The sequence below is a fragment of the Lepidochelys olivacea genome (genome assembly GCF_965140295.1).
Source record: "Lepidochelys olivacea isolate rLepOli2 genome assembly, chromosome: 4".
NCBI lineage: Eukaryota > Metazoa > Chordata > Testudines > Cheloniidae > Lepidochelys > Lepidochelys olivacea.
The window spans coordinates 147,678,833-147,819,990 of record NC_140414.1 but is presented as its reverse complement, the minus strand read 5'-3'; the positions used below and the strand labels follow the sequence as shown (position 1 = coordinate 147,819,990).

Below are 141,158 nucleotides of genomic sequence, written 5' to 3'. Positions count from 1 at the left end.
AAGGGCAAGTCTCCGGAAGGGAGGTAAAACGTGTCAAAAACACGCCCGTGCTCACAGCCCCGTGAAGGAGCCGCCAACTGATGTCCCCGACGGGCCTCGGGACCAAGGTGGAGTACAGGCTGGCCCACCGAGGTTGCTCACCCTCCAAAGGTGGTAAGAGATCTCGCCACTTTGTATCGGGGCGGGACACCAGGGTGCGGGCATGAAGGGTATGGAGTGTGAGTGTATATAGATATTTCCGTGATGCAACTTGAAAACCGACCGGTTGCAGTTCATGCAGCCGGCTCGCAGTGAAAGGATGAGGGGTGTGTTGGGATCGACAGAGTAGGGGCCCGATGGAAAGGTCCGGCGGGCCTGGGGTAAGGGATGGGCGGGGCGCGCCCTCGCACAAGGCTCGGCTAACATAAGCCCGAGCGGCGGGGGTCAAAGCGGCCTCCACCTCCTGAAGCACGCGCCGGGGGGTGCGAACGCTGGAGAGCCCCATGCGTCGAGCGAGCGTCAGGGGATCCAGCCAGTCCCCCCGGTCGTAGTCCAGGAGGTCCCCGACCCTCGTAACTCCCGCCAGGACCAACCTCTGGCGCACCGTGCGGGACTCCGCCGCCTGCACACAAAGTTGGGGGTTGTGTAGCAGGGGCTCCGTGAGGAGATCTGCCCCCACGATGGCCGCCACGGACCTGGTCGTTGAAAACAGTTTCCAGGCCCGGAGGAGGTCCTGGTAGAAATCCGGCAGCCCGGAGAGGTCTCGCGGAAAACCTCTCGGACAAAGATAAAAGAGCTGTCGGTCATAGCGGAGCCCATGGAAGCGGCGTAAAAAGGCATGCGCCAATATGCTCCACGGCGAACTACCTACACTATAAAGGAGCCTCTGCAGGGCCTGGAGGCGGAAAACGCGGACCTGAGTGTACAGACACTTCAGGCCCTGCCCTCCTTCCTTCAGGGGCAAGTGGAGAACTCCAACAGGGGCCCAGTGCAATCCTGACCAAAAGAACTCCAGAATCAATCTCCGGAGGTGGGACAGGAAACCCGGGGCCGGGGCTAGGGTGTTGAGCCGGTACCAGAGCGTGGACAGGACTAGTTGGTTAAGCACCAGTGCTCTCCCCCGAAGGGAGAGACATCGGAGTAGCCTCGTCCATTTCCTGATCCGCTCAATCACGCCGCCTTCCAAATTTTGCCAGTTCTCCGGCGGAGAAGGGTGCGTGGCAGAAAGGTAAACGCCGAGATAGAGCAAAGGGCCGGCACTCCACCGGATGGTCTGAAGCGCGGGTGGGAGGGGGCTTACCTGCCGCCAGCCCCCCACCGCCAAGCCAGAGCTCTTGACCCAGTTGACTCGGGCGGAGGAGGCTGCCGAAAAGATGGCTTGGCATGCCTCCACTCGCGCCAAGTCGCCCGGGTCCTGGACCACGAGGAGGACGTCATCGGCGTACGCCGACAGGACCAGCCGCAGTTCCGGCTCCCGCAGCACCAACCCCGTCAACCTCCTGCGGAGGAGACAGAGGAAAGGCTCGATCGCCAGAGCGTACAGCTGGCCTGAGAGGGGACACCCCTGCCGCACCCCTCGCCCGAAGCTGACCGGTTCGGTCAGGGTCCAGTTGAGCCTAACCAGACACTCCGCGGAGGCGTACAGCACCCGGAGAAAACTCACAAACTGAGGTCCGAATCCAAACGCTCGCAGGGTGCTCAGGAGGTACCCATGATCCACCCTATCGAACGCCTTCTCTTGATCGAGAGACAGGAGGGCGAACGACAGACCGTCTCTCCGCCCGAGTTCCAAAAGGTCTCGGACTAAAAAGAGGTTGTCAAAAATGCTGCGACCCGGGACAGTATAGGTCTGGTCTGGGTGAATCACGTCCGCCATCACGGACCCTAGCCGCAGCGAGATTGCTTTCGCTACGATTTTGTAATCCGTGCTAAGGAGTGAGAGGGGACGCCAGTTTCGTAAATCGCGGAGGTCCCCCTTCTTCGGCAGCAAGGCGAGCACCGCTCGTCTGCACGAGAGAGGGAGGGCCCCGCTCTGCAAGGACTCAGCCCAGACAGTGACTAGGTCTGGGCCAAGGATGTCCCAGAACGCGCGGTAAAACTCCACGGTCAGCCCGTCCATGCCCGGAGATTTATTGGTGGGCATGCGACGGAGGGCGTCCGAGAACTCGGCCAGGGTGAGAGGCAGCTCTAGCCGGTCTCGGTCGCCCACGCTGACCGTGGGGAGTTCCTCCCAGAGCACCCCGCAAGCGCCAGGATCGGTCGGATCCGGGGAGAAAAGATTTGCGTAGAAGTCACGGGCCCTCCCACACATCTCCTCCGGATCCGTGAGGGGGGTGCCGTCTTCCGCTAGAAGGCAGGTGACGTGTTTTTTGGCCCCCCTCGTTTTCTCCAGGGCGTAGAAGAAGCGGGAGCCGCGATCCATCTCCTGAAGGAGGCGGATGCGGGACCGGACAAAGGCACTTCGGGCCCGGTGGTCCTCGAGGGCTCGAAGTTCCTCCCGCTTCTCCCGGCACGCTCCGCAGAGGGACGGGTCCCCGGGGCTGGCGGCCAGGCGCCTCTCTAGCTCTAAGACCTCCCGTTCCAACTGCTCCATCGCCGCATTTCTCCGTCGGCTGGTGCCCCGAGTGTAGTTGCGGCAGAAGAGCTTGGCGCGCACCTTCCCTAAATCCCACCAGCGCCGCACCGAGGGAAAGGCACGCCACTGCTCCCGCCAGGCCAGCCAAAACTCCCGGAAGGACATCACAAAGCTCTCGTCCTCCAACAGGCTGTTGTTAAAATGCCAGTAGGCCGGCCCCGGTCCCTCTGCACGGAGGGAGACCGTGACGGCAACCAAATGATGGTCGGAAAAAGGGGCCGGCCGAATGGTGGAGGAGTGGGCCTGTGAAAGATGGAGACGGGATAGATAAATACGGTCTAACCGAGAGCGGTGCGACCGACGGGCCTCCACCCGAACGAAGGTAAACGTGGAAGTATCATCTGGGTGATGGTCACGCCAGACGTCCACTAGGGAGTGATAGTCGACTATGTCTCGAAGAATGGTCGCGGCGGCCGGGCTCGGCTCGGCCCCCGAGCGGTCCCGTTCCTCGAGGGTGGTGTTAAAGTCCCCTCCCAGGATCAGGCACTCGTGTGAATCCAGGGTGTCGAGAAAGTCGGACACCTGCTGGTAAAATTGCGGCCGCTGTGAGCTCACTTGCGGGGCATAGATATTAACAAAATTGACCACAAGCCCCTCCAAACGAACTCGGAGGTGCAACAAGTGGCCCGGCACGGCCTCAGTGACTCCGAGCACCTCGGGCCGCAGGGTGGGGGAGAACAGGGTCGCCACTCCAGCTTGCCAAGCCGTGCAGTGGCTAAAGTATACCCCGTCCCCCCATTCCAGCCGCCACCTATCCTCGGCGGTTGGGTCCGTGTGGGTCTCCTGCAGGAAAACCACAGAGTACCTCCCCTCCCGAAGGTAGGAGAGCACCTGGGACCTGCGGAGAGCCATCCTACAGCCCCTGGTGTTCAGGGTTACAATGATGAGAGGTGTCATGCGGAGGGCTGGGGGGGTGGGGAGTTCTCAGGGGTGGGGGTACTCATGGCCCCCGGCGGGTCGCGTAGCAACCCGTGTCCCATCCCGTGAGTAAGTAACTCTTTCCGGAAGCTGCGGGCCCGCTCGTAGGCCGCGGCACCGCCCTTCCCTTGCCCTCTACCCTCCCTCATAAGGGCTCTCGCGGCCCGAAGGAGTCGATCAAAGTCCCCCCATTGCTGGAGAGCCAGCTGTGCCCTATCGCGGGCACCACGGCATCGTTTCAAGAACTCCCGTAATGCATGCTGCAGCTCATGGGGGGGTAGGGTTACAACTCCCAGAGCAGTCCCTGGTGGGGCTTTTGATGCAGCTTCGTGGTCCGCTAAGGCGGGTAGGCAGGGTGCGGACCGCCGACGGGGTGTCTGACAGGCTGGGGTTACTAACTCCATCTCGTGCCTTGGGGCGGACGGGGATGGCAGGGGGAAAGGTGCAACTCCTGGGGAGTCGCAACTAGAAAACATAAAGACTGCTCCCTGGGGGGAATCTGCAAAAGGCGGAAAAGAAATAACCCCAGGGGCGGCGGTAGCCTTGCAGGAGGAGGGAGACTGAACCGGAATAGGGGTGGGGGCAGGGGCAGAGGTAAGGCCCTGGGCTTCAGGAGGCGCACAGCGAAAAGAAGGCGCCTCCCGAGCAGGGTCGGGGGTGAAGGGGCAAGGGAGGGGGCTCCGAGGAATGCTAGGTACTGGCTCCGGGGTGGTCGTGGCAGCCATGGCCCCAGGCGGTAAACCACTTTCCGTGGGGTGCTCACCCGGAAAGGCAGTCAGGGGGAAAGGGCATGGGGAGAGGGGGCCTGGGGTGAGATTGCCCAAATCGAGGCCGGCCGGCAGTAAATCATCCCCTCCCTGGGTGACCGGGGTCAAATCCAGGGCTTCAATCTCTGCGTACACAGAGGAGAGGCCGACTCCCACCACCCCAGGGGCCTCTCCGCTAGGGCCCGCCTCGGCGGTCACGTCGGGGTTCGTTGGGAGTTCAGGTGGTATCTGGTTAGAAGGGGCTTCCCCCGGGGCTTCGGAGGGGAGGGTCCCCCGCGGAGGGGGGATTCCACCCTCCAATGCTGGTCTATCTTCACCTCCCGACACCAGCGAATGGATCTCACTCGTGGCCGAGGCGGGAGGCTCAGGGTCGGTACCTCCCTTCCTGGTCTTCCGGGGGGCTTCCGCGTCAGATGAATGCAGCGGAGCTCGAGCCCTCCGCTTGCCTCGCTTCCCCTGGACTACAGTCCAGCCCTCCATGGCGTCGTCCGGGGGTGGAGTAGCAGGGGACGGAGCGGGGCGCGGAGGCAGAGGTTCAGGGGTTTGGGGGGGTAGCGGTAAGGCAGCATTAGGGGCGGGGGGTTCTCCTTGGGGCGAGCCCTCTCCTGCACCCGGTAAAAGCTCTGCCACACCCCCATCCATAGGCTCTGCCGAGGTGGTTACGGCAAGAGTGGGACTCCCGTGGTCGCCCGGGTGTTGTTGGAGGGGTGCCTCTTGGGCCCGGACGGGGGCAGCGGTGGATCGGGTGGGAGGGGGGGTGGTGTCGGGTGCCGGGTGGCCAGGGGTGTCGGCAACAACAGGGCCGATATCCCGCCGGGCCTCGGGGGTCTCAGGTGCCCCTCTCCCCCGGGCCAAAGGGCAGTCCCTGCGGACATGCCCTGCCGAGCGGCAGAGGTAGCACCGGGCCTCTCCGGTGGAATAAAAGACCCTATAGCGGGCTCCCTGGTAGGGAACTAGGAAGGACCCCTCGAGCGCCTCTCCGTCACGCACCCCCGCCGGCAGTAAAATCTGCACTTGCCGGCGGAACGATAGGACGTGACGGAGGGCGGGGTCCTTGCAGCCTAACGGGAGTGGGCTAATAACAGAAACAAGCTTCCCCAGGGCAGAAAGAGCAGGTAACAGGGCAACATTAGGTAAAAAGGGAGGAACGGAGGTGAGGACGAAGCGAACGCCCAGATCTTCTAGCGGTTCCAGGGGGAGAAACACCCCCCCCACCACTAGGCCCTTCTCCACCGCCTCCTGGGCGGCAGTCTCCGAGGCCAGAAAGAGAACGACCTTCCCATACATCTTGGAGGCCGCCACAATGGCCATGGGTCCTACCACTTTCGCCAACGCCTGCACGTATGCCTCCACGTGGGGCGAGGCGGGTACTAGGAGGCAACGAACACCGTGCTTCCTGGTCAGGGCGGGAAGAGGGCCCCGACTACTAGTAATGGCAGCGGAGGCAGTGGGAGGGCGAGATGAGGAGGCGGCAGGTGAGGGGGGGCCTGTCGCCACCCGGGCATACGTCCTGGGGGCCGGGGGAGGGATGGTCGCAGAGCTGGTGGAGGGAACAGCTGGGAGGGGTGCCGCAATCGATGACGAGGCCACTGTGGTGGGGGCGGCCTCTGCCACGGAGGGTCCAGCGGCATTAGCGGGGCCCTTCCCTTTTGGCCCGCTTCGATTTTTCCGTCTAACTGGGGGGGGGTTCCTAAAATCTAGTGGGGCAGGAACCAGAGCAGCAGTAGTAATCGCCCCGGTGCCTCCCACTGCCGATGCCCCAGCGGGGGCGGTGGCAGGGGTTCTAACAATGGAGGCGGTGGGGAAATCTTGAGGGGTGGGCAGGAGGGTAGATGGGGAAGGGGCAACCAATTTCGGTGGAGGGGCCTTGCGTCCCTCCTTCTCTGCCATTGTAAGCAGGGAGAGACAGGGAAACACTGGGAGGGGGGGGGGCAAAAATCGGGGTCCGGTAGTAGGGGTAGGCTATGGGGTAAACAATCCGGGGGGGGGGTGGGGGGAGGACAACCCACCACAAGTGTCCAAAGAGTCTCGCTTGGTTGGGTGTTATGCCTGGTCCAAAAGGCAAAGTCCAAAGCAAACAGCTGGATCCGAAGGCAGATGGCAGATTGCCAGCAGGGACGAAGCAGCGGGGGCCGTGATAGTTGTAATAGTGGTGGGGGGGGTTGGGGGCACCGATGGATCTGGGGGTAGCTCCCTGCTACACCCCTGTGCCGCCGCAGGCGCAGCTGAAATGCAGTCAACTCCCCCCCCCGAGGGTAGAAATTCAAAAGAAATCCCTCAGTCTTACGGCCTCTCTCCACGATGATTCATAGCTGCCCGGGAGTTCTCCGGCCTCTGGCGTCTGCTACAGCTGTTGGCTCTGTCCCAAGGCTCTCGGAAAAAGTCCAGGCACAAAGCAAAACAGCTGGGTCTGGGGGGGTCCACTCCCCTCTCCGGACAGCAGGTTGGCAGTCCTCCCCCCCTCCTCCGGGGGTTTCAAGTAAGCAAGGAGCAAAGTCCAAAAGCAGGCATCGGGGGGGGGGGGGTGCTGGCGACCGGCCAGCACACTGACGCAGCTCGAAAAAACGAAAAAAAACGAAACCAAAAAAACAAAGCGTCCGGTCCAAACGCGGGGGGGGGAACTAAGCAAAAGGAAAAGTGTGAAAAATCCGGGCCGGGGGGCTTTAGGAAAGAAAGGAAAGCAAATAGCTCAGGAGCGAGTGAAGAACGATTCCGGCTCCTTAACAGGGAAGGGTCCAGAACAATCAGAAACTTTCTGGAAACAATTAAGGCAGACAGGCTGATTAGAACACCTGCAGCCAATCAAGAAGCTGCCAGAATCAATTAAGACAGGCAGGCTAATCAGGGCACCTGGGTTTAAAAAGCTCGCTTCAGTTTGTGGTGTGCATGCAAGGAGCTGGGAGCACGAGGCGCAAGAAGCTGAGAGTGAGAAGGCATACGACTGGAAGATTGAGAAGTATAAGCATTATCAGACATCAGGAGGAAGGTCCTGTGGTGAGGATAAAGAAGGTGTTGGGAGGAGGCCATGGGGAAGTAGCCCAGGGAGTTGTAGCTGTCACGCAGCTGTTACAGGAGCCACTATAGACAGCTGCAATCCACAGGGCCCTGGGTTGGAACCCGAAGTAGAGGGCGGGCCCAGGTTCCCCCCAAACCTCCATTCCCCCAACTCCCTACTTGATACCAGAGGAGTTGACCTGGACTGTGGGTTCCACCAGAGGGGAAGGTCTCTGGCCTGTTCCTCGATCCACTAGGTGGATCAGCAGAGACTGTGGGGATTGTTCTTCTTCCTTTCCCCATGCTGGCCAGTGATGAGGCTAACTGAGTGAATGGCAGATTCAAGCCATGAAAATGGCCAAACTGAGGGCTGCCGTGAACCTCTGAGGCGAGCAAATCTGCCAGTAAGCGCAGGACCCACCAAGGCAGAGGAGGAACTTTGTCACAGCGTGTGTGTGTTGGTACGTTTTCCTCTTTACAGCCATGTGAAGATTTGGAAGGTTAGCCAAAGGAAAAGTGTTTTTACTAGAAGAAAGTCGTCTTTTTCCACATGTAGGGCCTTTTGACGTACAGGTTGACCACTTCCATGGATCTGAATGGGATTTCTACAGTGCCACAATAGCCTCTGCAAAACGGTGAGTATGCGTGTTTGCCTGGGAGTACTAGACTCCCGTGCCTGTGTCTTCCCTGCGTCCCAGGGAGCGATCTTCTGAGGCCCGAAGAATTGGGGAGGAAATGGGTAGAAGAGAAAGCAAAGGAAGCTGACGTGGCGGGCTGGTGCCCCTTGGGAGAGTGCTCCTCCTGATCCTTCCTGTGTGAGCTATGTGGGGCAGTGTGTGGTCCGTGCATTGGGAGGCTGTGGTCCAGGGAAGCCCGAGCCCGACCTGGCCCAGGCCGACTCTTAAGCCTCTGGCCTAGCTGGAGGTAGCGACTGTGATGTTGCATTCCATATGTTTGATGGAAATATGCTTATGGGTGTGAATATGATGTAACTGGAATTTGCTTTATGCAAAACGTCTCTTGTAAGGTATCATAACAAAGGTTAAGACTACTTGTGCCACCTTAGAGACTCACCAATTTATTTGAGCGTGAGCTTTCGTGAGCCACAGCTTTATGCTCAAAGAAATGGGTGAGTCCCTAAGGTGCCACAAGTCCTCCTTTTCTTTTTGCGAACACAGACTAACCCGGCTGCTCCTCTGAAACATAACAAAGGTTATAACCTATTGAATATATTCCTCCTATTTGTATGAATGTATCATTCTTGTATCTGAAGCTAGAAATATGAAGTCTAACTCTGAGGTCCTATTGTAATTATGCAAAGTGTGGGCTATTAATGGTGGTTTAGAATCTTGATGGCTCCCATTGACTAGGACAATTGGTTGTAAATGGCTCTGTTTACTTGCAAGCCTTCCTGCGTATGTGTAAGCCAGCCCAGGAAGAATGGAGGCTGGGGTCTCACAGTACATATGATCAGGTCAACTGATAATGCAATCTATCTTAAATCTGGTACTTTTCCATTTAGAAGGAGAGGGGGGAACCCAGAGAGACAAAAGATTCCCGCCTTGTGTCAAGGCTATAAAAGGGGTTGGAACAGAACAAAGGGGGGTTTCCAGACATGAGAAAGCCCCTGTTTTCCGCCTAAGATGGCTGCTGGAACTAATAAAGACTATACCATGGGGAAGGATCGGGCCCCATGCTAGGAAGGGATCTAGTATGTGAAAGAAGCTGATTGGAACATCTCTGAGGGCGAGATATTATCTGTAATCAGTTTCTTAATGTGTTAGGCTTAGACTTGTTTTGCTTTATTTTGCTTGGTGATTTACTTTGTTCTGTCTGTTATTACTTGAAATCACATAAGTCCTCCTTTTTATACTTAATAAAATCACTTTTGTTTATTAACGAACTCAGAGTAAATTATTAATACCTGGGGGAGCAAACAGCTGTGCATAGCTCTCTATCAGTGTTATAGAGGGCGGACAATTTGAGTTTACCCTGTATAAGCTTTATACAGAGTAAAATGGATTTATTTGGGGTTTGGATCCCACTGGGAACTGGGTGTCCGGGTCCTGGAGACAGGTGACCTGCTGAGCAGGTTTTGGTTAAAGTCTGCAGCTTTGGGGGCGTGGACCAGACCTGGGTCTGGGTTGCACCAGGCTAGTGCATCTGGCTCAACAAGGCAGGGTTCTGGAGTCCCAAGCTGGCAGGGAAAATGGGCTCAGAGGTGATCTCAGCACATCAGGTGGCAGTCCCAAGTTGGTCTCTGTGACTGAACCTGTCACAGCAACTATAAGTCTTCCTCTGTGGCTTGGGCTGGAGGGCCTGCCCCCCTCTAGTGTGCATTTGGGTGGACAGTGCAGGCGGCAAGAATTTGGGCTATCAGGTCAACCCAGGACAATGAGGTCAAGATGACAGCCCTGTGATATGCACCTTCTCCTGCAAGTGGAGCAGGCAGCTGGCCAGGCTTTGCCCCGGGTCCTAGTCCCTTTCAACCACCAGATCAGGGAACTAGCTGGGAGAGGGGAGGAAAGGAGGTGGCCAGAGCCACTTCCCTGCAGGCTGGCAACTTGCAGTGCCTATGCCAGATGGACCCTCCTCCCACCAGGACTCTTGCCTGCTCCCTACCAGCCGCTCAGCCCATTTCCTTTTCTGGCCTCCCTGCCCAGAGCAGTCAGCTAAAGAAAGACAAGACAAGAGAACCCCCTCCACCTGTGGAATGGCCAGCATGGGGCTCGAACCCACCACCTTGGCGTTATTAGCACCATGCTCTAACCAGCTGAGCGAGCCAGCCCACAGGGAGCTAGTTTATAAGTAGCCCTTTTGGAAAGGAGCCACAGGGACATTGTGGCCTCCAGAATGAGATGTGTGGCTCAGGGCAGCTGGGGACTTGCAGGGGAATTAGCTCACATGGCAGAGTTCTAGTTTACAATACAACCAGCAATAGGAATGATGCCTGCATTCTCCAGTGGCAGGGGCATCCCCTTCTTTTTCGAAGGCACTGCCAGCCGGGGGGCACCTCCAGTGGCCCCCTCCCTTTCCCTACTTGGCCTCCCAAAAAGCCGGCCCTTGCGGGGCAGAGAAATGCTGGGCTCTGGCCCTCCTTTGCCTGGCAGTGTCAGGAGCACAGGAGACAGGCTCCAGCTTGGGGGAATTAGCTCAAATGAAAGTGTGCTCGCTTTGCAGGTGAAAGGTAGAAGGATCAATACCCGAGTGCTCCAGCCTGCTCTCTGGTAGTGAGGGATTGGCCCCTTTCTTGCTGAGCTGGCATAAGAGCGCCAGCCCTTTCCCCCTCCCTCCATGCTCCTCCGCACAAAGCCGATTGGCTAGGAGGGAGTGCCACTCACGGACAGAATGACTCCGATCCCTGGGATGCACTGAGTGAATGAGCAGACTGGAGGGAGGCGCCCGATGCCGTCAGAGCTGTAGGTCACGTAACCCAACCTGCCTCCTGTGCTCAGCCCATGATGGAAGCACACAGAGAGCTTGGCCTGAGCCAAAGCAGGGAAGAGCTGTGTGTGGCCATGTGTCTGGGGGTGTCCCACCAGGCTGAAGGGAGGGGTGTTTAGCTGTGTGCTGTGCCAGGGAGTCTGTGTAAGCCTGGTTGGGGATCCTGAGCTGGGTCTGCTCCTGTAAATTTGTTGGGTTAGCTAAAAAGTGGTTTTCTCTTAAGTGTGGTGCTTGTTCCAGGGGCTAACTCTCATCCCCCTGTCATAAATATAAAGGGAAGGGTAAACACCTTTAAATCCCTCCTGGCCAGAGGAAAAACCCTTTCACCTGTAAAGGGTTAAGAAGCTAAAGGTAACCTCGCTGGCACCTGACCAAAATGACCAATGAGGAGACAAGATACTTTCAAAGCTGGAGGGGGCGAGAAACAAAGTGTCTCTCTGTCTGTGGGTTGCTTTTGCTGGGGCCGGAGCAGGAATGCAGGTCAGAACTCCTGTAAAGGGCTAATAATCAATCTAGTTAGATCTGCGTTAAATTCTGTTTTGTTTAAATGGCTGATAAAATAAGTTGTGCTGAATGGAATGGATATTCCTGTTTTTGTGTCTTTTTGTAACTTAAAGTTTTGCCTAGAGGGATTCTCTATGTTTTGAATCTGATTACCCTGTAAGGTATTTACCATCCTGATTTTACAGAGGTGATTCTTTTACTTTTTCTTTAATTAAAATTCTCTTTTAAGAACCTGATTGTTTTTTCATTGCCCTTAAGATCCAAGGGTTTGGGTCTGTGTTCACCTATGCAAATTGGTGAGGATTTTTATCAAGCCTTCCCCAGGAAAGGGGGTGTAGGGCTTGGTGGGATATTTTGGGGGGGTGACGTTTCCAACTGGGCACTTCCCCTGTTCTTTGTGGAATACTTTGGTGGTGGCAGCGTTTAACCTAAGCTGGTAAGAATAAGCTTAGGGGGTCTTTCATGCAGGTCCCCACATCTGTACCCTAGAGTTCAGAGTGGGGAAGGAACCTTGACACCCTCCAACACACTTCAGGCAGGGAGCGTTTGTCTTTGTGCCAAGGTGCGTGGCTGGGACCTGTAATGACACTACATCCCGTATTCTTCACAGTAATGTTGTTATTATTATTATATGATTATGACATAACCATAATGTATTTTATTCAAGATAGGCCATGTGAATATCACTGGAAAGGTTACGATTTACTGAATATCATTATCCTATTTGTTTGCATGTATCTTTTGGGATCATAAGTTAGGAATATTGACTCTGTATCTGTATTTCCTGTAAAAAGAAAAGGAGGACTTGGGGCACCTTAGAGACTAACCAATTTCTTTGAGCATAAGCTTTCGTGAGCTACAGCTCACTTCATCCGAGGCATGCAGTGGAAAATACACGGAGGAGATTTTATATACACAGAGAACAGGAAACAATGGGTATTACCATACACACTGTAACAAGAGTGATCAGGGAAGGTGAGCTATTACCAGCAGGAGAATGGTGTGGGGCGAGGGTGGGGGGGGGAACCTTTTGTAGTGATAATCAAGGTGGGCCATTTCCAGCAGTTAACAGGAACGTGCGGGGGGGCGGGGGGAGGAAATAAACATGGGGAAATAGTTTTACTTTGTGTAATGACCCATCCACTCCCAGTCTCTATTCAAGCCTAAGGTAATTGTATCCAGTTTGCAAATTAATTCCAATTCAGCAGTCTCTCGTTGGAGTCTGGTTTTGAAGTTTTTTTTGTTGAAGGATTAGAACTCTTTTGGCTAACTTAGAACAACGCATCCTCAGCTCTCGTCCCCTAATGCCCCTACTCTACTTGCGCTACACTGATGACATTCAAGTTGCCTGGCCCATTAGAGAGACACTTAGCTCACAACGGACTGTGGAAGACACCCGTCTGCATCTCAAGGGCTTTCCTGTAAACGTTCTACCTAAAGTATGGGTATTGGCTTCTGCTACGACTAAGTGAAGCAGGCATGGGCATGTGACTTTACAGGGACATGTGACTAGGTCACCTGGTACTGGACTCCATCTTGGGATAGACTCATAGGACTGGAAGGAAGAGACCTCGAGAGGTCTCCTTGTCCACTCCCCTCCACTCATGGCAGGACTAAGTATTACCTAGACCATCCCTGACAGGTGTTTATCCAACCTGCTCTTAAAAATCTCCAATGATGTTAGATGGGGTGGGATCTGAGTTACTACAGAAAATTCTTTCCTGGGTGTCTGGTTGGTGAATCTTGCCCATATGCTCAGGGTTTAGCTGATCACCATATTTGGGGTCAGGAAGGAATTTTCCTCCAGGGCAGATTGGAAGAGGCCCTGGAGTTTTTTTGCCTTCCTCTGTAGCATGGGGCACAGGTCACTTGCTGGAGGATTCTCTGCTCCTAAAAAGTCTTTAAACCACGATTTGAGGACTTCAATAGCTTAGACATAGGTGAGAGGTTTTTCGCAGGAGTGGGTGGGTGAGATTCTGTGGCCTACGTTGTGCAGGAGGTCGGACTAGATAATCATAATGGTCCTTCTGCCCCTAATATCTGTGAGTCTATGGAGATTCCACAACTCCCTGGGCAATTTATTCCAGTGCTTAAAGACCCTGACAGTTAGGAAGTTTTTCCTTATGTCTAACCTAAACCTCCCTTGCAGCAATTTAAGCCCATTGCTTCTTGTCCTATCCTCAGAGGTTAAGAAGAATAACTTCTCTCTCCCCCCTCCTTGTAACAACCTTTTATGTACTAGAAAACTGTTCTCATGTCCCCTCTGTTTTCTCTTTTCCAGAGTAAACAAACCCAATTTTTTCCATCTTCCCTCATAGGTCATGTTTTCTAGACCTTTAATCATTTTTGTTGCTCTTCTCTGGACTTTCTCCAGTTTGTCCACATCTTTCCTGAAATGTGGTGCCCAGAACTGGACACAATCCTCCAGTTGAGGCCTAATCAGCGCAGAGCAGAAGAATTACTTCTCATGTCTTCGTTACAACACTCCTGCTAATACAGCCCAGAACGATGTTCGCTTTTTTTGCAACAGCGTTACACTGTTGACTCATATTTAGCTTGTGGTCCACTATGACCCCCGGATCCCTTTCAGCAGGACTGCTTCCTAGGCCGTCATTTCCCATTTTGTATGTCTGCAACTCATTGTTCCTTCCTAAGTGGAGAACTTTGCATTTGTCCCGATTGAATTTTATCCTATTTACTTCAGAGCATTTCTCCAGTTTGTCCAGATCATTTTGAATTTTAATCCTATCCTCCAAAGCACTTGCAACTCCTCCCAGCTTGGTATTGTCTGCAAACTTTATAAGTGTACTCTCTCTATGCCATCATCTAAATCATTGATGAAGATATTGAACAGAATCAGACCCAGAACTGATCCCTGCAGGACCCACTCATTATGCCCTTCCAGAATGATTGTGAACCACTGATAATGACTCTCTGGGAACAGTTTTCCAACCAGTTTTGCATCCACCTTATAGTGGCTCCATCTAGGTTGCATTTCCCTAGTTTGTTTATGAGAAGGTCATGTGGAACAGTATCAAAAGCTTTACTAAAGTCAAGATATACCACGTCTACCTCTTCCCCCCTAGCCACGAGGCTTGTTACCCTGTCAAAGACAGCTAGCAGGTTGGTTTGACACAATTTGTTCTTGACAAATCTATGCTGACTGTTACTTATCGCCTTATTAAATTGTAGATATTTGCAAATTGATTGCTTAATTGTTTGCTCCCTTATCTTTCCGGGTACAGAAGTTAAGCTGACTGGTCTGTAATTCCCCGGGTTGTCCTTATTTCCCTTTTTATAGATGGGCACTAGATTTGCCCTTTTCCACTCTTCTCAAAAATCTTCCATGACTTCTCAAAGATAATCGCTAATGGCTCAGATATGTCCTCAGTCAGCTCCTTGAACAGTACATTCTAGGGTGTATTTCATCGGGCCCTGGTGACTTAAAGACCTCTAATTTCTCGAAGGCATTTTTAACATGTTCTTTCCCCATTTTAGCCTCTGAGCCTACCTCATTTCCATGGACATTCACTGTATTAGACATCCCATCACCACCAACCTTCTTGATGAAAACTGAAACAAAGAAGTCATTAAGCACCTCTGCCATTTCCACATTATCTGTTATTATTCCCCCACCCACCCGCCCGCCCACCAGCCCATTGAGTAATGGGCCTACCTTGTCCTTGGTCTTCCTCTTGCTTCCAATGTATTTGCAGAATGTTTTCTTGTTACCCTTCATGTCTCTAGCTAGTTTGATCTCATTTTGTGCATTGGCCTTTCTAATTTTGCCCCTACATACTTGTATTATTTGTTATATTCATCCTTTGAAATTTGACCAAGTTTTCTCTTTTTATAGGACTCTTTTTTGATTTTTAGATCATTGAAGATCACCTGTTTAAGTCAGAAGAAAGAACAAGGAGTACTTGTGGCACGTTAGAGACTAACAAATTTATTTGAGCATAAGCTTTCGTGGGCTAAAACCCACTTCATCGGATGCATGCAGTGGAAAATACAGTAGGAAGATATATACACAGAGAACATGAAAAAAAATGGGTGTTGCCATACCAACTCTAACAAGACTAATCAATTAAGGTGGGCTATTATCAGCAGGAGAAAAAAACTTTTGTTGTGATAATCAGGATGGCCCATTTCAAACAGTTGACAAGAAGGTATGAGTAACAGAAGGGGGAAAATTAGCCTGGGGAAATAGTTTTTAGTTTGTGTAATGACCCATCCATTCCCAGTCTTTATTCAAGCCTAATATCATGGTGTCCAGTTTGCAAATTAATTCCAGTTCTGCAGTTTCTCGTTGGAGTCTGTTTTTGAAGTTTTTTTGTTGAAGAATTGCCACTTCTAGGTCTGTAATCGAGTGACCATAGAGATTGAAGTGTTCTCCGGCTGGTTTTTGAATGTTATAATTCTTGACGTCTGATTTGTGTCCATTTATTCTTTTGCGTAGAGACTGTCTGGTTTGGTCAATGTACATGGCAGAGGGGCATTGCTGGCACATGATGGCATATATCACATTGGTGGATGTGCAGGTGAACGAGCCTCTGATAGTGTGGCTGATGTGATTACGTCCTATGATGGTGTCCCTTGAATAGATATGTGGACAGAGTTAACAACGGGCTTTGTGGCAAGGATAGGTTCCTGGGTTAGTGTTTTTGTTGTGTGGTGTGTGGTTGCTGGTGAGTATTTGCTTCAGGTTGGGGGGCTGTCTGTAGGCAAGGACTGGCCTGTCTCCCAAGATCTGTGAGAGTGATGGGTCGTCCTTTAGGATAGGTTGTAGATCCTTGATGATGCGTTGGAGAGGTTTTAGTTGGGGGCTGGAGGTAACGGCTAGTGGCATTCTGTTACTTTCTTTGTTGGGCCTGTCCTGTAGTAGGTGACATCTGGGTACTCTTCTGGCTCTATCAATCTGTTTCTTCACTTCCGCAGGTGGGTACTGTAGTTGTAAGAACGCTTGATAGAGATCCTGTAGGTATTTGTCTCTGTCTGAGGGGTTGGAGCAAGTACGGTTGTATCATAGAGCTTGGCTGTAGACAATGGATCGTTGGTGTGGTCTGGATGAAAGTTGGAGGCATGTAGGTAAGTATAGCGGTCAGTAGGTTTCCGGTATAGGGTGGTGTTTATGTGACCACCGTTTATTAGCACCGTAGTGTCCAGGAAGTGGATCTCTTGTGTGGACTGGACCAGGCTGAGGTTGAGGGTGGGATGGAAATTGTTGAAATCATGGTGGAATTCCTCAAGGGCTTCTTTTCCATGGGTCCAGATGATGAAGATGTCATCAATATAGCGCAAATAAAGTAGGGGCGTTAGGGAACGAGAGCTGAGGAAGCGTTGTTCTAAGTCAGCCATAAAAATGTTGGCATACTGTGGGGCCATGCGGGTACCCATAGCAGTGCTGCTGATCTGAAGGTATACTTTGTCCCCAAATGTAAAATAGTTATGGGTGAGGACAAAGTCACAAAGTTCAGCCACCAGGTTAGCCGTGACATTATCGGGGATAGTGTTCCTGACGGCTTGTAGTCCATCTTTGTGTGGAATGTTGGTGCAGAGGGCTTCTACATCCATAGTGGCCAGGATGGTGTTTGCTGGAAGATCACCGATGGATTGTAGTTTCCTCAGGAAGTCAGTGGTGTCTCAAAGATAGCTGGGAGTGCTGGTAGCGTAGGGCCTGAGGAGGGAGTCTACATAGCCAGACAATCCTGCTGTGAGGGTGCCAATGCCTGAGATGATGGGGCGCCCAGGATTTCCAGGTTTATAGCTCTTGGGTAGAAGATAGAATACCCCTGGTCGGGGTTCCAGGGGTGTGTCTGTGCAGACTTGTTCTTTTCAGGGATTTTCTTGAGAAAATGCTGTACTTTTCTTTTTGGTAACCCTGTGACGAAGTGGGACTGTTCTTAATGGTTCCTCTGAATAGTGTGGGGGGGTGCCTCAGTTTCCCCTATGCCGTTCTTAAGTCTCTAGGTGGTGGGATAAGGGTGTATGGTCATTGCAGAGCCCTAGAGGGCAGGTGTGTGCAGGGGTCTGGACACAGAGAATGGCCAACACCCTGTTTCCTGGCAACTGATGGCCTGGGCCCTTCCCCCCTGCAAGGTGAGAGCTAAAGGGCTGGAGAACAAAGGAATCCGGTGACCTCCTGGCCCGGGAAAGGGGAAAGCCCAGAAGAGGAAGGGCTGGAGGGAGTTTCAGTTTGGGGCTGGCTGGAGACATGGAGTGAAATGCAGACGTGGATGTCTGGCTCACTGCCCCCCAAAATGGACCCGGCTGAGGGGTTCTGTTCTCTGCACCTACAAGCTCTGTGTTAGACCATGTCCCTATCGTCTAATAAACCTCTATTTTACTGGCTGGCTGAGAGTCATGTCTGACTGCGGAGTTGGGGTGCAGGACCCTCTGGCTTCCCCAGGACCCCGCCTGAGCGGACTCACTGTGGGAAGCGCACGGAGGGGCAGAGGATGCTGAATGCTCTGAGGTCAGACTCAGGAAGGTGGAAGCCGGGTGAGCTTTGTGTCCTGAAGACAGGCTGCTCACAGAGAGGAGACTTCCCCAGAGTCCTGCCTGGCTTCATGGGGAGCAGTTCCAGAGCATCGCCCGGGGACTCCGTGACAAACCCTCAGTGGGATCAGAGGGTAATGGCTTGTAGAAAGTGGTGTTGGAGAGCTGCCTAGCAGCCTCTCATTCATATTCCGACCTATTCATGATGACGACAGCACCTCCTTTGTCAGCCTTTTTGATTATGATGTGAGAGCTGTTTCTGAGGCTGTGGATGGCATTGTGTTCTGCACGGCTGAGGTTATGGGGCAAGTGATGCTGCTTTTCCACAATTTCAGCCCGTGCACGTCGGCAGAAGCACTCTATGTAGAAGTCCAGTCTGTTGTTTCAACCTTCAGGAGGAGTCCACCTAGAATCCTTCTTTTTGTAGTGTTGCTAAGAAGGTCTCTGTGGGTTAGTACGTTGTTCAGAGGTGTGTTGGAAATATTCCTTGAGTCGGAGATGTCGAAAATAGGATTCTAGGTCACCACAGAACTGTATCATGTTCGTGGGGGTGGAGGGGCAGAAGGAGAGGCCCCAAGATAGGACAGATTCTTCTGCTGGACTAAGAGTACAGCTGGATAGATTAACAATATCATTGGGTGGGTTAAGAGAACCACTGTTGTGGCCCCTTGTGGCATGTAGGAGTTTAGATAGTGTAGTGTCCTTTTTCCTGTGTAGAGAAGCAAAGTGTGTGTTGTAAATGGCTTGTCTAGTTTTTGTAAAGTCCAGCCACGAGGAAGTTTTTGTGGAAGGTTGGGTTTTTCATGAGAGTATCCAGTTTGAGAGCTCATTCTTAATCTTTCCCTGTTTGCTGTATACATAACACAAAATAAAACTATTTCCCCATGCTTATTTCCCCTCCTCCCCCACTGTTACTCACACTTTCTTGTCAACTGTTGGAAATGGGCCATCCTAATTATCACGACAAAAGTTTTTCTTCTCCTGCTGAGAATAGCTCACCTTAGCTGATCACTCTCGTTATAGTGGGTATGGCAACACCCATTGTTTCATGTTCTCTGTGTATATATCTTCCTACTGTATTTTCCACTGCATGCATCCGATGAAGTGGGTTTTAGCCCACGAAAGCTTATGCTCAAATAAATTTGTTAGTCTCTAGGGTGCCTCAAGTACTCCTCGTTCTTTTTTCTGATTCAGACTAACATAGCTACCCCTCTGAAACCTTTTTAAGCCAGATTAGTCTCTTGCCATACTTTCTATCTTTTCTAGTTTTCACTTGTGCCCTTAATAATATCTCTTTGAAAAACTGCCAACTGTCTTCAGCTGTTTTTCCCCTTAGACTTGCTTCCCATGGGATCTTACCTACCAACTCCCTGAGTTTGCTAAAGTCTGCCTTCTTGAAATCCAGTGTCTTTATTTTGTTGTTCTCCCTCCTACCATCCCTTAGAATCGTGAACTCTGTCATTTCATGATCATTTTCAGCCAAGCTGGCTTTCAGTTTCTCAACCAGTTCCTCCCAATTTGTCACAATCAAATCTAGAACAGCCTCTCCCCTAGTAGCTTTATCCACCTTCTGAAATAAAACATTGTCGCCAATACATGACCCACAAACAAGATTCATGTTCATTTCAGGCTCCATTCAGTTCATGGGGCGATGAAAAAGTGTTTCCAAATGGAAGGGAACAAACTAAATGGTGGGGGGGGAAAGTAGGCAGGTTAGTCCTTTCATCAGCATATTATCAATGACGATGTAGAACATAGAAGGGAACAACCAAAAACTGCATATTCACTATGCAGAGAAATATGAAGGTTTCTACCTGGGTGCAGTACAATCTAGTTTCTAGCACAGAAAGTCACTCAAAATACAACCCATTTGCAATTTAATTCCTGGCCCTTTTTGGAAACTAGCCCCTCCCATGTCCTGAAGAAAAGCTGCAGCTCTGAGCACATCCTCAAGAAACATTCCAAGGCACGCAGGAGACTCCCTCTGCTTTCAAGACACAGTCATAACAGCTTTGGAACTGGGACAGTTCTTTACCTGAGACGCAAATCCGAGCCTAAAAGAGTATAAACCCAGTTTAGTTCTCCCCCATCTAACTACCGCCTGCAGTTAGGGTTGCAACCTCTAGAAGTGTGTCATGATATTGCAACATCAAAGAACTATGGGGTTGCTTTTAATGGCCTTCGATCTATTCACCTAGTTTATGGGCAGTGTTAGAGGGCTTTCCCTCCACCCTCCCACTTCCCTGGTTCTTGTGTCACAAGCAGCAAAAGACCAGAAGTCCGAAGGGCAGACAATGTGATGTTTATTGGGGTTAATTTCCAGCAAGCATGATTCCAATTTCCTGTTTGACCCCAGTTTATATAGTAATATTCCCAGCTATACCCTAACCAGTCATTTTACTGAAATCTATCTAACCAATCCTAACATATTGTAACGTAATTCTCTAACCAATTATATCGCACTACCCTAATTAACTTACACCTAGCAAAATTAATTATACAGTAGACAGAAACAATTAGACAACCAGACAGATTAACAATAGAAAAGTGGGGGCCATAAAGATAAAACATACAGAAATGCGGGTTTCACAACCACAACCATTGAGAAGGGATTTCTCACCAGACAGGATGCTATCAAACTAAGTTTTCTTTAACCATCTTTATCTGGTGGTGATGGGCACTATCAGGATAGGATTGTATTCCTAAGAGCCCAATACCACCTTGTTTCAATGTGACTAGTTTGGAATGTGAGGAGGTGACCGGTCGCTTCCCAGCTTATGGCTGCCTCTGCTGCTTAGCCAGAGATCTTAGCCTAAGAATAAGGCCTCAGACTATCCGAGGGAGAGAAGGCCCATACATGGGCAGACTGTGATTTTGATTATTTGTTTTAGACCTCTATAACTAGCTAAGTGATAAAAATACACCTAAGTTCTTAAAGCAGAGGTGGGCAAACTACGGCCCATGAGTTCTTTTAAGACAGCCTGTAAGCTCCTGCTGGGGAGCAAGGTTTGGGGCTTGCCACACTCCCAAGCTACATCTGTGGCACTGGGTCAGGGGCCACACCGTGTGGCTCCCAGAAGTCATGGCATGGCCCTGCTCTGGCTCCTATGTGCTCCAATGGCCCCCTCGTGCGCTGCAATGGGAGCTGCAGGGGCGGTGCCTGCGGATGAGGCAGCGTGCAGAGCCGCCTGGCCACACCTCCGCATATGAGCTGGAGAAGAGACATGCCACTGCTTCCGGGAGACCCTTGAGGTAAGCGCCTCTCGAAGCCTGCACACCTGAGCCTCTCCCCACGCCCCAACCCCCTGCCTCAGCCTTGATCCCGCTCCCGCTCTCCAAACCCCTCAATCCCAACTAGGAGCACCCTCCTGCACCCCAAACCTCTCATCCCCAGAACTTGAACCCCTTCTCACACCCTTGCCTCAGCCCTGATCCCCCTCCCACCCTCCAAACCCCTCAGTCCCAGCCCAGAGCACCCTCCAAACCCTAAACCTCCAAACTCCTCATCCCAAGCCCTACCCCAGAGCCCACACCCCCAACCAGAGCCCTTACCCTCTCCCACACCCCAACCCCAATTTTGCGAGCATTTATGGCCCACCACACAATTTCTATTCCCAGATGTGGCCCTCAGGCCAAAAAGTTTGCCCAACTCTGTCTTAAAGTATAGGCCTTTACAGGCAGGCCTGCATATCTATATTCTAGAAGGCAGACTCTGTATATCTCGTATGGGGGTCAACCCAGTTTAAAATTAGTTTTTTTTCCTTTCAAAGGTGTCTGAAATGGGCAATTCTTCATTTCTTTATTGGGCAGTTTTTGGTACCTGTGCTGTCTACATCACTTGCTGTCATAAATATAAAGGGAAGGGTAAACCCCTTTCAAATCCCTCCTGGCCAGGGGAAAGCTCCTCTCACCTGTAAAGGGTTAAGAAGCTAAAGGTAACCTCGCTGGCACCTGACCAAAATGACCAATGAGGAGACAAGATACTTTCAAAAGCTGGGAGGAGGGAGAGAAACAAAGGGTCTGTGTCTGTCTATATGCTGGTCTTTACCGGGGATAGACCAGGAATGAAGTCTTAGAACTTTTAGTAAGTAATCTAGCTAGGTATGTGTTAGATTATGATTTCTTTAAATGGCTGAGAAAAGAATTGTGCTGAATAGAATAACTATTTCTGTCTGTGTATCTTTTTTGTAACTTAAGGTTTTGCCTAGAGGAGTTCTCTATGTTTTTGAAGCTAATTACCCTGTAAGATATCTACCATCCTGATTGTACAGGGGGGATTTCTTTATTTCTATTTACTTCTATTTTTTATTAAGTCTTCTTGTAAAAAAAACTGAATGCTTTTTCATTGTTCTCAGATCCAAGGGTTTGGGTCTGTGGTCACCTATGCAAATTGGTGAGGCTTTTTATCCAACATTCCCAGGAAAGGGGGGGTGCAAGTGTTGGGAGGATTGTTCATTGTTCTTAAGATCCAAGGGTCTGGGTCTATAGTCACCTAGGCAAATTGGTGAGGCTTTTTACCAAACCTTCCCCAGGAAGTGGGGTGCAAGGTTTTGGGAAGTATTTTGGGGGGAAGGACGCGTCCAAACAGCTCTTCCCCAGTAACTAGTATTAGTTTGGTGGTGGTAGCGGCCAGTCTAAGGATAACGGGGGTAATATTTTGTACCTTGGGGAAGTTTTGACCTAAGCTGGTAAAGATAAGCTTAGGAGGTTTTTCATGCAGGTCCCCACATCTGTACCCTAGAGTTCAGAGTGGGGGAGGAACCTTGACACTTGCTGTTCTGTTTTCCTTTCATATGGACACAATAGCAAAAATGTGTGAGTACTTTAAAGAACTCTGACTCCAGGTCTGTCATCTCAGAGCTTAGTTAATGCTTAATATTGAGAAGCAATTAACCATTGGGACAACTTACTGAGGAATGTGGTGGATTCTCCATCTCTTGATGCCTTTAAATCAAGATTGGATGGCTTTTTAGAATTCATGCTGTATCTCAACCACAAGGTATGGGCTCGATGCATGGGTAACTGGGTGACCGTCTCTGGCCGGTGTTATACAGGAGGACAGACTAGATGATCACAGTGATTCTAGCCTTGGGATCTACGTAAAACACATTACCAAGAGCAGGGCGACTAACCCAGGGCCAGGCTACTTTGAGCAAGTGGTAACTGACTCGAGCATTTCACATCTAGGTCAACAATTTAAATCCAGACTCTGGACTGGTAACTATAAACATCAACTGGCAGCACTGTGTGCATGGGGGTGGGGGGTGACTGAAAAGCATATGCTAACTGCTGTATTCTTAATAAATGCAGCATGCTGCCTTCTCCCCTGTAAAAGATCTCCTGTGCTTTTTTAAGCATAACATTTTTGGTGGAGAATGTGGGCAGTTAAGTGCCAATAGAAACCCCTTATGTTCTTTTAGTGAATTTGACTAAATTGCTCATAGTCAAATGACTTAAATCAGATTGTCTCTTTGCCTGGCTTATTTACAGATATTCCTTTGGAAGGGGCCCATTTTTCCTTCATAATGGGTGCAAAGAAACCAAGAATTCATGGCACAGCAGCGTAGGGATTGGAGAATTCGAACAGCTCTTGAAACCAATCTCCCAGTTGAGAATGAATTTATCTCCTCGATGGCCCAAACATGTTTGGCGACATACCTTCCTTACCATACACAATTGGGCATTTTAAATGTGTATATAGATGGTTCTGACATCATCATGACATCTGATCAAAAGGTGCAAAAATTAGAAATTCAAGTCAAGCAAATAATTATTTATTGGCTGATTCTGAAACAATAACTCTATGATCCAAGGACTTTATTTTGTGACAGACCTGGAAACAGACAAATTACAGAGCCATGCATACTGAGAGGCATAAGGGCAGCTGTCTCTGCTACAGTCAGAAATATCACACCAAGACAAAGCATCCCTGCAATGCACATGCCAAGCGGCCCCCGCCAGTGCACAGGGCTCCTCATCAGCAGGTGGCTAGAAAACATGCTCCATAGCTTGAAAATAAAGGTGCTTTCTGAGGTGCTGGGACCTGCATATCACAGCCCAGCCTGTCCATGGGCCTGCTTACAAATCCACCTAGAAAGCAGAGTGCAGTTGGCATCATTCCACCTTGGGCGGATCTCCACACAGTCTTCTCTGCCTCCTGTCCCCTGATGCCAGTTGTCTGGCTGATTCTCCTCCCAGAACCTACAGATCAGAGTGTTAATGTCTCAGTGGAGAACCACAGCCAATTCCTGAGCTCAGTTCTGCTCTGTGGACTCTGTTGTTGGCAGGGGACCACGACACCCGGAAATGACGCGGTGACCCCTCAGAGTTCTCCACAGCACTCATGGCCATGGTAACGAAGGGATTCTGAGGACAAGGGGTAGCAACTGCCCTGCGCCTGATGGGCCAGCAAAGAGCCAAAGTCAGTTTGTGACTCCAAATGCTGAGCAGCAGCAGCTCAGATCTCAGTGCCCAGAACCAAAGCACGTGGCCCAGCACGTCCCAGGATCACCCCGAGGTGGGAACGCAGGAACGGAGAGAGAGGGCAGCATGGGTCATTCATTAACTTCTCCATGGCCCTGGGTTATGGGACTCGTCCACAGCCCACTGAGGTCATTGCACCGACTGCAGCTGGCTCCGGCCAGGCCCCCGGGCCCTACAGCCTCCCCGTCCCCAGCCGGAGAGAGGGGAGAGCGCAGAGCAATCCCAAGGAGAGCACTGAACCCTGCCACCGGACTGACCTGGCTGTACTGAGTTGACTTGGGGCCAGATCCTCAGCTGGTGTAAATGGATGTGGTTCATTCAAGTCAATGCCGAGTTACCCCAGGTGAGGCTCTGGCCCTTGGTCTCAGTGGGCACAGAACACACACTCCGTCTTTAGGCTCCTGCTCTAAGCAAAGGGGCATTAGTAGAAATTCCTGAGAGGATTAATTGCTGTTGGGTGACAGCGCCCAGGGGCCTCCCTCAGGATCGGGCCCACTGTGCCGGGTGCTGCATAGACGCAAGGGGCCGTACAGACGCTGCCTGAAAGAGCTGGTGACCAAACGTGTAATAAATAATCACGTATCTCCAGCTTTACTCACCCCCTGCTTGCGTCTGCTCTGAATTCTGTGCCATCCACCCAGCGCCAGCTGCCTTCTGTCCCCCGGTCAGTGAGTCCAATCCAGTGACTTTCTCCCTTGCTCTCGCTGGAGAGAAACTCCTGCACGACACAGTTTGCAGCGTGTCCAGGTCAGTCAAGAGAGGCTGCAGGATGCAGCCACAGCTGCCTGGGCTGAGCAGATTTTGGGCGAGAGGAAAGGGCGTCCGGTGGTGTGAACAGGGCACTGGGCAGCGGGAGACATGGTGTCCAGCCCCAAACGCTGGCAGTGACTAGCTGGGAGACCCCGAGGGAGTCCTGGAGCAGCTCTGTGTCTGCATCTGTATCCGAATGGGGCTAACAACAGCGACCCGTCTCAGAACGCTCCCCACCACGGCCGCCTCAGAGCTGGGTGCGGCAGTTACTGACGGGCACCTCAGAGTTCACATCGGCCCCCTGCCCTTGGAGGCAGCAAAGCTAGGAGCAGAGAACTGGGTGCAAAGTCTGGCCCTGCAGGAGGGTGGGATTTTCCTCCTCAGAAAGTGCCCCAGAGGCCTGGGGTGAGGGCTACCGTGGGCACATGGGGAGAGAGGATTCTCTGAGAGGCACATGGCCCCTTGCTCACAAGCCTTCCAGATACAGGCTTCTAGATTGTCCAGCAGGAGCTCAGGACTGGGGAGAGGGATCAAAGCGAGTCCTCACTGGAAGTCATTGGGGTTGCAGAAAATGCTACATTGGAAGTAGGGAAAATCAGAAATGAGCCTGACCCCAAATCCCCCTCTCCCGGCACCCCAGACTATGGGAAGTCCAGATCCTGGCACTGTTCCTCTGCCCATCTCTGCTTTTAAACTGATGGGTGAATCCCCTGAGTCAGGTTCCAAGGCTTGGCATCCTCTCCGATGGTTTGCCACAAGGCATGTTGCAGATTTGCTACCTCAGCTGCCACCTTCCACCTCCTTCTGGTATGAAACAAGGCACTGACCCATTATCCAAGCCCCTAGGAGGTTCCCTCACTCACCTGTTCCGCCTGGGAGGAGACAGAGGTCAGGTGCGAGTCCTGAGACACACAGAACCGCTCGGCCTCGTCCCACGGCTTTTTTTCTTGTGAAAAGTAATAGAAGTTCCCACCATAAAACCTCCAGCCTCTGGAGAGCTTTGTCAGCACATAACCTAGGAGCAGAGACTGAGGTGAGAAACCTGGGCTAAAGTCACAGGGACACACGCAGGGAGCTCAGGGATTCTAGTGCTGCATTCCCCTTCAACTGCCCCAAGCTCAGGGAACTTCTGAATCCTGATTCTCCAGCACCACAGTGGATAACTTTCATGGCCCTAGGAAGGATCCCAAAGAGCACTGCAGAAAGCAGACACCACGGGGTGCAGCTGCATCTGGGGTGGACTATGGGCACTGGTCCCAGTGCAGAGCAGCAGGGCTGTAATGGGAAAGGGGAGATTCATTGTTCAGCTGAGCTGGCAGGGGGAATTCAGGAGGGGGAATGTAGCTGCCCAAGGTGGAACACCCCCTGGTTCTGAATCAACAATTTTCAGTGATCGTAAGTGGTGAAGGTCTCGGGTCTTTCGCACTTGGGCACCTCCCCCTACACCCTGCAGGGGGCGCTGGCTTGGTGAAAGTAACGCCCCATACACTGAAATGCCAGCATCACTTTTCGCCTGTGACCGGACAGGTTCGGAGCATCTAAGAAGGGCTGGTAGCTGGGTGCTCCCGTTAGGCTAACGAGGCCCAGGGCGTAAGTGAACTGCACCCTGATCACCACGGTGTGGGCACAGGTGATGTTTAATGAACGAGAACTCGGTGCTGGTGGAAGGCGCTGCGCTCACAGCCTTGGAGCTGAAATGCTCCGTTCATCCTCAGCACCAGGAGAGACGGCACCAGCCGGCTCTGCAGCTAGTGCTTACTGCAGCGACCTTGCCCTGCTGCTTGCGCTGCGCTGACGTTGTCCAGACGGGTCTGGATTTCTCCATATGCTGCACTGACGTGGCCCAGCTGGTCTCTCAGCATCCGGACTCCTGCCAGCGCTTCATCCAGGAGCTGCAGACCTAGCAGAAAGTCACAGCCACGTCAGTGGAGATGCAGAACTCCTGATTACCGGCACATGCAGTAGAGCAGCACCTGCAGGCCCCTGTGTGCCAGGCGCTGTACAGACAGGAGGGGACAGTCCCTGCTCTCAACAGCTCACAGTCAAAGTAGACTCTAGGTGGGAGAAATAAAGGATGATTTTCCTGCTGGGAAACTGAGGTGCAGGGAGGCGGGCCCAGGATCACCCAGGAAGTTTGCAGCAGAGCGGGGAATTGAACCCTGCTCTCCTGAACTCTAGCCCTGTGCCCCCAATCTACCCAGCCTCCTCCTCCCTATTCGCTCCTGCCTTGTGAGCTGTGAGTGGGTCGCATGTGGCAGAGCTGGGGCTGCCGGAACATCCACGGACCTGAGCCATGGCACTGGGCTCCAGGCCGGGATTTTCAACAGCCCAGCTTTGGGGTGTGCTCTGTGCCGGGGTTTTAGTTCAGGCCCATCTTCTGATTGGACGCTGAATAACCTGATCCACAGCCCGGTTTGTATGTCCAGCCCTGTGTCCGATAGACAGACAGTTGTGACACCTGGCCACAAGAGGGCGCCTGCTTCCAGCAATGAGACTGTGGCAGTTACCCGAATTATGGTAGCTGCATGGGAAGGGCTCGGGGACTGGGGTAGGGGACACGTTGAGACCCACGAGTGCAGCTCCACGGGCGTCCTGCTTACCCCAGGGACTGAACTGGGCCCTGTGTGTCTCATGAGCTGCATCTGTCTTTCCCGCAAATGCAGTCCTGACAGTACGGGGGCCCTGGTGAAAACTATGGAGCGAAGGAAGCAACAGGGACAGGACGGAAGACGTTGACCACTAGGCAAACTGTTTAGGAGCATGGGACGGATGCAGCCAGCCTGCCACGGCCAGGGAGGGCGCTAGGAGGGAACCTGGAGCAGCCCCCCACCCCTGGGAACAGAGCCTCTGTTGGCAGAGGAATGTGCAGAGCAGCAGCTCATTAGACAGGGGGACGGGACCACCTGGCAGGGAAGTATATGGAGGGGAGTAGGAGAATGCCAGGCACCCACCATACCTCTCGGCAGGAGAGTGCTCAGCTTCCAGGCCAAGGGAAGGGAGCCGACCCTGATGCCTGAGACCCTCGTCCTGCGACTTACTGTCCGATTCCTTTGCTGACGTATCCGAGGCGTTGTCAGGCCACAGAGAGACTTGGAGCTTCTGCACCGCTTCTTCAACCGCTTGCAGCTTGCTCTGTGCCCGGAAATCTAGAAATCACATGTCTGCAGGTCAGCGACCAAACTGAACTGTGGCTGGAGACCAGCCATGTCCAGAGAAGGAATATGCTCCGAGTGCGAGCCTGTTCTCTAGGACTTCTTTCATTTTAATCTTGGAAAGCTTCCCTCCCAAGGAGGGACACGGGCAAAGCCAAGGCCCCGTTTGGGGCTCTCTCCTGGTGTATGTTACACTGTCTTAACGTAGGGCATCAGCTCTCTGGAGCAGGGAGCTACAAACTCCAGCATCGCAGATTGAGATTATATCTCAGGACAAACTTCCTGACTGTGAGACCAGCAGGAGTTCCTCAGGAATTGGTCTTGGGACAAATCTTATTTAAGGTTTTCATTGAAGACCTTGGCACAAAAAGCGGGAGTGCGCTAATGAACTCTGCAGATGACACCAAGTTGGGAGGTATTGCCATGATGGAGGAGCACCGGAATATCCTACAAGTGGAGCTGGACAACCTTGAAACCTGGAGTAGCAGAAATGGGATGAAATTCAGTAGTGCAAAGGGCAAGGTCATGCACATAGGGGTTAACAGCAATATTAATCCCCATCTTCTCCAATTTGACTCATAATTCCCCATGTGGAACTGTATCAAATGCCACTGAAATCCAGATAGATGAGATCTACTGCATTTCCTTTCTCTAAAAAATCAGTCCTCGAAGAAAGAAAGAGAAGGCTGATCTGCCATGATCTATCTTTTGAAAAACCGTGTTGTATTTTATCCCAATTACCGTTAACCTCTATGCCCCTAACTGCTTTCTCCTTCCACATTCGTTCGAAGACCTAGCAGACAATTGAGGTCAAACTAAAAGGTCTGTAGTTTCCCAGATCACTTTTTTCCTCTTTCTGAAAAATAGAAACTCCATTAGCAATTCTCCAGTCACAGGGTCTGACCCCTGAGTTTATGGATTCACTAAAGATCCTTGCTGGTGGGCTTGCAATTTCACGTGTCAGTTCCTTTAATATTCTTGGATGGAGATTATCCAGGCCCCCCCGTTTGGTCCTATTAAGCGGTTCGAGTTTGACTTCCACCTCAGATGTGGGAATTTCTACTTCCATATCCTCACTCCCATTAGTCAGCCTGCCACTACCCCTAAACTCCTAATTCCATTTATTAAAAATGGAGTCAAAGTATATGTTTAGGCATTTGCCCATGCCTAGATTATCTTCAGTCTCCAACACATCCTCCGTCTTTGGCAGTCCCTTCTTGTTTATATGCCTATAGAACCATTTGCTGTTGGTTTTAATTCCCTTTGCAAGGTCCAGATCTGCTTGGCTCTTGGCAGTTCTCTTTTCCCTGCACTTTCTGATCTCCAAGAGGTAGTTTTCCTTGCTGATCCATCCCATCTTCTATTCCTTGCAGGATTTTTGCTTTCTCTCAATCACCTGTGTGAGACGCTTCTTCATCCAGCCTGGCCTGCAACCCTTCCCGAGGAAGTTTTTCCCCTTGCTTGGGATGCGGGCTTCAGAGAGCTTCTGCAACTTTGACTTAAAGTAATGCCAAGCCTCCCCCACTTTCAGGTCCTTGAGTTCTTCAGCCCAGTCCACTCCCCTAGTTAATTGCCTTAATATTTTAAAGTTTGCCCTTTTGAAATCAAGGCCCCTAGTTGCAGACCTAGTTTTGTTTATCCTTCCATTTAGTTGAAACTGAATTAGCTCATGATCACACGAACCAAGGTTGTCCCCTACAACCAGTTCTTCTCTGGATGTCCTCCCTACTCACCAACACTCAATCTAAAATGGCATCACCTCCTCTTGGTTTGGTGACTATTTGGTGGAGAAAGCTGTCAGCTCTCACAGCCAGGAAAGCGTGGGCCCTACCATTATGATTAGCACTTGTCCTCCGATCTATACCTGGGAAATTAAAGTCCCTCCTAATCACACCGCTCCCAGGAGTATATATGTCATGACAGGTATTCCGGAGGTCTCTATCGATATCCAGATAGGATGCTGGGGGTCTGTAGCAGACCCCAAGCACTATCTGAGGGGAGCCTCTGGTAGCTTTCTTCCCCAAAGTGATTTTGACCCAAACAGACTCTGTTTTATCTGTTCCAGCACTTCTAATTTCTTCACAGTCAGTCTACCTCAGCATTAATGTACAATGCTACGGCACCACCTTTACCTGCATTTCTCTCTTTCCTGAATGGCACATACTCTTCCTCGCCTGCACTCCAGGCCTGGCTTCTATTCCGCCCTGTTCCTGTTCTCCCTGTAACACCTGGTTTCATTTCCTGCACCAGTAGATCCACTTTCTCCATTTTGTCCCCGGGCTCCTTGCGCTGGGGTGCAGACACCTGAGGTGTTTCCGCTCGGCTCCGCCAGGGTTCCTCACGCGGTTAGGTACAGTCATGCTACTGCCAGTATCACCTCCTACTTGGGTGTTAGCATCATTGGTATGGGAACTGTCTTTCCTCTTGATGTCCATTCATCTCCCCTCTGCTGTTCCTTTCTCCATCGCTGCATCTGCTCTTACTTCTTTTTCTCCTGCTCAGGATTAGAATCAGAAGTGGGGATTGCATGAGCATCTCTCAACTGCCTCCCCTGAATTCCAAGCTTAATGCTCTGTTAATCAGTTGTGCCACTCTCCTTCCCAGAATCTATTTCCCTCCCTACTCAGGTGGAGTCTGTCCCATGAGAACAGTCCTGTGTCCGTGAATGACTCCCAGTGGTCGGTCATCCCAGAGACCTCCTTACAGCTCCGCTGCCTGAGCCGTGGGTTGATCATCATCATCATCTTGTCTCACCTCCATTCTCCTCCTCTAGGGACAGGTAGAATCCCCTTGAAGATCACCTGAGCCTCCATTTCTTTAAGTGTCTTCCCCAGCCTGGCATCATCTCCCTTGGTACGTTCCAGCAAGAATCTAGCAGTATCATTTGTTCCCACATGAAGGACAATCAGTGGATTCTTTCCTGCTCCCATTAGGATCCTCTTCAGCCTCAGGTCCACATCCCATAACTTAGCTCCTGGCAGACAGCATGCCCTTGTGTTCTCTGGATCAGCTCTGGTGCCAGACCTGTCCATTCTTCTTAGTAAGGAGTCACCAATCACATAGACCTGCCTCTTCCTGGTGTTGGTGCCATTCTCCAGCCTTCCTCCCATTCCTTCTGCATGCAAGTCCTCTTGTCTTTTGCTTTCCCTTGCAATCTACTGCAAGTCATCCTCTGTCCTCCTGGGGCTCCGAACTCTGGGTATCTACATTGACTCTTCCCCTCTTCTTGTAGGACTAGCTGCTCTTCTCTTCTGCCTGGCCCTCCCACCTTCGGCTACTCCCTGCCACAAATCTTCTTCATTTTCCAATTCAGCAAATCTATTCCTGAGCTCTACTTCTCCTTCACTAGCTGGTCTTTTCCTCTACCCAGTTCTCATAATCACATTTCCACTGGCCACTTTACTCACCCAGGAGTGTCCCCTCCCAGTTTTCCAGTCCAGCTTGGATCTGCCAGTCTTGAGTTTTCCCTTCAGCCTCCTCTCAGCTTCCCTCCATCATCTGCTCGAATCCCCTTCCAAACTCAACCATACTTTCCACCTGCATCTCCAGACCTCCGCTCTTCTCTTCCATCAGCTCTCTCAGCCGGCACTTCATACAAACAAGCTCTTTTCAGGTACCTGCTCCAGGATCATGCACATCCTGCAGCTTCCACATCTGGTCATCTTCATTGTCTCCTCTAATGCTTGGGTCACTACCACTGCTGCCTCTGTGTCTGTCACACCCTTCCCGCCCAAGCGCCAGTCAAGGAGAAAGAAAACCCCACACGACACAAAAACAGAACGCCACCGCCCCTCCCACAAACTCTCCTTACAACCGTGCACTCTAACTCCCCTGTCTCCAGTTGTTTGCTGACTTCTTTGCCACTCGAAGCCCCGCCCTGATCTGATCTGATCAAAGGCTCTGCATCTCTCAGCGCACTGCCCGTACCAGCCTCTGCAAAGTGAACGCAACACACCAGCCAGCAAACTCTCAAGAACCCACTCTCCAGAGGCGACGCACAGGGGTGTGTGTGCAGGGTGAAGCACCCCCCAGATTTCTGCTTGGCATGCCGGGGGTGGGGAGGAGGAAGAGGGGCTCTGTCCTTCTCCTGCTGATACTGACCCCAGTGCGATCGGCCCCGTCCCTGGCAGCCGGGCCCGGGCAGGGAGTGGAAGGGGCAGGACCAGCCACTTCTCATGTCGGCCGCTCGGGGTCGCTGCTCTGTGCGGCGCAGCATCTGCCTGAGACAGCCTGGTTGGGGAGGTGGCGGGGCTGCCCCACCAAGGCCAGGCTACCAGGGACAGGGGTCGAGCAAGCTGGAGTCCCCTCTCCCCCGGCACGTTTCCGGCTCCCTCGGCGCCTGTCCCCAGCAGCCAGGCCATGGTGGGGGCGGCCCGGCGCCAGGCCCCCAGCCAGGTTCTCTCAGGCAGCTGCTGCACTGCCCAGAGCAGTGACCTGGAGCGACCAGCTTCAGCCGCATGAGAGGTGGCTCCCTCCTGCTCCCTGCCTGGGCCCGGCTGCCAGGGAGAGCGGCCGAATGTGCTGGCGGGAGGGGAGAGGCGCAGCGCGAAAAGGACAGACCCCCCCACAGGTAACTCTGGTGGGGTGGGGACTGCAGGGAGGCCCTGGGCTGGGCGCAGGGGTCGCTGGGCAGAGGAGACACGTGGGGTGGTCACGTGTCCTCCCCTTTAGATTGTGGAGCCCCAGCATGGGGAGGCACCAGTCGTCGATGCCACTCACTGCCCCTAAGGAACAGGGGCTTGTCTCCCCTCTCCTCCAAGAGCTCTCCACTCAAACTCCCCTGTTTTCAGCTGTTTGCTGGCTCCAGGGCAGGGAATTAAACCCAGCAATCGGAGCCCCAGACAAGTGCCCGAAGCTCTGGGCCGTCCAGTCTCTCCGTAGGGCAGGCATTTCAATTGGGCCATGAGGACGCCTGGGGCTGAGGCTCATGCTGGTGCTATGTGGTCAGGAAAGGACCCAGCTTGACCCTCAGAGCGCAGGGTGAGCATGTGGGATCTGAAGTCACAGGGGTGAAGTTCAGGCAGGATGAAGTACACCTAGACCATCCCTGACAGGTGGTTGTCTAACCTCTTCTTAAAATCTCCAGTGATGGGGATTCCCTGGGTGACCTGGGCCAGTGCTTGACCATCGTTAGACTTGGAAGGTTTGTGCTCATATCAAACCAGTAGGGCAAGATCTTTCAACTCCATTCGAACTCCCTGGAGTAGGAGATTTATTTGGAGGGACAGACTGGAAACACAGTCGACATTCTGCTGAAATGTGGGGGTGCCCCGCCCCGCAGTTGAGCCAGCTGGCCTGTATGGACGTTGGCCAACGTGGGCCTTGGAGCTGCAGCTGAACTTACATAGAAGCGTCACAGCAAGGAGGGAGCTGGCCAGGGCCACAAGCGTCAGGAGCAGAAGGACAGCAGTGATGATCCGCCCCGCCCCGCGCCGCCAAGGGACCGATGTCTCGGTAGGATTTCCTTGAAGGAGAAGAAGAAACATATCCGTGGAAAGTGACAGCTCAAATGCCAGTGACCACGGAAACTCCATCCCCCAAATCTAATCACTGTTAAGCCTCCTGTTCCCTGACTGTGGTTAACAGCAACAGCAGAATCAGGCCAAATAAGGTCAGAACCGACCTGAACTTGAATCTGAAAAGCCACCCTCCCTACATCAGGGGTGACGGTAGCGCCAGGCAGGCGTCCTGTGAGAGAGAACTGGAAGCAGGCTTTTCCCCCTGCCTCAGCCTTTCTTGAGAGGGAAGTTTAGGGCTTGTGAAGTCCATGCCCAAAGGAGAATTTTTAAATGAGAAAAGGAACCTGAAACAACTTACGAAATATCAAAACAAGGAGGCAGTGAAATGAGGGGAAATGATTCTTTGCAGGAGAAAAGTGGGGCTGACAGCAGCAGTGTGCTCAGAAGGGCCTTTCTACAGCATCCCTGTCTAATAACCCATCTCCAGGATGCTGGGCTCCTCACTGCAAGGCAGCCAAGGGGTGGCTCACAGGGCAAAGCCAGAAGACTGTGTCTCCCCTGCACATTAAAGGGAGAAGACTAGAGCTGCATTCGAGCCGGGATCTATGTGTCGACAGAAGTAAGTGTGCTCTGTGTGGTCTGGATTTGGTCTCCCCAAGCTGAACAGCAGCTGCTTGGAGACACAAGACTGTCAGATTCTCCTCTCCCTGAAAGTCTCAGCCTGCGGCACCCCCTCCCTGGCTGTGGGCCTCAGCCATTCGCTCGCAGTGCTCCCCCATGGGGTGTGGTTCCTGGAACCAGAAGACAACACTCAGGTGCCCCGATAATCCCCTTACATTGCAGAAGCGGCTTCTCTCACTCTAACCAAAGGGTGAAGCTGCCTCTCACTAATGTGCTAAGTTTACAGTTCTCAGCCTTTACTGAAACAGATTCTGGGAGGAGCTTCTCTGGCACCTAGCACAGGCTACGTTTCCCCTTGGGTTTCCCTTTGCCGCTGCGGAGAGCCTAGCTGAGCTCGGTGGCTAGCTGCAGCTGCATATTGAACCTCACGTCCGCACCAGCACCCTCCACTTCCGTCAGCCCCGTCTCCCTGCCCGTCTCTAGACCCTCCCTGGGCTTCTTTCATGTGTTCAAAACCAGAACAGCTGGCACATGGCAGCTGGATTGCACTGAGACCAAAGGGGATAAGAAAGCCCCGGAGGAGGCCCTTGTTCAGCTGACACCTGTACCACCAAATAGAAGAACATAAGAACAGCCAGATTGGGTCAGACCAAGGGTCATATCCCCCCTTAGTCGTCTCTCTTCCAAGCTGAATAATCCCAGTTTTATTAATCTGTCCTCATACGGCAGCCGTTCTGTACCCCTAATCATTTTTGTTGCCCTTTTTTGAGATGGGGCGACCACATCTGCACACAGTATTCGAGATGTGGGCGTAGCATGGATTTATACAGAGGGAATACGATATTTTCTGTCTTCTTATCTCTCCCTTTCTTAATGATGCCCAACATTCTGTTTGCTTTTCTGACGGCCACTGCACAGTGAGTGGATGTTTTCAGAGAACTCCCCACACTGACCCAAGATCTCTTGCTTGAGTGGTAACAGCTAATTTAGACCCCATCATTTTATAGGTATAATTGGGATTGTTTTCCAAGGTGCATCACTTTGCATTTATCAAGACTGAATTTCATCTGCTATTTTGTTGCCCAGTCACCCAGTTTTGTGAGATCCCTTTGTAGCTCTTCGCAGTCTGCCTGTGCTGGGAGCTTTAGGAAAACAGCTTGGTCCTTATCTCAGAACTTCCAGCTCCATTTGCTCCTTGGAGGTCCTTGGAGGAACAGGTTCCCTTCCCCCTGTCCCCGAGCCCTGGGGAAAACCCTTCTCTGCTCACACACCTAGCATCTCCCTACCCCTGCTCCTGGATAGAAGCACGTGCTCCAGCAGGCAAGGGGCAGAGGGTAAGGAAATGAAGTGTCACTGTGAAATGGGGGGAATGAGAGGGAGCTGGCCCCCAGAAACGGGGGCTGTGAAGATTTGACCCAGGCGATCTCCTCCTGCGAGAAGCTGATGGTGGCAGTGGGCTGGGGTCGGGGAGCCTGGATGGCTTTTATGGCCAGCCCATGTCACTGCTCTGCCCAGCAGGAGGTTGGGATGCTGTGCAGGGACTCCCATCTCTCCTCCCTGTGCCCTTCTCCCGTTGGGAATTGGCAGGGGAGAGAATGACTGGGAAGGACTGACCGAGTACCCTCGACCACTGCCCATGGTGTTGTCCAGCCAGCACAAGGCTGAGTTCTGGGGACATGGTCAGTGGAGCAAGCGATCGCTGCCCAGAACGCTGATGCAGAGACCACAAAGCCAAGGAAAGGCCAGCGGGAGTCCAGGATCCGGTGCAGCCTCTTGTGCTTACCTTTTGGCTGGGGAGCAGTTTCCATCATCTCCAGGTTCTCATAGATATTCTCCCTCTCCATTCTCCTGCCTTCGCGCTGAGCCGAGCCCCGATCGCTGGCAGGTAGATCCTTTCAGCAGCCTGCTGGGTTAGAGCCGCCCTCTGACGCAGCCCTGGCCCAGAAATAGAAATGGGGAGGATGCCTGGTGGTGAGAGCCACCCTGTCACCAGCTGGGCCATGTGCGGTCAGGCCTCGTGGTGGAAGTGAGACTTCAGCTAACGGGCTCGAGCTGGGTCCAGCATGGGCAGCACCCAGGAAATGGGCCCAGGGTCAGAAGCCAAATGCCAGAGCCAGGGTTAGGGTACAGCAGAGTCCTCAGCCAGAGGCGGAGCCCGGGATCAGTACCAGAGAGACAGAAGCCGAAGCCAGAAGTGAGGGGCCAAGCAGTGAGTGAGGCAGAGGCAGGGCTGGGCATCAAACCAGACGTCTGAAGCCGAAGGGGAGCAGGGCCTGGAAGCCGGCTGGAGCAGGGACTGGACGACGGGGAAGCACAGCTGCCATGGGCAAGATACACATTGAGCAGCCAGTGAGCTCATCTGGGTGCCAGGCGTCTAAGCAGGCCTGGTGAGCCGGCAGCCAGCCAGTGCTGTGGCTCCTCCGGCAGGTCCCAGGAACAGCAGGTGGCCTTATAGGTTGTCTAGCAGGGAGGTTATTCAGAGAGCCGGCCAGCCGCTGTCCCTGCTGGTCTGGTCCCTGACAAGACCTGGCAATAGGGACTCCTGGTTTCTATTCCTTCCTCTACTCCTGACTCACTGGGAGACCTTGGGCAAGTTACCTCACCTGTCTGTGCCTCAGTTTCCCCCATCTATTTACCATTTTAAGGAAATAGGAGGGGGATCAGGTTGGATCAGGGCTTTGAGCCTTTCACCTCAAGGCAGATGGGTGAACCAAAGTTGCCAAGTCTCACGAGATAAATATGCGACCCTGCCTTTCAAAAACAAGCCCAAGCCACCCCAAAACAAGCAGGTCGGTAAGAGGTGACTTGAACTCCCCAGGGTTGGCCAGCAACCCCCGCAGGTTCCTGGTCCATCTTCCCTGCTCAGCCAGCATCCCCTGTTGTTCTCCTCTGACAGCCCTGCACCCCCACCCTTTTGGGAACCATGGGGGAGGGGCAGAAGATGAGGTGAGGAAGGGTGGGAAGGATGGGGAGGAAGGATGTGGGTGTAGGGTAGAAGCAGTTGGAGGGGGAAGAAGTGGGTGTGGGAGGGGCGGTTGGAGGGGGAAGGAGAGGGAGGGAGTGGAGGGGAGAGGCGGTTGGTTGGAGAAGGAGGTGGTTGGAGGGGGAGGGAAGGTAATTGGATGGGGGAAGGAGGGGGAAGGGAGGGCAGAGGTGGTTGGATGGGGGAAGGGAGGGGAGGGGTGGAGGGGAGAGGCGGTTGGATGGGGAAGCGGGGAGGGGAGGTGTCATAAATATAAAGGGAAGAGTAAACTCCTTTAAAATCCCTCTTGGCTAGAGGAAAAACACTTTCGCCTGTAAAGGGGTAAGAAGCTGGGATAATCTCACTGGCACCTGACCACAATGACCAATGAAGAGACAAGATACTTTCAAAAGCTGGAGGGGGTGAGAAACAAAGTCTCTCTCTGTCTGTGTGATGCTTTTGCCAGGGTCAGAACAGGAATGGAGTCTGAGAACTTAGTAAGCAATCTAGCTAGATCTGTGTTAGATTCTGTTTTGTTTAAATGGCTGAGAAAATAAGTTGTGCTGAATGGAATGTAGATTCCTGTTTTTGTGTCTTTTTGTAACTTAAGGGATTCTCTATGTTTTGAATCTAATTACCCTGTAAGGTATTTACCATCCTGAGTTTACAGAGGTGATTCTTTTACTTTTTCTTTAATTAAAATTCTTCTTTTAAGAACCTGATTCCTTTTTCATTGTTCTTAAGATCCAAGGGTTTGGGTCTGTGTTCACCTCTGCAAATTGGTGAGGATTTTTATCAAGCCTTCCCCAGGAAAGGGGATGTAGGGTTTGGGGAGAATTCTGGGGGGAAAGACATTTCCAAGCGGGCTCTTTCCCGGTTATATATCTGGTAGACGTTTGGTGGTGGCAGCGATAAAGTACAAGGGCAAAAGGTAAAATAGTTTGTACCTTGGGGAAGTTTTAACCTAAGCTGGTAAAAGTAAGCTTAGGGGGGTTTTCATGCAGGTCCTCACATCTGTATCCTAGAGTTCAGAGTGGGGAAGGAACCTTGACAGGAGGTGATAGGAGGGGGAAGAGAGGGGAACGGTGGTTGGAGGGGAAAGGACGGGGGGAGGCGAGAGATGGGTGGATGGAGAAGGAGGGGGACAGGGAGGGAGTGGAGAGGAGAGGTGGTTCGATGTGGGGAGGAGGTGTGAGGAAAGAGGAAGACAGTGCTCTGGGGCTGGATCTAGGGGGGCTGCCGCACCCCCTGGCTGGAAGCGGTTTCCATCACATGCAGGGTTTACAGTTGGGTCCAGTGGCTCTCAGCCCCCCACTATACACATTGTTCCAGCCCTCTGTGCCCAGCATTTTATGGCCCCCTCTTGTGGGTGGGGCTCTGGCGAGAGCGTAAAGGCATCACCCCCATGCGCCGCGTGTGCAGTTGGCTGTCGGAGGTCATGCAGCGGTGGGGCTGGGCCTGGGGAAGCCTGTGCCCTCTCCCCTCCTGGGATGCCCTCAGTTCCACCCCAGCCATGGCAGTCCTGCTCTGTGTCCTGGCCCCGCTTGTGTTGTTGGGCCTCCAGCGTCATCCCGCTGAAACACAGTGAGGGGCAGGCTGGGGGCAGTGTGGGGGCCAGGCCTGTGTCCTGCTCCTTGACTCCGGACCGTGGCGCCCTGGGCAGTCACCCATGCCACCCGCCCGAAGGCCAGCCCCATCCTATGGGCATCCACGACTGTTCACATCTGCATATTTTCCCTGTGTGTGATCATCCACAGGTGGGAGTTCTGCTGTCAAAAGAGACAGAACCTGCTCGCTGCTCCTGCGGTAACATGGGCTGACGGGGGCACTTGTGGAATCAAAGTTTAGTGGGTTACACAAGCACTCTGGTGAGTGTGAGCAGCACTGATGCAAGCAGCCAAGTGGGCACATGCCCAGCCATACACAAACTTTGGTGGCTGAACGCTGACATAACTTTGTAGCGGAGACACGGCCTCGGTAGCCATCTCTGAGGCTGTACGGGAAGTTTCAGGAAGGGCAAGCAGCCTTGCAGGTTCCACACATTCCCCGAGAGCTGAGCCGGTCAGAGCTCAGGGGAGAAAGGTTCAGACCTGGGAGCTAGGGGCAGCCCTGGGGGCTTGGTGGCTGATCCATGCGGGACCAAGAGCTGTGAAGGCTGCATCCCAGTTCCCGAACCACCCTGGAAACGGGCTCCGGATTCCCCATCTCACTGAACGACGAGGAGACGGCTGTCTGGTTGTCTGTTAGCCGTGGGGCGGGAAGTGCTGCTGGCCGCACGCTCTTTGGACTGGTGTTTGCTGAGGAGATGCCGAGGCGCTGGGCGGGGATGGAGAGGCCGCCATTCTCCTCAGGCCCCGGAGACTCCCGAGGGGGGACAGATACGTTTGGAGCCCCCCGCCCCCCCGGTCCCAGAGACTGAGAAATGATCTGCGAGAGCTCGGAGGGGAATGCTCTGAAGGTGTGGCCGAAACTACACAAGCGAGTGTTGTGCTGTAACCTTGCACTGAAACACACGTAACAGCAACAGCACCGGGAGTCTCCGTAAGGAACCCCGCAGATTTATTGCCTACCCGTGCTGCTGAAGGGACTGAAGAGTATCCCAAATCCTGCCTGCGAGGGTCTGTGTGGCCCACCTTGATTTTCATACACATTTTAAAGAGAGTGGTCACTTTGGTTGGGCTATTACCAGCAGGAGAGTGAGTTTGTGTGGGGGGGGGGGCGGAGGGTGAGAAAACCTGGATTTGTGCTGGAAAGGGCCCAACTTGATGATCACTTTAGATAAGCTATTACCAGCAGGAGAGTGGGGTGGGAGGAGGTATTGTTTCATGGTCTCTGTGTGTATATAAAGTCTGTTGCAGTTTCCACGGTATGCATCCGATGAAGTGAGCTGTAGCTCACGAAAGCTTATGCTCAAATAAATTGGTTAGTCTCTAAGGTGCCACAAGTCCTCCTTTTCTTTTTAAGAAATTGTCTGGGACTCTCTGAGCTGACTGGCCGCTGTCGTTAACCCCTTCAGTCAGGGGCTGCTCTGTGCAATACTTTTCTTTTTTGAAGTCCTGAGAAGACAGAGATCAGGCCAGCGCTTCAGCAGGGAGTTGTGCTGAGGGGGAGGGAAGGGGGTGTCAGAGTTACACATAATCTGCTTCCACCCCTCCCCTAGCCCATTGCATCTCTGTGCACTGCCCCAGCATCACTGCCTCACTCCTGGCAGCGGCTTCCCCATCACCTGCCAGGTGGGTGCTGTCATGGGGCGGGCTGGCCCTTTTAGGGGATTTGGGCTCAGCCCCATCAATGTGCCGTTAGCACCCCCACCCCCAGGTGATGGGTTTGGGATGCTGGCTGCATCAGACATCACATGATGGTAGCCTGGAGTAGGGGCAGGTCTGCTTGTAAAATGGAGCCTGCTGTATCACAGAGGGGAGACAAGGGGCTCAGAATCATAGAATCATAGAATATCAGGGTTGGAAGGGACCTCAGGTGGTCATCTAGTCCAACCCCCTGCTCAAAGCAGGACCAATCCCCAACTAAATCATCCCAGCAAGGGCTTTGTCAAGCCTGACCTTAAAAACTTCTAAGGAAGGAGATTCCATCACCTCCCTAGGTAACGCATTCCAGTGTTTCACCACCCTCCGTGTGAAAAAGTTTTTCCTAATATCCAACCTAAACCTCCCCCCACTGCAACTTGAGACCATTACTCCTCGTTCTGTCATCTGCTACCATTGAGAACAGTCTAGAGCCATCCTCTTTGGAACCCCCTTTCAGGTAGTTGAAAGCAGCTATCAAATCTCCCCTCATTCTTCTCTTCTGTAGACTAAACAATCCCAGTTCCCTCAGCCTCTCCTCGTAAATCATGTGTTCCACTCCCCTAATCATTTTTGTTGCCCACCGCTGGACTCTCTCCAATTTTTCCACATCCTTCTTGTAGTGTGGGGCCCAAAACTGGACACAGTACTCCAGATGAGGCCTCACCAATGTCGAATAGAGGGGAATGATCACGTCCCTCTATCTGCTGGCAATGCCCCTACTTATACAGCCCAAAATGCCATTGGCCTTCTTGGCAACAAGGGCACACTGTTGACTCATATCCAGCTTCTCGTCCACTGTAACCCCTATGTCCTTTTCTGCACAACTGCTGCCTAGCCATTCGGTCCCTAGTCTGTAGCGGTGCATGGGATTCTTCCGTCCTAAGTGCAGGACTCTGCACTTGTCTTTGTTGAACTTCATCAGATTTCTTTTGGCCCAATCCTCCCATTTGTCTAGGTCCCTCTGTATCCTATCCCTACCCTCCAGCGTATCTACCACTCCTCCCAGTTAAGTGTCATACTAAAAAAAAAAGACATAGGGGGCTGGTGGGAGAGGCTCAGAGTCTTGCAAGGGGCTGGTAGAGCTCCCTCGCTCTGGGAGAGCTGGTGCCTGTGGCCTTGATAGAAGGGTAAAGGGCAGAAAGAGACCTGTGGAAGATCCAGAGAGGATCCAGGGTCAGGGAGGCATCAGGAAGCATCCTCCCCCACACCAGCCAGAGGGAAAGGCCTGGCTGTAGCTACCTGAGTGAAGGCCAGGAGCCAACCCTTACGGCCTTGTTGTCACTGCAGAAGAGGGATGTTAACTCATAGAATCATAGAAGCATCAAGTTAGAAGGGGCCGCAAGGGTCATCTAGTCTAACCCCTGCCAAGATGCCAGATTTACTGTGTCTAAACCATCCCAGACAGTCGGCTAGCCCTTGAAACCCTCCAGTGAAGGAGCTTCCACAACCTCCCTAGGCATCTGTTCCATTGTCCTACTGCTCTTACAGTTGGGAAGTTTGTCCTGAGATTTAATCTGAATCTGCTGTGCTGTAGTTTGAACTCATCGCCTCTCGTCCTGCCGTCTATGGCAAAAGAGAACAACTTTTCTCCATCTTTTTTAAGTCAACCTTTCAAGTGTTTGAAGACAGCTGCCATGTCCCCCTGTAGTCTTCTCTTTTCCAAATCAAAATACCCAGTTCCTTCAGTCTTTGCTCAGACGCCTTGCGTTGCATTCCATCCCTCGGATCATCTGTGTCCACATCTGGATACTCTCCAGTTTCTTTACATCCTTTCTATACATTGGTGACCAAAACTGGACACAGTACTTCAGCTGACGCCTACCCAGCACCGAGTAGAACAGTACTGTCACCTCCTGTGACTTGCATGTTATGCCTCTGTTAATGCAACCTAAAATTGCATTTGCTTTTTCTGCAACACCATCGCATTGCTGACTCATGTGGAGGTTGGGATCCACCACAACTCCCAGATCCTTCTCAGCCGTGCTGCTGCCAAGCCAGTTATCCCCCGTTCTGTATTTGTGCATTTCGTTGTTCTTCCCTATGTGTAGCACCTTAGATTTGTCTTTGTTGAATTTCATGTTGTTGTCTATAGCCCAGTTCTCCAATTTAGCAAGATCCCTCTGAATTTTAGCTTTATCCTCCAAAGTGCTGCCACCCTCCCCTCCTAGTTTTGTGTCATCTACAAACTTGATCAGTATGCTCTCCATACCTACGCCCAGGTCATTACTGAAGATGTTAAAGAACACTGGACCTAGAACTTGAGTTAACTAACTTGAGGTAAAATCCTAGCGAAGACAAGGCAGTGTGTAGTTTTCACATGAGTTGTTAGCAGGTCAAGTTAAAGCCTGTGGAGGAGCCTAACAAGTAATGTGAAAAATATGACCTACCTTGTCTCCACGAGGTTTTAGCTTGTGTTAAGGGCGAACCTTTCTCCCCATCCAGACGAGGCCACCCAGCACTTAGGAGTGCAGCAGGGGACTGCTTAGCATGGAGAAAAAGACTTTCAATTAAAATTAGAATCTTTTGGTTAATCCCAAATGACAAAATCTCCTGCCACACAGAGTACAAAGGGAGCCTGAATGCATGTTCTCTTGAGGTTAACGCTAGGCTGGGGTGTAACTTGGTTTTAACAGGAAACTCCCCTTTCCTCCGCTGAAAATGTTGTTTTTCACATTGGCTGAGTATGGAAGCTAGCTTACAAAAACCTCCTGATGCAGTAGGGCTGGGTTCTGCCATGCTAATCCACACTGGATTATACCTTCCTCCACAAGCAGGTTCATTCATTCAAGGGGACCAGCTGCAAATTAAGGTATTTGTCATAGTGAGTAAAAGTGGCAGCATCTCACCCTCTGGCTTGGTCTACACTACAGAGTTAGGTCAACGTAAGCTGCCTTACGTCGACCTATTCATGTCAGTGTACACACCGGAGCTTTGGTCCCACCGATGTAAGTGCCCTACTACACTGACATAATAACTCCGGGCATAGGCCTTATGTCGGTGTAGTCAGGGCAATACATTGTCTGTGTAGACGCTGTGGGTTACTTACCTCGGCTCATTCATGGAGCCATGAAATTGAGAAGAACACCGGGATGTGTGGGGAGCTCCAGCCTGAGTTTGGCTACGCCCTAGGCTCTTGGCTCCCTGCTCCCAGCCAAGCTGCTGCCCAGGTTCCCCAGCGGGGCCGGCCTACAACATTTTGGCACCTGAGGCGGGGAGCTCAAATGACGCCCCCATGCCTCCTTGCTTGGGCCAAAACTTCGAAACTTCTCAATTCTGCCTTCTTCCTGTTCTACTCCTCTCATGATACTGCTCTGCTACCTACCCCAATAAAGGAGAACTAACAACTTAAAATGCCTTGTTCAAAAATTTTAAGTAACATTTAACTTTCAAACACCTGAACTTTCCTTGTCTGCATGGTAAACACTGGCATTTGTATCTGTTTGAATAATCAAAGTGGTGCTTTCCGTGCCTTCTTGGTTGCAAAGATTTGAACTGCTTCCTGAAGGTCCACAGTCTGGACCAGCTCATGCTCTATTGAGATGGTTACAAGGCTGACCAGCCTCTCCTGTGTCATTGTGGAGTGCAGATGTGTTTTTATTAACTTCAGCTTGGAGAAGCTGCATTCTCCATTGGCAACTGTTCCAGGAAGTGTTAGACGTATGTGTAGAGCAACAAAAGCATTTGGAAAGAGGGTGGTCATCTTATTTGTGCACATAATATTCCAGAACAGCCTTTGGAGTTGATCCTGATGAAATGTATCTTGAAAGGGCTTTCAGTTCATCACCTAAATCACTCGCATCAATATCGCGCATGTCATCATGTGTCAACACTGTCTCTAGTGCCCTGCATTGCTGGTGTAGGTCTTCTTTAGGTATAGTGAGGAGTTTTGGAATATCATACAACATTCCAAATATACTGATGTGTTCCTTGAGCTGCATGAAACGTTCTTCAGCTGACTGTATTGCACAATCTAGCAGCTGGTTCTAGAATTCAACTTTGAATTGTTGGTTGGGGTCTCTTATGGGATTATCCTGTGCCTCGTATTCAAAATGTCTTCTTCTTTGGTGACTCTTGTATTCTTGAATGGGTAGGAAAATAGCTTCAGTGTGAAGTTCCTCTGCCAACTTCTGTGCACTCTTCAGAACGTTTTGAAATCCCTCATTTGACCGGTAAGACTGTAGGTATGACTTTGCTTTGTCCAGTTGTTCCATTACTCCAGATATATCAAGGTCAACACCTTGGAGTCTCCTGCTTACAACATTTATTTCAAACAGTATGTCATGCCACAACACTAAGCCACACAGAAATCTGAAGTTATGTATGTTTCTGGTGATTCCATTTCCCTCTGCCACTGTTCTCCCACGAACAGTTCCTGTCATAGCCTTATCCTCCATAATGGCAACTATGGCATCATCTATCTTCCCAGTTTGGTGTTTGATAGGCTTTATCGCCTCCACTCGACTTTCCCATCCTGTGGCACTCAGTGGTTTCAGTGTCAGGGAGGATGTTCCCAGATGTTCTCTAGAAGCTGATGCTGCACCACTGACCACCAAGTTCAATGAATGAGAACTGCATGGGACAAAAAAAGCTCAAGGGTTTAACTCTCAGATCCGTGTCTGCACTCCTCAGTTCTTTCCTCTCATGTTGGCACCATTATCGTAGCCCTGACCTCTCATGTCAGCGATCGCAGTTCCCGTATCTTCCAGCTGTTTAAGAAGCACATTTGTCATACCAGGTCCTGTCGTATCATCAATGTCGATAAATTCTAGAATATGCTCTCTGACAGTCACCATTGCAGGGACATTTTCACTAGGTTCTGTTGTTGTTACAAAACGCACCATTAAAGTCATTTGTTCCGTATGGCTGATGTCAGGTGTGCAGTCCAGAATAACAGAGGAATATCTTGCTGACTTCAGACCTGCCACAATCTTCTGTTTGACTTTTGTTGCCAGGAACTGTCTGATCTCATTTTGAATGGTTTTTCCAAGGTAGTGGTGCGTGTACCGCGACTTGGGTGGTGACTCTTCTTAGATGCTCCTGGAGCACAGCACCAAACTCAGCCGTCAGCTCCACTATTTGAAGGAAGTTTCCATTGTTTGGCACATACAGCTGATCTGAAGTGCCACGCAGCGCTAGGTTTTGGGTAGCAAGCATTCTCACCATGGGAATGAGCCTTTTCAGAACATTTTGCCAGTAAAGAGACTCTGATGCTATCTTCTCTTGATGCTGATCCTCTATGGTGGCCTTTAACCTTAGTCTCATCTCAAGCTCTTTCCACCGATGGAATGCTCTCTGGTGATTTGCTGCCTTCTCATGGCATGCCAGATTTCTAGCCAGATTTTTCCAGTCCTTTGTTCCTGTAGAACCCAGTGTGGCTGGAACATTAGACTGGAAGAGTTTGCAACAAAAACAGTATGCAGCATTCTGGGTTTTTGAGTACATAAGCCAGTCCTCTCCACTTTGGCACCACTGGGGACTTCACGCCAGTAATGGGTTGGATGGAAACTTCTATTTTCATTGTCTTTGGGGAACATGAAGTTTTTCATTTGCTGTGGCCCGTGCAGTACAAGGAAGTCCCTCAGGCTACTGCTCAAGTGGGTCCACAGTCCTGGATCATCTAGACTTAACGAACTAAACTCAGCAGCAGCTGTTTCTTGCGCCTCCACCACCCTCTCCTCTGATCTACACTGTTCTTCAGGACTGTGCATGGCTACATCCATTTGCGGTGGAGATACGGATGCTGCAGTAGCTGCCAGGTCACCTGCCCTCTGACTGACTGGAAGATCAGGCATCTCTGCACCACTCACATCCTCCCTGGGGCCGGAAGGCTGACCGTGAACATTTGTGTCTACGTATCTCAGGAGAGCTCCTTCCTGCTTTGATAGAAAAGCTTCCTTTGCTTGCTTTCTTTTTCTGAATGCTGCCCCAGGGGGGCGTTTTCTTCTTTCACTCTGATTGCTGTTCTGTGCCAGCTAGAGAGGCTCTCAACACTCAGTTGAAGGGGACAAATAAGCAGGCTGGTAGCAGGGCCTGAGTGAGGGAAGAGATCAGTGTCTTAAGGGCCTAACTGGCTCCTACTACTTCAGCTGACGGCCTGGTCTCCTCAAGTGGGTTCAGGGAAACAGCAGGAAACAGGAAGCTTCCTGAGAAGCTGGGGTTAATCAGTCCAGGCCCTGGGGGTGCTAGAGGGGTACATAAGAGGCTCCTCCTCCTCTGTCTCCCTGCAGCTCCTGCTGCGTTCTGTGATTCCCTCTCACCTTTTCTCCTGCCTGCCTGTTCTGTCTCTTGTGCCCTCCTCCCTCCAGCCCAGCACTCGCCCATCTCTGTGCATCTAGAGCAGAGAGAATCCAGATGCACCAGCAGCAGACACAATTTTCTACACTCTGGGTCCTAGTGCCCCCCCCAGCCCCCAGTCTTGCACCTGAGGCAGCCACCTCAGTTCACCTCAGGGTAAGGCCAGCCCTGCTCCCCAGTCCCAGCTGGGCTGCACCTGCCCAGCTCCCCACTCCATGCTGAAAGAGGGGCTACCCCCTGGGTCCTGGCTCCCCGCTGCCTGCTCCAAGTTGAGCTGTGCTCACCCAGCTCCCCGCTGGGAGCCTGGCTGCCTGGAGTTTCCGGCTCCTCGCTCTCTGCTGTGCCCCTGGTGGGGAGTGGGGAGCCGAGAGCCCAGGGAGCAGCCAGCCTCCCAGCGGGGAGACGGAAGTGAGGAGCCCGGACTTTCACCCACACTGCCCCTCTTCAGTCAGAAGAAGGGTACCATGGACATGGACCACTGCAATAAATACTGCGGTGGCTGCAAGGCGACCTAACACAGGTCGATGTAAGTTTGTAGTGGAGACATTCCCTTCTAGTGTTTTTAACAAGTGTGATTGGACTCAGAAAATTGACTCTTGGGGACCTCCAGATTAATTCTCTCAGGGTGGTTTCCCAGTTGGATACAATACTGCCAGCTAAATAAATCTGAGAATTTTTGTTTCATTTTTTGAAATTCATTTTCTCTTTGTTTGCCCCCATTCACCTTCTGTGCTCACTATCTACCCCCAATTTTTACATTAAAACTTTTATTGAACAGCAAATGAAAGTTTTTTACTCATTTGCGATTTTACAAAGTTTTAAAATCTCTTGTTCTTGCTGGGAAAAAATGAATTTCGATTCAAATGAAATTTTTCCTGCAAAAAAATAATTTTGGTCAAAAAGCCACTTTTCAGTGGAAAAATGTTTCAATAACAACATTTAACCAGCTCTTGCAGAGATTGTAGCAAATGAGTGTACTCAGAGAAATGTTGATAGAGAGAAAAACATTTATACAAATGTTAGAAGACATTAACTGAAATAGAATATCAAATGGATACACACAAATATTTGCACCAGAGTTCTGATTCTAAGAGTTTCATTCATTCTGAGAACACAAGGATACCATGTGACCTATTTATCCCCTCAAACTTAAGCGACTGAGTGTGAACTTTAAAGATGGAACATTCACAACCCTCTGCAAGTGAACAATCTGCAGACAAAGGAAATATTCAGCAAGTAGTTTTGAATAAAGAGTATTTACTGGATCAGGGCCCCATTCTAGTGCCCATTTCTGGAAAACATGCCTAGTCAGGACAGCACTTAAGCATGAGCTTAACCTTAAGCTTGCATGCTTAAGTGTTGTCCTGAATTGGAATTAATTTAAACTTGTGCTTAAGTGTTTTCCTAAATCAGGGCTTTTATTAGGTACTTGTGACGCAGGCAGACCAGGTGCCAGCTCAAGCCAAAGTCCCCATGTCTCAATGGAACACTGACAAATACATGGCTGGGATCCGCGTGGCTCACCTGAGTTATAGTAGGGTTATACAGGTCTTAGGTGTATAAAAACTTGTTTAGTACTTAGATTTCATTGAATACTTGTGAATTGCTGCCTGCATTTGTCCGCCTTGTAACACCTGTATGCCATATTGTAAGATACTATTTGAGTGGTTGTATTGTGAGCCTCTGTGACGGTGTAAACCACCAGACAGGAGAGGGACACTGAGAGGAAAGGTCCATCAACACCAGACGGACTGTTGTGGGATGTGAAAGAGGATAAGATACGGTGGGATTGTTCTGCCCTTCCCCTGGGAAGATGAGTTATGCAAGTGGATTCTTCCATCAGCTGGGTTTGCAGCTCAGAGCACATGGCAAGAGAAGGATAAAACCCTCTAACAAGAAGGAACTGTATCTCTATGCTGCTCGAACTCTGGGGGTAAGGTTTTCTAGGCATAAGCAAAAGATCCCCAGTGCTTAGCGTGAGTTAGCCTTAAAGGTGTTTACCTGCTTTATCCTTGTAAATATCTCTCTTGTTTCCTTTTCCTATTTAATACATCTGTATTTAGTTTATTACAAGATTGGCTACAACCACAGTCTTTGGTGTGAGAATTAAGGTGCTCCTCCTGACACTGGGATAAGCGATTCATTCTTTGGCACTGGGAGTACCCAGAATATTGCTGTGATTCTTTGGGACCACCTATCACAGAGGCAGTTCACCTGGGTGGCAAAACAGATCGGAGCACCCAAGGGACTGGGATTTGCAGATGATACCAAACTACTCAAGATAGTTAGGTCCCAGGCAGACTGTGAAGAGCTACAGAAGGATCTCACAAAACTGGGTGACTGGGCAACAAAATGGCAGATGAAATTGAATGTTGATAAATGCAAAGTAATGCACATTGGAAAACATAATCCTAACTCTACATATACAGTGATGGGGGTCTAAATTAGCTGTTACCACTCAAGAAAGAGATCTTGGAGTCACTGTGGATAGTTCTCTGAAATCATCCACTCAATGTGCAGCGGCTGTCAGAAAAGCAAGCAGAATGTTGTGAATCATCAAGGGATAGATAATAAGACAGAAAATATCATGTTGCCTCTGTATAAATCCATGGTACGCCCACACCTTGAATACTGTGTGCAGATGTGGTCACCCCATCTCAAAAAAGATATATTGGAATTGGAAAAGGTTCAGAAAAGGGCAACAAAAATTATTAGGGGTCTGGAACGGCTTCCGTATGAGGCAAGATTAATAAGACTGGGACTTTTCAGCTTGGAAAAGAGGCGACTAAGGGGGGATATGATAGAGGTCTATAAAATCATGAGTGGTATAGAGAAAGTAAATAAGGAAGTGTTATTTACTCCTTCTCATAATACAAGAACTAGGGGCCACCAAATGAAATTAATAGGCAGCAGGTTTAAAACAAACACAAGAAAGTATTTTTTCATGCAACACACTGTCAACCTCTGGAACTCCTTGCCAGAGGGTGTTGTGAAGGCCAATACTATAATGGGATTCAAAAGGGAGCTAGATAGATTCATGGAGGAGAGGTCCACCAATGGCTATTAGCCAGGATGGGCAGGGATGGTGTCCCTAGCCTCTGTTTGCCAGAAGCTGGGAATGGGTGACAGGGGATGGATCACTTGGTGATTCCCTGTTCTGTTCATTCCCTTTGGGGCACCTGCCATTGGCCACTGTCAGAGGACAGGATACTGGGTTTGGATGAACCTTTGGTCTGACCTAGTGTGGCCGTTCTTATGTTCTCATGACTGGCTGTGACTCCATGTTGAGGCTGTTATGGTGCCTGAGGAGTTTACACTTGAGAATTGGTTGGTGAAATCTATGTATAGAACTCACAGCCTGTCTGGGGTTTGTGCCCGGCTCCCTAACAGCCTGCCCTGAGATTGGTACTATGCTCCTGGGTCACCGCAGGAAGCTTTGCAGAACCACCACCTAGAATGACACCAGGCCTGGCCCAAACAGCAACAGGATTTCATGTATAGCATTCATTTAAAATTGATTAAATTATCTGTTGATTTATTTTCTTAGTGTAAATATTTATTTAATTCATTATCAGAATGTATAATTGACTAGTAGAGGCCCCAAATCAAAGATCCGTTCCACCTGACACAGCAAGTGAGTATGACAGATGGCGGAACGGACGGGGAATGGAAGGACCACGGCAATGAAGACGGGATTAAATGGCTACAGAGGAAGCTATTGAACCACTCGATCCTTTCTGACGGTTCCATGTCGTGTGAAAGATTAACAATAAAGAGAGAAAATAAACTCCACCCTTGTGTCCTGCCACTTGGTTCAGAGAGCTCTCAGCTTCTCTCTAAATCCAAGCATCCCAGTTGATTAATTATCTGTCCCCTGCCACCCGTCATCAGTTCTGTGCCCCCTCAGTTCTGCAGCAGGTGATTTTGTGCATCACCCCAGCTCTGCCATGTGCCCCAACCCCACATCAATTCTTCCCCCTGCAGCCCAACCTCTGCCTGTTCCCCCAGGTGTCCCTCTGCTCCCCCTCCCAAACACCTTGACTCCTGGGGGTTGGGGGGAGGGAGAGAGCTCATCTGGCCTGTGCTGCAGCTCTGATTGGCTGCTCTTTCCCAGCAGGCCGGGCAGTGTGGTAGGCAGCCAATCAGAGGAAACTTTCCCATGGGCTGGGCAGGGCTCAAGGCTGGTGTTTCTAGCATTGTGGCGAAGGCAGCTCCAGCAGAGGCCAGGTCGGGGCTGGATTTACACCTTCCGCACCCCGCCGCTTACCGCTGACCTTCGTGTTTGCTGTAAAAAGTGAAATGAAAAGAAATATAAACGATAATTTAAATACAGTAGAACCTCAAAGATACAAGCACCAGTTACGGACTGACCGGTCAACCAAACACCCTGTGGAAATGGAAGTCCTCAATCAGGCAACAACAACAAAAAAAGCCAATACTGTGCTGGCTTCAGTCACAGGGGCACTGGGGCTGCAGCCGCAGGATGGAGGGGGTCAGGGCTCCAGGCTTCAGGGCTTTAGACAAGGGGGAGTGCTGGGGCTTGGGGCTTGAGTTCCACAGTTAGTGAGACTCTGGACCTGCCTTCCTCAGAGCTAGAGGGAGTGCGGCCCCAGAGCCCTGGTTCCAATCCATCTATCAGAGAAGAGCCAGAGCTGCAGAGTTTGGGTCTGGGTATGAAGTTCCCCACAGCCTGGGGGATTCAGGATGGCAGGTCTGGCTAAGGTACATCTCCACACTACCATGTCTTCTCTCTCACCATGCTGCTGGCTGCATGACTATTTCCTTAGGGCCACACCACAGCCAGCCCTGCAAGGGTGTGACAGGTGGAGGGCACAATGTTCTTCCCCCAGGGTCTGCTCCAGAAGCAGGTCCTGGCCAGAATCTCATCCGGGAATGCAGTCCTTGCTCCTTGCTAGCACGTCCATGGGTGGTAGCTGGAAGTGACCTGAGAGCTCACCGGACCCTGCCGGAGGCTGGTGGAGCTAGTCCTTGGCCACATGCACCCTGGAAGCCACTAGAAGAAATTCTGGCTAAGTCATCCAGGATTCCTCCTGGGGGCTCTCCCTGTAACGCCAGTCCCACATGGCTGCCTCCAGTGCAGAGGGCTCTGCATCAGCAGGCGGTTGCGAAATAGTCTAGCTTGGAAATTAAGGTGCTTTCTGAGGTCCTGGGACTTTTTAACAAATACAAGTGAAAGTTCTATTAAGTTTTGGAAAGGAATAAACACTTTAAAAGACAAACCTATCTGAAGACACATCCCTTTATTTAACATTTTTACAGGTGTGTTTCAATAAAATAGAGCATGCAGAAACACCTCAGGTTTAAAACCACAGGTCCTTAGTAACAGCCAGTTTATATTTTCCTTATTCTGTAAACCAGTGGATCAGAGAGAAGAAGTTTGTTTCTTCCCCCACTTTTTAACAAATACAAGTGAAAGTTATATTAAGTTTTGTAAAGGAATAAACACTTTAAAAGACAAGCCTATCTGAATACACATTCCTTCATTTAGCACTTTTGCATATGCATTTCAATAAAAAGTGAGAACGCAGAAACATCCCAGGGTTACAAACACAGAGAACCTGTTTATGGAAGTAATTATAGTGATAAAACAGTTTTCCCCTATGTTTTAGACTAACATTAGTCATTTTTAGTGAGGACAATTTGAAGCAGCGTGCTTTTGCAGCAAAGCCCCTGTTAGCAAAAACAGCCTTTTTGAACCAGTGGATCAGAGATAAGATAAGATAAGGAGGAGTTTCTGTTTAAACGGGTCTGATGATTAAAGATGGCTGCACCTAGAAGGTCCTGGCTAACACCGGCAGTCAAGCCTCTCATGAAGAGTTGTTATACGGTTGCTACTATGGGCCCTGAAGAGTGTTTGAGACGGGTCATGGGAGCGGGGAAACAGGGATCGCTAATGATACCTGTACCTGCAAGAACGATGCGATGGAGAAACACGAGGCCAGATCGCTGGGCCAAGATTTGTTTGAGACTCCAGACCCCAGCCAGGAGAACCCAAATGAATCAAACAAAGGGCTGTACGGAGATGAGGCACAGGTACATTGTATGTAAGAACGTTCAAGGGATGGTTTGGCAGGGACCCGGTCACCGGGGCTCGGTTGTCTAGAGCCTTTTCGATCAAGCCTGCACAGAGACATATTGTATTTGTTGTTGTTTGTTGTTTTTAAAAGCTGCATGTGGAAGGGGTCTCTTGATACACGGTGTAAAAGGTTTTAAAAGCATGTTATTAAAAAGTACAAAAATGCCTTACACGTATTTCTTACTGTAAATTTTTCAGCAGCTGAGCGATGGTTCTTCTGAGGACTTGGAGGTTCTGGACACCAACAGCTCCAAAGGGCCGAGCAGATTGGGCCCGATCTGTTTTTGCCCAGACCCAAAACCAGATGCTTAACGGACTGCCGAAACTGAGGGGAATGCTTATTCTATAGGCCTGTACTATCTAAAGTTAAGGGAGAAATTCGGTATTAAGCCTGTGCGAGTTCATAACCCCGACACTGTCTGCAGAGTGTGTTAAATATCATCATCACGCTGGGATACGCCCTGCAGTGCCTCTGTTTAGCCCAGGAACATTTAGTGCTCGGGGCAGAGCTGATGGTCAAAGAGACAGAAGCCGAGGACCCAACTAGCATTTTGGATGAAATCATCAAACCGACAGATAAATGTTTAATGCGAAATGTTGAACAACTTCTTCGTTCAGCAAATTACAAAATCTTGCTAAGACAAAACACTAACAGTTAGAGCATGTTTTGGGAACAAAACAGGCTGTGTTGTAAAATAAAATGTCAGTTGAAAATAACTGTGTGAAGCGTGTTTTTATGGAGTTCAAGGGGTGTGGGGTTTGTCCATAGTGCCCTAGGTTGCCCCCATAGTATACGTGCAGTTAGGTTACAGTTTCTCAACGGTAAATGAGCAGCCTGTTCCTCTAACAAAGGCCCATCCAGCCCTGGCGCTTGTGCACGAGGGATATAGGCTGTTGGGCATCTGGACCATTGCAAAGCAGCTCCAGAACCCCTCTGAAATCATACCATCTTCCACTTCGGCTGGACCTTTTCATTCCCCACCTCCCCGCAGGCCCACTGCATTAGGACTTAGTCATGACCCCTCTGATTTCAACAGTGTCTCAGGTCTCTCGTCTACTGGTTCATATTATTTAATGCTGTACAGCATCTAGGGTTACAGTTTGCATAAAAGTGTTTTATAAAAACAAAACAAAAAAATATTCTCTAGAGGCTTAGACAAGTTAATGATCAACAAAATTGTAATTGTTGCTTTGCAGGCCCTGCTACAAAGTATCTTTAAGTTTGTTTTTGTTAATATTTCTGATAGGCCGTAGGATGGGGGAGATAAAACCTCATAAAGTGGGAAAGTGCTTCCAAATGAGAAATGCTTGCCTGTGCTAAAGCATAACAACTAACACAGAATGGCTGCCTGCAAAACTGTTTCACGAAAAGAGTTATCAACATTCCCCCTAAAACTCAGGACAGCTTTCTTACCCCCATGGCCTGATCTCTGTGGCTGTGGCTTTTTTAAAATTTTGTTTGTCCTCAGTTTCGATTTTAAAAAAACATTAGAAAAGAAGAAAGGGGGTGGGAGGGTAGGGGGAGTAGGAAGGTGTGTGTGTTGATGGAGCAGACTCATCTCTGGTAAAAAAAACCCACCTAACTTTTTTTACATACACTAATGTTTTCTTGTGTTTTTTGTATAAATCCAAACTTTAAAAATCAATTAAAAACAATTAAAGTAAAAAGCATTTAAAAAGCAATTGCCAGTTTTCATATTCTTACCCAGTTGCTAGTTTGGTACTTTAAAAACACTATAGGCTAGTTTCAGAGTAGCAGCCGTGTTAGTCTGTGTTTGCAAAAAAAAAAAGGAGGACTTGTGCCACCTTAGAGACTAACCAATTTATTTGAGCATAAGCTTTCGTGAGCTACAGGCTAGCGTTAGGCTATACTAAAAACACTATAGGCTAGTATCTTAAGTCTTTTTAGTTCACTAAACTTCTACAAAATATCCCTAAGAGTGGCCTTGTTTTGTTACAGCTCGGTAAATACTGCTTTTTCATGTTAAACTTTAAAAAAAAAAAGCAAAAAACCCATAATGCTTCGAATAGGCCTCACTGCATACAGAATATCCTTTAAAAAGGTCATATTATGTTACATCTCAGTCAACGCTGTATTTTCATGTTAAATGTTAAAAAACCTTTATATAATGAAACACTGCATGGTTAGCAAGTGATAGAGGCTGAGGACTCAAATAGCATTTTAGATGAAATCATCACACCGACAGATAAAGGGGGAAAAGTCAATGGGGTGGGGTGTTCTTCAGATAGGCTATTTGTGAGCTTCATGCAGCCACAAAGCGATGGTTTTTATCTTTTACAATCAGTAAACAGAATAAAATACTTGTTATAACTTTCACAAAGTGTCTTTCAATGCAATCTCACCATTTCTTAAAACTTTAACAGTGTTTCAAAAGTTAGGAAAGAAGTCTGTGTGAAAAACCAAGCAAACTGAAGGGAACATTGCTAAGGCAGACTATAGCGGATGGATCACTGGCTAGCCTGATTAGTCTTATCTGTTGTTAAAATGTAGAGAAAGCCACAGCTCCAGGCTGTGCTGTATTATTTTAATAAAATCTATGGACCCAAAACAAAGACAGGAGCTTGTATCTGTGTCTCAGCACACGGGTTGCAAACATTTAAAAACAAAGACATTCTGATAATGCAACAGAAAAATTAAATCTAAAAGTCCTAAGAAAATGAAAGCTTAATATAACTTTCGCACAGATTTGTTAAAAAGTGGGGAGGAAAATAAACTTCTCTCTGATCCACTGGATTACAGAATAAGGGGAATATAAACTAGCAGTTACTAAGGTTCTGTGGTTTTCACTCTGGGGTGTTTCTGCATGGTAATTTTTTTTAATTGAAACACACATGTAAAAATGTTAAATAAAGGGCTCTGTCTTCATCTAGGCTTGTCTTTTAAAGTGTTTATTCCTTTACAAAACTTAATGTAACTTTCATCTCTATTTTTAAAAAGTGGGGGAAGAAGTGGCCTTCTCATCTCTGACTCACAGACATTGACACTGACTCACAGACACTGTTTTCGCTTATATATAATGTCTTCTGCAGTTTCCACAGTATGCATCTGATGAAGTGAGCTGTAGCTCACGAAAGCTCATGCTCAAATAAATTGGTTAGTCTCTAAGGTGCCACAAGTACTCCTGTTCTTTTTGCGAATACAGACTAACACGGCTGTTACTCTGAAACCTGTTTTCGCTAACAGTGGCTTTGCTGCAAAAGCACGCTGCTTCAAATTGTTCTTACTAAAAAATGACCAATGTTAGTCTAAAACATAGGAGGAAACTTTTTTATCACTATAATGAACTTTTATAAACAGCTTCTCTGTGGTTTTAACCCTGCGATGTTTCTGCATGCTAACTTCCTATTGAAACATATGCAAAAGTGCTAAATGAAGGGATGTGTCTTCATATAGGCTTGTCTTTTAAAGTTTTATTCCTTTACAAGAGTTAATGTAGCTTTCACTTGTATTTGTTAAAAAGTGGGGGAAGAAGCAATCTTCTTCTCTCTGATCCACTGGCTCAAAGAAGCTGTTTTTGTTGCAGCTTCAAATTGTCCTCACTAAAAGCATAGGGAAAAGCTTTTAAAAACTTTTTGTTAGTAAGGGTTTGTGGGTTTAACCCTGGGGTGTTTCTGCATGCTCATTTTTTATTAAAACACCTATAAATAAAGGGCTGTGTCTTCATATAGGTTTGTCTTTTCAACTGATTATAAAACAGAGCTTTATTCCTTTACAAAACTTAAGATAATTTTTACTTGCTTTTGTTTAAAAAGTGGGGGAAGAAGCAGCCTTCTTATCTCTGATCAGCTGACTCACAGACGCTGTTTCTGCTAACAGCGGCTTTGCTGCAGAAGCATAATGCTTCAAACTGTCCTCACTAAAACATGACCAATGTTAGTCTAAAACATAGGGGGAAAACTTTTAAAAACTGTTTGTTACTAAGGGCTTATGGTTTTAACCTTTATTAAAGCCCCTATGTAAAAGTGCTACATGGCGGGAAAGATGCTTGGGGTCTGTTTTTTTAGATAAGAATAAGGCAGTTAAAGGGGGTGGGGGAGGGAGTTGGCTCTTGTTTAAAAATCTTGGGAGTACAGGATTGGTTCGGGAAAATGTATTCTATGATGCAGCTGAGGAACAGCCTCTGATTGGTCCGACCCAAAGGCAGAGATAACTAACCTGAGGGGTTGTGAGCCTTGGGAGCTCCCTCTTTCCCCAGGAACAGCCGCAGGGCAAGATCTCTCTCTATCTGACTCAACCACGTGTTGCCTGTCTTTGCCCTTTGCAGAGGGGCTTTCTATTCCCTTTTCCTGCCCTGTTCTCTCTTTTAACCTCTCTTTATATTTTTCCCTTTTATTTAACTCTTTTTAAATGCTCTTTTCTTTACCTATCCATGTATTTAATATTTTAAATGCTTTTCTATTAACCTCCCATTATATTTTTACCATGTGGTTACCAAGCAGTCTTCACTTTATAAAATTCCCTTTTTTTGCCATGTGTGTTCTTTTAACCTATCTTTATATTTTTCTGTTATATTTAATATTTTAAATGCATCTTTATTAACCAAGCTTTATATTTTTACCATGTGCTTACTAAACAGTTTCCTTTATATTTTTTCTCTTTTATTTGTAACCCTTCTGCCCGTCAGAGTTGGCAGCAACAAGGGCCGGGTTCAATATCTAGGGGTTCCATTCCAATAACACAATGCAAACCGGCTCGAGCCCCCACCCAGTGACCTGGGAAAAATATATACCACCCCCGCTGGGCGCCTCCAAGAGGCAATACTTCCCCTCTCGCAAGCACATAGTCTGAGTGTAGCAAAAGTCTTTTAATAACAGAGAGAAACAATGTGGCATTATGTTGGGGAAACACCACCAACAGGATTCATAACACAACCCATGAGCAAAAACAACCCCACCCCAGGCAAATTGGGGCATGCCCTTTCCCCTTTGGTTCTTGAGTCCAGCAACCCCAAATCACCCAAAGTCCCAAAAGTCCAATGCCCCAAAAGTCTCTGTCCCTGGTCAGGGCAGCCCCAGAGTTCGAAAGTTTATCGGCGGAGCTTTACCTCCCAACCTGGGTGGAAATGGGACGGGGGTAAGAGGCACCTTACGTGATCTGAAGCTGACCGCCCCATAGCTCCATAGCGGCGCTCCGCCAGCCGCCCCACGAACTCCTTCGCTCAGCTGCGCTCCGCTCCGCCAGCCGCCCCACAAACTCCTTCGCTCAGCTGCGCTCCGCTCCGCCAGCCGCCCCACAAACTCCTTCGCTCAGCTGCGCTCCGCTCCGCCAGCCGCCCCACGAACTCCTTCGCTCAGCTGCCCCACGAACTCAGCTCCACGGCCCACAAGCAGCTCCTGCCATCCACACACTGCTCCGCGTCGAACTGCTTCACCAGCCGTCCCGCAAACTGCTCCACAATATATCTTCAGGCTCCCCCACTACTTAACACAACACTCAGTGATTTCAGCTCTTAGGTGAATTCAGCTTATAGTAGGGGAGCCCCAGTGCTGGTGCACTGTCAGCCCAAAGTGAGCTCAGCAGCCTATAACTAGACTTCTAATGAAATCAAAATTAGCTCTGATATTCCACAGTGGAGAGAGGAGGAAGTGCAATCAGCATGTAAGGCCCTCACCAAGGGGCCCATGCCACCAAGTACTACTACTTGTCCCCAGCCTCTCTCCATTCACACAGTTTTGGAACCCATGACCCTTGCCTAGCGAGTGCTACTTAGTTGATGGTGAATCCCTCCATCATAACAAAAGGCCACGTACAGTTCCAAGCACAGTTCCCATAATCAGGGTAATAACAATTTATTCTTCCTGCCCCAATAACAGAGACACTGGGGATCCCACAGCAGCCAAAGTGACCATTTGGGCAGCTATGGTCTCATTCTAGGCGTGGTGGGTGTGCCTATGCAAATGAGATCGGCCCCTGAAGTTCTTTTCCACAACTTGCCACACCTCACCACCAGATGTCAGGGTGGAGCTCATCCTGACACTGCTTACATATTTAACTCTTTTTACATGCTCTTTTCTTTAGAATCATAGAATCATAAAATATCAGGGTTGGAAGGGACCCCAGAAGGTCATCTAGTCCAACCCCCTGCTCAAAAGCAGGACCAATCCCCAATTAAATCATCCCTGCCAGGGTTTTGTCAAGCCTGACCTTAAAAACTTCTAAGGAAGGAGATTCTACCACTTCCCTAGGCAACGCATTCCAGTGTTTCACCACCCTCCGTGTGAAAAAGGTTTTCCTGATATCCAATCTAAACCTCCCCCACTGCAACTTGAGACCATTACTCCTTGTCCTGTCCTTTTCTACCACTGAGAATTGTCTAGAACCATCCTCTCTGGAACCACCTCTCAGGTAGTTGAAAGCAGCTATCAAATCCCCCCTCATTCTTCTCTTCTGCAGACTAAACAATCCCAGTTCCCTCAGCCTCTCCTCATAAGTCATGTGTTCCAGACCCCTAATCATTTTTGTTGCCCTTCGCTGGACTCTCTCCAATTTATCCACATCCTTCTTGTAGTGTGGGGCCCAAAACTGGACACAGTACTCCAGATGAGGCCTCACCAATGTCGAATAGAGGGGGACGATCACGTCCCTCGATCTGCTCGCTATGCCCCTACTTATACATCCCAAAATGCCATTGGCCTTCTTGGCAACAAGGGCACACTGCTGACTCATATCCAGCTTCTCGTCCACTGTCACCCCTAGGTCCTTTTCCGCAGAACTGCTGCCTAGCCATTCGGTCCCTAGTCTGTAGTGGTGCATTGGATTCTTCCATCCTAAGTGCAGGACCCTGCACTTATCCTTATTGAACCTCATCAGATTTCTTTTGGCCCAATCCTCCAATTTGTCTAGGTCCCTCTGTATCCTATCCCTGCCCTCCAGCGTATCTACCACTCCTCTTAGTTTAGTATCATCCGCAAATTTGCTGAGAGTGCAATCCACACCATCCTCCAGATCATTTATGAAGATATTGAAAAAAACCGGCCCCAGGACCGACCCCTGGGGCACTCCACTTGACACCGGCTGCCAACTAGACATGGAGCCATTGATCACTACCCGTTGAGCCCAACAATCTAGCCAACTTTCTACCCACCTTATAGTGCATTCATCCAGCCCATACTTCTTTAACTTGCTGACAAGAATACTGTTGGAGACCGTGTCAAAAGCTTTGCAAGAAACAATACATCCACTGCTTTCCCTTCATCCACAGAACCAGTAATCTCATCATAGAAGGCGATTAGATTAGTCAGGCATGACCTTCCCTTGGTGAATCCATGCTGACTGTTCCTGATCACTTTCCTCTCATGTAAGTGCTTCAGGATTGATTCTTTGAGGACCTGCTCCATGATTTTTCTGGGGACTGAGGTGAGGCTGACTGGCCTGTAGTTCCCAGGATCCTCCTTCTTCCCTTTTTTAAAGATTGGCACTACATTAGCCTTTTTCCAGTCATCGGGGACTTCCCCCATTTGCCACGAGTTTTCAAAGATAATGGCCAATGGCTCTGCAATCACAGCCGCCAATTCCTTTAGCACTCTCGGATGCAACTCGTCCGGCCCCATGGACTTGTGCACGTCCAGCTTTTCTACATAGTCCCTAACCACCTCTTTCTCCACAGAGGGCTGGCCATCTACTCCCCATGCTGTGATGCCCAGCGCAGCAGTCTGGGAGCTGACCTTGTTAGGGAAGACAGAGGCAAAAAAAGCATTTTTATGGCAACCTTTCAAGTGTTTGAAGACTGTTGTCATATCCCCCCTTAATCTCCTCTTTTCCAGACCGAACACAGCCGTTTCCTTTAGTCTTTGCTCAGGCGCCTTGCATTGGGGTTGGAGACGTGGATGAAGAGCTACAGCAAGACCAGGCAGAATAGAGGACATAGGGCTAAGAAAAGGGATGCAATTTGGAAGAGAAATAAGAGGTGAGGAAAAGGAATGGGCCATGTTATCTGCATATAAATCAAAGGGATTGTGCTATCTAGCAGTCACCAAATAGCTTCAGCATTCAACCCTGGTTTTTGGCCCTATATGGAAATCTGTCCCAGAATGTGTATGTCAGGTCCTCACAAAGACTTTTTCTAACTGTTCTAGGGACCCCACTAGATGCACTTTATTAAATATCATATCCCCATCCATTCTATCACATGGAGAAATGTCTTTGTCTGTCATAATGCACCATCAAGATGCTCAGATAAAATCTGGGAATATCCATATAAAATCCACTAATCATGATGACATGCTGCTGAACTTGATTTGTACTTACCATGCATTTAACTACAATATTTCCATGAAGGAGTATATTAAATCTAAATTTTGTCCAGTTGAAGATGTTAATATTCAGTTTGCTACGTTATGTTTTAATACATTGACATTGAATATTTCCCTGAACCATTCTGGAGAATAGACATTTGAAGCTCCTTTCGAACTTAGGGTTGGGAAAGAGATTCAAGAAATGCCTCCACCCTCTAGGTGCAAAGTAGGACCATTTGGAGTAAAGAGGGATATAACTAGAAGTCTAATGATAAATCTGCAATAGTCTATAAAACAATTCCTAATCATGCCAACTCAATTATCTATTGCCACACTGTACTCCCCTTGTGCCCATTATATCTCTCCGCTACTTATGGGGTGGAGAGCATGGCTAAATGGAGTGTTGCCTCCAACTTCTTCAGTCATCAAGAGGAAGAAGTGAGATTTGGGAGCAAACTTACTAGGCGGAATGGGAGCTGGTTTGGGGGTACTTAATGCTGTGGATCAGCAATATTTGGCTAAGTGTATAGGAGAATTGGGTCACGATGCAGCCTCCCTCTCAGAACCTCTCACTTCGGCGTCCCAAAGCCTGGCATCTGTAACATTTGACACAGTGGATATTCTTCCACACTGGCTCGAGATGCAGCAGCAAGGCCTCTTCCAAATATTGGGTGCTCTGAGCATGTTGCAGTCAAATCTCTCAGAAGCTCTTGCATGCATTGAGGCTCAGCAGTGGTTAATTGGTGTGGCGAAGTCACTTGTACGAGATGGTTCAAATCAACAGCTGCCAAAAAAGTTAAAGAAAATAATTTATGAACATGCTAGTGACTTCGAAAAGTTATATCTCCAATGGTGGCGATTGCTCACATTTACTTATTTTCCCCAAAATGATACTCTCATGGTTTTGATTTTAACTTTGCAATCAGCTAAGGAGAAAATACATCCATTAATATCTTTAGGTGTGTATTCCAACAAGTTCTTACTTGTGCCTGTTGAAGAACATAAATGGATGCATATCAATAAGGAAAATGAGTACACTCCCATTAACCTACAGGCCTGTATCTGGGATACACTTGTACCACCCAGGTGTGGGACAAGGACGAAACATGTTTATGCCCTGAAGAAGGTATCTGCTTTTATGAGGTTTTTCATCATTCTGTCAGCTGTGCCTCTGCTGTGGTACAAGTAGATCAACACTGCTTTTGTATTAGGAGCCTGTGTCCTTACTTCTCTGTAAATAATTTCTACAAGATTAGTAATGTTAAAAGAGGAAACCTATGTCTATGCCAAGTTATACAAATCTATGGGTGTTATGTTAATGTTACCACACATAGTGTGACTATGGAAACCATCCTGTATACTTACCGTTTGTATGATGAGTTAATGCCCATCCATGCTGGCGCAGACTTGGAGACCATTGAGAAACTTTTGGTGCATCCAAAGCTTGCCCAATACATAGATAATCTACAAAAGGAAGGGGCAAAAACATTATTGACGGTACAACACTCCGTAACAGAATAACAAAAAGGATAAAAGAAGAGGTGACCCCAGCTCACTGGTGGGATATTATCTTCCATAATAACTTAGGTGATATCAGATCCACTTGGAATAACCTCTTACATCCCATTGTTGTATTGCTAATCATACAAGCTGTTATAGAATCATAGAATCATAGAATATCAGGGTTGGAAGGGACCCCAGAAGGTCATCTAGTCCAACCCCCTGCTCAAAGCAGGACCAATTCCCAGTTAAATCATCCCAGCCAGGGCTTTGTCAAGCCTGACCTTAAAAACCTCTAAGGAAGGAGATTCTACCACCTCCCTAGGTAACGCATTCCAGTGTTTCACCACCCTCTTAGTGAAAAAGTTTTTCCTAATATCCAATCTAAACCTCCCCCACTGCAACTTGATATAACTGATGATGTTATGCTGATATAACTGATGATATTAACTATTGGCTTTTGTATGTATAAAAAAGGAAATGGTAAGAGGACACCAAGGGTACCATTTGATATTAATGCCTTGGGATTCTTAGTTTAAGTATCTGTTTTATATGTTTATAGTAGTTATGCTTATCACTAGAACTCCTCCAAGGAGGGGATTGTTGGGTTATGTCCATTTTGTATGTTTTGTATAATTTCAGGATCCCATATTGATTTTCAAAATGGAGTTTGTGCCCAGGTGATCCAGTTGATCAGTTTTCCCGCCTTTTTTTTCTCCTCAGAAGTGGTAAACAACTTCTGGAAAGAACTGGTTTTTACCGCCTTTCCCACAGGGTTTCCCAAAAGAGGTTTTCTGCTCCTTCTACAGGTTTTCCCGGGCCAGATTATATAAGTCTGCCCTGAGCACGGCTCAGCTGCTGTCCATCTGAGTGACAGTGAGGGTCTGACTTGCACTCACCTCCCCATCCTCATGGCAGAGGGGGCTCGGGTTTTCCTTCCACAGCTCTGCTTCTACTTTGTCATCACCTGCAAGGAGAAGAGAAGGACAGACAGCCATATCCCACTTGTCATCAGCCACCTTCAGCTGCTGTCCCCCGACGGACCATCTGCTCTTCTGCAGACCCAGAAGAACATCAAGGGACTCCCTGGAGCTCCTCTGCAATGACTTTCAATTAGCCAGAGGATTGAGGTCCCAGGCAACAATCAACGCTTGATCTATAGAAGGAGCTTTCTATTAAGGGGTTTACTTACCTGTTTATAGGGTTTATTTTGGGGAAATCACTGTATTACATAATTTTACTGTTTACTCCCTCCTTTTCTTTGCTCCATTCATTGTACACCAATCCCTCAATACATTTCATTTGTCTTTCACCTTATCACGACTGACTCCTCGTTATTCAAGGTGGGAGGGAGCCTTTATGGGAAGATCAAACCTACCAGATGACAGATGCTGGATAGGGAGGGTCAAATCTAAGGAAACAGGAAGCATATGAATCTCTTGTCTTATCCCACATATATTTCTTTGCCTTTCTGCCCTTTTCTCTAACAAGTACAAAGGCCTGGTCTACACTACAAGTTTATATCAGATTTAGCAGCGTTAAATTGAATTAACCCTGCACCCGTCCACACAATGAAGCCATTTTTTTTTACATAAAGGGCTCTTAAAACTGATTTCTGTACTTCTCCCCAATGAGGGGATTAGCGGTGAAATCGACATCCCCATTTTGAATTAAGGTTAGTGTGGACGCAATTCGAAGGTATTGGCCTCCGGGACCTACCCACAGTGCACCATTGTGACCGCTCTGGACAGCACTCTGAACTCGGATGCACTGGCCAGGTGACCATGCAGTCCCAGAATCGAAAAAGAGCTCCAGCATGGACCAAATGGGAGGTACTGGATCTGATTGCTGTTTGGGGAGAGGAATCCATGCTATCAGAACTACGTTCCAAAAGACGAAATGCCAAAATGCCAAAACGTTTAAAAAAATCTCCAAGGTTATGAGGGACAGAGGCTACAGCTGGGACGCAACACAGTGCCACGTGAAACTTAAGGAGCTCAGACAAGGATACCAGAAAACCAAAGAATCAAACGGACGCTCTGGGATAGAGTCCCAAACATGCCGCTTCTACGCTGAGCTGCATGCAATTCTAGGGGGGGCAGCCACCACTATCCCACCCCTGTTCATGGACTCTGATGATGGGGTGCTCTCTGCTATGCCTGAGGATTTTGCAGATGGGGAAGATGAGGAGGAGGAGGCGGACGAGCTTGAGGAGAGCACACAGCGCACCGTTCTCCCCGACAGCCAGGATCTTTTTATCACCCTGACTGAAATACCCTCCCAACCCAATGAAGCCAGAGAAGGGACCTCTGGTGAGTGTACCTTTTAAAATATAATACATGTTATAAAATCAAGTGTTTTTTAATGATTAAATAGCCCTGAGGACTTGGGATGCATTCGTGGCCAATACAACTACTGGAAAAGTCTGTTAACGTGTCTGGGGATGGAGAGGAAATCCTCCAGGGACATCTCCATGAAGTTCTCCTGGAGGTACTCTAAAAGCCTTTGTAGAAGGTTTCTGGGAAGAGCAGCCTTATTCCATCCTTCATGGTAGGACACTTCAGCACGCCATGCTAGTAGCAAGTAATTTGGTATCATTGCATGACAAAGCCTGGCAGCGTATGGTCCCAGTGTTTGCTGGCATTCAAGCAACATCCGTTCTTTATCTCTCTGTGTTATCCTCAGGACAGTGATATCGTTCATGGTAACCTGGTTGAAATAGGGGAATTTAATGAAGGGGACATTCAGAGGTGCCCGTTCCTACTGGGCTGTTTGCCTGTGGCTGAAAAGAAATCCTCCCCGCAGTTAGCCACACGGTGGGAAGGGGGCACCATTGGCACTGAGCTGTTCGCGTTTGGCTAGCACGGATCTTCCCTGATACCAGCCACGCGGTGGGCTGAGGGGTAAATCATCCCAGAGAATTGGATGAGGGTGGTGGTTAGTTTGGTTTCTGCTCCTGCATGTTAGCAGGAAAACCACAGCACTAAATGGCCAACTCAACGGGCTTTGCTTGGTATGGGAGAGGAGGGCGCTGCTGTTATGAAGGTTGCAGAAGCCAAAAGACTATGGCTTACCATGGCCATCTGCAAGCTGAATTCTGTTGCCGGCACCGCATGTGTGATCTCTAATAACAAAGCCACAGGCACTCAATATAAGATGCAAAATGTGACCTCGTACCAAAATCATGTGCTATGTAATGTGAATAGCGTTGTTCACTGTGAAAGAGTATAGCCATTGTTCTGTAAAATGTATCTTTTTAAATACTTCACTCCCTTTTTTTCCTCCAGCCGCTGCAAATGTTTCAAGCCTCCCTCCTCCGTCCCAAAGGCTATCTTAGATAAGGCGGCGAAAAAAGCACGCACGATTAAATGTTCTCTGAGCTCATGCTCCGGCACTGACAGAGCTCAGCAGATTGTGTGGAGGGACACAATAGCACAGTACAGGATGGTGGCTGATGAACGTGAGGAGAGGTGGCAGCAGGAAGATCAGAGGAGGCATGAGGCAACACTGGGGCTACTGCGGGATCAAACGGACACGCTCCGGCATCTGGTGGAGGTTCATGAACGGCAGCAGGATCACAAACTGCCGCTGCAGCCCCTGTTTAACCGCCCTCCCTCCTCCCCAAGTTCCATAGCCTTCTCAGCCAGACACCCAAGAACACGGAGGAGGGAGGCTCTGGGCACCCAACCACTCCACCCCAGTGGACAGCCCAAGCAACAGAAGGCTGGCATTCAACAAGTTTTAAAGTGGCCTTTTCCTTCCCTCCTACCTCCTCCCACACCCCACCCAGGCTACCTTGTGAGTTATCTCCCTATTTTTATAATCAATTAATAAAGAATACATGTTTTTTAAATGATAGTGACTTTATTTCCTTTGCAAGCAAACTGTGATCGAAGGGGGGAGGGTGGGTGGCTTACAAGAAATTTAGAGGCAACCAAGGGGGTGGGTTTTCAGCAAGCAGAAACAAACAGAAGTGTCACAAAGTACCCTGGCCAGTCATGAAACTGGTTTTCAAAGCTTCTCTGATGCGCAGCACTTCCTTCTGTGCTCTTCTAACCGCCCTGGTGTCTGGCTGCACGTATTCAGTGGCCAGGCAATTTGCCTCAACTTCCCACCCCACCATAAACGTCTCCCCCTTACTCTCACAGAGATTGTGGAGCACACAGCAAGCCCCAATAACAATGGGAATATTGGTTTCACTGAGGTCTGAGCGAGTCAATAAACTGCACCAGCGACCCTTTAAACATAGATTCATAGATATTAAGGTCGGAAAGGACCATTACGATCATCGAGTCTGACCTCCTGCACAATGCAGACCACAGAATCTCACCCACCCACTCCTGCGATAAACCTCTCACCTATGTCTGAGCTATTGAAGTCGTCAAATCATGGTTTAAAGACTTCAAGGAGCAGAGAATCCTCCAGCAAGTGACCCGTGCCCCATGCTACAGAGGAAGGCAAAAAACCTCCAGGGCCTCTTCCAATCTGCCCTGGAGGAAAATTCCTTCCAGACCCCAAATATGGCAATCAGCTGAACCCTGAGCATGTGGGCAAGATTCACCAGCCAGATACCCAGGAAAGAATTCTCTGTAGTAACTCAGATCTCACCCCATCTAACATCCCATCACAGGCCATTGGGCCTATTTACCATGAATATTTAAACGTCCAAATGCACACTCTACCACCATTCTTCACTTGCTCAGCCTATAGTTGAACAGCTCCTTACTACTGTTCAAGGTGCCTGTGTATGGCATCATGAGCCAGGACATTAAGGGATAGGCTCGGTCCCCAAGGATAACTATAGGCATTTCAACATCCCCAACAGTTATCATAGAATCATAGAATATCAGGGTTGGAAGGGACCTAAGGAGGTCATCTAGTCAAACCCCCTCCTCAAAGCAGGACCGATCCCCAATTAAATCATCCCAGCCAGGGCTTTGTCAAGCCTGACCTTAAAAACCTCTAAGGAAGGAGATTCTACCACCTCCCTAGGTAACGCATTCCAGTGTTTCACCACCCTCTTAGTGAAAAAGTTTTTCCTAATATCCAATCTAAACCTCCCCCACTGCAACTTGAGACCATTACTCCTTGTCCTGTCCTCTTCTGCCACTGAGAATAGTCTAGATCCATCCTCTTTGGAACCCCCTTTCAGGGAGTTGAAAGCAGCTATCAAATCCCCCCTCATTCTTCTCTTCCGCAGACTAAACAATCCCAGTTCCCTCAGCCTCTCCTCATCAGTCATGTGTTCCAGACCCCTAATCATTTTTGTTGCCTTTTGCTGGACTCTCTCCAATTTATCCACATCCTTCTTGTAGTGTGGGGCCCAAAACTGGACACAGTACTCCAGATGAGGCCTCACCAATGTCGAATAGAGGGGAACGATCACGTCCCTCGATCTGCTCGCTATGCCCCTACTTATACATCCCAAAATGCCATTGGCCTTCTTAGCAACAAGGGCACACTGCTGACTCATATCCAGCTTCTCGTCCACTGTCACCCCTAGGTCCTTTTCCGCAGAACTGCTGCCTAGCCATTCGGTCCCTAGTCTGTAGCTGTGCATTGGGTTCTTCCGTCCTAAGTGCAGGACCCTGCACTTATCCTTATTGAACCTCATCAGATTTCTTTTGGCCCAATCCTCCAATTTGTCTAGGTCTTTCTGTATCCTATCCCTCCCCTCCAGCGTATCTACCACTCCTCCCAGTTTAGTATCATCCGCAAATTTGCTGAGAGTGCAATCCACACCATCCTCCAGATCATTTATGAAGATATTGAACAAAACTGGCCCCAGGACCGACCCTTGGGGTACTCCACTTGATACCGGCTGCCAACTAGATATGGAGCCATTGATCACTACCCGTTGAGCCCGACAATCTAGCCAGCTTTCTATCCACCTTGTAGTGCATTCATCCAGCCCATACTTCCTTAACTTGCTGAGAAGAATACTGTGGGAGACCGTGTCAAAAGCTTTGCTAAAGTCAAGAAACAATACATCCACTGCTTTCCCTTCATCCACAGAACCAGTAATCTCATCATAAAAGGCGATTAGATTAGTCAGGCATGACCTTCCCTTGGTGAATCCATGCTGGCTGTTCCTGATCACTTTCCTCTCATGCAAGTGCTTCAGGATTGATTCTTTGAGGACCTGCTCCATGATTTTTCCAGGGACTGAAGTGAGGCTGACTGGCCTGTAGTTCCCAGGATCCTCCTTCTTCCCTTTTTTAAAGATTGGCACTACAGTAGCCTTTTTCCAGTCATCCGGGACTTCCCCGGTTCGCCACGAGTTTTCAAAGATAATGGCCAATGGCTCTGCAATCACAGCCGCCAATTCCTTCAGCACTCTCGGATGCAACTCATCCGGCCCCATGGACTTGTGCACGTCCAGCTTTTCTAAATAGTCCCTAACCACCTCTATCTCCACAGAGGGCTGGCCATCTACTCCCCATGCTGTGATGCCCAGCGCAGCAGTCTGGGAGCTGACCTTGTTAGTGAAAACAGAGGCAAAAAAAGCATTGAGTACATTAGCTTTTTCCACATCCTCTGTCACTAGGTTGCCTCCCTCATTCAGTAAGGGGCCCACACTTTCCTTGACTTTCTTCTTGTTGCTAACATACCTGAAGAAACCCTTCTTGTTACTCTTAACATCTCTTGCTAGCTGCAACTCCAGATGTGATTTGGCCTTCCTGATGTCACTCCTGCATGCCCAAGCAATATTTTTATACTCATCCCTGGTCATTTGTCCAATCTTCCACTTCTTGTAAGCTTCTCTTTTGTATTTAAGATCAGCAAGGATTTCACTGTTAAGCCAAGCTGGTGACCTACCATATTTACTATTCTTTCTACACATCGGGATGGTTTGTCCCTGTAACCTCAATAAGGATTCTTTAAAATACAGCCAGCTCTCCTGGACTCCTTTCCCCTTCATGTTATTCTCCCAGGGGATCCTGCCCATCAGTTCCCTGAGGGAGTCAAAGTCTGCTTTTCTGAAGTCCAGGGTCCATATTCTGCTGCTTTCCTTTCTTCCCTGTGTCAGGATCCTGAACTCGACCATCTCATGGTCACTGCCCCCCAGGTTCCCATCCACTTTTGCTTCCCCTACTAATTCTTCCCAGTTTGTGAGCAGCAGGTCAAGAAGAGCTCTGCCCCTAGTTGGTTCCTCCAGCACTTGCACCAGGAAATTGTCCCCTACACTTTCCAAAAACTTCCTGGATTGTCTGTGCACCGCTGTATTGCTCTCCCAGCAGATATCAGGGTGATTGAAGTCTCCCATGAGAAACAGGGCGTGCGATCTAGTAACTTCTGCGAGTTGCCAGAAGAAAGCGTCGTCCACCTCATCCCCCGGTCCGGTGGTCTATAGCAGACTCCCACCACTACATCACCCTTGTTACTCACACTCCTAAACTTAATCCAGAAACTCTCAGGTTTTACTGCAGTTTCATACTTGAGCTCTGAGCAGTCATACTGCCCCCTTACATACAGTGCAACTCCCCGACCTGTTCTGCCCTGCCTGTCCTTCCGGAACAGTTTATATCCATCCATGACAGTACTCCAGTCATGTGAGTTATCCCACCAAGTCTCTGTTATTCCAATCACATCAAAATTCCTTGACTGTGCCAGGACTTCCAGTTCTCCCTGCTTGTTTCCCAGGCTTCGAGCATTTGTGTATAGGCACTTGAGATAACCCGCTGATCGCCCCTCTTTCTCAGTATGAGGCAGGAGCCGTCCCCTCTCACGCGCTCCTGCTCGTGCTTCCTCCCAGTATCCCACTTCCCCACTTACCTCAGGGCTTTGGTCTCCTTCCCCCGGTGAACCTAGTTTAAAGCCCTCCTCACTAGGTTAGCCAGCCTGCTTGCGAAGATGCTCTTCCCTCTCTTCATTAGGTGGAGCCCGTCTCTGCCTAGCACTCCTCCTTCATGGAACACCATCCCATGGTCAAAGAATCCAAAGCCTTCTCTCCGACACCACCTGCGTAGCCATTCGTTGACTTCCACGATTCAACGGTCTCTACCCAGGTCTTTTCCTTCCACAGAAATAACCTTCCACGGTTATTTTCTGGTCTGGGAAGTAAATCCCTTTCCTGCAGCCGTTTAAACAGACCAGAGTTCCCGAAGACGCAAGCATCATGAACCTTTCCTGGCCATCCCACGTTGATGTTGGTGAAACGTCCCTTGTGATCCACCAGTGCTTGCATCACCATTGAAAAGTACCCCTTTCAGTTTATATACTCGCTGCCTTGGTTCTCCGGTGCCAAGATAGGGATATGCATTCCGTCTATAGCCCCTCCACAGTTAGGGAATCCCATTGTAGCAAAGCCATCTAGTATGACCTGCACATTTCCCAGAGTCACTACCTTTGATAGCAGCAGCTCAATGATTGTGTTGGCTACTTGCATCACAGCAACCCCCACAGTAGATTTGCCCACTCCAAATTGATTCCCGACTGACCGGTAGCTGTCTGGCGTTGCAAGCTTCCACAGGGCTATTGCCACTCGCTTGTGAACTGTGAGGGCTGCTCTCATCTTGGTATTCATGCGCTTCAGGGCAGGGGAAAGCAAGTCACAAAGTTCCATGAAAGTGCCCTTAAGCATGCGAAAGTTTCAAAACAAGTAACAAGTATCTGCATTTTGATTTAACCCTTCTATTTAGTTTTAAACTAAACTGTCCTATGAAAAATTAAACACAGCAATTCTGGCCACAAGACAAACACCACAAGACAGGACATAGAACACAGAACAGAATTTCTATTGTGCCAGTAAATTCATGAGATGTTGAATTGCTTTTTAGCTGGCATCAGTTTTCTCTGAGTTTCTGAAAGACAAAAATAAAACACAGATCTACCCCTTTTGGGCAGTCAGTCATTGCTTAAAATATTTTCTTTTTATACAAATACCCTTGTTAATTGCAGGCAAAACAGAGGAATTACCCATATTTTCTTGTATTTGTTTTATAGGCAGCCCAGGTTTCAGTGGCCTCTACCTTATTAGTTAGGTAATTTACATAAAAAATAAATGCTTTCCGCTTGCTTTTGGATCCACAGGTTAAAGATTCTTACTTTAAAAAGGGCACAATAAACTTTACCAGACTTTTGATTGCCTTTTACTTTTAACTCCTGCTGTCAAACACACAGCGACCTGAAAAGGAAGACACCACCTATTGTAGCCTCTTGGGACCTAATACGATATTAATTAAGTAGCACTGTATAATTGCATTTCTTTGGAAAAGGGCCCATTTTTTTCCAAAATGGCTGCAAAGAAACCAAGCATTTTTTTTTCTTTTCAGTATTTTACAAAGTTTAACTGCTTAATTCTTTCCAGCAACTAAAGAGTTAACTTTTTACTTTTTTTTTTTTTAATTACTTGCTTATTTTTCAAAACGACACCCAATTACTTAGATTTTACCATTTTAAGTATTATTCCGGGATTTACGTTTTTCATTCCTGTAATTATTTACTCTTCTTTTTTCACTATGACCTTTAAGTTTTCAACCTGTTTTCCAACCTCTCTATCTGTTGCCTGCCCGCTTGAGCCCGATCCTGGTTGTTTTTTTTTTTTGGAACTGTCCCTTCCATGAACACCAGCTTTGTTTCACTACCAAATTAACAAGGAGGGTGGGCTTCTTAACTAGCCCCCAGCCCTCCTGGTCTCTTTTTTTAAAATATTTTTACTTACAAGGGCTACCCGAGTCCTCCCCACATGAGGCTTGTCACTTGGACAGAAAGCACGGCTAATTGGCAAGCAAGGAGGTGACAGGCATAAGTCAGAAAGCCGAGGGTAAGCCGGAGGAGGGGCAGAAGCAGGCATAGCACAGAGCGGGGCTGGAGACCCCTGAGATGAATAAGAAAAGGAGGAGGAAAGAGGATGTCCTTTCGCAGCGCATAAGCCCAGTTGTCCCATACATACCAATAATCCATCTGGGCTGGAGCTTTGTCCTCCAGCCTCCTTTTAAGCACTGTTAATGTATCCCCAGCAAAGGACCCATCCGGTGGCCATTCAACAGATGTTTGAGTTGTTAGTGCTGGCCACTCAACCTTACATAAAATAACAGCTTTTTTCTGCCTAATCCATGGGTGCCAGAAATATTCTCCCAATTCTTGAGAATTTCAGCCAAAGGGGTCCCCTTACTTACACTCTGCCCAGAACCTATAATGGGCTACCAAAAGAACACAAAATGTGCCACCTTATCGCCTAAGCGACGGCTCACACCCCCCCTCCTCGGAGTTCTCAAAGGTGAACTCACCCTGTGCCGGCTGGAGCTGTCCGAGAGGAGGAGTGTAGTCTCACTTGTTGGGGCGAGCCTAGAGTCCCATCTGGGTTGCCAAAACTGTTACAAATTACACCTGATAGGACACGCACACCAATGCTGCGAATTACACCTGATAGGACACGCACACCAATGCTGCGAATTACACCTGATAGGACACGCACACCAGTGCTGCGAATTATACCTGATAGGTCACGCACACAAGTGCTACGAATTACACCTGGTAGGACACGCACACAAGTGCTACGAATTACACCTGGTAGGACACGCACATAAGTGCTACGAATTACACCTGATAGGACACGCACACCAATGCTGCGAATTACACCTGATAGGACACGCACACCAGTGCTGCGAATTATACCTGATAGGTCACGCACACAAGTGCTACGAATTACACCTGGTAGGACACGCACACAAGTGCTACGAATTACACCTGGTAGGACACGCACATAAGTGCTACGAATTACACCTGATAGGACACGCACACAAATGCTGCGAATTATACCTGATAGGACACGCACACCAGTGCTGCGAATTATACCTGATAGGTCACGCACAGTTCGAATCTAGGCTGAGGCACAGAAACAAAGTCCACAACTGCAGAGTTCCCAAAAGACACTAAGTTTATTACGCTCGAGCGTGGTGCCCCCCTGCTAGCCAGGAGGGGACCCTGAATGCAGATTATACAAAGGTTATATACTTTTTAGCAAAGCATGTTGCCCTCGTGCATCGGAAACCTTAGCCAATAAACAAACCCTTGTCTTATCTACCACCTATCCCTGCTTGGTGCATTCCTCGTGCTATACCAGTATGTTAATTACACAGCATGGTCCTAAAGCCATGCATCAGTAACTTTTATTATCAGGATGGGAGGCCTCACATCAAGGCCAAGAGACAGGGAGTTAGAGACTGACAAAAACCAGATACTGGGAGTCAAGGCAGGCTGGAGACAAGGAGGAGGATTTTCACAGGGATTCAATATCTAAGGATTACTCCTCCTGGTGTATGATGTGCTGGCATTTAAACAATGGTGGGCCCCAAACCAAAATGGAGTCACATGTGCTAACTTTTCCTTAACAGGCAGAACTTGGTTTTAACAGGAAACTCCCCTTTCCTCCTCTTAAAATGTTGTTTCTCACTTTGGCTGACGATGGAAGCTAGCTTACAAAAACCTCCCAATGCAGTAGGGCTGGATTCTGCCATGCTAATCCACACTGGGTTATACCTTCCTCCACAAGCAGCCTCATTCATTTCAAGGGGACCAGCTGCAAATTAAGGTATTTGTCATAGTGAGTAAAAGTGGCAGAATCTCACCCTCTGGCTTGGTCTACACTACAGAGTTAGACACTGCAGGTTACTTACATCGGCTGTTGGCTGTCATTCATGGAGCAGCTGTATTGTGAGCCTCTGTGACCGTGTAAACCACCAGACAGGAGAGGGACATGAACTGGTGTGAAGTGCCGGTCTCCAGCAGAAGGTGTTACATCCTTCCCGACAGGAAAGGTCCATTGAAACCAGACAGACTGTTGTGGGATGTGAAAGAGGATAAGATACATTGGTTGTTCTGCCCCTCCCCTGGGAAGATGAGTCATGCAAGTGGATTCTTCCATCAGCTGGGTTCACAGCTCAGAGCACATGGCAGTTTCCTCTATATTTTTCTCTTTTATTTAACTCTTTTTAAATGCTCTTTTCTTAACATACCCTTATATTTAATACACCTTTTAAATTTGCCTCAAAATTTTTTATTTTTTAATTACATGCCCAACTAGTCCTTTAAAAACACCTCTCCTTACTAAACCTAACCAAAAATCTTTCTTTTCTTTAATAACTTGCCTCTCTTCTTTCAAACTAACCCTTTAAAAACAAAAATCGTTATTTTCCTTTCAGTTCTCTCTTTCTATTCTTTAATAACATGCCAAACTAGGCCTTTAAAATCATCTCTCTGTACCAAACCTAACCAAAAATCTGAGCACAGAGTGTGGAGCCAGGCAGGCGCAGCCCAGCTGGGCTGGGGAGCCTGGGCAGCGGCTCAGCTGGGAGCAGGGAGCCAAGAGCCTAGGGCGTAGCCGAGCTCTATCTGGAGCTCCCCACACATCCCGGCGTTCTTCTCAATTTCACGGCTCCATGAATGAGCCAACAGCCGAGGTAAGTAACCCACAGTGTCTACACAGACACTGTGTTGCCCTGACTACACCGACATAAGGCCTATGCCCCTCGTGGAGGTGGAGTTATTATGTCAGCGTAGTAGGGCACTTACATCTGTGGGACCAAAGCTCTGGTGTGTACACTGACATGAATAGGTCGACGTAAGGCAGCTTACGTAGACCTAACTCTGTAGTGTTCACCAAACCAGAGGGTGAGATTCTGCTACATTTACTCACTATGAGAAATACCTTAATTTGCACCTGATCCCCTTGAAATGAATGAGCCTGCTTGTCGGGGAAGGTATAACCCAGTGTGGATTAGCATGGCAGAACCCATGTTCTGGGGAACTACAGGCCAGTCAGCCTCACCTCAGTCCCTGGAAAAATCATGGAGCAGGTCCTCAAGGAATCAATTCTGAAGCACTTAGAGGAGAGGAAAGTGATCAGGAACAGTCAGCATGGATTCACCAAGGGCAAGTCATACCTGACTAATCTAATTGCCTTCTATGACGAGATAACTGGCTCTGTGGATGAGAGGAAAGCAGCGGATGAGTTGTTCCTTGACTTTAGCAAAGCTTTTGACATTGTCTCCCACAGTATTCTTGCCAGCAAGTTAAAGAAGTATGGGCTGGATGAATGGACTACAAGGTGGATAGAAAGCTAGCTAGATCGTCGGTCTCAATGGGTAGTGATCAATGGCTCCATGTCTAGTTGGCAGCCGGTATCAAGCGGAGTGCCCTGAAGGTCGCTCCCGAAGTCAGTCCAGTTCCATATCTTCCACAACCCCCCTAAGCCTCTGTTCCATTGTCCTACTGCTCTTACAGTTGGGAAGTTTGTCCTGAGATTTAATCAAAATCTGCGGTGCTGTAGTTTGAACCCATCGCCTCTTGTCCTGCCCTCTGTATTGCAACCCTTCCCTCCTAGCTTTGTGTCATCTGCAAACTTGATCAGTATGCTCTCCATACCTACGCCCAGGACATTACTGAAGATGTTAAAGAACACTGGACCTAGAACTTGAGTTAACTAACTTGAGGTAAAATCCAAGCGAAGACAAGGCAGTGTGTAGTTTTCACATGAGTTGTTAGCAGGTCACGTTAAAGCCTGTGGAGGTGCCTAACAAGTAATGTGAAAAATATGACCCACCTTGTCTCCACGAGGTTTTAGCTTGTGTTAAGAGCGAACCTTTCTCTCCATCCAGACAAGGCCATCTGGCGCTTAGGAGCACAGCAGGGGACTGCTTAGCATGGAGAAAAAGACTTTCAATTAAAATTAGAATCTTTTGGTTAAACCCAAATGACAAAATCTCCTGCCACACAGAGTACAAAGGGAGCCTGAATCCATGTTCTCTTGAGGTTAACACTAGGCTGGGGCGGAACTTGGTTTTAACAGGAAATCCTCCTTTCCTCCACTGAAAATGTTGTTTCTCACTTTGGCTGAGGATGGAAGCTAGCTTACAAAAACCTCTCGATGCAGGGAGGTTGTCTGGGATGGTTTAGACACAGCAAACCTGGCATCTTGGCAGGGGTTAGACTAGATGACCCTTGCGGCCCCTTCTAACTCGATGGTTCTATGAGTTAACATCCCTCTTCTGCAGTGACGACAAGGCCTTAAGGGTTGGCTCCTGGCCCTCACTCAGGTAGCTCCAGCCAGGCCTTTCCCTCTGACTGGTGTGGGGGAGGATGCTTCCTGATGCCTCCCTGACCCTGGATCCTCTCTGGATCTTCCACAGGTCTCTTTCTGCCCTTTACCCTTCTATCAGGGCCACAGGCACCAGCTCTCCCAGAGCGAGGGAGCTCTACCAGCCCCTTACAAGACTCTGGGCCTCTCCCACCAGCCCCCTATGTCTTTCTGAGCCCCTTGTCTCCCCTCTGTGATACAGCAGGCTCCATTTTACAAGCAGCCCTGCTGTGACGTTATTGACTTGAACTGGGACCGTATAGAACATTGTTGCAACCAAGATCCTGTAGTGGCACCACATTGTGTATAAAGGGGGTCAAATAGGGCGTTTAAGATGAGGTTATGGTTTGCTGGTTAGGATTATGCTGTCTGTTTGCATGTGTCATTTTTGTATTTAAAGATATAAGTATTGGCTCTATACTGTCTGCATTCCAAACTTGGTTAGTCTCTAAGGTGCCACGAGTCCTCCTTTTCTTTTTGCGGATACAGACTAACACGGCTGCTACTCTGAAACTGTCATTATGCAAGGCACTCCATTTAGCCGTATGGAGTGGAAATCTATCAACTTCATGAAAAAACTCGTACAGATACAGACAGATTTCATGGTCTGTGTGTATAGAAATCTCCTCACTGTATTTTCCACTTTATGCATCTGATGAAGTGAGCTGTAGCTCACGAAAGCTTATGCTCAAATAAATTGGTTAGTCTCTAAGGTGCCACAAGTCCTCCTTTTCTTTTTGCGAATACAGACTAACACGGCTGCTACTCTGAAACTCGTGCTGTGCTTCTGGGTGACACCCCAGACAAATTGGTGTCAGCTCTGCCTAGCCTGCTGGGTGGCCCGTTAAGGACCATCAGCTATACCACTGACCCATTGAGAGAAGACAGACTCGCCTGGGGACTCAGCCAGGTGTGCAGGGACCTGCCTAGGGACAGAACTCTGAGATGTTTCCAGGCCATGGGATGGGTAGCTTGTCTTTGGGACAAAGAAAGAGAGACCACATGGCAAGAGACTATAAAAAGCTGCGGCAGCTCCTCCATCTGGTCTTCAACCCTGCTTCCTACCTCTGGAGGGACTTTGCTACACGGAAGCTCTGAACCGAGGACTGAAGGACCTATCCCAGCTGGGGATGTTCTCCAGAGACGGGATTTGAACCTGCTGTTTATTCCATCGCTGCTGCAAGCCTGAACCAAGAACTTGGCCATCACTGTCTGTCATTGATTCCATTGAACCCATTCTCGCTGTCATCTCTGTCTTCTTCCTTTTATGAATAAACCTTTAGATTTTAGATTCTAAAGGATTGGCAACAGCGTGATTTGTGGGTAAGATCTGATTTGTATATTGACCTGGGTATGGGGCTTGGTCCTTTGGGGTCGAGGGAACTTTTTTTCTTTTACTGGGGTATTGGTTTTCATAACCATCTGTCCCCATAACGAGTGGCACTGGTGGGGATACTGGGAAACTGGGGTGTCTAAGGGAATTGCTTGTGTGACTTGTGGTTAGCCAGTGGGCTGAGACCGAAGTCCTCTCTGTCTGGCTGGTTTGGTTTGCCTTGGGGTGCATAGAAACCCCAGCCTGGGGCTGCCACTGCCCTGCTCGAAGCAGTTTGTCCTCAGTTGGCACGTCTCAGCTGGGTCCCACCAGAACCAGCCTCGTTACACCTGCCCCTACCCCAGGCTACCATCATGTGATGTCTGATGCAGCCAGCATCCCAAACCCATCACCTGGGGGTGGGGGAGAGGTAGGGGCTAACAGCACATTGATGGGGCTGAGCCCAAATCCCCTAAAAGGGCCAGCCCGCCCCATGACAGCACCCACCTGGCAGGTGACGGGGAAGCCGCTGCCAGGAGTCAGGCAGTGCTGTACCAGGGTGATGCTGGGGCAGTGCACAGAGATGCAATGGGCTAGGGGAGGGGTGGAAGCAGATTATGTGTAACTCTGACACCCCCTTCCCTCCCCCTCAGCACAACTCCCTGCTGAAGCGCTGGCCTGATCTCTGTCTTCTTAGGACTTCAAAAAAGAAAAGTATTGCACAGAGCAGCCCCTGCCTGAAGGGGTTAACGACAGCGGCCAGTCAGCTCAGAGAGTCCCAGACAATTTCTTAAAAAGAAAAGGAGTACTTGTGGCACCTTAGAGACTAACCCATTTATTTGAGCATGAGCTTTCGTGAGCTACAGCTCACTTCATCGGATGCATACCGTGGAAACTGCAGCAGACATTATATACACACAGAGATCATGAAACAATACCTCCTCCCACCCCACTCTCCTGCTGGTAATAGCTTATCTAAAGTGATCATCAAGTTGGGCCCTTTCCAGCACAAATCCAGGTTTTCTCACCCTCCGCCCCCCCCCCCACACACAAACTCACTCTCCTGCTGGTAATAGCCCATCCAAAGTGACCACTCTCTTTAAAATGTGCATGAAAATCAAGGTGGGCCACACAGACCCTCGCAGGCAGGATTTGGGATACTCTTCAGTCCCTTCAGCAGCACGGGTAGGCAATAAATCTGCGGGGTTCCTTACGGAGACTCCCGGTGCTGTTGCTGTTACGTGTGTTTCAGTGCAAGGTCACAGCACAACACTCGCTTGTGTAGTTTCGGCCACACCTTCAGAGCATTCCCCTCCGAGCTCTCGCAGATCATTTCTCAGTCTCGGGGGCCGGGGGGGCGGGGGGCTCCAAACGTATCTGTCCCCCCTCGGGAGTCTCCGGGGCCTGAGGAGAATGGCGGCCTCTCCATCCCCGCCCAGCGCCTCGGAATCTCCTCAGCAAACACCAGTCCAAAGAGCGTGCGGCCAGCAGCACTTCCCGCCCCATGGCTAAGAGACAACCAGACAGCCGTCTCCTCGTCGTTCAGTGAGATGGGGAATCCGGAGCCCATTTCCAGGGTGGCTCGGGAACTGGGATGCAGCCTTCACAGCTCTTGGTCCCGCATGGATCAGCCACCAAGCCCCCAGGGCTGCCCCTAGCTCCCAGGTCTGAACCTTTCCCCCCTGAGCTCTGACCGGCTCAGCTCTCGGGGAATGTGTGGAACTTGCAAGGCTGCTTGCCCTTCCTGAAACTTCCCGTACAGCCTCAGAGATGGCTACCGAGGCTGTGTCTCCGCTACAAAGTTATGTCAGCGTTCAGCCACCAAAGTTTGTGTATGGCTGGGCATGTGCCCACTTGGCTGCTTGCATCAGTGCTGCTCACACTCACCAGAGTGCTTGTGTAACCCACTAAACTTTGATTCCACAAGTGCCCCCGTCAGCCCATGTTACCGCAGGAGCAGCGAGCAGGTTCTGTCTCTTTTGACAGCAGAACTCCCACCTGTGGATGATCACACACAGGGAAAATATGCAGATGTGAACAGTCGTGGATGCCCGTAGGATGGGGCCGGCCTTCGGGGCGGGTGGCATGGGTGACTGCCCAGGGCGCCACGGTCCGGAGTCAAGGAGCAGGACACAGGCCTGGCCCCCACACTGCCCCCAGCCTGCCCCTCACCATGTTTCAGCGGGATGACGCTGGAGGCCCCACAACACAAGCGGGGCCAGGACACAGAGCAGGACTGTCATGGCTGGGGTGGAACTGAGGGCATCCCAGGAGGGGAGAGGGCACAGGCTTCCCCAGGCCCAGCCCCACCGCTGCATGACCTCCGACAGCCAACTGCACACGCGACGCATGGGGGTGATGCCTTTACGCTCTCGCCAGAGCCCCACCCACAAGAGGGGGCCATAAAATGCTGGGCACAGAGGGCTGGAACAATGTGTATAGTGGGGGGCTGAGAGCCACTGGACCCAACTGTAATCCCTGCATGTGATGGAAACCGCTTCCAGCCAGGGGGTGCGGCAGCCCCCCTAGATCCAGCCCCAGAGCGCTGTCTTCCTCTTTCCTCACATCTCCTTCCCACATCGAACCACCTCTCCTCTCCACTCCCTCCCTGTCCCCCTCGTTCTCCATCCACCCATCTCTCGCCTCCCCCCGTCCTTTCCCCTCCAACCACCGTTCCCCTCTCTTCCCCCTCCTATCACCTCCTGTCAAGGTTCCTTCCCCACTCTGAACTCTAGGGTACAGATGTGGGGACCTGCATGAAAACCCCCCTAAGCTTACTTTTACCAGCTTAGGTTAAAACTTCCCCAAGGTACAAACTATTTTACCTTTTGCCCTTGGCCTTTATTGCTGCCACCACCAAACATCTAACAGATATATAACCAGGAAAGAGCCCGCTTGGAAATGTCTTTCCCCCCAGAATCCTCCCCAAACCCTATACCCCCTTTCCTGGGGAAGGCTTGATAAAAATCCTCACCAATTTGCATAGATGAACACAGATCCAAACCCTTGGATCTTAAGAACAATAAAAAAGCATTCAGGTTCTTAAAAGAAGAATTTTAATTAAAGAAAAAGTAAAATAATCACCTCTGTAAAATCAGGATGGTAGATACCTTACAAGGTAATCAGATTCAAACATAGAGAATCCCTCTAGGCAAAACCTTAAGCTACAAAAACACACAAAAACAGGAATCTACATTCCATTCAGCACAGCTTATTTTCTCAGCCATTTAAGCAAACGGAATCTAACGCAGATCTAGCTAGATCACTTACTAAGTTCTCAGACTCCATTCCTGTTCTGTCCCCAGCAAAAGCATCACACAGACAGAGAGAGACTTTGTTTCTCGCCCCCTCCAGCTTTTGAAAGTATCTTGTCTCCTCATTGGTCATTGTGGTCAGGTGCCAGCGAGGTTACCTTTAGCTTCTTACCCCTTTACAGGTGAAAGGGGTTTTCCTCTGGCCAGGAGGGATTTTAAAGGTGTTTACCCTTCCCTTTATGTTTATGACACCTCCCCTCCCCGCTTCCCCATCCAACCGCCTCTCCCCTCCACCCCTTCCCCCCCTTCCCCCTCCGTCCCCCATCCAATTACCTCCCCTCCCCCTCCTTCCCCATCCAACCGCCTCTCCCTTCCACTCCCGCCCTCTCCTTCCCCCTCCAACCGCCCCTCCCACACCCACTTCTTCCCCCTCCAACCGCCTCTCCCCTACACCCACATCCTTCCTCCTCATCCTTCCCACCCTTCCTCACCTCATCTTCTGCCCCTCCCCCATGGTTCCCGAAAGGGTGGGGGTGCAGGGCTGTCAGAGGAGAACAACAGGGGACGCTGGCTGAACAGGGAAGATGGACCAGGAACCTGCGGGGGTTGCTGGCCAACCCTGGGAGAGCTCAAGTCACCTCTTACTGACCTGCTTGTTTTGGGGTGGCTTGGGCTTGTTTTTGAAAGGCAGGGTCGCATATTTATCTCGTGAGACTTGGCAACTTTGGTTGGCTTTTACCCATCTGCCTTGAGGTGAAAGGCTCTGTAGGCCTTTACCAAAGCCCTGATCCACCCTGATCCTCCTCCTATTTCCTTAAAATGGTAAATAGATGGGGGAAACTGAGGCACAGACAAGTGAGGTAACTTGCCCATGGTCTCCCAGTGAGTCAGGAGTAGAGGAAGGAATAGAAACCAGGAGTCCCTATAGCCAGGCCTTGTCAGGGACCAGACCAGCAGGGACAGCGGCTGGCCGGCTCTCTGAATAACCTCCCTGCTAGACAACCTATAAGGCCACCTGCTGTTCCTGGGACCTGCCGGAGGAGCCACAGCACTGGCTGGCTGCCAGCTCACCAGGCCTGCTTAGACGCCTGGCACCCAGATGAGCTCACTGGCTGCTCAATGTGTATCTTGCCCATGGCAGCTGTGCTTCCCCGTCATCCAGTCCCTGCTCCAGCCAGCTTCCAGGCCCTGCTCCCCTTCGGCTTCAGACGTCTGGTTTGATGCCCAGCCCTGCCTCTGCCTCACTCACTGCTTGGCCCCTCACTTCTGGCTTCGGCTTCTGTCTCTCTGGTACTGATCCCGGGCTCCACCTCTGGCTGAGGACTCTGCTGTACTCCCACCCTGGCTCTGGCATTTGGCTTCTGACCCTGGGCCCATTTCCTGGATGCTGCCCATGCTGGACCCAGCTCGAGCCCGTTAGCTGAAGTCTCACTTCCACCACGAGGCCTGACCGCACATGGCCCAGCTGGTCACAGGGTGGCTCTCACCACCAGGCATCCTCCCCATTTCTATTTCTGGGCCAGGGCTGCGTCAGAGGGAGGCTCTAACCCAGCAGGCTGCTGAAAGGATCTACCTGCCAGCGATCGGGGCTCGGCTCAGCGCGAAGGCAGGAGAATGGAGAGGGAGAATATCTATGAGAACCTGGAGGTGATGGAAACTGCTCCCCAGCCAAAAGGTAAGCACAAGAGGCTGCACCGGATCCTGGACTCCCGCTGGCCTTTCCTTGGCTTTGTGGTCTCTGCATCAGCGTTCTGGGCAGCGATCGCTTGCTCCACTGACCATGTCCCCAGAGCTCAGCCTTGTGCTGGCTGGACAGCACCACGGGCAGTGGGCGAGGGTACTCGGTCAGTCCTTCCCAGTCATTCTCTCCCCTGCCAGTCCCCAACGGGAGAAGGGCACAGGGAGGAGAGATGGGAGTCCCTGCACAGCATCCCAACCTCCTGCTGGGCAGAGCAGTGGCATGAGCTGGCCATAAAAGCCATCCAGGCTCCCCGACCCCAGCCCACTGCCACCATCAGCCTCTCGCAGGAGAAGATCGCCTGGGTCAAATCCTCACAGCCCCTGTTTCTGGGGACCAGCTCCCTCTCATCCCCCCCATTTCACAGTGACACCTCCTTTCCTTACCCTCTGCCCCTTGCCTGCCAGAGCACGTGCTTCTATCCAGGAGCAGGGGTAGGGAGATGCTAGCTGTGTTAGCAGAGAAGGGTTTTCCCCAGGGCTCAGGGACAGGGGGAAGGGAACCTGTTCCTCCAAGGACCTCCAAGGAGCAAATGGAGCTGGAAGTTCTGAGATAAGGACCAAGCTGTTTTCCTAAAGCTCCCAGCACAGGCAGACTGCGAAGAGCTACAAAGGGATCTCACAAAACTGGGTGACTGGGCAACAAAATGGCAGATGAAATTCAGTCTTGATAAATGCAAAGTGATGCACCTTGGAAAACAATCCCAATTATACCTATAAAATGATGGGGTCTAAATTAGCTGTTACCACTCAAGCAAGAGATCTTGGGTCAGTGTGGGGAGTTCTCTGAAAACATCCACTCACTGTGCAGTGGCCGTCAGAAAAGCAAACAGAATGTTGGGCATCATTAAGAAAGGGAGAGATAAGAAGACAGAAAATATCGTATTCCCTCTGTATAAATCCATGCTACACCCACATCTCGAATACTGTGTGCAGATGTGGTCGCCCCATCTCAAAAAAGGGCAACAAAAATGATTAGGGGTACAGAACGGCTGCCGTATGAGGACAGATTAATAAGACTGGGACTTTTCAGCTTGGAAAAGAGACGACTAAGGGGGGATATGATAGCGGTCTATAAAGTCGTGACTGGTGTGGAGAAAGTAAATAAGGAAAGTAAATATTTACTCCTTCTCATAACACAAGAACTAGGGGTCACCAAGTGAAATGAATAGGCAGCAGGTTTAAAACACACAAAAGGAAGAATTTCTTACCACAACGCACAGTCAACCTATGGAACTTCTTGTCAGAGGATGTTGTGAAGTCCAAGACTATAACAGGGTTCAAAAAAGAACTAGATAAGTTCATGGCCGATAGGTCCATCAATGGCTATTAGCCAGGCTGGGCAGGGATGGTGTCCCCAGCCTCTGTCTGCCAGAAGCTGGGAACAGGCGACAGGGGATGGATCACTTGGTGATTCCCTGTTCTGCTCATTCCCTCTGGGGCACCTGCCACTGGCCACTGTCGGAAGACAGGACACTGGGCTAGATGGACCCTTGGTCTCACCCAATCTGGCTGTTCTTATGTTCTTCTATTTGGTGGTACAGGTGTCAGCTGAACAAGGGCCTCCTCCGGGGCTTTCTTATCCCCTTTGGTCTCAGTGCAATCCAGATGCCATGTGCCAGCTGTTCTGGTTTTGAACACATGAAAGAAGCCCAGGGAGGGTCTAGAGACGGGCAGGGAGACGGGGCTGACGGAAGTGGAGGGTGCTGGTGCGGACGTGAGGTTCAATATGCAGCTGCAGCTAGCCACCGAGCTCAGCTAGGCTCTCCGCAGCGGCAAAGGGAAACCCAAGGGGAAACGTAGCCTGTGCTAGGTGCCAGAGAAGCTCCTCCCAGAATCTGTTTCAGTAAAGGCTGAGAACTGTAAACTTAGCACATTAGTGAGAGGCAGCTTCACCCTTTGGTTAGAGTGAGAGAAGCCGCTTCTGCAATGTAAGGGGATTATCGGGGCACCTGAGTGTTGTCTTCTGGTTCCAGGAACCACACCCCATGGGGGAGCACTGCGAGCGAATGGCTGAGGCCCACAGCCAGGGAGGGGGTGACGCAGGCTGAGACTTTCAGGGAGAAAGTCCCTGAAAGTCCCTGCTTCCCTGTTGTCCAGCCCCTGCTCCAGCCGGCTTCCAGGCCCTGCTCCCTTCAGACGTCTGGTTTGATGCCCAGCCCTGCCTCTGCCTCACTCACTGCTTGGCCCCTCACTTCTGGCTTCGGCTTCTGTCTCTCTGGTACTGATCCCGGGCTCCGCCTCTGGCTGAGGACTCTGCTGTACCCCCACCCTGGCTCTGGCATTTGGCTTCTGACCCTGGGCCCATTTCCTGGATGCTGCCCATGCTGGACCCAGCTCGAGCCCGTTAGCTGAAGTCTCACTTCCACCACGAGGCCTGACCACACAGCTGGTGACAGGGTGGCTCTCACCACCAGGCATCCTCCCCATTTCTATTTCTGGGCCAGGGCTGCGTCAGAGGGCGGCTCTAACCCAGCAGGCTGCTGAAAGGATCTACCTGCCAGCGATCGGGGCTCGGCTCAGCACAAAGGCAGGAGAATGGCGAGGGAGAATAACTATGAGAACCTGGAGGTGATGGAAGCTGCTCCCCAGCCAAAAGGTAAGTACAAGAGGCTGCACCGGACCCTGGACTCCCGCTGGCCTTTCCTTGGCTTTGTGGTCTCTGCATCAGCGTTCTGGGCAGCGATCGCTTGCTCCACTGACCACGTCCCCAGAGCTCAGCCTTGTGCTGACTGGACGGCACCCTGGCAGTGGGCGAGGGTACTCGGTCAGTCCTTCCCAGTCATTCTCTCCCCTGCCAGTCCCCAACGGGAGAAGGGCACAGGGAGGAGAGATGGGAGTCCCTGCATCTGTAAACTGTAAACAAAGGACATTAGTGAGAGGCACCTTCACCTTTTGGTTAGAGTGAGAGAAGCCACTTCTGCAATGTAAGGGGATTATCGGGGCACCTGAGTGTTGTCTTCTGGTTCCAGGAACCACACCCCATGGGGGAGCACTGTGAGCGAATGGCTGAGGCCCACAGCCAGGGAGGGGGTGCCGCAGGCTGAGACTTTCAGGGAGAGGAGAATCTGACAGTCTTGTGTCTCCAAGCAGCTGCTGTTCAGCTTGGGGAGACCAAATCCAGACCACACAGAGCACACTTACTTCTGTCGACACATAGATCCCGGCTCGAATGCAGCTCTAGTCTTCTCCCTTTAATGTGCAGGGGAGACACAGTCTTCTGGCTTTGCCCTGTGAGCCACCCCTTGGCTGCCTTGCAGTGAGGAGCCCAGCATCCTGGAGATGGGTTATTAGACAGGGATGCTGTAGAAAGGCCCTTCTGAGCACACTGCTGCTGTCAGCCCCACTTTTCTCCTGCAAAGAATCATTTCCCCTCATTTCACTGCCTCCTTGTTTTGATATTTCGTAAGTTGTTTCAGGTTCCTTTTCTCATTTAAAAATTCTCCTTTGGGCATGGACTTCACAAGCCCTAAACTTCCCTCTCAAGAAAGGCTGAGGCAGGGGGAAAAGCCTGCTTCCAGTTCTCTCTCACAGGACGCCTGCCTGGCGCTACCGTCACCCCTGATGTAGGGAGGGTGGCTTTTCAGATTCAAGTTCAGGTCGGTTCTGACCTTATTTGGCCTGATTCTGCTGTTGCTGTTAACCACAGTCAGGGAACAGGAGGCTTAACAGTGATTAGATTTGGGGGATGGAGTTTCCGTGGTCACTGGCATTTGAGCTGTCACTTTCCACGGATATGTTTCTTCTTCTCCTTCAAGGAAATCCTACCGAGACATCGGTCCCTTGGCGGCGCGGGGCGGGGCGGATCATCACTGCTGTCCTTCTGCTCCTGACGCTTGTGGCCCTGGCCAGCTCCCTCCTTGCTGTGACGCTTCTATGTAAGTTCAGCTGCAGCTCCAAGGCCCACGTTGGCCAACGTCCATACAGGCCAGCTGGCTCAACTGCGGGGCGGGGCACCCCCACATTTCAGCAGAATGTCGACTGTGTTTCCAGTCTGTCCCTCCAAATAAATCTCCTACTCCAGGGAGTTCGAATGGAGTTGAAAGATCTTGCCCTACTGGTTTGATATGAGCACAAACCTTCCAAGTCTAACGATGGTCAAGCACTGGCCCAGGTCACCCAGGGAATCCCCATCACTGGAGATTTTAAGAAGAGGTTAGACAACCACCTGTCAGGGATGGTCTAGGTGTACTTCATCCTGCCTGAACTTCACCCCTGTGACTTCAGATCCCACATGCTCACCCTGCGCTCTGAGGGTCAAGCTGGGTCCTTTCCTGACCACATAGCACCAGCATGAGCCTCAGCCCCAGGCGTCCTCATGGCCCAATTGAAATGCCTGCCCTACGGAGAGACTGGACGGCCCAGAGCTTCGGGCACTTGTCTGGGGCTCCGATTGCTGGGTTTAATTCCCTGCCCTGGAGCCAGCAAACAGCTGAAAACAGGGGAGTTTGAGTGGAGAGCTCTTGGAGGAGAGGGGAGACAAGCCCCTGTTCCTTAGGGGCAGTGAGTGGCATCGACGACTGGTGCCTCCCCATGCTGGGGGTCCACAATCTAAAGGGGAGGACACGTGACCACCCCACGTGTCTCCTCTGCCCAGCGACCCCTGCGCCCAGCCCAGGGCCTCCCTGCAGTCCCCACCCCACCAGAGTTACCTGTGGGGGGGTCTGTCCTTTTCGCGCTGCGCCTCTCCCCTCCCGCCAGCACATTCGGCCGCTCTCCCTGGCAGCCGGGCCCAGGCGGGGAGCAGGAGGGAGCCACCTCTCATGCGGCTGAAGCTGGTCGCTCCAGGTCACTGCTCTGGGCAGTGCAGCAGCTGCCTGAGAGAACCTGGCTGGGGGCCTGGCGCCGGGCCACCCCCACCATGGCCTGGCTGCTGGGGACAGGTGCCGAGGGAGCCGGAAACGTGCCGGGGGAGAGGGGACTCCAGCTTGCTCGACCCCTGTCCCTGGTAGCCTGGCCTTGGTGGGGCAGCCCCGCCACCTCCCCAACCAGGCTGTCTCAGGCAGATGCTGCGCCGCACAGAGCAGCGACCCCGAGCGGCCGACATGAGAAGTGGCTGGTCCTGCCCCTTCCACTCCCTGCCCGGGCCCGGCTGCCAGGGATGGGGCCGATCGCACTGGGGTCAGTATCAGCAGGAGAAGGACAGAGCCCCTCTTCTTCCTCCCCACCCCCGGCATGCTAAGCAGAAATCTGGGGGGTGCTTCACCCTGCACACACACCCCTGTGCGTCGCCTCTGGAGAGTGGGTTCTTGAGAGTTTGCTGGCTGGTGTGTTGCGTTCACTTTGCAGAGGCTGGTACGGGCAGTGCGCTGAGAGATGCAGAGCCTTTGATCAGATCAGATCAGGGCGGGGCTTCCCTGACTAGGAGGCCTATAAATGCAAGCAATGGATTGGCAAAGAAGTCAGCAAACAACTGGAGACAGGGGAGTTAGAGTGCACGGTTGTAAGGAGAGTTTGTGGGAGGGGCGGTGGCGTTCTGTTTTTGTGTCGTGTGGGGTTTTCTTTCTCCTTGACTGGCGCTTGGGCGGGAAGGGTGTGACAGACACAGAGGCAGCAGTGGTAGTGACCCAAGCATTAGAGGAGACAATGAAGATGACCAGATGTGGAAGCTGCAGGATGTGCATGATCCTGGAGTGGGTACCTGAAAAGAGCTTGTTTGTATGAAGTGCCGGCTGAGAGAGCTGATGGAAGAGAAGAGCTGAGGTCTGGAGATGCAGGTGGAAAGTATGGTTGAGTTTGGAAGGGGATTCGAGCAGATGATGGAGGGAAGCCGAGAGGAGGCTGAAGGGAAAACTCAAGACTGGCAGATCCAAGCTGGACTGGAAAACTGGGAGGGGACACTCCTGGGTGAGTAAAGTGGCCAGTGGAAATGTGATTATGAGAACTGGGCAGAGGAAAAGACCAGCTAGTGAAGGAGAAGTAGAGCTCAGGAATAGGTTTGCTGAATTGGAAAATGAAGAAGACTTGTGGCAGGGAGTAGCCGAAGGTGGGAGGGCCAGGCAGAAGAGAAGAGCAGCTAGTCCTACAAGAAGAGGGGAAGAGTCAATGTAGATACCCAGAGGTCGGAGCCCCAGGAGGACAGAGGATGACTTGCAGTAGATTGCAAGGGAAAGCAAAAGACAAGAGGACTTGCATGGAGAAGGAATGGGAGGAAGGCTGGAGAATGGCACCAACACCAGGAAGAGGCAGGTCTATGTGATTGGTGACTCCTTACTAAGAAGAATGGACAGGTCTGGCACCAGAGCTGATCCAGAGAACACAAGGGCATGCTGTCTGCCAGGAGCTAAGTTATGGGATGTGGACCTGAGGCTGAAGAGGATCCTAATGGGAGCAGGAAAGAATCCACTGATTGTCCTTCATGTGGAAACAAATGATACTGCTAGATTCTTGCTGAAACGTACCAAGGGAGATGATGCCAGGCTGGGGAAGACACTTAAAGAAATGGAGGCTCAGGTGATCTTCAAGGGGATTCTACCTGTCCCTAGAGGAGGAGAATGGAGGTGAGACAAGATGATGATGATGATCAACCCACGGCTCAGGCAGCGGAGCTGTAAGGAGGTCTCTGGGATGACCGACCACTGGGAGTCATTCACGGACACAGGACTGTTCTCATGGGACAGACTCCACCTGATTAGGGAGGGAAATAGATTCTGGGAAGGAGGGTGGCACAACTGATTAACAGAGCGTTAAGCTTGGAATTCAGGGGAGGCAGTTGAGAGATGCTCATGCAATCCCCACTTCTGATTCTAATCCTGAGCAGGAGAAAAAGAAGTAAGAGCAGATGCAGCGATGGAGAAAGGAACAGCAGAGGGGAGATGAATGGACATCAAGAGGAAAGACAGTTCCCATACCAATGATGCTAACACCCAAGTAGGAGGTGATACTGGCAGTAGCATGACTGTACCTAACCGCGTGAGGAACCCTGGCGGAGCCGAGCGGAAACACCGCAGGTGTCTGCACCCCAGCGCAAGGAGCCCGGGGACAAAATGGAGGAAGTGGATCTACTGGTGCAGGAAATGAAACCAGGTGTTACAGGGAGAACAGGAACAGGGCGGAATAGAAGCCAGGCCTGGAGTGCAGGCGAGGAAGAGTATGTGCCATTCAGGAAAGAGAGAAATGCAGGTAAAGGTGGTGCCGTAGCATTGTACATTAATGCTGAGGTAGACTGACTGTGAAGAAATTAGAAGTGCTGGAACAGATAAAACAGAGTCTGTTTGGGTCAAAATCACTTTGGGGAAGAAAGCTACCAGAGGCTCCCCTCAGATAGTGCTTGGGGTCTGCTACAGACCCCCAGCATCCTATCTGGATATCAATAGAGACCTCCGGAATACCTGTCATGACATATATACTCCTGGGAGCGGTGTGATTAGGAGGGACTTTAATTTCCCAGGTATAGATTGGAGGACAAGTGCTAATCATAATGGTAGGGCCCACGCTTTCCTGGCTGTGAGAGCTGACAGCTTTCTCCACCAAATAGTCACCAAACCAAGAGGAGGTGATGCCATTTTAGATTGAGTGTTGGCGAGTAGGGAGGACATCCAGAGAAGAATTGCTTGTAGGGGACAACCTTGGTTCGCGTGATCATGAGCTAATTCAGTTTCAACTAAATGGAAGGATAAACAAAACTAGGTCTGCAACTAGGGGCCTTGATTTCAAAAGGGCAAACTTTAAAATATTAAGGCAATTAACTAGGGGAGTGGACTGGGCTGAAGAACTCAAGGACCTGAAAGTGGGGGAGGCTTGGCATTACTTTAAGTCAAAGTTGCAGAAGCTCTCTGAAGCCCGCATCCCAAGCAAGGGGAAAAACTTCCTCGGGAAGGGTTGCAGGCCAGGCTGGATGAAGAAGCGTCTCACACAGGTGATTGAGAGAAAGCAAAAATCCTGCAAGGAATAGAAGATGGGATGGATCAGCAAGGAAAACTACCTCTTGGAGATCAGAAAGTGCAGGGAAAAGAGAACTGCCAAGAGCCAAGCAGATCTGGACCTTGCAAAGGGAATTAAAACCAACAGCAAATGGTTCTATAGGCATATAAACAAGAAGGGACTGCCAAAGACGGAGGATGTGTTGGAGACTGAAGATAATCTAGGCATGGGCAAATGCCTAAACATATACTTTGACTCCATTTTTAATAAATGGAATTAGGAGTTTAGGGGTAGTGGCAGGCTGACTAATGGGAGTGAGGATATGGAAGTAGAAATTCCCACATCTGAGGTGGAAGTCAAACTCGAATCGCTTAATAGGACCAAACAGGGGGGCCTGGATAATCTCCATCCAAGAATATTAAAGGAACTGACACGTGAAATTGCAAGCCCACCAGCAAGGATCTTTAGTGAATCCATAAACTTAGGGGTCAGACCCTGTGACTGGAGAATTGCTAATGGAGTTCCTATTTTTCAGAAAGAGGAAAAAAGTGATCTGGGAAACTACAGACCTTTTAGTTTGACCTCAATTGTCTGCTAGGTCTTCGAACGAATGTGGAAGGAGAAAGTAGTTAGGGGCATAGAGGTTAACGGTAATTGGGATAAAATACAACATGGTTTTTCCAAAGATAGATCATGGCAGATCAGCCTTCTCTTTCTTTCTTCGAGGACTGATTTTTTAGAGAAAGGAAATGCAGTAGATCTCATCTATCTGGATTTCAGTGGCATTTGATACAGTTCCACATGGGGAATTATGAGTCAAATTGGAGAAGATGGGGATTAATATTGCTGTTAACCCCTATGTGCATGACCTTGCCCTTTGCACTACTGAATTTCATCCCATTTCTGCTACTCCAGGTTTCGAGGTTGTCCAGCTCCACTCGTAGGATATTCCGGTGCTCCTCCATCATGGCAATACCTCCCAACTTGGTGTCATCTGCAGAGTTCATTAGCGCACTCCCGCTTTTTGTGCCAAGGTCTTCAATGAAAACCTTAAATAAGATTTGTCCCAAGACCAATTCCTGAGGAACTCCACTAGTAACCTCCCTCTGGCCTGACAGTTCGCCTTTGAGAACAACCCATTGTAGTCTCCCATTTAACTGGGTCCTGATCCACCTTTCAATGGGGTCGGGAAGGAATTTTCCCCCAAATCAGATTGGCAGAGACCCTGAGGTTTTTTGCCGTCTTCTGCAGCATGGGACACGGGTCACTTGCAGGTTTGAACTAGTGTAAATGGTGGATTCTCTATAACTTGAAGTCTTTAAATCAGTAACTCAGGCAGAGGTTAAGGGCCTATTACAGGAATGGGTGGGTGAGGTTCTGTAGTCTGCAGGAGGTCAGATTATGATCATGATGGGCCCTTCTGGCTGTAAGGTCTTTGAGACCTGTCTCTGCCTCAGTTCTCCACCTGTAAAATGGGGGGAGGAGACTTCCCTACTTCACAGGGGTGTTGTGTGACATTAAATAATATATTAAAGACTGTGAGGTGCTCAGGTACTGCTGTGAAAGGAGCCAGAGACGTACGATGGATTGGGGGAAACATTCTGCAGACAGCACTTAGATCATAAGTCTGTTGATGCACGAGCTGGGAGAGAAGCTGGTTCCCTGGGGCATCGCTGTGTTGGCCCTGCAGCTCTCAGGGGAGTGAAAAGCTGATTTTTAGGGACAGATGCTCTGCAGGTGTAAATTGAAGGAGCTCCTCTGAAGTCAGATTTACACCATCTGAGCAGCTGGCCATCAGTCTTGCAAGCCCAGATCCTCAGAGGCATTTGGGCTTCTGGTTTCCATTGAAATCTCTGGGAGTTTTTTGCTTGAACACCTTGAAGGGTCTGGGCCTAAAGTTAGCAGACAGGCCCCTGAGAAACACCAGGAGCAGAGCGGTCAGGATTGTTAATAAGCACTTGGACTGCCAGCGCCCTGAAGCTGCACCCAGGTCCTGCTTTCCATAGCGCTAGGTGCTGCAAAAACACACAGTAAAATGAGGTCATAGAATCACAGAACCATAAGGTCAGAAGGGACCGCAAGGGCCTCCAGTCTAACCCCCTGCCAAGATGCAGGAGCTGTTGTGTCCGACCCATCCCAGACAGACGGCTCCAGCCTCCTTTTGGAAACCTCCCATGAAGGAGCTTCCATAACCCCCTTAGGCGTCCGTTCCATCGTCCTGCTGGTCTCACAGTCAGGAAGTTTGTCCTGAGATATAATCTCAATCTGCGATGCTGGAGTTTGTAGCTCCCTGCTCCAGAGAGCTGATGCCCTATGTTAAGACAGTGTAACATACACCAGGAGAGAGCCCCAAACGGGGCCTTGGCTTTGCCCGTGTCCCTCCTCGGGAGGGAAGCTTTCCAAGATTAAAATGAAAGAAGTCCTAGAGAACAGGCTCGCACTCGGAGCATATTCCTTCTCTGGACATGGCTGGTCTCCAGCCACAGTTCAGTTCGGTCGCTGACCTGCAGACATGTGATTTCTAGATTTCCGGGCACAGAGCAAGCTGCAAGCGGTTGAAGAAGCGGTGCAGAAGCTCCAAGTCTCTCTGTGGCCTGACAACGCCTCGGATACGTCAGCAAAGGAATCGGACAGTAAGTCGCAGGACGAGGGTCTCAGGCATCAGGGTCGGCTCCCTTCCCTTGGCCTGGAAGCTGAGCACTCTCCTGCCGAGAGGTATGGTGGGTGCCTGGCATTCTCCTACTCCCCTCCATATACTTCCCTGCCTGGTGGTCCCGTCCCCCTGTCTAATGAGCTGCTGCTCTGCACATTCCTCTGCCAACAGAGGCTCTGTTCCCAGGGGTGGGGGGCTGCTCCAGGTTCCCTCCTAGCGCCCTCCCTGGCCGTGGCAGGCTGGCTGCATCCGTCCCATGCTCCTAAACAGTTTGCCTAGTGGTCAACGTCTTCCGTCCTGTCCCTGTTGCTTCCTTCGCTCCATAGTTTTCACCAGGGCCCCCGTACTGTCAGGACTGCATTCGCGGGAAAGACAGATGCAGCTCATGAGACACACAGGGCCCAGTTCAGTCCCTGGGGTAAGCAGGACGCCCGTGGAGCTGCACTCGTGGGTCTCAACGTGTCCCCTACCCCAGTCCCCGAGCCCTTCCCATGCAGCTACCATAATTCGGGTAACTGCCACAGTCTCATTGCTGGAAGCAGGCGCCCTCTTGTGGCCAGGTGTCACAACTGTCTGTCTATCGGACACAGGGCTGGACATACAAACCGGGCTGTGGATCAGGTTATTCAGCGTCCAATCAGAAGATGGGCCTGAACTAAAACCCCGGCACAGAGCACACCCCAAAGCTGGGCTGTTGAAAATCCCGGCCTGGAGCCCAGTGCCATGGCTCAGGTCCGTGGATGTTCCGGCAGCCCCAGCTCTGCCACATGCGACCCACTCACAGCTCACAAGGCAGGAGCGAATAGGGAGGAGGAGGCTGGGTAGATTGGGGGCACAGGGCTAGAGTTCAGGAGAGCTGGGTTCAATTCCCCGCTCTGCTGCAAACTTCCTGTGTGATCCTGGGCCCGCCTCCCTGCACCTCAGTTTCCCAGCAGGAAAATCATCCTTTATTTCTCCCACCTAGAGTCTACTTTGACTGTGAGCTGTTGAGAGCAGGGACTGTCCCCTCCTGTCTGTACAGCGCCTGGCACACAGGGGCCTGCAGGTGCTGCTCTACTGCATGTGCCGGTAATCAGGAGTTCTGCATCTCCACTGACGTGGCTGTGACTTTCTGCTAGGTCTGCAGCTCCTGGATGAAGCGCTGGCAGGAGTCCGGATGCTGAGAGACCAGCTGGGCCACGTCAGTGCAGCGTATGGAGAAATCCAGACCCGTCTGGACAACGTCAGCGCAGCGCAAGCAGCAGGGCAAGGTCGCTGCAGTAAGCACTAGCTGCAGAGCCGGCTGGTGCCATCTCTCCTGGTGCTGAGGATGAACAGAGCATTTCAGCTCCAAGGCTGTGAGCGCAGCGCCTTCCACCAGCACCGAGTTCTGTCCGGTCACAGGCGAAAAGTGATGCTGGCATTTCAGTGCATGGGGCGTTACTTTCACCAAGCCAGCGCCCCCTGCAGGGTGTGGGGGGAGGTGCCCAAGTGCGAAAGACCCGAGACCTTCACCACTTACAATCACTGAAAATTGTTGATTCAGAACCAGGGGGTGTTCCACCTTGGGCAGCTACATTCCCCCTCCTGAATTCCCCCTGCCAGCTCAGCTGAACAATGAATCTCCCCTTTCCCATTACAGCCCTGCTGCTCTGCACTGGGACCAGTGCCCATAGTCCACCCCAGATGCAGCTGCACCCCGTGGTGTCTGCTTTCTGCAGTGCTCTTTGGGATCCTTCCTAGGGCCATGAAAGTTATCCACTGTGGTGCTGGAGAATCAGGATTCAGAAGTTCCCTGAGCTTGGGGCAGTTGAAGGGGAATGCAGCACTAGAATCCCTGAGCTCCCTGCGTGTGTCCCTGTGACTTTAGCCCAGGTTTCTCACCTCAGTCTCTGCTCCTAGGTTATGTGCTGACAAAGCTCTCCAGAGGCTGGAGGTTTTATGGTGGGAACCTCTATTACTTTTCACAAGAAAAAAAGCCGTGGGACGAGGCCGAGCAGTTCTGTGTGTCTCAGGACTCGCACCTGACCTCTGTCTCCTCCCCGGTGGAACAGGTGAGTGAGGGAACCTCCTAGGGGCTTGGATAACAGGTCAGTGCCTTGTTTCGTACCAGGAGGTGGAAGGTGGCAGCTGAGGTAGCAAATCTGCAACATGCCTTGTGGCAAACCATCGGAGAGGATGCCAAGCCTTGGAACCTGACTCAGGGGATTCACCCATCAGTTTAAAAGCAGAGATGGGCAGAGGAACAGTGCCAGGATCTGGACTTCCCATAGTCTGGGGTGCCGGGAGAGGGGGATTTGGGGTCAGGCTCATTTCTGATTTTCCCTACTTCCAATGTAGCATTTTCTGCAACCCCAATGACTTTTCCAGTGAGGACTCGCTTTGATCCCTCTCCCCAGTCCTGAGCTCCTGCTGGACAATCTAGAAGCCTTTATCTGGAAGGCTTGTGAGCAAGGGGCCATGTGCCTCTCAGAGAATCCTCTCTCCCCATGTGCCCACGGTAGCCCTCACCCCAGGCCTCTGGGGCACTTTCTGAGGAGGAAAATCCCACCCTCCTGCAGGGCCAGACTTTGCACCCAGTTCTCTGCTCCTAGCTTTGCTGCCTCCAAGGGCAGGGGGCCGATGTGAACTCTGAGGTGCCCGTCAGTAACTGCCGCACCCAGCTCTGAGGCGGCCGTGGTGGGGAGCGTTCTGAGACGGGTCGCTGTTGTTAGCCCCATTCGGATACAGATGCAGACACAGACACAGAGCTGCTCCAGGACTCCCTCGGGGTCTCCCAGCTAGTCACTGTCAGCGTTTGGGGCTGGACACCATGTCTCCCGCTGCCCAGTGCCCTGTTCACACCACCGGACGCCCTTTCCTCTCGCCCAAAATCTGCTCAGCCCAGGCAGCTGTGGCTGCATCCTGCAGCCTCTCTTGACTGACCTGGACACGCTGCAAACTGTGTCGTGCAGGAGTTTCTCTCCAACGAGAGCAAGGGAGAAAGTCACTGGATTGGACTCACTGACCGGGGGACAGAAGGCAGCTGGCGCTGGGTGGATGGCACAGAATTCAGAGCAGACGCAAGCAGGGGGTGAGTAAAGCTGGAGATACATGATTATTTATTACACGTTTGGTCACCAGCTCTTTCAGGCAGCGTCTGTACGGCCCCTTGCGTCTATGCAGCACCCGGCACAGTGGGCCCGATCCTGAGGGAGGCCCCTGGGCGCTGTCACCCAACAGCAATTAATCCTCTCAGGAATTTCTACTAATGCCCCTTTGCTTAGAGCAGGAGCCTAAAGACGGAGTGTGTGTTCTGTGCCCACTGAGACCAAGGGCCAGAGCCTCACCTGGGGTAACTCGGCATTGACTTGAATGAACCACATCCATTTACACCAGCTGAGGATCTGGCCCCAAGTCAACTCAGTACAGCCAGGTCAGTCCGGTGGCAGGGTTCAGCGCTCTCCTTGGGATTGCTCTGTGCTTTCCCCTCTCTCCGGCTGGGGACGGGGAGGCTGTAGGGCCCGGGGGCCTGGCCGGAGCCAGCTGCAGTCGGTGCAATGACCTCAGTGGGCTGTGGACGAGTCCCATAACCCAGGGCCATGGAGAAGTTAATGAATGACCCCTGCTGCCCTCTCTCTCCGTTCCTGCGTTCCCACCTCGGGGTGATCCTGGGGCGTGCTGGGCCACGTGCTTTGGTTCTGGGCACTGAGATCTGAGCTGCTGCTGCTCAGCATTTGGAGTCACAAACTGACTTTGGCTCTTTGCTGGCCCATCAGGCGCAGGGCAGTTGCTACCCCTTGTCCTCAGAATCCCTTCGTTACCATGGCCACGAGTGCTGTGGAGAACTCTGAGGGGTCACCGCGTCATTTCCGGGTGTCGTGGTCCCCTGCCAACAACAGAGTCCACAGAGCAGAACTGAGCTCAGGAATTGGCTGTGGTTCTCCACTGAGACATTAACACTCTGATCTGTAGGTTCTGGGAGGAGAATCAGCCAGACAACTGGCATCAGGAGACAGGAGGCAGAGAAGACTGTGTGGAGATCCGCACAATGGAGGTAAAGTGGTGGAATGATGCCAACTGCACTCTGCCTTCTAGGTGGATTTGTAAGCAGGCCCATGGACAGGCTGAGCTGTGACATGCAGTTCCCAGCACCTCAGAAAGTGCCTTAATTTCCAAGCTATGGAGCATGTTTTCCAGCCACCTGCCAATGAGGAGCCCTGTGCACTGGCAGGGGCCGCTTGGCATGTGCATTGCAGGGACGCTTTGTCTTGGTGTGATATTTCTGCTGTAGCAGAGACAGCTGCCCGTATGCCGCTCAGTGTGCATGGCTCTGTAATTTGTCTGTTTCCAGGTCTGTCACAAAATAAAGTCCTTGGATCATAGAGTTATTGTTTCAGAATCACCCAATAAATAATTATTTGCCTGACTTGAATTTCTAATTTTTGCACCTTTGAATGAGATGTTATGATGATGTCAGAACCATCTATATACACATTTAAAACGTCCAGTTGTATATGGTAAGCAAGATATGTCACCAAATATATGTGGGCCACTGAGGAGATAAATTCAGGCTCAGCTAGGAGACCAGCTTCAACAGCTGTTCAAATTCTCCAATCCCTGCGCCGCTGTGCCACGTATCAAAACGTGTCTGTCCATTCCAACCCAACAGGAGCAGTCCCTCCCAAACCTGTCACTTCCTTGGAAGGACCCAATCTGTTATTTTTCTGCATCTTAGGCTGCTCTTCCTTCAAAGACGTGTAATATTTATTTCCAAGGGCATTTAATACTGGGAGAAAGATGACAGCTCTTAGGATTGATCTCTACAGCAAGTAGCTCTGCTGATGGACCTCTACCAACACCCAGCCTCCTCACCGGAGATGGGGTAGATCCATCTCTGAGACCCACTCAGTTCTTAACAAATAGCTACCAATCATGGTGCTGGTTTGGGGGCACCTCTCTACAGGGACCACAAAATTATTTCCACAGAAGATGATGAACAGCAACCAGCTGGCAACAACCTTCAGCCACTACCCGCTGGAGTGGATTTAAGTTGTTGACCTAGATGTGAAATGCTCGAGTCAGTTACCACTTGCTCAAAGCAGCCTGGCCCTGGGTTAGTCGCCCTGCTCTTGGTAATGTGTTTTACGTAGATCCCAAGGCTAGAATCACTGTGATCATCTAGTCTGTCCTCCTGTATAACACCGGCCAGAGACGGTCACCCAGTTACCCATGCATCGAGCCCATACCTTGTGGTTGAGATACAGCATGAATTCTAAAAAGCCATCCAATCTTGATTTAAAGGCATCAAGAGATGGAGAATCCACCACATTCCTCAGTAAGTTGTCCCAATGGTTAATTGCTTCTCAATATTAAGCATTAACTAAGCTCTGAGATGACAGACTCGGAGTCAGAGTTCTTTAAAATAATCACGTATTTTTGCTAGTGTGCCCATATTAAAGGAAAACAGAACAGCAAGTGAAGCACAGGTACCAAAAACTCTCCAATAAATTAAGAATTGCCCATTTCAGACACTTTTGAGAGGAAAGAAGTTATTCTAAATTGGGCTCACCCTCAACCCAGCTATGCAGAATCTGCCCAGAACCTTCCCCAATAGCCAGAAGGCCATTAAAAGCATCCCCATGATTTTTGGAAGGGACAGTGTCATGACACACTTCTTAAGGCTGCAACCCTCATGCCAGGCTGCAATTAGCTAGGGAAAAGAATCCTGAGCTGGGTTTATACTCTCGGGGTCTGATTCTGGTCTCTTATACACAGGAGTAACTCAAGACAATAGAATCAGACTGGTGTGAGACTGGAACCCGGCCCTCGCTTTTCACAGTAATAGCCCAGTTCCAAAGCCATCATGACTGTATCTTGACAGCAGAGTGAGTCTTCTGCATCCCTTGGAAATTCTTCTTTCTTGAGGATGTGCTCAGAGTTGCAGCAGTAATTGCTTTGCTTCAGGACCCAGGAGGGACTAGTTTCCTTAAAGGGCCAGGAATTATTGGAAATTGGTTGTATTTTGAGTCGGGTGACCACATTTCCCAGATAAAAGAATGTTATTGTCTCAGTGGAGAATCAAAGCCACTTTCTGAGCTTGGTTCTGCTGTGCAGACTCAGTTGTCTTCTACCCCTGCCCCCATCTGCAGCTCCACTACGGCCAGAGGCCTCCTCAGCCCCCTCTTAGTGCTGGCCAAGATGGCCGCCCATCTGTCCAGGAGGGGGAAGATGGACAAGGAGGTGCTCAGGGATTATGAGGCCTTTTCTGAGTCACAGTCTGCCCAGAGCTCCTCTGGGGAGCATCAGCTGCTCCCTCCCCATCCTCCCAGAGCAGTGAGCATTGTTTGGGGTGCTTTGTCAGGCATCCCACCTTGGCTGACCTCACTCCTAGCCCTGCTTTACATTTGGCCCAAGACATCCCCCATTTGTTTGTGTGGCCCTTTGTTTGTGTGGCCCTTTCCCCTGTGGAGGAGGGTGGCTATTGTTCCCGAGGGTGGGGCTCCACCCATCCGCCAAAGATCCAAGAGGCCAGCTCCTCGCCCCATTCCTCAGCTCACACTGACAAGGAAACAGGACTCCCTTGCGCAGTGCGTGACACAGGCGGGTTTCTCCCAGCCGAGCCTAGTTTATTGAAAATAGGAACTGAGCAATCGTTTCAAGCGGGGGACAAGTACACATCACCCAACCGCACGCACATCTCCCCCTCCCTCTAACGGCTGCAACTGCCTCCACTGTGGGACAGGATATTTCAGTGGGTCCCTTGGGGGGATGCAGCCAGAGGGACATGCTGCATGGCCAGGACGATGATAATAAAACCTACTAGGGCCACAGTTACCAACCTTGATGTGTCTCCTTTAAACGACAGTGCACCCTCCGCCCCTCCCAGTGTTCATGCTGCCTGGATGGCGTGTTCCACAAGAGCCTTCTATTTGGACAGACAGGCAACCAGCTCCTTTTCCAGTCCCTGGACAAACTGATCATTCAGGAAGAGCAACTGCCCATGGGGCAGGAATTTGCTCAGGATGATCTCGGTCTTGTCTGCCTTGAGGACCACGTTGCTGCCCTGGCTTAGCAGCTTCAGATGCTCCAGGAGATACTTCACCACCAGCCGCAGGGTGTTCTCAGCCAGCATCAGGTTCTCCTGGGGATCGCACACCAGAGCAAAGCCCAGAGACAGGACCCCTAGCCAGAGCACCATCTTGTTCTCACGGAAAGGATCCCCGGGAGGGAGGCGGAACACCCCGGATGGGGCATCCTGGAGGGAAATTGGCTCGTCGGGCAGCTGGATGGGGAAGTCAGAGGCAGGGCGCCCTGACGCCTGGTGCAGCAGTTTACATGTTGAATCCACCTGCCTGGGAAAGGCCAGAAACAGAGAGAGAGGCAGAATCACAAGTCATTTTATAAGAGGATGGGATTAAGAAAAGAAAACGGGACCTGAACATCTCTGGAAGGCCTGCCTGACAGCAAGATGACGCAGGCTGCAGATTCATCCCCCAAGGGGAACATGTGGGAGCCCCATCGCTTGGGAAGTTTAAAACTAGACAAAACAAAGCCCCACAGAACAAGCCTGCTCTGGGCCGTGGGTGGGCTGGAAGGGACGTACCAAGCCTTTCTCTCTGGGATGAAGCACAGAGAACAGCTGGGGTATTTTACTTTATAAAGAGCTCCCTGGGACGTTCACATTCCCTCCTCTCCCCAGCAGGGAATAAGGGACCCTGTTCTAGAGTCTAAGGGTACATCTACCCTACCAAAAAAGACCCATGGTAGCAGGTCTCAGAAGCTGAGTCAACTGACTCAGACTCACGGGGCTCACGTTATGAGGCTAAAAAGAGTAGCTCAGACATTCAGGATCGGGCTGGAGCCAGGGCTCTAAGACGTAAGAACGACCAGATTGGGTCAGACCAAAGGTCCATCTAGCCCAGTCTCCTGTCTTCCGACAGCGGCCAATGCCAGGTGCCCCAGAGGGAATGAACAGAACAGGACAATTAGTGAGCAATCCATCGCCGGTCACCCAGTCCCAGCTTCTGGCAAACAGAGGGTAGGGACACGCAGAGCATGGGGTTGCATCCCTGAAAATCTTGGCTAATAGCCATTGGTGGACCCATCCTCCATGAACTTTTGAACCCAGTTATACTTTTGGCCTTCACATCATCCCCTGGCATGAGTTCCTCAGGGTGACTGTGCATAGTGTGAAGAAATACTTCCTTTTGTGTGTTTTAAATCTACTGCCTAGTAATTTCATTGGCTGACCCCGATTCTTGTGTTATGAGGAGTAAATAACATGTCCTTACTCACTTTCTCCACACCAGTCATGACTGTATAGACCTAAGTCATCTCCCCACTTAGTCGTCTCTTTTCCAAGCTGAAAAGTCCCAGTCTTATTAATCTCTCCTCCTATGGAAGCCGTTCCATACCCCTCAACATTTTTGTTGCCCTTTTCTGAACCTTTTCCAATTCTAATATATCTATTGGGACGACCAGCTCTGCACACAGTGTTCAAGGTGGGGCGTACTATGGATTTATCTAGGGGCAAGATGATATTTTCTGCCTTATTCTCTATCCCTTTCCTTATGGTTCCTAACTTTCCCCTTTGCTCGCCCGAAGGTCTCCACTGCTATCTTTAGCCCAGCAGCATGAGCTCCTGGGCTCTGAGTCTTGCTGCCACAGGTCTTTTTCTTTGCAGTGTAGACGTACGCTAGATTCTAGAACCCTAACTCCCCTCCCCAGTGCTGGGCCCCCCAGCGCTGTCACATTCAGATGGGGGTGAATCTTTTACCTTGCCACAGCCAAAATCTGCTCCTTCCTGCCCAGTCTCTCCTTCTCGAGATCATGCGGCCCGGACTCCTCTGGTGACTGGTCCAGCCTCTCAGAGCCAAAGACCCTGGAATACAGCACCCGGCAGAGCCCAGCCTCTTCCCCGGGCCGAGGGTGCAGTGTATGGATGAGGAATGCGTGAACCATAATGCTGCATCCTAAGGAAGGACACGCAAGCGGTGAGTGATCATCACAGGGTATCGGAGCATGAGGTTCAGGGGTACTAGGGCCCCTCTACAGCCAGCTGGGAGGGACATTCCCCTCTTCCCAAAGCTTTGGAATAACAGGAATAGGAGGGAAATGAGAGGCACCATCAACCCCAGCCTCGCCTCTCACTCCCCGTGCCCCTCAGAGCAGGGCATTTGGGGGTGGGGCTCCTTTCCCTATCCCCAGGAGGGGCAGTTGAGGCTGGGAAAGAAGATGTGGGCACAAGAGCCCCCTGCAGCCAGGCGTGACAGGCTCACATGGTCCGGGGATGGCATGGAGTCGCCATAGAAGCACATGGCGGCAACCTGACTGCACTGCAGGATGTTCTGAGAGCAAGACATGGCACAGCGTTGCCAGGGCATAGCAGGGACGCATGGCACTCTGACTATGCTGGGTCAGTACGGTGGGACTGGCGAGATCCCAGGTGTGTCAAGGAAGCAGGCCCTTGGGGCGATGCACAGATGATGTAAGGGAAGTCTCAGGGGGTGGCTCAGGGGCTGAGGGAGGAGCTGTGGGCAGGAATGATGGAGCAGCTGAAGGAGGAGTGCAGGGAATGCACTGAGGCCCATGGGGGGCAGCGGCATAGCTAGGAGGGGAAATCTGGGTGGGCCCTGACTTTCGGGTGGGCAATGACAGACGGTGCTCGCTCCGCTTCTCCCCCAATGCCCTGCCCTCTTCCTTGCCCGGTGCCCCCAGGCACTGGGCTTCACCTGCCGAGCTGGGCAGGTGCATGGGGCGGCTCAGACCATGGCCAGGCAGAGCTGCCAGAGCGCGGCTTTCTGACGGGCGGGCGCAGAGCTCGGTCCTGCACCTCAGATGCCCGAGGGACACTGCAGGCCGCTGCGGCACCACACCCCTGCTCAGAGCTGGCGGGGTCAGAGCTCGGTGGGTCGCAGGGGGTGGCGCTAAGATTGGACAGAGGACAGAGGCCCAGGGTGTGTGGGGCACACTGGGGTCTCAGGGGGGATGCAGGGGGTGGCACTAAGAAGGGGGGGTTGCATGGGGGGGCTGCAGGGAGAGAACAGAGGCCCAGGGCGTGTGGGGCACACTGGGGTCTCGGGGGGGAGATGTAGGGGGTGGCACTGAGAAGGGGGGGTTGCATGGGGGGGCTGCAGGGAGAGAACAGAGGCCCAGGGCGTGTGGGGCACACTGGGGTCTCGGGGGGGGGGATGTAGGGGGTGGCACTGAGAAGGGGGGGTTGCATGGGGGGGCAGAGGACAGAGGCCCAGAGCGTGTGGGGCACACTGGGGTCTCGGGGGGGATACAGGGGGTGGCACTGAGAAGGGGGGGTTGCATGGGGGGGCTGCAGGGAGAGGAGAGAGGCCCAGGGCGTGTGGGGCACACTGGGGTCTCGGGGGGGATGCAGGGGGTGGCACTGAGAAGGGGGGGTTGCATGGGGGGGCTGCAGGGAGAGGAGAGAGGCCCAGGGCGTGTGGGGCACACTGGGGTCTCGGGGGGGATGCAGGGGGTGGCACTGAGAAGGGGGGTTGCATGGGGGGGCTGCAGGGAGAGGAGAGAGGCTGAGGGTGTGTGGGGCACACTGGGGTCTCGGGGGGGATACAGGGGGTGGCACTGAGAAGGGGGGGTTGCATGGGGGGGCTGCAGGGAGAGGACAGAGGCCCAGGGTGTGTGGGGCACACTGGGGTCTCGGGGGGGATGCAGGGGGTGGCACTAAGAAGGGGGGGTTGCATGGGGGGGGCTGCAGGGAGGGGACAGAGGCCCAGGGCGTGTGGGGCACACTGGGGTCTCGGGGGGGATGCAGGGGGTGGCACTGAGAAGGGGGGTTGCATGGGGGGGCTGCAGGGAGAGGAGAGAGGCCCAGGGCGTGTGGGGCACACTGGGGTCACAGGGGGGGGATGCAGGGGGTGGCACTGAGAAGGGGGGGTTGCATGGGGGGGCTGCAGGGAGAGGAGAGAGGCCCAGGGCGTGTGGGGCACACTGGGGTCTCGGGGGGGATGCAGGGGGTGGCACTGAGAAGGGGGGTTGCATGGGGGGGCTGCAGGGAGAGGACAGAGGCCCAGGGCGTGTGGGGCACACTGGGGTCTCGGGGGGGGGATGTAGGGGGTGGCACTGAGAAGGGGGGGTTGCATGGGGGGGCTGCAGGGAGAGGAGAGAGGCCCAGGGCGTGTGGGGCACACTGGGGTCTCGGGGGGGATGCAGGGGGTGGCACTGAGAAGGGGGGTTGCATGGGGGGGCTGCAGGGAGAGGACAGAGGCCCAGGGCGTGTGGGGCACACTGGGGTCTCAGGGGGGGGATGCAGGGGGTGGCACTGAGAAGGGGGGTTGCATGGGGGGGCTGCAGGGAGAGGACAGAGGTCCAGGGCGTGTGGGGCACATTGGGGTCTCAGGGGGGATGTAGGGGGTGGCACTGAGAAGGGGGGGTTGCATGGGGGAGCTGCAGGGAGAGGAGAGAGGCCCAGGGCGTGTGGGGCACACTGGGGTCTCGGGGGGGGATGCAGGGGGTGGCACTGAGAAGGGGGGTTTCATGGGGGGGCTGCAGGGAGAGGAGAGAGGCTGAGGGCGTGTGGGGCACATTGGGGTCTCAGGGGGGATGTAGGGGGTGGCACTGAGAAGGGGGGGTTGCATGGGGGGGCTGCAGGGAGAGGACAGAGGCCCAGAGCGTGTGGGGCACACTGGGGTCTCGGGGGGGATGTAGGGGGTGGCACTGAGAAGGGGGGTTGCATGGGGGGGCTGCAGGGAGAGGACAGAGGCCCAGGGCGTGTGGGGCACACTGGGGTCTCGGGGGGGGATGTAGGGGGTGGCACTGAGAAGGGGGGTTGCATGGGGGGGCTGCAGGGAGAGGAGAGAGGCTGAGGGCGTGTGGGGCACACTGGGGTCTCAGGGGGGGGATGCAGGGGGTGGCACTGAGAAGGGGGGTTGCATGGGGGGGCTGCAGGGAGAGGACAGAGGCCCAGGGCGTGTGGGGCACACTGGGGTCTCAGGGGGGGGATGCAGGGGGTGGCACTGAGAAGGGGGGTTGCATGGGGGGGCTGCAGGGAGAGGAGAGAGGCTGAGGGCGTGTGGGGCACACTGGGGTCTCAGGGGGGGGATGCAGGGGGTGGCACTGAGAAGGGGGGGTTGCATAGGGGGGCTGCAGGGAGAGGAGAGAGGCCCAGGGCGTGTGGGGCACACTGGGGTCTCAGGGGGGATGCAGGGGGTGGCACTGAGAAGGGGGGTTGCATGGGGGGGCTGCAGGGAGAGGACAGAGGCCCAGGGCGTGTGGGGCACACTGGGGTCTCGGGGGGGGGATGTAGGGGGTGGCACTGAGAAGGGGGGGTTGCATGGGGGGGCTGCAGGGAGAGGAGAGAGGCCCAGGGCGTGTGGGGCACACTGGGGTCTCGGGGGGGATGCAGGGGGTGGCACTGAGAAGGGGGGTTGCATGGGGGGGCTGCAGGGAGAGGACAGAGGCCCAGGGCGTGTGGGGCACACTGGGGTCTCAGGGGGGGGATGCAGGGGGTGGCACTGAGAAGGGGGGTTGCATGGGGGGGCTGCAGGGAGAGGACAGAGGTCCAGGGCGTGTGGGGCACATTGGGGTCTCAGGGGGGATGTAGGGGGTGGCACTGAGAAGGGGGGTTTGCATGGGGGAGCTGCAGGGAGAGGAGAGAGGCCCAGGGCGTGTGGGGCACACTGGGGTCTCAGGGGGGGGATGCAGGGGGTGGCACTGAGAAGGGGGGTTGCATGGGGGGGCTGCAGGGAGAGGAGAGAGGCTGAGGGCGTGTGGGGCACATTGGGGTCTCAGGGGGGATGTAGGGGGTGGCACTGAGAAGGGGGGTTTCATGGGGGGGCTGCAGGGAGAGGACAGAGGCCCAGAGCGTGTGGGGCACACTGGGGTCTCGGGGGGGGATGTAGGGGGTGGCACTGAGAAGGGGGGTTGCATGGGGGGGCTGCAGGGAGAGGACAGAGGCCCAGGGCGTGTGGGGCACACTGGGGTCTCGGGGGGGGGATGTAGGGGGTGGCACTGAGAAGGGGGGTTGCATGGGGGGGCTGCAGGGAGAGGAGAGAGGCTGAGGGCGTGTGGGGCACACTGGGGTCTCAGGGGGGGGATGCAGGGGGTGGCACTGAGAAGGGGGGGTTGCATGGGGGGGCTGCAGGGAGAGGAGAGAGGCCCAGGGCGTGTGGGGCACACTGGGGTCTCAGGGGGGGGATGCAGGGGGTGGCACTGAGAAGGGGGGTTGCATGGGGGGGCTGCAGGGAGAGGAGAGAGGCCCAGGGCGTGTGGGGCACACTGGGGTCTCAGGGGGGGATGCAGGGGGTGGCACTGAGAAGGGGGGGTTGCATGGGGGAGCTGCAGGGAGAGGAGAGAGGCCCAGGGCGTGTGGGGCACACTGGGGTCTCGGGGGGGGATGTAGGGGGTGGCACTGAGAAGGGGGGGTTGCATGGGGGAGCTGCAGGGAGAGGAGAGAGGCCCAGGGCGTGTGGGGCACACTGGGGTCTCAGGGGGGGTGGGGATGCAGGGGGTGGCACTGAGAAGGGGGGGTTGTATGGGGGAGCTGCAGGGAGAGGAGAGAGGCCCAGGGCGTGTGGGGCACACTGGGGTCTCAGGGGGGGGATGTAGGGGGTGGCACTGAGAAGGGGGGGTTGCATGGGGGAGCTGCAGGGAGAGGAGAGAGGCCCAGGGCGTGTGGGGCACACTGGGGTCTCGGGGGGGATACAGGGGGTGGCACTGAGAAGGGGGGGTTGTATGGGGGGGCTGCAGGGAGAGGACAGAGGCCCAGGGCGTGTGGGGCACACTGGGGTCTCGGGGGGGATACAGGGGGTGGCACTGAGAAGGGGGGGTTGTATGGGGGGGCTGCAGGGAGAGGAGAGAGGCCCAGGGCGTGTGGGGCACACTGGGGTCTCGGGGGGGGATACAGGGGGTGGCACTGAGAAGGGGGGGTTGTATGGGGGGGCTGCAGGGAGAGGACAGAGGCCCAGGGCGTGTGGGGCACACTGGGGTCTCGGGGGGGATACAGGGGGTGGCACTGAGAAGGGGGGGTTGTATGGGGGGGCTGCAGGGAGAGGACAGAGGCCCAGGGCGTGTGGGGCACACTGGGGTCTCGGGGGGGATACAGGGGGTGGCACTGAGAAGGGGGGGTTGTATGGGGGGGCTGCAGGGAGAGGAGAGAGGCCCAGGGCGTGTGGGGCACACTGGGGTCTCGGGGGGGGATACAGGGGGTGGCACTGAGAAGGGGGGGTTGTATGGGGGGGCTGCAGGGAGAGGACAGAGGCCCAGGGCGTGTGGGGCACACTGGGGTCTCGGGGGGGATACAGGGGGTGGCACTGAGAAGGGGGGGTTGTATGGGGGGGCTGCAGGGAGAGGACAGAGGCCCAGGGCGTGTGGGGCACACTGGGGTCTCGGGGGGGGATACAGGGGGTGGCACTGAGAAGGGGGGGTTGTATGGGGGGGCTGCAGGGAGAGGACAGAGGCCCAGGGCGTGTGGGGCACACTGGGGTCTCGGGGGGGGATACAGGGGGTGGCACTGAGAAGGGGGGGTTGTATGGGGGGGCTGCAGGGAGAGGACAGAGGCCCAGGGCGTGTGGGGCACACTGGGGTCTCGGGGGGGATACAGGGGGTGGCACTGAGAAGGGGGGGTTGTATGGGGGGGCTGCAGGGAGAGGACAGAGGCCCAGGGCGTGTGGGGCACACTGGGGTCCCGGCGGGAGAGGCAGGGGGTGCCCTGAGGGCCCGGGGCGGGGAGCTGCAGGGCGGTGCCGGCGGGGGAGGGGGAGGCACCGGGACGGGGGGCGCTCAGCGGTGCACGGAGAGGACCCAGAGGCGCTCGGGCCGCACGGGCACGCGAGGACGTAGCTCTAAGCCCGCGCCCGCGCCCCCCCCCCCCGGGTGCATGCTGGGAAATGTAGTCCGGTGGCCGCGCGCGGCCGGCAGCTCCCGGGAGCCCCCTGCCCGCACTCACCGCCGCTCCTCGCAGGGCGCGTTTCCGCAGGGGCAGGACCTAGAGCGGCCGAGCTGGGCGGGGCCTGGGGAAACCCAACGGCAGAACCCTCCTGGGATTGGCTCTCGCTGGGTGGGGCGGGGCAGAGCCCTGCGGGGATTGGTTCTCCCCGGCAAAGGGGCGGGCAGAGCCCTGCGGGGATTGGCTCTCGCTGGGTGGGACGGGGCAGAGCCCTGCGGCGATTGGCTGTCGCCGGCAAAGGGGCGGGCAGAGCCCTGCGGGGATTGGCTCTCGCTGGGTGGGGCGGGGCAGAGCCCTGCGGGGATTGGTTCTCCCCGACAAAGGGGCGGGCAGAGCTCTGCGGGGATTGGCTCTCGCTGGGTGGGGCGGGGCAGAGCTCTGCGGGGATTGGCTCTCGCCGGCAAAGGGGCGGGATCGCTTGGGGGGGCGGGGCTAGTGGCCAGCGCCGGCCGGGGCGGGGAGCCGCGCCAGGGACACGCCTGGCCCCGGGTCGGGGGTCCGGTGGGCGGGGCGCCTGGCTGGGCTCCGGGCCCCCCGGGGAGCAGGGAACAGTCCCTGTCCCGCGCTGAGGCCCCCGGAGCAGGCCGGGCGGGGCTGCCGGGGACAAGGCTCGAGGGCCCGGGGGGGGGCGGTTACCCCAACGCCCCCGGCTGGTTAACAAAGGCCGCCCCGGGCGGGCGCTTTCGGCTTCGTGGGCAGCGGTGTGCCAGGCCCGCGGAAACGCAGCGGCAGCAGGGCCGGTCCCGGCGTCAGACCGGTGGCGGGGGGGCTTGCACCGGGGCGGCCGGGCAGGGGCCCCCCGGGCTCGGAGGGGGCGCCGCGGGCTCGGAGGGGGCGCCGCGGGCTCGGAGGGGGCGCCCCGGGCTCGGAGGGGGCGCCGCGGGCTCGGAGGGCGGCGCTGGCGTGGCGAGACTCTCCCTGGCCCGTGCTGCCGGGCGCCCCGTTCCGGCCCCGCGCCCCGCGCCGGCTGCCCGGGGGGTTTAATCCTTTGCTGAGGGCGTCGCTCCGCAGAGCCTGTCGCCAGCGGAACGCAGCCTGGGCCGGCAGCCGCTGGTCCCCTCTGCTGCCTGGTTTTTGGCCTGCCTGGCACGGGTTGGGTGGGTCTCAGCCGAGTCCCTTGGCCGGCCAGTGTTTGCATCCAAAAAAAGAACAGCCCCCGCAGCATAGCAAGGGCCAGAAAGGGCAATGGAAACTGAGCCCAGCCGCCCTCCAGCTTAAGGCCGGGTCACCTGGTGCTTGGCTTGCCCTGCCGCTGCCTGTTGCGTAGGAAAGCCAAGGGCTTCGGTTTCCAGGGCTGCTCGCTGGCCCTTTTCATCAGCGCTAAACGCATTCACTGTAAAAACTCCCGGGTGAACTGGGCTTGTGTTGGGAATTGGTGGAGATGGATCAAAACCACCCTAGGAGCTGGCTAGGCTCCAGGGACTCAACCGGCACAGCTGCGGCGCCCTAGGTCTGCCGGCATAACCCCGAAGCATAGGCCCCGCTGGTTTCCCCATGGAAAGCAACCCTGCTGCCCCAAGCGAGGTAACTGGCTCCACGGAAATATTCTTCTGTTGACCTAGTCACGTCTCCACTCGGGGGGTTAAGTCAGCACAGCCGTGTTTTCCGAAGGTAATGAAGTGGCCCCTCTCGGCCAGGGGGCTTGTCTGCTCCTGAAAGCTAATTCGGGTGAAGGCAGGGTGTGAATTTAAAGCAGAATAGCTATTCCAGAGTAACTCTGTGTAGACAAGCTATAAGGGCCTGGCTGTACTGGGGTCTTTGCCACCAGGAAAGCTGCATCAGTGCATTAGCATTGCACTGTGGCAGGTAACTGCAACAGTGAAATTACACCACTATAAATTTCCTAGTCTACGTAAAGCCTTAATTCTTCCTTCCTCTGGGATCCCCCCTCGTATCCTGCCTTCTCAAGGTTAGCCTGTAAGTGTTCCTAGGCACAGATCTCCTCATTTTTGTGGCTTGCACAGCACTTAGTACAATATTAATAGTGATAACAGCAACTCCCTGGTGTAAAGCAAACCCCTGAATAGTAAATGTGAAGCCTGCCTCGTCAGCCTTAATGATTCCTGTCCTGAATGCCCAAAGGCAAGCATTTGCAGTCAATACCATGGTGGATAAATCATCTGTCACACTCAGGCATCTGGGGGAGGTTTAATCAGACACGCAGCATAAAGCCTGCAGAAGTGAGATCTTTGGGGTGACATGGGAGGGTAGAACCCCAGCAGTCTGGCCCCTCCATGGCCACCTCCTTCCCCAAGAGTGATTTGTGTTTGTGTGTGCACCAGAGAGAATATATTTATTTATTATTCTAAACTGTGTAGTGTTGCTGTAGGCTGTTAAACAGAGGTTGCATTTCACCCCAGAGGAGGCTGCATTTCAGTAAGGATTGATGTGATTAAGGTACCTTAATACACAAGCACTGCGACTGCTTCTGTAATGAGTGTTTGTGAGATTTTACAAATGGTAAAGTGTGGGATACAACTAGCTGACAGTTGTGACAGAACTATTAAATAATTGAGCTTAAGACTATAGTTCTTACTCCTTGAAACACTGGGGAAGATCCAGCAGATTTGAAGGAAGCTTATGTTGTGCCAGTATTTAGAGACTAAACAGGATGTCTTGGGTAATTATAGGCTGCTTGGTCTGACATTGATACTGGACAAGATAATGGAGCGGCTGCTATGGGACTCAATTAATAAAGCACATCATTAGAAGGTGTTTTAATAAGCCATAGTAATGGATACTTTAACAGTTGATCCACCATTCACTGAAACAGGTATTCATCCTTTATAAGGCCTTTGGAAAAGGCAAGATCAATAAAAAGCAACATGAACATTTTTGAAAAATCTGGTCTTTTTAGATGCCATCAAGAGGGATAAAAAGAGGAGCACAGAGCCCCACTGTTACTCTCCATTTCGCCGTTGTCTTTGAGGTGAACATTACAAAGAATAGTAGCATTTGAGCTACGTTCACCAGCACGTCCCGGCTGCTTTGGGCCATTTCAGCTAAACAGCTGGAGCAGCCCGGTGAATCTAGCCCAAATTCTTCTTCTTCTTCTTCTTCTTGCAAAATTAAATCTTTCCCGCCAGCTCCCATCGCCCTCCATAAATTCTAGCCGTAGAGCTTGGGTTTTTAAAAAGAAGCCCACGCCCTGAGAGAAGCCTGTGCCGTTTTGTCATTCTTTGCCTTTGCAGCTGCTCCGGCATGGGACGTGTAGCCGGACAGTGCAAACACGTGCAGGGAGAATTCAAGGTGGGTGGGGGATGGGCTTGTCGTGGAATGTGATTCGTAATTTTAAACAGCACATAGAGGAAATCCAGCGGGGGCGTGGCTGTGAGCAAAGGGGGCAGAGCCGTCACGGGGCCCGGCCATGTGAAATCGACATTCCCTTCTCTGGGCCCAGTGGGACAGTGGAATTCAGCAACCTGGTGACTCACGCTCAGAACTAGTTGGCAGCCAGTCGGTGCCACGACTTCTGCGGTGACACAGGAGAGACAGAGCACGCGGCCTCCTGCCTTGGCAGCGTTCGCACGGAAAGGGGCCGTGCCCGTGGGAGGCCACGGTGCCCAAGCTGGAGGCCCTGCTCTGTCCGTGCCCGTAGGGGAAGGGCTGCTTTTTGAATGTAAACAGCTGCCTCTGTGACATCCCCAAAAGCAATGCCCTAGGCTGTGACCTTCATAGGGGGTTGGGGAGCAGATTATCCCCTACCTGCCTATGGCAGCGTTCTTGCTCCTTCCTCTGCAGAATCTGGTACGGTCAGAGACAGGATAAGAGATTGGCTGGACCGCGGGTCTGATTCAGTCTGGCACTCCCTATATTGCTTGGTGAGCACAGTCACTTTCACAATGACCCTTCCAAGGTCCGTGTTAATACCTCTCCCCTCCCAGGGGTAGGGGGAGGACTCAGGGGCTGGGGGTCTCTAAGTAGCCGGATGGATGAGCTGGGTGAAGGGCTGCACCTGAGAAACGGCAAACGTAGTTACGGTCTGTTGAACGCAGTCAGGGCCCAAGCCTGCAAGCCCGTACGGGTGTGAGTCAATGAGGTCACCTCTGAACTAAAGGGATGTTACCTTAGCAGGGCCAGGTCCCTTAGCCTCTCCCTGGGCAACCCCCGGAGACCTGGCTCGCCCTCTCAGACCCACAAAGCCAGTGCTTTACTCATAGGAGGAAGAGGTGCAGGATCAGACCCAGCGAGCACTAGGCTCACCAGAAAATCCTGAGGTGGGTGAGTGGATAAAGCAAGATACAGTCCTATCCCTGCTTTGCATAAAGTCAAACGCCCGTCCGCCATCTCACTTCCACTGAAATCAATGGCAAAACACCCACTGGGACAGGCCTGGCCGCTCAGTACCACAGATGGGCTAGGCCAGAGAACCCACTTCCTGAGTCTCATCTTAAAGCACTGCCTGGTAGTTAAAGCATCAGCTCAAGGACCGTTCCCTGGGACACACACCCCCATGTGGAATGTGTGAGGCGAGGGAGAGTGTGTGTACACAACTATTACACCTCGCAGCACTTCACAAACATCAAAGAGGGAGCCAACCTGGCCCAGCAGGGCTAACGGGGACAGACCCCAGCCTTCCCCCAGAGCCAGGCTGGATCTGCCGGGCAACCAGGGACAGACCCTGGCTCCCTCCCCCAGAGCCAGGCTGGCCATGCAGGGGGACCATGTGCAAAAAGTGGGGCTCATTCCTTTCAGTCTGAGAACACAGGTAAGTTGATTATGTTAAGAGCAGAATCTGTGAGGTCAAAAATAATTTTACCCCCATTTTATGGATGGGAAACTGAGGCACGGAGCGAGTAAGTGACTTGCCTGGGATCACACACAGGGAGGCTGTCACCGAGCAGGGAACTGAGGGCAGATCTCCTGCGTTCCAGGCCTGTATGTAATCACAGCCAGTCTTCCTTTAGCAGAAGGGCAACGTGGGATGGCAGGAAGCCAAGGGTGGAGGGAGGAGACAAAAGGGCGGTTAGGAAGCACTGGCGAGCACGGCACGCAGTGACCCGGGGCTGCTGGGCCAGGCCAGGGAGCATGCTCTGGACAATTAGAAACCCAGCTCAGCTAGCCCTAAGAGCCCTGTCAGCTCTGGGGCTGACGGAAGTGTTTGCATGTTCAAGACAAACTTGCTGAAATCCAGTTTTGGCTCACGGCTGCTGCATCCGGATTCCACATCACACCGCGACCTGCTGCCAGGAGGCCCAGAATCCGGGCTGGGTAGGCGAGGGAGGAGAAATCGCACTGGGGCAGGTTTGCACGATCCCTGCAGCATGGTCCGATGCGGTGCGCATTGAACAGTGCGGCAGGAGCCCTGGGTTCTGTTCCTGGCTCTGCCGGGTGCCGGTGGCTAACTCACATCCCCTCGCTCCTCTATAATGGCGGCTAATCACATTCCCCACCCTGGCGAAGGACTTGCAGATCTGTGCTGGAGTGCTAAGCTGTGTTGTCTAGAACCCCCTCACAACACTCTCATCAGCCCTATTACAACCAACGCCAGTGAGCGGTGCCCATTAGCACAACAGCCACGTGCCCGCTGGGTGTGAGAGTCCCTCTGCCCTGCCGTCTCTTCAGCCCAGTGGAAAATCCCCCCAGTGCCCAGCACGGGACAGAGCCCGCAGCGAACACACCCAGGGAACGACGCCCTCCCAAATTCTCCACTGCACAGAGCCCTGAGAGGAAGGAGGCCAGGTCAAACCACTGGCAGAGGCATAGCAAGGCCATGCATCTAAATGGCATTGTCCTGCACCAATCACAGAAAGGCACCCATGGGCCAGCGCTGCACTAACTGCTTAGCAGCTGCAGCAGGGCCAGGTCTCAAAGGCCTCTTTGAGAACGGGGTTAAGGCGTGGCAGCCACTGAACTGTTTGTTTTAACGGGGTTTGCCCCTGCGTGCCTCAGTTTCCCCATCTCAAAGCGGCGGGTGGAAGGGGGCGATTGGTTTGCAAAAGCGATCCAAGATGCTCAGGAGAGCGCTATAAATGTGCCAGGGTTCCAATCTTTCCTGTTATAGGTGAGACCGTTTACTTAAACCTGGTGCTTCACCCTGTGTTGCAATGCAGCCACCTCTAGGGTGAAACACAGCCGTCCTGCTAGCAGCCGCATTGAGAATTGGTGAACAGGAAACCAGCACGTTTTCTCAGCCCCATTGCTGAGTCTTAAGCCTTGCTGAGCCCCGGCAGGAAACGCCACACACCAAAAGCACTGACCTACAAGCGACTCTGCCAGAGTTATTTTAAACTCGGCTGCCACGTGAGCAGCCTGCGAAATGCTTGCCAGCCCCTCCCGGGCATGTGGGCAGAACTTTTCCAGAGATTAGCAAGTTGCTTCCAAAACAGGCCCTGGGGAGTGGAAAGAGAGTTTCATTTTTCTCGCCCCTTTGAGGAAGCCAAAACTGTACACGTGATGGGTGGGGCTGGTTCATGGAACCACGTGAAATCCTGGCTCATTTGGCTAAGCATGTAAGAGACACCACCAGAGATGCAGCAGGGCCAGGGTATTTATAAGTAGTTGGCTTGCTGCTGTGATTTAAAACTTTTTTTAAAAAAAATCACTCAAGCGTTGGGATTTAACGTAGCTGCCTCCACATTAAAGCTAGGCAGGAATTTCCCCCCTCCCCCATACTTATATCCTTTAAACATTACAGCCCAGGAATCCAAGCCTGTCGCAGTTTGTATGGAGACTGGGAGAGTCACTAAGGCAGAGTGGGTGCGAATCAGGCCTTAAATAGCCCAGACGTTTGGAAGACGAGGCCCTTACAGCAGCAGGTTTTAGATTTCCTGCATTCCCCCCACCCCCATCACCCCACGCAGAAGCCCAGCACAAAGCCCAGGCATTAATATTAGCCCTGTGTCTACAATGAATCTGCACCCAGCTGTACAAATGTCATTCCACCATTATCTGGTGGAGACCTGCCTACTGAGTCTTGGGCCTGCTGAGCTCGGATGGGGTTGCACCTGCCGACTGGGCCATTGCATGGGCAAAGGGAGCAGAGTTAGGCTTGTGCCAGTTACACAACCACAGCTTGCGATCCGTGCTCGTGCACCTAGCAGGATCCTTTGCAAATTCCTCTTAAAGAGCCCAGGGCCCCACTGTCCTGGCCCAGAATTCCCTTCCTTGGGGGCTCTGCTCATCCCAGAAATTGTTGTGGGGAAAAGTGGTGTGTGGAGCTTGGAAAGTATGTTGGAAGCTTTTATGGTCTCTGACTGCCTCCCTGCAGGATTGCAAGGAATTCACAGGCTTGACCCGGCCGGAGAGGCTGCTACACCTCCCTAGGCCATAAAGTGCCCTGCAGCACCCCAGAAATAAATGGCAACCTGAAGGCTCATGCCATTGTCGCACTGGGTGTGTGCAAAGTGGATGTGAAATGCTAGCAGTTCAGAACAGCAGGGACTTACGGGGGCAAGCTATTTTGTGCCTGTGCAGGAGGGCCGTAGTGTAAGTTTGCTCTGGGTGTGGCTACATCAGTGCAGTTTTCACAAGAGTTCGCACATGTGGAGCTGGATTCTCCTGGTATAAAACCAGGAAAGTCAAGTGGATTGAAGAACAAACTCAAGGAACCTGACCTGACAAGCCTCTTCCCTTGGTAGTGGATACAGTTAAAGCTCAAAAACACTGATTGCACAAGGCGTACTTTTGACCCAGAAGTTTATTTTTCTCTTGGTTACACATCACTGCAGAGGAAACAAGGAGATGCCTTGGGAAATAAGTCATGACGGGGGTGTAAAACTTTTAACACAAATGTACAAAGAAAACAAAGCAATCACGCAGCTCACAATACCCAACCCTGGCAATCAGCTTCAGTCCAATGAGTTTCCTGTACAACACAGGCCGCGGTAGAGGCAGAGCACCCCTATGTTAAAAGGCAGGAAATTTACACTGGAGGGTAGTTTAGCCTGATTCTCTGCTGCCTTGCACCTCATGGTGTCATTTACACCAGTGTAAGTTCAGATCGGGTAGCATTTCCATTGTGCGGGCCAGACTGGTTTAAAGCTCGAGTTATCACCACTTAAGTCAATGGCATTGCTCCATACTTACGCTGGAAGATGCAAGCTCAGAATCCAGCCCACTGTGTGGGCTGCAAGTGGTACATCGTTTAAGCCTCCAGCTACATAGGGGGTTTTATTCTTGTTGCATCCACGAGTGACTGATTTGATCATTTGTAAAAACAGACATTGGAAAGTTTTGGGTCATAAATATACATGAAAGATAACCCTGGAAACCCTCCCCCCACACCACATAAAAATCGCTGAACGTATCCAGAAATAGTATTATTAAAATACAAAATCTGTTAAATAATTAAAAAACCCAACACACACCTTGCGTCAGATGCAATCGAAGAGTTAATGTTCCCAATGATTCAGAACTCGGATTGGTGCCAGAGGCACCGCCTGATCTCGCCTCCCCTTTCACAGGACACCGTCCTCACTCTGACTCCAATGCAGTTACTCCTGATTTACGCCAGAGCAAGCAGAGCATCAGGCCCTTACACAGGCACAAAGCTACAGCCAGTCTTGCTCTTTAGCTGCAAATTAGGTTTAAGTGCTTTTCCCACATCGCTGCTAACTGAGCCCCGGTGTGGGCATCCCAGTGCTTCTAGTTTCTTGCTATTAAGTTAGATTCAATCCTTGCGGTCGCCTTCACTTAGGAAGCGCCAGAGGGGCCAACACAGCCCTAGCTGCCCAGGATGATCACAGAACACGTGATGGAAGAGTTTCTCCCAGGTGGTTTTAGTACATGGCTATTCGGATAGGCTGCAGGATTCTCGGTTTCACAGCCTGTTTGGTTTCATCGGGTCAATTCACACTAGTTATTACCCATTAGATACACCCGTGGGATAGCCCTGAAGTCAGGTTCCTACTGTTTCAGTGCAATTACACTCATTGAGCATCGCAATGGTGAATCAGGCCCCAGAATTCCACCGGTCACAGAGAAGAACACAAGCTAGCCTACAAAAGATACATTTGCACAACAAGCAGCTCCCCGGATGGCGTTTTTACCCCCCGCCCACTTGTGCAAAGACAGGTCAGTATTTGTGGAAGGCGGTCAGATACTACAGTGATGGGCAGCAGTGTCAAATCCTAAAACACGTAGATGGGGAAACTGAGGCAGCGAGAGGTTAAAGCCCTAATCGGTTTTACCCTGATGCAAATCTGGATTGACCCCACTGAAGTCAACGGAGCTAAACTGGGTTTACACACCTGTAATTAAGAGGAGACTCCGGCCCAGAGCCTAACTCAAGAAACCAAGCCCTGACTTCCCCAGGCTCAGCTCTAGCCACCAGACTCTGCTGCCTCCCTGAACTGAGCATTGTGATGTAGAGGGAGAAAGCAAAGCCAATCCTCAGGCTGCAGAGCCTTCCCCACCTCCCCTAGGAGGGAGATAAAGTGGCCAGTTTAGGCTAACCAAGGTCCCCTGAAGCAAGCAATTTTGCAGCCTAGCAGGACCGCCGCAGTCCAGAGGTTGGATGCTTCGCTACCCTCACGGGATTTGCTTTCAGTCATGTCACAAGTCCTGCCCAGCAGCATTGCCTCAGGCAGAAGTTGGTATTTCCACCTTGTGCCACAAACAGGCACTCTTAGGTGTGACCTTGAAGGTGTTAAGGGAACGGTCTCTGACCTCAAGAGCAGATTAAAAAAGGCACTGGGGTGCCTGTCTAGCAGAGCTTTTTTCAGCACTGAATTTGGCAAATCCTGGAGCTTTCCCCCAGACCCTGAGGCCCTTTTTTAACACCCCCACCCCACCCCTGGAGCATTCCCACTCTTGGCCATGATTTAAACAATGCATGTAAGATTAAAAGGACAAACAACGTCCCTGGCTAAGACAGCAATCCACACTGCACCCAAGGGCCATGCGGCTCCAGGAGGCCCTAAGACACTGAGCTGGGCCAAAATGAAGATCTCGGTCAAGCACGACCTTCCCCCGAGTCAGCTTCCGATTGCATTTGGTTTGTTTAACCTTTCCAGAGCCTGAAGCTTGTGGACACACCCATCCACACTCAGAACAGCTTGCAGGGGGCTGATGCAACACTCACACCTCTTGCGGCCATTGGTGGATGCTCGACAGCGCACTGGTTTTCACCTCCTCAAGGCAGGGCAGGTGCCGCTGCAGATACTGAAAGATGATCCCACCAACCAGGTCAGAGAACAGTCAGCACTTGAAACACGCAGACTTGGACAGCGTCAACCGATCCTCGCACGGTACCTGAAATATCCAGCCTAGCTTCTATGTCCAGTGCAACCACACGTTCATGGAGGATCTGGGTCAATGTCAGAGCTACAAATCCTACCCCCCCGGTAGGAGTTTCACAGCATGGAGAGGGCAACTAGCCCAGGGGATTCGGAAGCCCTTGAGCGCCACACAGTTCTGTCGTTATGGGAGGTATGTGCGGTTACGGGAGGTATGTGTGTGTGTTACTCTGTCCCATGGCTTCCTGGCCAAGGAGTAGATGGATCTCCAACCGTGTCCAAAGAAACTGGCTCAGCAGAACGGTTCTCACCTTGGGAACCAGCCCGAGCCTTGCGGCAAGGTGTGTCAAGTCTCTCTTCAATGCATGTGGCAGTCGCCCTGTGGCCCCCCCCCACCCTGTCCCCCTTCAGAAGTTCTTGAGGCGGCTGTACAGCTCCCGCTTGCTCTTTTCTCCTGCCCACGTGCGGCTCTTCTGGCGGAACTTCCGCAGGTCCTCCTTGAAGTCCTCGTGGTGCATGGGACGGTAGTCCCGAGGTTCACAGTGCGCCTGGGGACAGACGCACAGGGCTCGTGTTAACAGAATGGCCAACCGCCCCCAGGGTGACCCCAAGCAGGGCCTGAGCCCCTTCCCACCCACAACTCTGCTCCAGTCAAGAGCCCCTTGGAACAGCTGTTGGTTTACCTGCTAAGAGCGGCCAGACATACAGCAGTGTCTAAAACCCGTGACAATGCCAGGAGGGCCCAAGGCACTGCAGCCAGACTGCTCTTGGCCCTGTCCTTGGTCCCCTTCACAGGCTAATCAACAAACCCTACCCAGAGACACTGGCCCCTTTGCTGGCTTCCTGCAGCCACCTGGAAATCCCCCTATTTGGTTTTTAAACTTGCCATGGACTCAGTCACCACCAGCCCCGCTCACAAGGCCTCTCCTTCAACCATGACCTCACACCCCATCATGCCCCAGTCCCCAGGGAGGGGAAAATGCAGCTCTCTTGTGTCTCAAGCTCCCCCAGTCTGTGTACAATGAGTCACTTCCCTTCTCTAAGTCTCACTTTAAGACCCATCCCGCTCTCTGGGTCCCCTTATTCTGCCGTTACGTGGCACTCAGCTGCAGGTTCTGCAAAGGCTCAAAATCTGGAGGTTTTAAACAGAACCTGGAACCTCTTGCTTCCAGGATACCCGCTGTCCCCATTCCAGAGGGTGAATGCGCTGGGGCAGGGAAGGTATTTTGGTGCATGCCATTGCCACCTGGCATCTGCCAACCTCGGAGCGGGTAACACAAGCCTTAGTCACACACTCGGCTATGCTTCCCATTGCACCAGTGGGTGCCCCCAGCCAAAGGCAGGGCTTCTGGGATGGACAGACACACACTTCACTGACAGGAAGACTCCGCCATGACTTACTTGGTACTGCGGGAAGAATTCTTTGTATCCTCCTTTCAAGATGTACAGTTCCGGATAGTGTAGGTTGGGGTACTCATTGCGTGCCCGATCTTTTTCCCTGACAAACCGGCACCTTCAAGGCACAGAAGCATGAGGTTAAAGATCATCTGACCCTGTTTAATTTTGCGCACACAAGGGACTGCGCTGAATGCCATTGTGCCATGGAATGATTGGGCCAGATCCTTAGCTAGTTGCTCTGAAGTCAGAGCTGGGCCAATGTACGTTGGGCTAAGGATCTGGCCCACCATTTTCCATAGCACCTTTGGCCCAAATACATTCCACCCTAGAGGTGGCTGCATTTCATAGCCTGAATGAGACAGCAGCACTGCACGATCCCTCAATCAGCTACAGACCTCGGTGGCATCGCTCCGGGTTTCTGCTGGTTAGAGAAGGGTCAGGCCCAGTGTCTGGAAGGGAGGATTTAGCCTGATGTGGAAGCTGCAGGAAGAACCCTAGAGTTGGGATTCACCCAGGCCATGAGTGGTCAAGAGCATGGATTCTTTCGGTTCTCTCCCAACAAGACAGGCTGTTGCACTCAGACAGAAAGACCGCAGTGCTGGAGTGCTTACAGGACCATAAGCCAGACAGAGCGAGTCAATGGACAACAAAGTCCTCCAGAAGCTTAGATCCAGGAGGCAACTGTCTATCATTTAGTCTTGTAGGTTGATCTGTCAACACACAAGTTTCTTGGGGACCCAATGGCTCAGGGACGGATTAACCGCTTTGTACCCGTCCCAACATCTTGGGATCTATAATTTGGTGGGATGGCATCACTATGCCAGGGATCGTTCAAACAATTCCTGACTGGTACAGTCAAACTGGGTCCTTAACCACCTCCTGCAGCTACATCGTTTCAAGCTCTTTTAAGTACACTAGTGTCTAAACAGAGACCCCTCCTCTGTGGCCGGTAGACAAGGGTGTTGGGAGGACGTGTAGCTCCCACACAGCTTGTGGCCCACTTACATTCTGGGACCCCTCTCCGAAGAAAATTCACAGTGGAATATCACTATCACCCTCTTCTGCACGTCGAACGGGACGATGGGGTTCTTCAGCAGGAAGTCCTCTACGTCCTGCTCCAGCGGCAGGTTCACAGCCCCCTGGAGGAAACGGCATTTCCAAGTCAGAGGCAGCAGGAAAGACCCTCCCCTTTCTCACTGACCCAGAGAAGCAGCAGGAGGTGTAACACCCTACAGGACCACTGAGGTCTTAAGAAACGAGAGGGCTTAAGGGCCTGATTCCCTGCGCCACTGCTCATCACTCAGCATGTGCAATGGGTGAACTATGCTACACAACCAGCATTTCCCCTCCCCGACCCATTGCCAACAGCAGCGTTGTATGCTCCTGGGATCTCTGTCCAGTGCCCACAAACCCACTAAGCACCTGTACCCCCATTCAAGTGAAGGGAATTTGCAGGAGCAAATGAATTCTTTGCATCGGTCTTCATTGTTGAGGATGTGAGGGAGATTCCCAAACCTGAGCCATTTTTTGGGTGACAGATCTGAGGAACTGTTCCAAATTGAGGTGTCAGTAGAGGAGGTTTTGGAACAAATTGATAAACTAAACAGAGTCTCCAGGACCTGATGGTTCACCCAAGAGTTCTGAAGGACCTCAAATGTGAAATTGCAGGACTGCTAACTGTCATCTGTAACCCATCATTGAAATCAGTGTCTGTACCAAATGACTGGAGGGTAGCTAATGTGACACCAATTTTTAAAAAAGGGCTCCAGAGGTGACCCTGGCAACTACAAGCCAGTAAGCCTCACTTCAGTACTGGGCAAACTGGTTGAAACTATAGTAAAGAACAAAATTGTCAGACACAAAGATGAACATAATTTGTTAGGAGATAGTCAGCATGGTTTTTGTAAAGGGAAATCATGCCCCACCAATCTACTAGAATTCTTTGAGGGGGTCAACAAGCATGCGGACAAAGGAGATCCAGTGGATATAGTATATTTAGAGATTTTCAGAAAGCCTTTGACAAGATCCCTCACCAAAGGCTCTTAAGCAAAATAAGCAGTCATGGGATAAGAGGCAAGGTCCTCTCACAGATTGGTAACTGGTTAAAAGATAGGAAACAAAGGGTAGGAATAAATGGTCAGTTTTCAGAATGGAGGGAGGTAAATAGTGGTGTCCCCCAGGGATCTGTACTGAGCCCAGTCCTATTTAACATATTCATAAATGATCTGGAAAAGAGGGTAAACAGTGAGGTGGCAAAATTTGCAAATGATACAAAACTACTCAAGATAGTTACATAAGAACATAAGAATGGCTATACTGGGTCAGACCAAGGGTCCATCCAGCCCAGTATCCTGTCTACCAACAGTGGCCAATGCCAGGTGCCCCAGAGGGAATGAATCTAACAGGTAATGAGCTAGTGATCTCTCTCCTGCCATCCCTCTCCACCCTCTGACAAACAGAGGCTCGGGACACTATTCCTTACCCATCCTGGCTAATAGCCATTAACGGACTTAACCTCCATGAATTTATCCAGTTCTCTTTTAAACCTGGTTATAGCCCTAGCCTTCACAACTTCAAGTCCCAGGCAGACTGTGAAGAGCTACAAAAGGATCTCACACAACTGGGTGACTGGGCAACAAAATGGCAGATGAAATTGAATATTGATAAATGCAAAGTAATGCACATTGGAAAACAATCCTAACTCTACATATACAATGATGGAGTCTAAATTAGCTGTTACCACTCAAGAAAGATCTTGGAGTCATTGTGGATAGTTCTCCGAAATCATCCACTCAGTGTGCAGCAGCCGTCCAACAAGCGAACAGAACGTTGGGAATCATCAAGAAAGGGATAGATAATAAGACAGAAAAGATCACAATTGCCTCTGTATAAATCCATGGTACTCCCCCACCTTGAATACTGCGTGCTGATATGGTCGCCCCATCTCAAAAAAAAGATATATTGGAATTGGAAAAGGTTCAGAAAAGGACAACAAAAATGATTAGGGATATGGAACAGATTCCATATGAGGAGAGAGATTAATAAGACTGGGACTTTTCAGCTTGGAAAAGAGGCAACTAAGGGGGGATATGACAGAGGTCTATAAACTCATGAGCGGTATATAGAAAGTAAATAAGGAAATGTTATTTACTCCTTCTCATAATACAAAAACAAGGGGCCACCAAATGAAACAGGTAGCAGGTTTAAAACACACACAAGAAAGTATTTTTTCATGCAATGCACTGTCGACCTCTGGAACTCCTTGCCAGAGGGTGTTGTGAAAGCCAATACTATAATGGGGTTCAAAAGGGAGTTAGCCATTGATGGACCTATCTTCCATGAATCTATCTATTAGCCAGAATGGGCAGGAATGATGTCCCTAGCCTCTGCTTGCCAGAAGCTGGGATTGGGTGACAGGGCATGGATCACTTGATAACCTGTCTGTTCATTCCCTTTGGGGCACCTGCCATTGGCCACTGTCAGAGGACAGGATACTGGGCTTGATGGACCTTTGGTCTGACCCAGTATGGCTGTTCCTATGAGCTCAGCATCTTAAAGAGAATCATCCCACTTGTTTGGGTGCCAGACTCCAAGCAAAAACAGTAAAATGTTTGGGTGCCTAAAGGACTGACCCCAGGGTCACGGAGGAGAGCAGAACTCCCCAGCACTGGCTCCTGTGCTCACACCACTGGGCCATGCTGCCTGTCAAGGTTAAACAGAGACAAACAAGGCAGCGGTTCTGACCTTGATGTGACCTCCTTCATATTCGTAGGGATACCGGCAGTCCACGATCACACAGTTCTCAAGGAGGCTGTTGAACTGGCCGTTCAGTACGGCCACCATCTGCAGCGGAGAGAAGAAAAGCACACGGTTGCTTGACGCAGGACTGTGCTGTTCCACTGGTCTAAACAAGCCCCCGCTTCCCAGGGGCCTGGCCCTGCTGCCCCCGCGCAGGCTAAACAGCTGGAGTTCAGACTCTGGGCTGCAGAATCAGGCCTAAGCAGCTGATGGTCACAGTGAGGGCTGCGGGGGTCACGGCGAAGTCACGGACCAGATTTAGTACAAGTCACAGGTATATTGCAAATGAGGGGGCACCAGCCAGCCACAGCAGCACCCTCTGCCCCGGCACCTTTACCCTAATCCCAGCCTGTTGGAGGACGAGAGGCTGGGGGAGGGAGAGGCTGGAAAGTAAACCTCCCCCACTCACCCCGGGCTTGGCTCCCTGCTCTGGCCATTCCAAGCTACAACACGGGATCACAGCACCACTCAAGCTTGACCCTGCTACTCCTCCATTAAGGCCAAGACAGTGACGCATGCGAGATTGAGTGAGTGATGCTGCAGCCCCGTGCGCCAGGTTGTAATGCCCAGAGTGAAGAGCGGAGCCCATCCCTGCAGGACACAGTGGAACCATCTGCCCCGCCACCCCAGGGGCTCCCCTCCACACAGGGCAGGGGACCCACTCCAAGCCTTCCTGCAGGAAGTCAGACAGAAGTCAGACGAAACAAGAAATCACAGTGTCTAACTTTTTACTGCACCGTGATAAACCTGCAGCCCTAGTCACGATCAGTTGCCTCCTTACCATTTCTGGGGAGATGTATTTCAAGTCCTGATGTTTCCCCTCCACAGTCTGTAGAAGATAGGCCTACAACAAAGGAGCAGTTAGCGACTGCAGTTAAGCTCTTTCCTTGTGGAATGTATCCGGAGCTGGGGTGATGGTTTTTAGGGCATTTCCCTGCATTACCAATACCTCAGATCAGAACTTTATAAAGGGGCACTATGAATTCACTTGGGGAGCAAAGGTTACATTTTTAGAAGAGTTTTAATAAGACTCAAGACCAAAAGAAATCATTCCTTTACCACCCCAAGGCAGACAGTTCTTTCAAACCAATCGTTCATCTGTGGGGTTGGAAATCCCAAAGTGGGACCAGTTCTGCCCTCTCTCCTGTTGTAATTGTACAGCTGGGGAGGAGCTGGCATGAGCAGCTACCATTTTGATCTCATCGCTTTTATAAAGTTGGCATAGGTGGAAGGAAGGGGGCAAGACAGAAGAATCCACCACCCTTGTGTTGTCTGTAACATGCCAGGCACGATTCACAAACAAACAGGCATTCCCTTCCCTTTGGACAAGGACATTCGACTGGTCTGTTTCACGTCAGCGTCTAGTCCGTTTCACGGCCCACACAAGGGCAGGCGGCTACTGGGTTTCCAACACAGCCCGGGGAAGGTTTCAATAGCTTTTGGGGGTGGGGGAGATTCATTTTGGTCGATTTAGTATGAAGGGGTTTTCCTTCTCCCCCACCCCAGCCCCAATACCTTTGAGAAGTCCCCGATGAGTTCTCGGTGGTCATTATCCAAGATGTTCTCAATCTCATCATGGCAAAAGGACCTGGAGCGCAACAGCCGTGCTTTCTAGGAGGAAACCGAGGCTGGATGTCAAATCCACACCAGAGAGCCTTCTCTATGAGAATGCAGCTTGCAGCTCTGGGCGGAGGAACCCGGGGTGGAGGTCTCCGGCTTGGGCTAGCCAGGAGGCCAGACAAGAGGACGAGAATGCTTCCGCAGACTGCAAAGCAGAAGCGACCATCATGATCATCTCGTCAGACCTCCTGCCTAGCCCAGGCCAGAGACCTGCCCCACCATAATCCCTAGAGCCGAGCTCTTAGGCAAACATCCCATCTTGATTCAAAAATTGTCAGTGATGGAAAAAAATCGACCACAACCCTGGTAATTGTTCAATCTGGCCCTAAAGACTATGATCACCAACATTTATGCTCCCAGCAGACACATGGATCACCAATCCTGGCCAGATTTTGCAGCTATATGGTTAATTCACTTTTGTCCATCTTGGTTTTACCACATGGGGGTGCCAGAATCTAAAGAGGCAAGAAGCCTGCAGCCTTTAACTCATGTTATCAGCCCTATCCAAGTCTGTGGGTCTAGATCCCTCTCCTCCAGTGCCTTGAATGTGGTGTAGTTCCTTAGACTCTGCACCAGGAGCGAGAGACAGGGACAGCAGGGTTCTGATGCAGGAGCATCTCACAGCCGCTTCACGGGAGTGCCAGGGAGGACACACGGCAGCCAAGTATCAGGCTCACAAGGGCTGCAACAGCGCTTGACAGAGACTCCTCTCGGCCGTAACTCTTAGGTCTCACCCGCCCCATTTTCCTAGTGGCTCCTTGCCCCTTGTGGGGGCTCAGCTCGCGTTGCGGTCTGTGGGCGACAGGCTGGTGCGCCTGCGAGCTATGCGGAGGTGGGAGATTCCAGCTGGGTTACAGCAGAGAATCGCTTGCTCCTCCCAGGACAGCAGGAGGAGGGAAGAATGAAGAAAAACAGATTTGGGAGGAGCAGGGCATGGGGAAAACACCTCCCATTTAAAGGGACAGCGCCCCTCGACTGCCAAAGTGCTGGGGCCCATGTTCCAGCGCTGGGAGAGAAGGACGTATGACATGGCGGAGCTAGCCAAGAGGCTTCCCCTACCATCCACTGATTTCCGATGGCCGGCTGGGCCATTCCAGATGCCTACAGTACAGCCCTAGCTAGTGATTTCCTGCTGAAGGCTTTGGCGGGGCAGAGGAGAAGGGAGATCTCGAAGCATACCCCAGTATGTCTAGTAGCCAGCCCTCCCTGGGCTGGGAGGTTCTGGAGCCAGGGAATGGAGAGGGAGATGTCCCTGGCCCCAAGTCCGTCTCTGTATCACCTACCGGCTCCTCCGCCTTCTCCTCGATCGGGGTGCCAGCCACGCTCTTCCGCCTCTTGGTTTTGACCGGAGTGTCTTTGTCCTGCGGCCTGTCCAGACGCTTCAGGATGGGCCGGATCACGCTGCTGGGCATGGAGGGGGACCGGAAGAGCTGGCGACATTTGCTGCGTCTCACCAATCTCTGCAGAGACAAAAGCGAGACGTGGTTAGAGCCTCATTCTGGCTTCTCGCTCCCCCATGGGCATGGAGGGCAGGGCAGCCGTTTGCTGCAGCCTGGGAGGGGCAGGTCTTGTCTGCCCCATTTCACATCCCGCGGGGGGCAGTTTGACCCAGACACGCCGATTTTGGCTTCACGCTTGGTTTAGGAGACACTAAGAGGTCATGGGCCCAATTCTGCTCCCAGCCACACCCGGGAGGGGGAGCAACTCCGATTTGGCGTCAGTGGGGCTCAGGGAGGAGAATGAGGTGCAGAACCCCGCCCCCCACCGCTTGACCCTTTGCTCCTTGCACATCAATTGCCTTTCTAGAAAGGTCTCCCAGCAGGCCTGCCTCAGACTGACCCCAGCACGAAGGCCAGTCGTTGGCAGAGAGCACACGGGCACCCCTTCAGAACAAGGGGAGCACGGTCTCTGGGCTGGCTCGCCCAGCACCTTTCACCCCCTGCAAGCTCCCTGGAAGGAGAGGCCCCAACCCTGCACCAGGCTTCCACATACCAGATCAGCGCCTTCCTTTTTCACCAGTGGGGCAGTCAGCAGGTTCTCCATCCCCGGTGGCACGTCTGCATCGCTCTGAGGAAGAGGCAGCGGGATCAGGGCAATGCACACCAAGAATGAGGCAATGGATTCCCACCAGCCCCATCCCATCCTCCCCTCTTGGCAGGGAGACTGAGACAGGAGTTGGCAAATCACAAGCTACTGAGGGGCTGCAGGAGCCAGACAGACCCCGTGGTTCTCTCTGGCTCTCAGCAGGGGCCGGAGGGTTTCCCTAAGACCTGCGCTCTGCAGATTGCTAGCTATATTTGCCCCATGAACATTCATTTGTGATTGTGGAGTCAGAGACCACCCAGGTACAGGGGAGGGACTGGCAGGTCATCCAGACTGAGTGTGGTGGATCGTCAGACAGCCTGGGGAAGAGGGCAGCACATCCCCTGCTCGAGGGAGGCCAGGAAGGAGCGAGGGGCTGGGTGGCAACGCATGAGCCAGGGGGATGGGGTTGTGCTCCATTTCGGAGCAGGATGGGAGCACAGGCTCGAGGCTTAGCTCCTGAAGCCAGCGCTCCCCAAGCTACGATCCAGCAGCCTGCAGGAGCAGCTGGGGTGCAGGATGTTAGGGGGCCGCGAGGGATGACCACGCGCGTGCTGTACCTTCAGCTCCTCCTCATCCAGGATCATCATAAACCCATCCTCCTCCTCCTCGGTCACGAAGGAGGTCAGGGAGGAGCGGCGCAGGCTCACCGGGCTCTCGGCTTCCATCCCCATGTTCTCCTTCTCGGGCGTGCCACACTGGGGAGCACACAGCGAAGGGGGAGGGGTTAGAGTGTGCCTGGGGGCCGCAGACCGAGCAGGAGCCGTCTGGCTGCGGGACCTGCCGTGATGCGGGGCTCTGAGGGAGGCCTCCTCTGACAAAGGAGGCGTGCAACTGGGGGACAAGCCACCAGGAAGTGCAAAGCCATGGCACGAGACGTGGACCCAAAGTCACGGCCACCTGTAGCAATTAGGGATCCCAAAGCACTGAGCTAGCTTGCTGCCTGCCGGGTGCTGCCAGACCAGTGCACAGTAACCAGAGCAAGGGACAGACCCTGGCCTGGTACCTCCTTCACCTCCTGTCCCAGACAGTCAGTCACTATTAGACACCGACTATACCCTGCCCCAGAAGCAGGTGCATTTCAGCCACAGGTAGCTTCTGTATTTACACATCTCCACCCCGGTCCATACGGCAGCCCAGGTGCTATGCAGACGATAGGGATTAACATGAAGAGGGACCCTGCATCAGCTTCACGGGCACAGGCTCCCGGGTCCTGGCATCACCACATTAACAGCAGGTGTTACGTGCAGCTGGTACCATGCTATGCTCCAGATCTCCCCACTATGGCCATGCACACCCCCCCACACCCTATCCCGCCCCAGACCCGCGCTCACCAGGAGGTCCGGGGCGGAGTTTGGTCTCTGTGCAAAAGGGTCCTTCTCGCTGCTCCCATCGAAGGGGTGAAGCCGGCTGTGATTCGTGGGCCTCAGCGGTATCTTAAATACAAACCCCGCCTGCGAAGGCCAAAGGCGTGAACGTTACCCGACCGGGGATGCACTTCACAGGCATTTTGCCCAGCCCTTCTGGGCCACCCCCGCTTGGACTGCTTGCCAGCAACACGCCATCCGAGCAGGACGCAGCCCTGGCTTAAGTGGACATGACTCCGTCACCAACACTGAAGGGCTTGTGCCACTCACACCGGCTCTCCCCGGGCCAAGGCACGATGGTTTGCCAAGGACAGAGGCAACACAAGCCCAGGGCTAAGTCCCACCTGCCTGAGACCAGCCCTTTTCTGGGCTCGCGAGATGGGAGGGTCAGGCTGATCAGAAAGGGGCAGCCGCTGGAGGGCTGAAGGGGCTGGAGCCAAGAGGCTTAGGATGAAACTGAGCAGAGAATTCAGGCTCAGTATCTAGGAACATCTCCAGAAGGCGAGACCCCTTCATAATCCAGCAGGAACTAGATGGGGCACGGCCCCAAGAAATGGGCTGTAAGGGACAAGTCTACCCTGCTCCTTTCTTCAGTGGTGGGGCTGGGACAGCTCTTGAAATCTGCTCCCCCGTCACATCCCCAGTCCATCCCTTCTCTGCCTCCCGACTCACATTCTCCTTGTTCTCTTTCCGGCGCGAGGGCCATTCATGTGTCTCCGGGCTGCCGAACTCCTTGCCGTTGGAAATGTGTTTCAGGGCAGGACTGGTGCCCAGGAGCCTCTCCTGGATGAGAGGGGGGAGAGATCATCAAACCTGCTGCCACACAGGCTCCCGCCACCATTCAGGGCCCTTCCCTACAAGCGGAGACTGGCTGACAGGGGGTGGATCACTTGATAATTGCCCTGTTCTGTTCATTCCCTCTAGGGCACCTGGCACTGGCCACTGTCAAAAGCCAGAATACTGGGCTTGATGGACCATTGGTCTGCCTCAGTCTGGCCATTCTTGTGGTCTCTCCAGGGTCCACGGTTCTGACACAGGTTTGCCATCCGTGGGTCACCTATTTCCCCACTTCAGTGCAGCACCTGGGGGCTCTTTCTACCCCCACTCAGGCACGTGACAGGGGACTGACCCATTATGTGTGCTGGATGCTGCTCCCTTCAGAGCCCATTACAGACACTTCTAGCCCAGACACAGGAAAACGGGGGGGGTCGGGGAAGTAGCAATGCACTCACCCCCTAATGGATGAGCTGCACCCCCAAAACGCTGAATCCCTCCCCTCTGTCATGGGCCAGCAGCCGTGGGCTCCTCCCTGGCCAACACAGCATCCAGCCAGCCCCAGCCACCCTGGCCACAGCAGGTCAGTAGCTGTCACCCTTGGGTTTCCCCGAAGCCGGCACTTCCGGCCGTGTGATCAGATCCGCAGAGGGGAGACGGGAACTCACCGGCAGGGAGTGGATCCTCCGGACGGGGAATCTGTTGCTAAAAAGACAAAGCAGGAAAAAGTGTTGGTCAGCGACCCCTGCCAGAGGCTGTGCCATCCTGAACCCACCCTCCCCTTCCCACTCAGGCCCCAAAAGCCACCAAGAGACCCTGCAAGAACTGACCGGTACAGGCAACCCCACAGCTAACTAGCTCTCACAAGTGACCCTCCCACAAGTGAGGGCAGGGGAAGCAAATCTCTGTGCAGGTTGTTATACAGGAGGGGCAGTGCTAGGGGTAATCTACACAGGTGGGTTTGATTCTCCTAAGCACGAATTAAGGCTGCTTTACACCCTTCCGGCAGCGTAAAGGCCTCTCAGAACAGAATGGGGTTGCAGTCACACTCAGTATTTCCGTGAGGGGAGCAGCAGAAAGTGGCCTTAGCATGAATGAGAACCAGGCTCCGTGCTGACGGGCACCGCCTTTGTGAGCGCAGCTCCGCTCCCCGACCCGCTCAGCGGTCTGGACACGGCATTAAGGCCTCTCCCTGTAGCGACTGATGCTCTTAACATGGCAAGATGGGAGAAAAGCTCTTGAGAGGGCAAACAGCCACTGCAAAGGACAGCAATGGATGTGGGCTCTATGTCGGCGGCTGGACGCTGCCAGAGGTTTGTTCAGGACCCGATCAATCCTACCACAAGTGGGAAATAAAATCCAAACGGCCTGATCTGCACAGAGGAGCTTGGCCCTTCCCTTCCCTTCCCTGGGTTCAGCATGCATGTAGGGGTGCAGCACAGGGAGGAGAGACTGTGAAGGATAAAATTCAGCCTTTACAAAGAGGGAAAGAAAGGTCAGTGCACTTACCCTTTGACAACTCTTCCTGATTCCAGAATTGCTTTCTCAAAGCTGCAGGAGGAGAGGGAGGAGAGCCGCATGTTAGTTCACATTCACATGAGCAAAGGGCCTGCATCTCAGCCAACTTACAGTGGCACTGACTGCCCAGGGAGAGGTTAAGGAGGCGTTTTAACTCCCGGGCCCAATTCGGCCACCCTTCCACACACTCAACAGCTCACTTCACAAGCAGGAGCCTAGGGAGCAGCGCTATACTCCACGCACCCAGAGACTAAGCCATCTGGCCCAACACGGCTTCCCAGCTGGTAAAAGGAGAGGAGACAGTGGGTCTCCGGTCACTCCGGACAGCTCCAAAAAGCAACAAAGTAACTGAGAAGCGATCAGGTCCATGGGTCAGATCTCCACCACCCTGCTTCCCTTCATCCCCTCAAACGCCTCCTGCCCCACAAGCAAGCCAAGGAAGCTGCATAACAGAAGGATGGTGATGTGTTTAGAGTATGGCACAGGCCGGACGCCTGGGTTCCAGTCCCACGCTGCTCAAGGTCATAACAGCCAAGGTTGTTGAGAGTGGCTACTGATTGCAGGTGTCTCTGAATCTGGGCCTGCGGGATGCTGTGCACCCAGTGACTTCAGACGGAGTTCGGGGGGAAATCAGGCACCCCAAAGACTGTTTGCATATTTATGTGGGGGGATGGGGGAGGAAATCAGACCCAGGCTGTCCCAAGTTGTGCATCCTAAAAACAGAAGCCCGCAAAATTTGAGGCCACGTCCTGCATTGTGCCTGTCAGCCTACAAGATCTCAAAGCCCCAACATACAGACTAGGGCCCTGGTCGCATGTGGGGCTAAGCCGTGTTTGAATACAGCTGAGGTCAGCCAGGTTTAAACCCTTGTGCAGGCAGGGTCTTAAAGGAATGCTGGCTCCCTGCGTGCACGAGCCATGTCGTGCCACTTGAGTGAAGGAGCGCGGATTAATTAAACGCCCTCTGAACAACAGGGTGGTCTTGAAAAACAACAATCCAAGAAGCCGCAGTTGCTGCTGCTGACCTAGTTCTGATTCCCATGAAGTTAAATCAAAGCTTGGCTGGGCGGGGCGCGGGCGGGGGGCTCCCTAAAGCCAGCCGGGGACAAAGCTCTCCCAGAAAGGAAGCCAATAAAAGCGCCTTTTGTGAGCCAGGCTGCAGAGCCAGGCTCCAGATAGCGGGGGCATTTCTATAGCAACTGGCCCGAAGCGGCTGCTTTCCACCTGTATGTAAATGGGCCCCGTGGTGGGAGGGGAGGTTGCCAGGGCTCAGCAGCTGGTCGGGAGGGGTGAAGTGTGGCAGCACAATGGGAGGGGGCTGCCCCTCAGCACGTGGGTGAGGGGGGCCCCCCAATGCCAGGCAGATGGAAGAATGTGCCCAGCCCCAATTCACTCCAGACAGGAGGAGTGGGGGGGCTGCAACCTTTGGACTCTCTCCCTTGTGGAATTCAATCCTCCAGCCTGCCTAGCAACCTTCCCCCCCCACCCCCATCACCTGGTGACCCAGGGGGCTCCCGCTGGAAGGGAGCTCGTGTTAGCCCACTTAGGGAGTGCAGGCATGTGGGCAGAGGAGCCAGGAACCATCTGTTCACCTCCACCCCAAAGTTACACATTCTCCAGCACATCTGTCGGGGGGAGTGGGGGGAGGGAAACTCCTCCCAAACCGTCAGAGCAGGTGCGAGGAGGGCGAGTGAGGGATCGCGGGAGGAGAGCAGCCGCTCGCCCAGATGCAACCGCCTTTTTTTAAAATGTCAGATGTCAATCAAAATCGACAATAGAGCTTCCAAGAGCCCAGGAGGGTCCCCAATCGCCCGGCTCAGCCTGACTCACCCATGGCCTGCAGCGTGTGCAGCTGTTGACCCCAGTGCAAACCAGTTTCAGACTGAAGCATTTGGCACTTGTTTCAAGCAGGATTAAACACCCTCCCCCCCCCAGCTCTAACACCTGAGAGTTTACAGGAGTGGGTGGCTGAGGCTCTGTGGCCTGCGTTGTGCAGGAGGTCAGACTAGACGATCATAATGGTCCCTTCTGACCTTAAAGTCTAGGACTCTCCCTGCACGCAGCATCTAGCGCTCGCTGCCAGATCTCCAGTGGCCCCGTTCAGAACGGCCCCCACCCACAACAGGAATCCTGAGCCATTCAAGGGGAAGGACTTTTGAGAGCAAATGCAAAACTACCAAGAATCTTCGGTGGCACCCCACGCCCAAGACAATTGTTAACAGGAACTCAGGCAGCCCCACGCAGCAGCAAACTGCAGTGCAAGAAAGAGCAGACCACAGAGACCACCACAGCTCCTTGATCTGGCTGGGGTGATGGGTTTAAGATCCCCTCCCGCTTTTACTGCCTTCACACCTGAACCCAGCTGGGAAGGAATTTTGGAGATGCTGTCCAGGACTCTGGAGGTCAATGGATTTGCACCTGGGAGAGCAGTTACTCCACATTTACACCCACGTAACCAGAATCCGGCCCAGCAACGGTGACATAAAGCACCTTCGTGAGCACTGCCTTCGATTTCCTGTTTGCAATCGATTCTGCCGAGTTCTGTTTGAAGCAGAGGCCGATTCAGTCCGTTGGGGGAGTTGCACAAGGAATGAACCTGGCCCGTGGTCTATCTACAGCTAGCTGGTTTCTGAACTCCAAGAAAGATTTCAGACCCCAATAGCCACAGCCCAGAGGGCCTAATTGCTCAATACCTTCATCCCAGTATTCAGCTGATGCAACTCCAGTGAAGTAACAGATGGCCATCCGGCACAGAGATCTTTAAGCTCAACTTGAAAACAAAAGCCTATGTCCAGAATGGAATAACTAACACTGATTTCCAGGCTCAAATCTCAAAGGGACTAGAAAGAACCCTCTGCCCATATACATCTATTGAAAGCCTGAGCTCCAGATTCAACAGTGCCCGGGAGCCCCTGGGGCCTGCTCTACACTGCAGACCAATAGCAGTCTATCTACATCACTCAGGGATATGAAAATCCACCCCCCTGAGCAATGTAGTTACACCAACCTAACCCCGCTGTGTAGACAGCGCTATGTGGATCGGAGAGTTTCTCACCAGAACAGCTACTGCCTCTCGGGGAGGGGGATTAACTACGCTCTCCCGTCGGCATAGAGTGTCTTCACTAAAATGCTGCAGCAGCCCAGCTGCGCCGATGCAGCATTTTGAACCGCAGGTGCCAGATGGCTCTGGAGAGATGCCAGCTGTCCCTTAACGGCCTCGTCTGTGCACAGATTCCTTGTGTTGATCGCTGGTGGCCAGGGTGAGTTGGCAGCAAGGCCTGGGGATGCAGCATCAGAAGTGAAGCCAACACCAGTTCTGTCTGTGGGTATGTCTACGCTAGGAACACGACAACTGTGGTCACATAGACACTTTCTTCAGCACCAGGAGGGTTCTTCCATCGCTGGTGTTAATCCACCTCTCCGAGAGGCCATAGACTTATTCTGCTGACCTAGCAGTGTCTACACCAGGGCTTAGGTCGGCTTAGTTACACATCACAGGGCATGAAATTTCAGGAGCTAGTCACTGCTACTGCACTGGACTCAGATAAACAATCCACCCCTTCCTCCTCCCCGGCTTCTTCCCCCGCTCTCCAAAAAATGGATTAAGCTCACTTGTGGACAATCCTTGGAAAAGTAGATCCAATTACAATTTCACTTTATACTGGATTACAGGAGTCAATTCCCCCACTACTGAAATGCAGCCACCTCTGGGCTGGAGCACAGAAGCTGTTTAACAGTGCACAGCAACACTTCACACAACTGTTTGGGACAGGAATTGATGCGGGAGGGGGGGGGAGATACTGGGAGGCAGAACGGAATTACTTCAAAACAGGGTTTGCAAAAAGTGCCCTGACTTGAAAGGCCATGAGCAAATTCACCTCTGATTTGACAACAGGCATCTCCAGCAGTGCAGCACCCCCAAGCGATGCGCTGATTCAGTGCTGCCTTCCAGAGAAAAGCACCAGTCTCGAGTCACCGACACCATCTAAGTTTGCTTGGGTGTCTCTCATCCAAGAATTAACCTGGCCTGTCCCTGCTTAGCAAGGCTTCCTAGGATCACCGCACAAGGTAGATGTACCCAAACTCCCACATTAACCCTTAAAACTCCAGCTATACTGTAGCTCCCTGTTTTCCAGGGTTAAGTGGAATCCAACAGGCCAAGTGACAAGGAAAAGGAGACGTTAACTTACACGTCTTCAAAGGGTTCTGGGTCCAGCTGTCCAGGGGAATCCAGCCCAACTCCTGTGCAAACGAAACACCCATGGATAAGTCCCTAGGAAAACGGAGGTGGGGGCCTAGCAGCAGCAAGGGTGCAAATCCTCAGCTTCCTTCACATACATTTCATCTCTTGGGGAGAGGTGAATGGCGGCAGGGTGAAAGGCAGATACTGCCAGGTCTGCCGACTTCTCCACCAAGCTGCCCACAAGCCAAGTAGAGATGGATTTAAAGTTCATTGTGATTAGGGGAACCAAGCACACTAGCCCTTGCCGTTCTTTCCAAGGTTAAATTAAGCCTCCCCCGGTTCATCTCCATTTTATAGACAGGGGAAGCGACTTGCCCACAGCAAGTCAGTGGCAAGCTGAGAACAGAATTCAGGAGTCTTATCTCCCAGTCCCCATGGGCAGCCACAAGACCCACTGCCTCCCGGAAACAGGAGTTGAACTCAGGAGTCCTGATGCCCTGTGCTCTGCAGCAGTCACTGCCCTCCACATAGGGAATAAGAAACTTGTTCCATACAGTTGCTTCTCGTTCTCCCCAGGGCACAGAACGAAGGCTTCCCAGATTCCAAGCCCTGCCCGCCCCAAACTCCGCCCTGGGCCAACGGTGCTGGACTGCAGCTCCCCCCCAGAGCCCACAGTGCAGGAGGTGCCAGAAGCTGCTGCCTTTTCCCAGAGGGATTGATTTAATCACACACACCCCTCCACCACATAAAAGGTTTCCCTTATCTGGAGATGGCCAATAACTTAAAGGCAAGTCAGCCTCACTTCTCCCCCACACACACAGTGCTCCCATTCCAGACAGATGGCTTAAATGTAGGTGGGACTTTAGAGGAGATTTCAAACAGGGGGCAGGTCACTCAACCCAGATCATTTTTAGTGATAATAGTGTAAACAAAACCCAGCGGGGGGGAGGGGGGGGAATTAACTGTCCGTCCCTAGTCCATACATCGTAATTCAATCAGGCAAGGGCTGGATTCCTAGGCATCCTTTCCCCTGCACTCAGAGCATCCCTCGCTGGCTGGGGACCTGGGACCCTAGCAACGCTCTGGGCCTTAGGAAGCATTAGGGGAAGCTCCCGAAGGGAAGTGAAGGCTCTCCCCACAGGGAGGAGAGAGGGCCAAATGGAAGAGTGTCTCTTTAGCAGACGTTCTCCCCACGACGGGGACAGCAAAGGTAGAGCCCAGACACAGCCGGGATCTGTTTAAAGGGGAGGGAATTTAGTTCACGTGGAAATGAGCTGCGGACAGCACGGACCAGAGGCAGGCAGTGTGTAAGCACGCTTCCCAGTGTCCCCGACCCACAGCCTCCTGCGGGGCCAGTCCTGGGCCTCCCCCCTGGGCCCACGCCGCTCGCTCCTCACACCCGGTCTGCAGCACGGTACCCCCTCCACGCTATTCCAGGCCTCGGCATGCTTGGCCTGAGAGGCCCAGGACAGCAAACTGCATGGTAGGGAAGTGGTACAAAGACATGGGAGACCTCCCCCTTACACTCTCCAAAAGTCAACTGCACTTGGAGACCTGGCCCTGCCCCAGCGTCCAGGGACAAAAGCCAAGGGAGTGGCCCCACACCACAGCAGTGCTGACCTGAATCCAAAGACTCGGACCACCCGGAGTCCTGCGACGACTCAGACGAGACGGAGTCCTGCGACACCGAAGACCATTCGCTCTTGAAGCCGATCCCCAGTTTCTTCCTCTTTGGGGTGTCATATGGACTGGAGGGGGGGGCAGAGAACACAATTACTAAGAAGCCAAAGCAAGAGGCACGATGACCCACCTAGGCTGAGGCAGGGGGGGACACAGCGGTTTGGCAAGGCGCCGAGGTTCAGGACTCCTGGGTTTCTCTTATGCTACCCCGGCCACAGAGTCCCTGGATCTTGGGCGAGTCTCTCAGGCCTACGGTTTCATAGGTGTCCACTGATTTTGGGTGCCCAACTTGAGACACCCAGTGCTTGGTTTTCAGGAGGTGCTGAGTCCTCAGGTGGGCAACACAACAAAAAAACAAAAAGAGGCCCCGCCTGCCGACCCCAAGGCAACTGAAAATCTTGGACACCAGCCCCACCTCATTGGTAAAATGGGCATAAAGCTGTCGCCAGCCATCCCGGGCTCGGTCACTCACACCTGCAGAGCCCGGAGATCCCCAGAGAGGCGGTGGAGGAGGGGGGGAGCTTGAAAGGATCGTTAGCTATGAGCCAGAGATAATGGTGTTTAGCGCCCTTCCTCCAGGGACCTCCAAGTGTTTTATAATCCTGCAGCAGGCCCCTTATCTCCACTTAGATATGCGAAGCCAGGGGGCAGAGAGGAAGTGATTTGCTCAAAGTCAGAGATGGACTCTGCAGCAGAGCATCCATCTCCAGAGGATTAAAACAGGACAGACCCTCAGCTGCGTAAACTGGATATCAAAGACGTCCATGGAGCTGGACACTGGTTTATACCCCCTGAAGGGTCTGGTCCAACATTTCCACAGCACCTTCCACTTGGAAATGCCTTACTGGGACCTGCCTTGTTAGAACTGCTTGAGCAGGGCACTGTACACCTATGTACAAAGCCCTTTACACATGTTAACGAAGCCTCACAATAGCCATTAAGGAAGGTGGATTTTCAGAAACAGCTGAGTGAATATGGTTGTTCAGTCTAAGGCCACTGCTGGGGCCGGGCTAGCACCAGGAGTGCATTAGACCCACTGCGTAGTTCTGGAAGAACAGGAGTTCTTTGAGTGCAGAGGGCTGAAATGAGGAGGAGTAGGAACCTCAGGGGCTTGTGAAAAAGTCTCCCAGTCCCTCACCACCACTGGCTTCTCTGTCCGAGGGGCTGGCACAAACGCAGGCTTCCTCCTGCGAAACCTGCAGGAGGCAGCTGGCCCAGTGTCTCCGCTCACCCTGCCGCTCTGGAGGAGGCTCTCTGTACTAGGCCATGTGCTTAGACACAGCGGCTCAGGCTGCAAGAAAAAAAACCCCTTTCTCTTCCCTGAAAAGTACAGCCCTGCCAGCCTCCAAGGGAAGACAGCATCCCGGGGCACATACCGCTGATCAACCTGCCCCTATGAGAAACAACAAATCCCCCAAACTCCCAGCCATACAGAACAGAATCATCTCACCACCCACATTCAACCATCACAGGCTCAGTCCTGGGGGTCAGATCTATGGGGGGGATGCCACGAGAGTTAGGGTCAAATCCTGACCCAACAAAGCCAAGGGGGGATTGCCTGTAGCATCACTGGAATCAGGATCTGGTCCACGGCGCAGTTATCCAGAAACCCATAAGCAATACTGCCAGCGGTTTCAACAGGGCCAGGATTTCACCCCTTCCTTTCCCAAACTCTCCTCCCCAACCCCCCCGGAGGTGAAAAAAATTATTCTGCTGTGTGGAGCAGGATCCTGGACACCCGCCCTCCTGCTCAATGGAGAAGGGCCAAAGGTTGCTCCCAGGTATGTGGCTGTACGTCCCTACCAACTGCACACGTGGAAACCAGCGCAGAGAACTCAGTTCACTCATCGGTTCGGGGACAGAGCTTGCACGGTCTGCCAGCGAAACCAAGGGGAACTTTGCACCCGTGCCTCCGGGGAGAGCAGGATTGGGCCCCTTAGCACCGCACTATGTGGTCGAGACTGCAGCTGACGGTAGAAGAAAGCTCGGAAGCAAGCAGGCAAAATGAAGCTAGGACAGGCACGGCTCGCAGAGAGCCAGCGGCTTCCTGCGCAGAGTCATTCTGAGCTTTGGTAGCGGGCTGCTCCCACCCAGATCCCACTCCAGCAGTTATTCTACAGCAAGGGGCATAAGCAGCTCTGTTCCCCCTGCATTTGGGCCTTGAACAAAGGCATGGAAATCACATGCACTACACCGCATGCAACTTCCCCCGCCCTGGCCTCAAAGCCAGCTTGGAAAAAATCTGTTCCCCGAGGCCCAGCTCTCAGAAGGTATTGCCTCAACACGGGTGCAAGGGAGATTGCACATTGCCACTGAGTTCAGGAAAAGCAGGGCCTAGGGTGCCTCACAGCAGGGCTGCCATGGTTGGTTGTTTAGGCCCGGCTCTTAAAACAGGTCTCCGCAGCTGGAGAATTGGGACACTGAGCAAGAGAAAATAAGACTGGCTGGTTTTCTACCTGATTTGCTCTGGGAATTATCTCCGACCTGGGGAACGCAGCGGGTCAGGCTAGGTGATCACGATGGTCCCTCCTTATGAATCGGGACACCACTAATGGGGCTCGATTGTGCGTGCACCCTGGTCTAGGGCTGTACGTTCACTGCCAGAGCGGGCACTGCCATCCCCGGCTCTGCCCTCAGACACACCAGGGGCAGCTTCGCTGGCTCTGGAGCGGGGTCAGGATCAGGCTTGCCTAGTTAACTTCCAGCCACGCTCTTCCCGGATGAGCCGCATGGCGATTTGCCCTTCCCCCAGGGCAGGTAGGGCTGACAGCCCAGCTCTGCCCGGTTCTGGAACCCTCTCTTTGGGAGCGGGGAAGGGGAACACATGCACCAGCTAAGCCCTGGGGCCTGCCCAGCTGGGGATCAGGGCCAGGGGCTGCTCTTGGGGTGAGGGGAATATTTTGCAGTTTGGGGTTTTGATCATGCACCCTCTGCATGGGTTATATGAAGTACGGGAGGCAACCCCAGCCCCTCACCCCCCCCCCAATACATTATACCCCCCTCCCCCGCCACAGATTCAGCAGCCGGGTCACCTTCCTCCTCACACCCACATAGTCTGCATGGGATTCACATACAATACACGGAATATACATGCAATCCACCCCCACACCGCATACAATGCACCCACATCATACTCACAGAGTGCATGCAATCCTCTCCTTCCCCTCCACTTCATACAATGCATCCACACCATCCACGCACACAGGGCATGCAATATATACACACAACGCACCCACCCCGCCAGCCACCCTTGCACGCCGCCGCGGCGCTCACCTTCCCAGCCCGGCCAGGTTGTTCAGATTGAGGGTCAGGTTGGTGACTGGAGACAGGACCCCCGGCGACAAGAGGCCGCTGGCCCCCCGGGGGAAGCCGCCGGAGAGCCCGGGGAGCCGGGACGGTCTCGCCGCCGCGCTCCTGCCCCGGGCAGGGCTGCAGCCGCCCGGGACGCCCTGGCCGTCCATGCGGAGCGGCGCGGGGCGGTCGCTGCGGGGCCGGGCTCGGGCTGTTACGGGGACCCCGGGGGCGGCTCTGCGCTGCGGCTCGGGGCATGCGGGGCCGGGCGCTGCGGGGCGAGCATCCAGCGAGGCGGCGGGGAAGCGCCCCCCGGGGGGCAGCGAGCGCCGGGCAGGACTCGGGGCGCTGAGCCGGGCTCCCCGCTTCGCTCTCTCCGGCTCTCTCCGGGCTACAGCGCGCCCCAGCCCCGGGCCTGTCCTTATATTCGAAAAATAACACGGGCGGGCGGGGAGCGGGCAGCCAATCGCACGGGCCGCCCGGCAGGGCCAGCCCCGCCAGCCGGGGGGGGACCCCCAGCCCCCAGCCGGGGAGGGGTCAGGCTGCAAGGGGGGGGGAGCGTGCGGTGCTGGGAAAGCGGCTCGCTGGAGCAAACGGCAGCGGGGCGGGGGGGTTGCAGTTTACAGCGCTTGGGGGCGCCCTGGAATAGGGGAGCCCCCTCGCCTCATCCCAGGAGTCCCCCCATCTTTGCTCTCCGCACTAACCCCAATCCATGCCTCCTCCACGCCCTCTCCTACCGCCTGGGACGGGGATCGAGCCCCCAAAAGTCTGATTCCCCCCCCCTCCTTGTTTGTTTTTTGTTGTTTTTTTTTGCTTCCGCAACCTAAATGTTAAACCCCCTGCAGCTTCGGCCCCAGAGAGGTGAAGTCCCACAAAGC

The 141,158-nt window shown here is 52.2% G+C and overlaps 3 protein-coding genes across 3 annotated transcripts; 1 reads left to right on the top strand and 2 right to left on the bottom strand.

Moving 5' to 3' along the window:
* The first annotated feature begins 86,550 nt into the window (after positions 1-86,550).
* CD207 (CD207 molecule) lies at positions 86,551-97,877 on the top strand. The gene is made up of 6 exons (XM_084625493.1): positions 86,551-86,879; positions 93,390-93,497; positions 94,636-94,776; positions 95,399-95,550; positions 96,451-96,569; positions 97,451-97,877. Exons 1-6 carry the CDS (start codon positions 86,690-86,692, stop codon positions 97,611-97,613), a joined length of 873 nt encoding a protein of 290 aa, XP_084481619.1. The 5' UTR covers positions 86,551-86,689; the 3' UTR covers positions 97,614-97,877.
* A 2,181-nt stretch (positions 97,878-100,058) lies between these two features.
* On the bottom strand, positions 100,059-108,454 carry AP5S1 (adaptor related protein complex 5 subunit sigma 1). Its single transcript, XM_084626186.1, has 3 exons — positions 108,393-108,454; positions 102,255-102,450; positions 100,059-100,830 (listed from the first exon to the last, which is right to left on the bottom strand). The coding sequence occupies exons 2-3, from the start codon at positions 102,437-102,439 to the stop codon at positions 100,404-100,406; spliced, it is 612 nt and encodes a 203-aa protein (XP_084482312.1). The 5' UTR covers positions 102,440-102,450; positions 108,393-108,454; the 3' UTR covers positions 100,059-100,403.
* A 7,559-nt stretch (positions 108,455-116,013) lies between these two features.
* Positions 116,014-140,684, bottom strand: CDC25B (cell division cycle 25B). Its single transcript, XM_084626185.1, has 16 exons — positions 140,263-140,684; positions 136,930-137,057; positions 135,317-135,368; positions 131,119-131,160; positions 130,278-130,314; positions 129,508-129,618; positions 128,803-128,922; positions 128,029-128,166; positions 127,379-127,453; positions 126,670-126,846; positions 125,282-125,377; positions 124,548-124,610; positions 123,713-123,811; positions 120,974-121,107; positions 119,972-120,083; positions 116,014-119,118 (listed from the first exon to the last, which is right to left on the bottom strand). The coding sequence occupies exons 1-16, from the start codon at positions 140,448-140,450 to the stop codon at positions 118,978-118,980; spliced, it is 1,713 nt and encodes a 570-aa protein (XP_084482311.1). The 5' UTR covers positions 140,451-140,684; the 3' UTR covers positions 116,014-118,977.
* Between the last annotated feature and the right edge of the window lie 474 nt (positions 140,685-141,158).

What these genes read in the sequence shown, in the direction of transcription:
- CDC25B (XM_084626185.1), bottom strand. Translation starts at nt 140,450, where the DNA reads ATGGACGGCCAGGGCGTCCCGGGCGGCTGCAGCCCTGCCCGGGGCAGG. An exon ending in AGGAGAAGGCGGAGGAGCCG is followed by an intron (nt 125,378 to 126,669) that starts GTAGGTGATACA and finishes GTTTCCTCCTAG; the next exon opens with AAAGCACGGCTGTTGCGCTC. An exon ending in TCGGAGAGGGGTCCCAGAAT is followed by an intron (nt 120,084 to 120,973) that starts GTAAGTGGGCCA and finishes TGTGCCTTGAAG; the next exon opens with GTGCCGGTTTGTCAGGGAAA.
- CD207 (XM_084625493.1), top strand. Translation starts at nt 86,690, where the DNA reads ATGGAGTTTCCGTGGTCACTGGCATTTGAGCTGTCACTTTCCACGGAT. An exon ending in AGCAGGGCAAGGTCGCTGCA is followed by an intron (nt 94,777 to 95,398) that starts GTAAGCACTAGC and finishes CTCTGCTCCTAG; the next exon opens with GTTATGTGCTGACAAAGCTC. An exon ending in TCTCCTCCCCGGTGGAACAG is followed by an intron (nt 95,551 to 96,450) that starts GTGAGTGAGGGA and finishes TGTGTCGTGCAG; the next exon opens with GAGTTTCTCTCCAACGAGAG.
- AP5S1 (XM_084626186.1), bottom strand. Translation starts at nt 102,439, where the DNA reads ATGGTTCACGCATTCCTCATCCATACACTGCACCCTCGGCCCGGGGAA. An exon ending in CAGATTTTGGCTGTGGCAAG is followed by an intron (nt 100,831 to 102,254) that starts GTAAAAGATTCA and finishes GGCCTTTCCCAG; the next exon opens with GCAGGTGGATTCAACATGTA.